Source organism: Jaculus jaculus, chromosome 1 (assembly GCF_020740685.1).
Source record: "Jaculus jaculus isolate mJacJac1 chromosome 1, mJacJac1.mat.Y.cur, whole genome shotgun sequence".
NCBI classification, from domain to species: Eukaryota; Metazoa; Chordata; class Mammalia; order Rodentia; family Dipodidae; genus Jaculus; species Jaculus jaculus.
The window spans coordinates 227060244-227182139 of NC_059102.1; the positions used below are offsets into that span (position 1 = coordinate 227060244).

Sequence of the window (121896 nt, forward strand, 5' to 3'; positions counted from 1 at the left end):
GGTCAAAGGGAGCAGCTATGGCAGCCCTGGGCACAAGGCTACATTTACACCACCTGATGTGTTAAATGTGAGAAGATACTGGATTATAATCAAAGACTTGGGGCTGAAGAGGTGGCTCAGCGGCTAAAGGCACTTGCTCGCAAAGTCTGACAGCCTGGGTTCAATTCCCCAGTACTCATGAAAAGTCAGATGCACAAAGCGGTGCATGTGTATGGAGTTTGTTTGCAGTGGCAAAGAGCTTTGGCATGCCCATTCTCTTGCTCTCTCTCTCCTTGCAAATGAGTAATAAAATAATCTTTTTAGAGCCAAGTGTGGTGGTGCACACGGTTAATCCCAGCAATTGGGAGGCAGAGATAGGAGGATCACTGTGAGTTCAAGGCCACCCTGAGACTACATAGTGAATTCCAGGTCATCCTGGACTAGAGGAGACACTAAAAACAAAAAATATATTTTAAAAAAATCAGCTGGGTGTGGTGGTACACACCTTTAATCCCAGCACTCAGGAGGCAGAGGTAGGAGGATTGCTATGAGTTCGAGGCCATCCTGAGACTACATAGTGAATTCCAGGTCAGCCTGGGCTAGAGTGAGACCCTACCTCAAAAAACCAAAAAAAAAAAAAAATTAATTAATTAATTTAATTTAATTAAACACTTGGGTTGGAGAGATGGCTTAGCAGTTAAGGCACTTTCTTACAAAGCCTAAGGACCCAGGTTCAACTCCTCAGAACCCACATAAGCCAGAAGACAGATGGCTCATGTGTCAGTTATTTGCAGTGTCTACAGGCCCTGGTGTACCATTCTCTCTCTCTCTCTCTCTTTAATAAATAAATAAACATAAATTTTAAAAAGTTAAAGACTCACTAGCCACATTCAAGAGTCCATCAGGTGCATGTGGCTTGTGGCTCCTTTCTTGGTCAGTACCAACAGACATTCCTCGTTCACCGTTCCTCTGGCCAGGGCTGAGGCACGTGCTCAGGAATGTAGGTAAGGAGCAGGGATATCAGAGGATGAGTGAGTGGGTTAATGGGCAGGTACGCGGGTAGATGGGTGAGTGAGTGGGCGCTTTAGTGAGTGAGTGGGTTGGTGGCTAGCCACACAGGTGCGTGGGTGTTAGAGCATGCCTGGGTTCGTGGCAGGTGTGCATGTGGGTGGGTGGGCAAGCACATGGGTAGATGCATATGTGTATGTTAATGGATGAGTAGGCTAATGGGTGTGTGCGCTGGTGATTAGGTGTGTTCGTGGGGGAATACATTCATGCAAAGTGTGTGGGTGGAGTGGGGAAAGAAGTGTTTCTTTGAATTCCCTGACCAGCCCAAGGGGCTATGAATTACAGGAAAGTCCTTCCTCAAACCTCCCACAGGCACAGCAAGCCCATTCCACCAAAGGCTTTTCGACAGTGCCCTCTTGTGGCAAGTAATGCCAAGACTCCGCGGTCCAATTCCGGATATGGGGAGAGATACTCCTTGCATTAAGCAGGACGAGGGGCACCGCCTGCAGGAGCGCATCTGCACGGCCCTACGGGGACAAGGCCAAGTACCCCAGTGGTCCTGGGGCAAAAGCACAGCCACTGTGGTCCAGACAACGTCATCTCCCCACCAGACTTTCTCCTATGGATGACAGATAAATCAAAGATGGCACGGCCACACCATCAAATAGCACCAGGTCACAAATAGGACTGACATTCTGATATAACCTACGGTATGGACGGAGCTGGGACGCATGACGCAGTGGGAAGGAGCCAACCGCAGAAGGCCACATCCTGCATCACTTGTCATAGGTAAATCCACAAAGAAGGCCATGGGTCGCAGTTCCAAGGAGGAAAAGGAGAAAGGACTGCTTAATGAATACAGGTCTGCTTTTGTTTTGGCTTGCGTGTGCGTGTGTGGGTGTAGTCTGGGCGTGTGTGGGTGCCCTGCGGTGCTTCATGCACCTGGCTGCAGCAGGGTGAGCTTGCCTGTGGCCAAAGCAGAATGTCAGGGGTCCCACCCCATTGCTTTCCCACCCATTCTTTTTGTTCGTTTGTTTGTTCGTTGTTTGTTTGTTTTTCAAGGTAGGGTCTCACTCCAGCCAAAGCTTGACCTAGAATTCACTATGGAGTCTCAGGGCAGCCTCGAACTCACGGCAATCCTCCTACCCCTGCCTCCCAAGTGCTGGGATTAAAGGCGTGCGCCACCATGCCCAGCTTTGAATCACATACTCTTAAGGGGTAAATGTTACAATATATAAATTATATCTCCACTTAAAATTTTCAGCTCATGCCAGGCATGGTAGCACAGCCCTGTAAATCCAGCATTAGGAGACGGTAACAGAAGAACCAAGACCAAGAAGTCAAGGTCGTCCTTAGCTACATAGTGGGGTCCAGGCCATGCTATCTCTTCTCAAAAAAAAAAAAAAAAAAGCTAAGCTAAGTAAGGGGCTGGAGAAATGGCTCGGTGGTTAAGGTGCTTGCCCGCAAAGCCTAAGGGATCAGGGTTTGATTCCCCAGGACTCACATAAAGCCAGAGGCACAAGGTGGTGCATGTGCCTGGAGTTCATTTGCAGTGGCTAGAGGCCCTGGTGCACCTATACTCTGTCTCTCCCCCTCTATTTCTCTCTCTCAAATAAATTACTTAAATTAAATAAATAGGAGCTGGGGAGATTGCTCAGAGGTGAAAGGCGCTTGTTTGCAAACCTGACTGCCTGGGTTTGTTCTCTCTCTCTTTTCTCTCATAAATAAAATATTTTAAAAACCTAAATAAATATGAAAATTTTGCTGGGCATGGTGGTGCATGCCTTTAATCCCAGCACTCGGGAGGCAGAGGTAGGAGGATCACAGTGAGTTCGAGGCCACCCTGAGACTACATAGTGAATTCCAGATCCGCCTGGGCTAGAGTGAAACCCTACCTTGAAAAAGAAAAAATATAAATTAATAAAATAAATATGAAAATTTCAACTCACATATGATTTTAAATACTATTATTAAACACTACTTGAAGTGTAAGCCACCTGAAACATGGAATAAAACCATTTCAGGCTCCTTGGCAAAGGGAAGAGATACAGAAATGATTCTATGTCCTGGGAACGTAGAGAGGGGACAAGTCCTTCATTGATGAAGAAAAACAGGTTTAAGTTTCACAAACATTTATTGGCTACATTCATAACAGAATCTCACTGGCATTCAGTAACCCCACTACAACTAAGAACCACCCAGTGGTGTGCAGCCTGGACTGAATTTTGGGTGCGAATCACATCACATGTGCCAACAGATGACGTCGCCTGTGACTCACATGTTCCCGGATGTTCTCGGACAGTATTTAAGATTCCAACTTCAGTCCCAAAACAACTGGCTAGAAAACAAAGAGAAAGGAGTGTATCAGGCTGACAGCTTGGCTGGTCAGGGAACTCCATGGAGTGGATGAGAGAGAAACCCCTTTGGTCACTGGGGTCCCCACTGCTTTCAAGCCTGGGAAGCCAGGCCGGCCTCACTGCATGGCTTCCTGGCCAGGAAACCACTGAGTCCCTCCACCTCAGCACCATGCTGTCCTTGAGGAAAGATCTTGCAGAACTGGGAGGGGTGGGCAACAAGAGAGCTGTGCAGATCGGCTGGGGAAGAAGAGCTTCATGCCTGTTCCTGACTCCCAGCTCTGAGCTGACGCGCATGTCCCAGGAGTGACAGCCAGGCCACAGCCGCTCCTGAGATTGGCTGAGTGAGGGGTTTAGAGGCCTGTCTGGGCATCTCCTGCAGCTCAGCTGGGCAAGGCACCATCTCCCCACTGCTATGCCAGCACCTCGGTCCCAGAGCTAGTCTCCGAAGCCAGTGAGTACCTCCTGCAGATTATTCACAAATCCCAGCACCAGAGCATCATGGGCTCACATCGTCTTTCTAAATATGATGTAAACAAAGGAGGTGGTGGCAGGGGATCAAGGTACCAGGATCCAGGTGGGTATTACCATGCCTGTTGCCCAGGGCAAAGTGCCCAGGGCCACCCACCATGGTCCACCCTCAACTGCTCACCAGATGGTTATGACAGCCCTCATGATGGCCTGCAGCAGGGCCAGGACACCGAAGCGGAAGGGTAGGAGGGGGCCCAGGCGTGTGCTTGCCCTTCCCAGGGCCTGTGTCTTGTCCTCGTGAAAGGCTTGGAGCTGCTGCCGCTTGAGAAAGAAGCACTGGGCCCCAAAGACGTGCCAGTGCCCACACCAGCAGCTCAAGTCCAGAGGGCATTCTAGAAGCAAGAGGAGTGTGTATGGATAGGGCGCATCACCAGCCAGGCTGCCAAAAGCTGAGGGCTAAAGTATGTGTGGTGTGTGTGTGCGCAGGAGTTATATCCATGTGTTTGTGCAAATTGTTTCATATTCATGTGTACGTTTCATGGGGGGGGGTGCACGTGTGTGCATGTGTGTATGGAGGCCGGAAGACAACCTTGTGTGTCCTTCCTCTCAGGCACCATCTATTTTTTTTTTTGAGACATGGTCTCTCACTGGCCTGGAGCTCCCCAAGTAGGCATCAGTGGCTTGCCAGTGAGCCCAAGGAATCCTCCATCTAGGTGTGGCAGTCTACGCTGTCTGAATAATGCCTACACCCATGAGCCTACCATGCCTCACTCGGCAACATTCTTAAAATCTTGCACTGTCAAAAGCTGACTACAGGTAAACCATGCATACAATCCCAAGGCTTCAACCTCCTAAACACCCGTTGGCATTGCCCAGACACACTTTGGTCAACATGGGATCTCACCAGCACAGGGCTATTGTTTTTTTTAATGCTACTACTATGCGAGTGATATAAAATATATCCCCTATAGGCTGGAGTCTAGATGGCTCAGCAGTTTAGGCACTGCCTTCAAAGCCTAAGGACCCAGGTTCAGTTCCCCAGTACACATGTAAAGCCAGATGCAAAAGGTGGCACATGTATCTGGAGCTCATTTGCAGTGGCTGGAGGCCCTAGTGGGCCCATTCTCCCTCCTCCCCACCTCTGCCTTTCTCTCTCTCAAATAAATTAATTACTTAAACATTTAAAAAATAAAATATATGGGCTGGAAAGACGGCTTAGTGGTTAAGGCACTTGCCTGCGAAGCCTAAGAACCTTGGTTCGATTCCCCAGGAACCACATAGGACAGATGCACAAGGTACAGCATGTGCCTGGAGATTGTTTGCAGTGGCTAGAGATTCTGGAGGGCTCATTGTCTCTCTTTCTCTCTCTCAAATAAATAAATACTAATAAAATATTTAGAATAAATAAATTAAAATAAAATATATACCATAGCTATATTAATGGGAAATGCACTATTAATATTCAACATGTGGGCTAGAGAGAAGGCTCAGTGGTTAAAGGCACTTTCTCACAGTGTCTGCCAAGGTTTGACTCCTCAGTACCCATGCAAAGCAGCCAGATGGACAAAGTGGTGCATATATCTGGAGTATTTGCAACAGCAAGAGGCCCTACTATACCCATTCTCTCTTTGTTTCTCTTTCAAATAAATAAATAAAAATATTGTTTAAATATGTAACATGTTAAGTACATTTTTCCTATAAAAAAATTTACCACCATAGCTCAAAACAAAAAACATATGAAAACCACTTTTATAAGAAAAATTCAAGATTGAAAATATGAATTTGGGCCGGGCATGGTGGCTCATGCCTTTAATCCCAGCACTCAGGAGACAGAGGTAGGAGGATCACTGTGAGTTCAAGGCCACCCTGAGATGACATAGTGAATTCCAGTTCAGCCTGGTCCAGAGTGAGAAAACAATCATATATATATATTTGGGGGATTGGATTGCAGCTTAGTAGCAATACACGTTTTGCATGTGCAAGGACCTGAGTATGAACTGCAGCACATGCATACACCCAGGCGCACACGCGCGCACACACACGCAGAGACACACACACACACACACACACACACGTCTCCAATGGAATCAGTTGGGATTGTTTAAAGAAACTGTACTTGGGCTGGAGAGATGGCTTAGCAATTAAGGCACTTTCCTGCAAAGCCAAAGGACCCAGGTTCAATTCCCCAGGACCCACATAAGCCAGCTGCACAAGGTGGCCCACGTGTCTGGAGTTCATTTGCAGTGACTGGATGTCCTGGCCCACCCATTCTCTCTCTTGTTCTCTACCTGCTTCTTTCCCTCTCCCTTTCTCTAATAAACAAATTAAAATAAAATATTTTTTTTTAATTTTATTTATTTACTTGAGAGCGACAGACACAGAGAGAAAGACAGATAGAGGGAGAGAGAGAGAATGGGCGCGCCAGGGCTTCCAGCCTCTGCAAACGAACTCCAGACGCGTGCGCCCCCTTGTGCATCTGGCTAACGTGGGACCTGGGGAACCGAGCCTTGAACCGGGGTCATTAGGCTTCACAGGCAAGCGCTTAACCGCTAAGCCATCTCTCCAGCCCTAAAATAAAATATTTTTAAAAAATAAAGAACCTGCACTTGAGAGGACAGAAACATTCTCCTGGAAGCCTCCACACTTGCCCTCCTACTTCTGCCAAGGAAGTGTAGGTTGGTTGGGCTGCTGGCTTGACATGTGATCTCAGTAAGACGCCTCAACTGCTACGTGTGGTGCTTTGCAGCTGATGTCCCCAGCATGACCAGAGGCTGAGGATTGCTTGAGCCCAGTTCACGCCCAGCTAGAGAACAATGACTAGAGTAAAGGTTAACACTGGTGTAAAAAATAATAGCTGGGCCTGGTGACGCATGCCTTTAATCCCAGCACTTGGGAGGCAGAGATAGGAGGATCACTATGAGTTCAAAGCCAGCCTGAGACTGAATTCCAGCCTGGGCTAGAGTGAGACACTACCTCGAAAATCAAAAAACAAAAAAAAAAAAAAGTTTATCGTATGTCAACAGAGCTTCCAACTTGTTTTCGTTTGTTTTTTGTGGTTTTTTTCTAGGTAGGGTCTCACTCTAGCCCAGGCTGACCTGCAATTCACTATGCAGTCTCAGGCTATCCTCAAACTCACAGTGATTCTCCTACCTCTACTCTCTGCCCCGCCCCCACCCCCACACGGTCTGTTATTATTATTATTATTATTATTATATTTATTTGAGAGAAAGAGGCAAGTAGAGAGAAATTGTGTGCACCAGGGCCTCTAGCCACTGAAAACTCCAGACACATGTACCACCTTGTGCATCTGGCTTTACGTTGGTACTGGGGAATCAAACCTGGGTCCTTTGGCTTTTCAGACAAGTGCTTTAACCACTAACTAAGCCTTCTCTCCAGCCCATCTCCAGAACCTCTTTGCTCTTTTTAGTGTGTGTGTGTTTATATGTGCACATATTGAAAGGCCCAAGAATTCAGAAGCTCAGAAATACTATCACGCTCCAAGGGGAGCTTAAGCGGGCCCCCTGCATACCTCAAACTCCAGGCTTTACTCTCTGTTGGAAGCAAGTAAAGAATCCCTCTTCTCATTATATCATAGCCTGCTCCTAATATAAAACTAGGTAAAAAGGGCATGAAATAGCCCTCAAGGATGGGAAATGAATAATGAAGTGAACCACTTATTTGGTTTCTGTAAATAGCCTGCACCATAGCCTTAATAGCCCACACTGTAAGCCTTAGTAGCTCGCACCATAAGCTGTAGCAGCCTGCCTCAGACCACCAAGGTCATAGGAGGCTGATACCATACTCTGTTACCCCCACCTAAGGAATTGCGCAAAGGCTGACCTCCAAGGTCATAGGAGACTGATACCACACTCTGCTACCCCCACCCAAGGACCTGCGCAAATGCTGACCTCCAAGGTCATAAACTAATTGGCTTAGAAACTATGGGGTGGCACAAACTGACTGGCTAACACCTTGCAGGCTCCTGATATTAAAAAATGATTGGTCTAATGCACAGGCTTTGTTAGAAACCCTATAAAAACTGTCCTGTTCCTGCATTCGGGGCTCTGCAGTCCTCTACCCCTGTGCGGTGTACGACTGTGGGCCCCAGCGCGCTTGGAATAAAATCCTCTTGCAGTTTGCATCAAGACCGCTTCTCATGAGTGATTTGGGGTGTCGCCATATCCAGGCAGAGCGTGGGGTCCCCCTCCCGGGATTCCTTCAATATGTGTAGAGGCCAAAGCACATCCTTGGGTGCCATTTCTCAGGAATGACCAACCTTTTTTTTCTTAAGTTGAAATTTTTATTTAACATCAGTTTCCAAGAAGTCATAGATGTAGAACATGCCCACTTACTCAATGTCTTTTTATACTTTTAAATGAAATTCCCACATATAAAATCACACACAAGACTTCCAGTTAAGATGGCAGTGTAGGTACCACACCAAAACAGCCTAGGGGGGAAAAAGACCAAAAAAACTCAGCAAAATACACACTTTTACTAAAAAGTGAGGTGTATAGAAAATTGAAGCGGCAGCAGAGAAGTAGAAGAGTTCCAGAGCATCCAGAGCCTGCACAGGCGGGAAAAGCGGCTCCGGCAGCTCGGCCAACCGCCGCAGCCGCACGCAGCAGAAAGCCGCCAGACTCGGCTCGAGCCGCAGGAAAAGCCAGGTGCGGGATTTTCCCCTCACACCGCGCTCTCCGCAACTTGGGACACGTGAGGGGAGAGCGGCAGCGAGCAGCGGAGGAGCAGACCGCGAGGTAGAAGAACACGTGGAGCAGCGAGAGAACCAGAGCAGCCACGGCTCCCTCCCCTCCCCCACCGCCTGAGCCCAGCTCCAGCGAACAGAGCAGCGGCCAGGGACCTGGCCACACCAACTTGGGCTGACAGAGGGACCCAAGCAGGAGCAGAGTTCGGGAGCAACATCAGCAGCTCCAGCACAGGTAACAGCGGCCCCAGCAACAGCAGACCCAGGAGTGGCAGCAGCAGCAGACTCAGCAACAGCAGCTTCAGGGGGAGCAGCGGCAGTGGACACAGCAGCAGCAGCTTCAGCAGCAGTGGTGGCTCCAGCAGTGGCAGCTACAGCAGCAGCAGAGGCAGCAGCAGCGGCTCGGTTTGCCCCGCAGGGAAAGCAAGTGCCCAGCTCCAGAAATCAGAACAGCAGCCCGATGACCCAGGCAGCAACTTGACTGAGACCAAAATCATCCAAGGTAACTGGGATTGCACCAGGGAAGGGTCTCACTTGGTCGCAAACTGATTGGATACCTCAACAGACCAGAAATCTTAACCTCTTTGTTGATAGAGGATCTGGTCGTTATAATAACTACTCTTGCATACATACTCGGGGCTGTTTTTGATTGAATGTGTACAGTGTTTAGTTAAATTTTAGAATCTACCAGTATTTTATTCCACTCAGCCTGCTTGAATACTCCTATAGCAGGGAAACTCAACCCCTAAGAACATATTTGTAGATACTCTGAGAGTCTTAAGAACCACACCTAACACCTTAAGGTCCTACCCTGAAAACATATTACATCAAATCAATTGATACAGCTAAGAATACACAGCTAGCTAGAAAATCCAAGCATTAACTTAATCCAAGATGCAAAAATATATACATTATAACACAAGAAACACTAAAAAGCAAGACGATATAAATCCACCTAAAAGTATTAATGCATCAGAAATGTCCTCCAGTGAGAAAGAGTTAGAGGAAATGCCTGAGAAAGAGTTCAAAAGAATGATTATAAATATGTTCAAAGAGGTAAAGAACACATCAAAACAATCAAAGAAGAAATCAAAGAGGAAATCAGAGAGGAAATCAAAGAAATCAAAGAAGATGCAGGACACCAGTTTAATGAAATAAAGAAGGCAATACAAGACATAAATAAGGAAATAGAAATAATAAAGAAAAACCAGTCAGAATTACTAGCAATGAAGAACACAGTTAATGAAATAAAAAACTCTGTAGAAAATCTCACCAGTAGGATGGATGAGGGAGAGGACAGAATATCTAAGCTAGAAGACCAGGTGACAGACCTAATGCAGTCCAACAAAGAGAAAGACAAACTTATAGAAAAGTATGAGTGGGAATTTCAAGATATTCGGGACACTATGAAAAGATCCAATATAAGAATTCAGGGCATAGTAGAAGGAGAAGAACTCCACTCCAGAGGCATAGTAGGTGTCTTCAACAAAATCATAGAAGAAAATTTCCCCCAAATTGGGAAAGAGGTGCCAATGCAGATACAGGAAGCCTTTAGAACCCCAGCCAGACAAAACCCAGAAAGAACCTCTCCTCGCCATATTATAATCAAACTTCCAAACACACACACCAAAGAAAAAATATTGAAAGCAGTTAGAGAGAAAAATCAAGTTACCTACAAAAGCAAGCCCATCAGGATTACAGCAGATTATTCAACACAGACTTTTAAAGCCAGAAGGGCTTGGAGTGATATATTCCAAGTTCTGAAAGATAACAACTGTCAACCAAGGTTACTTTATCCTGCAAAGTTATCCATTCAAATAGATGGAGAAATAAAGACATTCCATGACAAAAGCAGGTTAAAGGAGTATTTGAAGACAAAACCAGCTCTACAGAAAATACTTGATAGAATCCTCCATGCTGAAGAAAAGGAAAAGCACACATATAAGGAACCTAGAAAAAACAAGCAATACTCAAATACTAGTTAACAGAAGAGAGCGCAGGTAGAACCAGAAACACACACACACATACAAAAATGGCAAACACAAATACACACCTTTCAATAATATCTCTTAATATCAACGGCCTCAATGCCCCAACGAAAAGACATAGATTTGCAGACTGGGTTAAAAAGCAGGATCCTACAATTTGTTGTCTCCAAGAAACTCACCTTTCTACAAAGGATAGACATTATCTTAGGGTGAAAGGTTGGAAAACGGTGTTTCAAGCAAATGGGCCTAGAAAACAAGCAGGGGTTGCTATCCTAATATCAGACAGGGTAGACTTTAGTCTGACGTTAGTCAAGAAAGATAAGGAAGGTCACTTTATATTGATTAAGGGCACACTCCAACAGGAGGACATTACAATCCTAAACATATATGCACCTAACATGGGGGCTCCCAAATTCATCAAACAAACACTATTAGAACTAAGGTCACAGATAACACCAAACACAGTGGTGGTAGGTGACTTTAACACCCTACTCTCATCAATTGACAGGTCATCCCAGGAAAGAATAAACAGAGAGGCATCTGGACTAAATGAGGTCATAGAAGGAATGGACTTAACAGATATATACAGGACATTTCATCCAAAGGCTGCAGAATATACATTCTTTTCAGCAGCACATGGAACATTCTCTAAAATAGACCATATATTAGGACACAAAGTAAATCTTAACAAATTCAGGAGAATTGAAATAATTCCTTGCATTCTATCTGACCACAATGGAATTAAACTACAAATCAGTAGCAAGAAAGGCTATAGAGCATACACAAAATCATGGAAACTAAACAATACACTACTAAATGATGAATGGGTCAATGAAGAAATCAAAAAGGAAATCAAAAAATTTATAGAGTCAAATGATAATAAGAACACAACATACCAAAATCTCTGGGACACAATGAAGGCAGTCCTAAGAGGTAAATTTATAGCCTTAAGTGCCTATATTAAGAAATTAGAAAGGTCGCAAGTAAACGACCTAATGCTTCACCTTAAAGCCTTGGAAAACGAAGAAGAAGGCAAACCAAAAATCAGTAGACAGGAAGAAATAATAAAGATTAGGGCAGAAATTAATGAAATAGAAACAAAAAGAACAATCCAAAGAATTAATGAAACAAAGAGTTGGTTCTTTGAAAGGATAAACAAGATTGATAAACCCTTAGCAAATCTGACCAAAAGAAAGAGAGAAGAGACACAAATTAATAAAATCAGAGATGAACAAGGTAACATCACAACAGATTCCAGAGAAATTCAAAAAATCATAGGGACATACTATAAAAGCATATACTCCACAAAGTATGAAAATCTGAAAGAAATGGACGATTTCCTTGATCTATATGACCCACCTAAATTAAATCAAAATGAGATTAATCATTTAAATAGACCTATAACAAACATGGAGATCTGAACAGTTATCAATAATCTCCCAACTAAAAAAAGCCCAGGCCCGGATGGATTCACTGCTGAATTTTACCAAACTTTTAAGGAAGAGCTAACACCATTGCTTCTTAAGCTTTTCCAGGAAATAGAAAAAGAAGGAATTCTACCAAACTCCTTCTATGAGGCCAGCATCACCCTGACACCAAAACCAGGCAAAGATAGAACAAAAAAAAGAAAATTACAGACCAATCTCCCTCATGAACATAGATGCAAAAATTCTCAACAAAATATTGGCAAACAGAATACAAGAGTATATCAAAAAGATCATTCACCCTGACCAAGTAGGCTTTATCCCAGAGATGCAGGGATGGTTCAACATACGCAAATCTATAAATGTAATACATTACATAAACGGGTTGAAGGACAAAAATCACATGATCATTTCATTAGACACAGAGGAAGCATTTGACAAAATCCAACATCCCTTCATGATAAAAGTCCTACAGAGACTGGGAATAGAAGGAACATATCTCAATATAATAAAGGCTATTTATGACAAGCCTACAGCCAATATATTACTAAATGGGGAAAAACTGGAAGCTTTTCCACTAAAATCAGGAACAAGACAAGGGTGTCCACTGTCCCCACTTTTATTTAATATAGTTTTGGAAGTCTTAGCCATAGCAATAAGGCAAGAGACACACATAAAAGGGATACAAATTGGAAAGGAAGAAATCAAGTTATCATTATTTGCAGATGACATGATTCTATACATAAAGGACCCTAAAGACTCTACTAGCAAGCTGTTAGAGCTGATCAAAACCTACAGCAATGTAGCAGGATACAAAATAAATACACAGAAATCAGTAGCCTTCATATATGCTAACAACAAACACACAGAGGATGAAATCAGAGAATCACTCCCATTCACAATTGCATCAAAAAAAAAAAAGTACCTGGAATAAACCTAACCAAGGAAGTAAAGAATCTATATAATGAGAACTTTAAAACACTCAAGCGAGAAATTGCAGAAGACACTAGAAAGTGGAGAAACATCCCTTGTTCCTGGATTGGAAGAATCAACATTGTGAAAATGGCAATCTTACCTAAAGCAATCTACATATTTAATGCAATCCCTATAAAAATTCCAAAGGCTTTCTTCATGGAAATAGAAAAAACAATCCAAAAATTCATTTGGAATCACAAAAAACCTTGAATATCTAAAGTAATACTGAGCAACAAAAAAGAGGCTGGTGGTATCACCATACCTGATTTTAACCTATACTACAGAGCCATAGTAACAAAAACAGCGTGGTACTGGCACAAAAACAGACATTTAGATCAGTGGAACAGAATAGAGGACCCAGATGTAAGCCCAAGTAGCTATAGCCACCTGATATTCGATAAAAATGCCAAAAATATTCATTGGAGAAGAGACAGCCTCTTCAGCAAATGGTGTTTGAAAACTGGATATATATCTGCAGAAAGATGAAAATAGATTCTTCTCTCTCGCCATGCACAAGAATTAAGTCCAAATGGATTAAAGACCTTAACATCCGACTCTGAAACTCTGAAAATGCTAGAGGAAAAAGTAGGGGAAACCCTTCAACATATTGGTCTTGGCAAAGACTTTCTGAATACAACCCCAATTGCTCAGGCAATAAAGCTACAGATTAACCACTGGGACCTAATGAAATTACAAAGATTTTGCACCACAAAGGACACAGTGAAAAAAGCAAAGAGGCAACCTACAGAATGGGAAAAAATCTTCGCCAGCTATATATCTGATAGAGGATTAATATCTAGGATATACAAAGAACTCAAAAAGTTAAATAATAAGGAATCAAACAAGCCAATCAAAAAATGGGCTATGGAGCTAAATAGAGAGTTCTCAAAGGAAGAAATACGAATGGCATATAAGCATCTAAAAAAAAGTTCTACGTCACTAGTCATCAGGGAAATGCAGATTAAAACTACATTGAGATTCCATCTCACTCCTGTCAGATTGGCCACCATCATGAAAACAAATGATCATAAATGTTGGCGGGGATGTGGAAAAAAAGGAATCCTTCTGCACTGCTGGTGGGAATGTAATCTGGTCCAGCCATTGTGGAAAATAGTGTGGAGGTTCCTAAAACAGCTAGAGATTGATCTACCATATGACCCAGCTATAGCACTCCTAGGCATATATCCAAAGGACTCATCTCATTTCCTTAGACGTACGTACTCAACCATGTTTATTGCTGCTCAATTTATAATAGCTGGGAAATGGAACCAGCCTAGATGTCCCTCAACAGATGAGTGGATAATGAAGATGTGGCACATTTATACAATGGAGTTCTACTCAGCGGTAAAGAAAAATGAACTTATGAAATTTGCAGAAAAATGGATGGACCTGGAAAGGATTATACTAAGTGAGGTAACCCAGGCCTAGAAAGCCAAGCACCACATGTTCTCTCTCATATGTGGATCCTAGCTACAGATGACTGGGCTTCTGCATGAGAATGAAAATACTTAGTAGCAGAGGCCAGTAAGTTAAAAAGGAGACATAAAGGGAAGAGAAAGGAAGGGAGGAGGGTACTTAATAGGTTGATATTGTACATATGTAATTACAATGATTGTAATAGGGAGGTAATATGATGGAGAATGGAATTTCAAAGGGGAAAGTGTGGGGGTGGGGAGGGAGGGAATTACCATGGGATATATTTTATAATCATGGAAAATGTTAATAAAAATTTAAAAAAAAATTAAAAATATATAAAAAAAAATCACACACAGCCCTTTTTTGACGATCCCTAAGTAAGGTCTGCTTACTACCAATGATCCTCCTTTTTCATTATCTACCTTATATGGAATACCACATTAGAATGTTAGTATACTGCTACTTACTTACTGAGCTCTTACTTATTCCAATAGCTTAGTTCACTTACTTGGACTTACTATACATGGGAGCTGGACTTGATGGCACACACCTTTAATCCTAGCACTTGGGAGGCAGAGGTAGGAGGATCACCAAGAGTTCAAGGCCTCCTGAGACTACATAGTGAATTCCAGGTCAGCCTGAGTTAGAGTGAGACCCTACCTCCAAAAAAGGGAAAATATTGGTGGGGAAGGCAAGTTTGGAGGGAGCACTTCATATCAGTGGCAGTAGGCATGTGGAGTCACTGGCTAGATTACTTACAAAGCCAAGAAGCAGAGCCAGTCTGTAACCTTCAAGCCCTTTCCCTTATGGAGGAATAACCAACATTTTAAGACAGCATCTCTCATTGGCCTGGTACTTGTCAACTAGGCTAGAAAGACTGGTCAGTGAGCAAGGCAGGCTTGCTCAATGAGCAATGTTGCATGCTTCAGAATTGGTACCTCCAAACTGCCTCCACAAAGCTGTGCTACTAATAATCATGTCACTTTTATAATTGGGGACAAGGACCTATTTTTGCACCATTAAGAATAGCATGTTGCTGAGCGTGGTGGTGCACGCCTTTAATCCCAGCACTCAGGAGGCAAAGGTAGGAGGATCGCCATGAGTTCGAGGCCACTCTTATTACCTAGTGAATTCCAGGTCAGCCTGGGCTAGAGTAAGACTCTATCTCAAAAAACAAACAAACGAACAAAGAATAGCATGTCTTAGCCGGGCATAGTGGCTCACACCTTTAATCCCAGCACTCAGGAGGCAGAGGTAGGAGGGTCACCATGAATTCAAGGCCACCCTGAGACTACATAGTGAATTCTAGGTCAGCCTGAGCTAGAGTGAGACCCTACCTTGAAAAAAGAAAAGAAAAGAGAGAAGGAAAGCTGGAAAAAGCTACACCACATGCAGCTCCATGGGAAAGAGAGAAGTCACCAGTGGAAATAACACTAGACATTGCAAGCCTTAAATTTGGCCAGCCAGAACAAATGAGCCAATGGGTGCAAGAGTGGCATGTCTGTTATGGGGAAAACCAACCACCCTCTAATTGGACCGGAGGCCCGCTCCATGGGAGGGAATATATCCCTGACACTGAAAACCTATAGTAGGGGTCGTCATGAGCCCTAGGGGTGTAACACCTGCTGGTATCTGACTAAATGCATATATTATGCTCACCAAACTGCCTGGTAAGCACTTCTCTTAATGTCCGTGCCCATATATTAATGCGACTCTCATTTTTGGTTAGAGAAGCTTTGCTTTTCAGATAGTGGTGACCTGTGGGATGTCTCAAAAAGCACCATAGTGCTGAGAAGTGACATAGGAGTGCTCAGCACTGAAACATCTTTACCATACCTTCCAAGACTCAGGGTCCATTGCGGAAGAATTGGCAGAAAGAATGTAAGAACCAAAGGAAGCGTAGGACTACTTACAATGCACTCTTCCAGACACTAAATGGCCTGGCTATCCATGACCTCACAGTGCCTGACACTACTACACAAGACCATCATAATAGGAGGAAAGGATGATGACATCAAAGTAAGAGAGACTGATGGAGAGGGGGAGGGGATATGATGGAGAGTGGAGTTGTGAAGGGGAGAGTGAGCGGGAGAGAATTATCATGGTTCATTATCTACAATTATGGAAGTTGTCAATAATAATAATAAAAAGGCTGGGCGTAGTAGCACACACCTTTAATCCCAGCAATTGGGAGGCAGAGGTAGGAGGATCACTGTGAGTCCGAGACCACCCTGCGACCTGAGACTACATAGTTAATTCCAGGTCAGCCTGGACCAGAGTGAGACCCTACTTCTAAAAACAAAAAACAAACAAAAAAAAAAAAAAAGCATGTCTTCATTAAATAAGTCCTAAGACCAAAAACATCTATTTGCACAGCCCTTAATGGCACCCAATGGCTCTACGGTACCAGCCTTTGGCACTGGCTACCCCAGGACAAATTTTAAAAAGTACACTCTAGAAGGCTGTTATACAAGATATGGTATATTCACCATTGTCAAGGTTAAATCTTGTGTCTATATTCCTGATAGCTCTGCTAATAGCTCGTCCGGTTTACAAGCCACACAGAAACAGATTCAGGCCAGGTCAGACACTACTATGCCATTCAGTGAACAGTTCTGGGAGGAAATCTCAGCCAGCTCCTGATCAGATGGTCCTGAGATAATCCACCTCCACCCAACCGGGTTCCCTTGAATGCTCCCCAAGACCTAGAAGTTCACAAGAAAGATAATCCCAAAGGTGACTAGTTTGCTGTCTGCTCACTTCTCATTAACTCCTTACTTTTATTCTTTCTCCCCAACATTTTCTTCCAATACTACCTTCCTGCACTCCACCAACATACTTTTGTGATCCTTTAGTATAGCTCCCCTCTCTGGGAGACACTCTCTAACTGCCATATTTCTATGCCCCCATTCAGCCAGAAATAATTTGAGATCTGATGTCATCGCCTCTTTGCCTTTACAGTGTCTTTTCATGAGAGGGGTATACAGTTAGGGTAACTGGACCCCTGGAAGAAAAAGGCAGGAAAGTTTGCACTTGCTAGAAATCAAAACTGATCTGATTTCTTATCCCTTGCCTAGTTCCCTAGACCTGTTTTCCATAATCAGGACCCTTCCTGGGAGGGAGGTCTTTCATGGGATTTAAACATTGTGGTTGATCAAGTTCAACCCCTGGAACTTGGTGCCAAGGCTAATCTCTCCTTGAGGCAGCCCCTAGCCTTAACCAACCAGCTGTCCCTCTGGTTTACCTGAGCTGGAAAACAACCCACCACTTATAAGGTTACAAATACCTTTGCAAGGGGAGGTCAGCAGCTCTGACCCCTTGGGAACTTCCAGCTGTGGGTGAGTCTTTTCCTCAGCTGGGCCTGGGCCAGGTTGAGCCAAGGGGAGAGCGCCCTAGCCCTTACTTACCACATGAGCTCTTTACCCCCTCCAGCTCCCTACATGGCAAGATCTCCTTGAACTTTCTTTTCTCTTTTCTTTCCACGGTTTTCCCAGCCCTCCATGTGGGATCTCTAGCCAAGTGGGTGCCTTTCCTTGGCTCTGTACTTCCCTCAATAAGTATAATAATAATTTTTAAAATAATAAAAAGACGGGGCTGGAGAGATGGCTTAGCAGTTAAGTGCTTGCCTGTGAAGCCTAAGGACACCGGTTCGAGGTTCAATTCCCCAGGACCCACTTAAGCCAGATCCACAAGGTGGCACATGCATCTGGAGTTCATTTGCAGTGGCTGGAGGCCCTGGTATGCCCATTCTCTCCCTCTTTCTCTCTCATAATTAAATTATATATATATATTTTTTGTTTGTTTGTTTGTTTGTTTTTGTTTTTGTTTTTGTTTTTCGAGGTATGGTCTCACTCTGTCCCAGGCTGAACTGGAATTCACTATGGAGTCTCAGGGTGGCCTCAAACTCACGGCAATCCTCCTACCTCTGCCTCCCGAGTGCTGGGATTAAAGGCGTGCACCACCATGCCCAGCTTAATTAAATATGTTTTTAAAAAATACTTGAGACACCATCAACTCCAGCTCACAACCTGTTTTCATCCTGGAGCTATTATTGACAAGCCTGAGTGCTGTTGGCATCTCTGGATTACTGGGTGGGGGTGCAGCTAGGTCACTCACACAATCTCCTTTGTTTGCAAATGTTGGGGGATAACAAAAGTCTCCCCATCCCACCACCTTCCTTGGGCCAAGTGGAGGTGAGATACACTATGGGTAGTTACCTTGTATGCCATTAGCACTCTCCCGTCTCTTCACCACCTGAAAGATGAAAACAGGGTGAATGTGTCAGGACTGGGTGAATGATCAGGACATGAGACCTCTGGGCAGGGGCGTGGCTACTCCCAGCATAAGGGCCATCTCCTGGCTGGGGCTATTCAGTGGTGGAAAACCAGTGATGAAAGGTAGGCAGGAAGAAAGGAAGAAAGGAGATACTAGCCAGGCCCTCCAGGCTGGAGACTACCCTGGAACCATGCTCTGAGGAGGAAGTCCTCCCACTTCTGCCATCTCTGTGGAACACTGACCGGTGTGCAAAGGGATGGCATGGTGGGAGGGGAAGGTGAGGGGGGAAAAGTGGGAATGTGTGAAAAGCTGAAAAAGAGGCAGAAGATGGAGGAAAAGATGGCAATGACCTGGGAGTCAGATGACTCCTCTCCTCAGAGAACCAGGCCCACAATACCCAGCAGCCACCAGATCCACCCTGAACTCCAGCCTCCCTTCCGGCCTTCTGCATTTGGCCACCCTCACCAGATCAATGGATTCTCTAGGGCATGGTGGGAGGAAGATTCTGAGTCCCCTTATATATGTCCATTTTATGTCTACCTCCTTCAGCCCTCACTGTATCATGAGCCTCCATCTTACCTTCTGTGGCCTCAGCCCCTGGGGTACCCAGTAGGGCATCACAGCTTGATCCCTAGGCATCGGGAGACGGCCCCCAAAGCAGTGGCATAGGCAGGGACATGTCATGTTGGCTTTGGGGACATAAAGCAGCACTACCTTTGAGGTCTACAAGAGGAAGGGAAGAGAAGATACAAAAGGAGGGTCTGGGCTTAGTCACAGCATCAGGACAGATCTACTATCCCCTTCTCACAGGTCCCAACCTCTTGGCTAAAGGAGCATGGTCTGGCCCCTGTGAAACCCCAGAGGTGGACAGTATGGGATCTCAGGAGCCCACCCACCTCCATCGTGCGCAAAGAAGTGTGACTGCCACCTAGGCAGGGCATAAGAGCTATGGCTGAAGAACTGGCTTTGGAGCTTCAGATGTAGCTCAGGGATAGAGTACCTGCCTGGCAAGCATAAGACACTGGTTCAATTCCTAGCATTGAAAATAATAATAATATAGGAATAAAAGCAAAGTAAAGAAAGAAAAAGACAAGGAGGAAAGAAAAACTAGAGGCTAGGGAGATAGCTCAGTGGATAAAGGGCTTATCTGTAAAGCATGAGGACCTGAATTAGATTCCCAGAACCCACATAAAAATACTGAGAGTGGGGGGCTGGAGAGATTGCTTAGAATTAAGGCATTTACCTGTAAAGCCTACGGATCCAGGTTTTATTCTCCAGTACCCACATAAGCCAGATTCACAAAGTGGTGCATGTATCTGTAGTTTGTTTGCAGTGGCTAGAGGCCCTGTCTTACCCATTTTCTCCCTCCACCCCCCACCTGCTTCTTTCTCTTTGTGTCTCTCTCTCAGATAAATAAAAAATAAAATGTGAAAACATTTTTTTTAAATGCTAAGCATTGGACTGGACAAATGGCTTAGCTGTAAAGATGCTTGCCTGTAAAGCAAAAGGACCCAGGTTTGATTCTCCAGGTCCCACGTAAGCCAGATGCAAATGGTGGTGCATATGTCTGGAGTTCATTTGCAGTGGCTAGAGGCCATGGTGTGTCCACTCTCTCCCTTTCCCCCACCCCCTGCTCTCTCTCTCTCTCTCTCTCTCAAATAAATAAATTAATTTAAAAAATACTAAGGAAGCCGGGCGTGGTGGCACACACCTTTAATCCCAGCATTCAGGAGGCAGAGGCCGAAGGATTGCCGTGAAGTTTGAGGCAACCCTGAGACTAACAGTGAATTCCAGGTCAGTCTGGGCCAGAGTGAGACCCTACCTCAAAAAAAAAAAAATTCTAAGCACTCCTCCCAGTTCCCTGGTCCCAGTCAGTTCCCTTGATGCTGGCTTAGGGCTGCCCGTACCCCAAAAGCTTGCTGCGGAAGCAGGTCCCCTTGCTCCACCTTCCTGATTAAAGGCTCTCTGGGTTCCCAACTCAAAGATCCCCTTCTCCTGAATGGTTGACCCCTAAGCACCCAAATCCCTATTCCCCTGAGCCAGAGGGTGCATAGGCCACTGTAGGAGCTGGCCTCTTGCTCCTAGATCTCCAGCTTCCCAGCTCCTGGCTCCCCAACCCCTGATCCCTGTGTGCAGAAGAGTATGTGCAAGTGGAATGAGTAGGCCAGAGCTCCCAGTTCCCCAGTTACCTTTGATATCCTTGCAATCTCCACAATCTGCACATCTGCAGTTATAACCCTATCATACACCAATCTGGTTCACATTTAAAACAGAACACCCACTGAAGATCCTACAAGGACAAATACTTGCTTCCTCCTCAATAGAATAAAACGTATCCCCAAGATGGGTAGACTAAAACACAAAAATAAACAATGAAAGTCAGAAAACAGAGATCTCCACCAAGGATGTCTAGTCCCACAATGGAAGCCTCCAATGAAATCACAGAGAAATCAACAGAAATTAAATCCCAAAATGAAAATACAGCAATGTGACCCCAATCAAAGGAATTGCTAAACTGGAAGCAAACCATCAAAAAAAAAAACACAATTGGAGCTGGAGAGATGGCTTAGTGGTTAAGGCACATGCCTGCAAAGCCCAAGGACCCTGGTTTGATTCTCCAGGTCCCACATAAGCCAGATGTACATGGTGGCACATGTGTCTGGAATTCATTTGCAGTGGCTGGAGGCCCTGGTGCACCTATTCTCACTCTCTCTCTCTTTCTCTCTCCTTCTCTCTGTCTCTAATAAATAAATAAAAATAAAATCTTTTTAAAAATCTAACAATTACATAAATGAAATTGAGCAGAATTGTCTTTTCAGAGCACTCAGCTTTTGACACTAGGCTTAACTTAATTGAAGAAAACCTTAGAAGCCTAAAAAGAGATATAAATAAATTGAAGGTGAGTCAACAAATGGAAGATCTCAATAACTAGTTGATTACAACTAATGATCACTTGGTTAAATGCAAAAATGAATTCCAGGAAGCATCAAGAAAATCAGATCTTGAACTGAAATTATACCTCAAAAAAGAGATGGACATGATGCAAAATAATACAACAGAAAACAAAAGTCAGATAGTGAAAGTATCCCTCATAATAGATGGTAAAAGGAAAACTTTCCATGAAAAAAGTCAATTCTATGAACACAAAGCCAAGCCTACAGAGAATACTTCAGGGAATACTCCACATAGAACAGTCAAACTACCAATCTCAAGAGCCAACAAGAAGAAGATCACAATAACCAAAACTGACCAGGCTCAAAAATGTACAAAACACAAGAAAGCACCAAACTCCATTAAAGCACCCCATCATGGCAGGGATTAAATCAAACCTACCGGTTATAACCTTAAGCATTAACAATCTAAAGTCACCTACCAAAAGACACAAGTGAACAAGATGGATCAAAAAATAAACAAAAATGGATCATAGTCAGGCATGGTGGTGCATGCTTTTAATCCCAGCACTCAGGTGACAGAGGTAGGAGAATCACCATGAGTTTGAGGCCACCCTGAAACTACATAGTGAATTCCAGGTCAGCCTGAGCTAGAGTGAGACCCTACCTCAAAAAAACAAAAAACAATGATTGAGATGGGGAGGTAATATGATGGAATGGAGAATGGAATTTCAAAGGGGAAAGTGCAAGTGGGGAAAGAGGGTATTACCATGGGATATTTTTTATAATCATGGAAAATGTTAATAAAAATTGTGAAAAGAAAAAAAATAATAAAAATAAAATTTTTGAAAACCCAAAAGAATGGACCCTTCTATCTGCTGTCTTCAAGAAACCCACCTAACCACTAAAGACAGACACCTCTCCAGGAGAAAGGATGGAAAATGATATTCCAAGCAAATGGAAATCAGAAACAAGCAGGTGCTATCATATTGATATCTGATAAAAATAGACTTCAAACCAAAAGTAATCAAAAAGGACAAAGAAAGTTACTTCTTACTCATCAAGGGAATGATCCAACATGAGGACATCACAATCATAAATCTATAAGCACCAAACACAGGTGCCCCATAGTTCATAAAATAAAACCTACTTGACAACAAATCAGAAATAAATACCAACACCATCATAGTTGGAGACTTCAATACTCCACTATTAATGGACAGATCATCCAAGTAGAATATCAACAGGGTTGTCTCAAACTGTTGGCTATCCTACCTCTGCCTTCTGAGTGCTGGGATTAAAGGCATGCATGCACCACTATGCCCGGCCCAAATAATGCTTAATGGGGAAAACTCAAGGAGCTCCCACTGAAATCGGGAACAAGACAGAGTGCCCACTCTCACCACTGTTCTTCAACATAGTACTAGAAGTCCTAGCCTAAGCAATAAGACAGGGGAAAGAGATGAAAGGGATTCAAATTGGAAAGGAAGAATTCAAGTTAGCCCTATTTGCAGATGACATGATCCTATATATGTGACCCAAAAGTCCCCATCAAAACTTCTAATGGTGATTAATTCCTTCAGCAAAATGGCAGGATACAAAATTAATGCACAAAAATCAGTAGCCTTTCTATATGCAAAGAACAAATATACAGAGAAAGAAATCAGTGAGGCTGTCCCATTTTCAATAGCAACAAAAAATTAAATACCTTGGAATAATACTAACAAAGGTTGTGAAAGTTCTATATGATGAAAATATAAAAACACCCAGAAGGAGGACTTGAGAAGATAGAAAGACCTCCCATGCTCCTGGATAGGTAGAATTAATATTGTGATAATGGCAAATCTACTGAAAGCAATATATGGATTTAATACAAAACCAATAAGATCCAGCATCACTCTTTATAGAGATTGAAAAAAATTATCTCAAAATTCATATGGAGCCGGGCGTGGTGGCGCACGCCTTTAATCCCAGCACTCGGGAGGCAGAGGTAGGAGGATTGCCGTGAGTTCGAGGCCACCCTGAGACTCCATAGTGAATTCCAGGTCAGCCTGGGCTAGAGTGAGACCTTACCTCGAAAAAAACCAAAAAAAAAAAAAAATTCATATGGAATAGCAGCAGACCTTGGCTATCCATACATATCCTCTGCAAAAGAAACACCTCTGGAGGTATCCCCTTACCCAATCTAAAGCTATATTACAAAACCATAGTAACAAAAATAGTGTGATACTAGCATCAAAACAGAAATATAGACCAATGGAACAGAATTGGAGAAGTAAACCTTAGGTCAAGTAACTATAGCTACTTGATCTTTGACAAAAGTGCCAATAAGGCAGATTGGAGAAAAGACAGCATCTGAGCTGGGAGTGGTGGCTTATGCCTTTAATCTCAGCTCTTGGGAGGCAGAGGTAGGAGTATAGCCATTAATTCAAGACCACCCTGAGACTACATAGTGAAATCCAGGACAGCCTGGGCTAGAGCAAGACCCTACCTCAAAAAAATAAAAAATAAAAAGATAGCATCTTCAATAAATGGTGCTGGACAAATTGCATAACCATATGTAGAAATATGAAACTAGACCCACTCATCTCACCAAAGACAAAAACCAAGTCCAAGTGGATTAAAGACCTCAATATAAGGCCTGAAACTCTCCTACTGAAAGAAAAATAGGAGGAACTCTCCATGATATAGGAGTAGGGGAAGAGTTCCTGAACAAAACCCCAGTAGCCCAGGAAATTAAATAATCATTCAACCAATGGGATCTCATGAAGCTTAAAAGCTTTGGCACAGACAAACTTACCATAACCAGAGCCAATAGATTACTCACTGAATGGGAGGGAATCTGCGCCAGCTATTACACTGACAGAAGCCTAATACCTAGAATCTACAAAGAACTCAAAAAACTAAACAATAAAAAAAAAAAAATCAAACAACCCACTCCAAAAATGGGGCAGAGAACTGAATAGAAAGTTCACAGAGAAAGGATTACAAATGGCTAACATACATTTAAGAAAATGTTCAACATCCTTAACGATCAGGTGTGCAAATTAAAACAACTATGAGATTCCAACTTACTCCAGTAAGCTAACAACAAGAAATGTTGGTGAGGATGTGGGGAAAGAGGAACCCTCATCCACTGTTGGTGGGAATGTAAACTTGTACAACCACTAAGGAGATCAGTATGGAGATTCCTGAAAAGGATGAACATAGAGCTAACAACCAACCCAGTTATCTCTTTACTGGGCATTTGTCCTAAATACTCCATACATCACTGCCAAGATATTTGCTCAACCATGTTTATTGCTGATCAATTCATTATAGATAAGAACTGGAATCAACCCAGGTGCTCATCATTGCAGGAATGGATAACAAAGTTGTGGTACATTTACACAATGGAATTCTACTCAACAGTAAGAAAAAAATGATACCATGAAATTTGTAGAAAAATGGACTTGGGGGCTGGAGAGATGGCTTAGCAGTTAAGGTGCTTGACTGTGAAGCCTAAGGACCCAGGTTCAATTTTCTAGGTCCCATGTTAGCCAGATGCACATCATGCACATGCATCTGGAATTTGTTTGCAGTGGCTAGAGGCCCTGGTGTGCCCAATTCTCCTTCTCCCCCTCTCCCCCTCTCTCCCTCTCTCTCTCTCTCTCTCTCTCTCTCTCTCTCTCTCTCTCTCTCTCTCTCTCTCTCTCTCCCTTCTCCCTCTTCCTCTCCCTTTGTCCCTCTGTCACTAATAAATTTAAAAAATATTAAGAAAAATGGACTTGGAATAGGTCATACTCAGCGAACTCACACAATCATAGAAAAACAAATGTTACATGGTCTCACTTATCTGCGATCCCTAATCTGGACCAGCTCAAGTTGCTGACATACCTGATAGGCAACTCAAGGCCCAGACAATAGAGGTGGAAGGTTATGGGAGAAGAAGAAAGGGTGGGGGGAAAACAAAACTAAAGTCAAAATGAACTGGTACCATAGAAACCTTTATCCCTGGAGACAGACTAAAAGATATAACCCTCAAATCGAGTAAGGGGGGAGCGCCTGAAAAGAAGGGCCCTGGAGAGTGTGGGATGAAGCCTAAGCTTAAAAGAAATTTTTTGTCTCTGGCCTGTAACTCCCAGTACCAGAAATCAGTTGCTACCCACAATGAGCAGTTGATGGGAGAAACCTATGAGGTCCCCAAAACAAGAAAGGTTTCTGTCAAAGCACTTGATTACCTGCCTGAGGCAAAAGCTAAGACCCTATTGCTGAAGACACCATATGCTTCTCACATAGAGCATGGAGAGACCTGGCTGGAATCCAGAAGAGAGCCAGTCCCCAGACAGTGAGCCTGTCTAATGCTAGAATGAGCTACTGGGGCTAAGTGGCCAACAATGGTCTGAACAAGCGGAGGTCTAAGTTACTCAGAAGCAAACACCCTGACAGGATGTACTTGCCAGTGCAATAGTGGCACACAGCCTTGGTGGGTAACCAGTAGCTTTCTGCTTGGCTAAGAGATCCGCTCAGTGTAAAGGAACCCCTGCGTGGAATTGGGAACCAAATCAGAATCCTATGGAGACAAAGATTATGCTCTCCAGTTTCAAGTTCTCACTAGTCTTTGGCTAAAAGAGGGGTAAATACACCGAATTCTCCCTAAATTAATAATGCTCATCCCATTTAAACTATGCTGACTTCACTTTCCATTGGAGAATCTGTTCTTTTTCAGAAGGCAGCAAGACTTAGGGAGATAACCACAGAGGAATTGGGAAGATGAGCAAGAATGCTGCTTAATCAGCACCAGGGTGAAGGAGACAGACCGTGAGGATACTCAACACCTACCAAAATAGAGATTCAGAGGCTCCTAAGAGCTCATCACTGAAGTAGACTTAAAACTCACCCACCACAGCTCAGGGAATTTTGCAGAAGAGGGGCAGAAAGACTGTAAGAACTACAGGTTGAGACAGCATGCCCAAAGGCATTCCCTCCCCTCCCCAAAAAAAATAACTGACTGCTGCTCCCACAATGCATATACAACAACCCCATGGAGAATACCTGCAACCCCACTGAGGAAGGTCCCCAGTGGTATGGGGGCAGGGACAAGGAAAAAGAGGGAAAGAGGATACCAACACATAATATATCCATGCAAAATATGTTGTTAATAGTAATGATGATAATGAAAAAAGAAAAAACTACTGAGAGTGGGAGTCAGGAAGATTCCTGGGCTTGCTGGCAAGGCAATTTAACCTAATTGGTAAACGCAAGGACAATGAAAGACCCTTTGTAATTTTTTTTTTTTTTTTTTTTTTGGTTTTTCAAGGTAGGGTCTCACTCTGGTCCAGGCTGACCTGGAATTCACTGTGTAATCTCAGGGTGGCCTTGAACTCTCGGCAATCCTCCTACTTCTGCCTCCCGAGTGCTGGGATTAAAGGCGTGCGCCACCACGCCCGGCTCCTTTGTCAAATTTTTAAAAGATGTGGACAACTGAGGAACAACACCTGAGGTTGTCGTCTGCCTCCACACGCACCCACGCGCAAACGTGCACACACACAAACATACACACAGGAGCTGGTTCTGTCCTGAGCCGACGGTGTCCCTTGAGCACAGGAGCCTCCCTGCGCCCCAGCATTCTCAGCGTTGAAGAAGGGCTTCACTGGCAATCTGACAAAACCCTATGGGTTCTAAGATAGTGCAGCCTGTGTTCAAGCAGATCTACTCCTGGGGACATTTGTGTTTTCAATGGTGTGACATGTGGCCAAGAACATGACTGAACAGGCCAGCTGCTCACCACAGAGAGGAAAGGTGACCCCTGCCCCATCCCGTACTGCTGTGCTGTGGCACCAGATGGCGCTTTTAGGGGTTCTTTTGCCCCAGGCAAGATAAGAACATCCTGGCAATCCCACCCATGTCCCTGTCAGCGGCATTCACAGAGCCCCACTTTCCACGTCCTGCCCACAGTTCTTCCAGCAGAGAGAACGGACAAGTTCGGGGAGCTGGAAGAACACTCCAGCCTGAGCAGCTGTCCCAGAAAGGGATGTGGAGCCAGAACAGAGAACAGCACACGCCGGGCTGGACCCCTGCGGAAGCAGGTGCTTGAGCCGGGCAGAGAGGGCGGGCTGAAGAGACCTTCAGCGATCACTCCCTCTCCCTGCCCCATCAAGGACACCCAAGGCGTCAGGATCAGCACGCTTATGCAAGATACAGAAAGCACTAAATTGATAAATCAAACTTCATCAAAATCAAAAACTTCTCTGGACTAGAGAGACGGCTCCATGATTAAAGGCACTTGCTTGCAAAGCCTGACAGCCTGGGTTCAATTCCCCAACACCCACATAAAACCAGATTCACAAGTAGTACGCATGTCTGGAGTTCATTTGCAGTGGCAAAAGGCTGTAGTGCGTTTGTTCTCACTCCATGTCTCTCTCCCTTTCTTCTCCCTCCCTCCCTCCTTCTCTCCCTTTCTGCTTGAAGATAAATTAATAAAATATTTTAATTGAAAATTTATCTTTGAAAGACATTGATCAGAGAATAATAAAGACTTGGAGAAATATTGATAAACTGACCAACTGGGGATGGGAAATAACTCATGATACAGCACCTGCCTGGCAGGCATAAGGCCCTGATTCAATCCGCACCACCACAAAAAAAAAAAAGAAAGAAAGAAATCAAACATCTGATAAAGGACCTATGCACAGAATATATAAGAACTCCTGGGCAGGAGAGATGGCTCAGCAGTCAAAGGCACTTGCTTGCAAGACCTGACAGCCAAGGTCTGATTCCCCAGGACCCACAGAAAGCCAGATGCACAAAGCGGTGCATACATCTGAAGTTCATTTGCAGTGGCTGGATTCCCTAGTGCACCTCTCTCTCTCTCTAGTAGTTAATACTTGAAGAAAAGGGGGGGGGGCTGGAGGGATGGCTTAGCAGCTAAGGCATTTGCCTGAAAAGCCAAAGGACCCTTGTTCAATTTCTCAGGACCCTTGTTAGCCAGATGCACAAGGGGGCGCATGGGTCTGGAGTTTGTTTGCAATGGCTGGGTGCCCTGGCACACCCATTCTCTCTCTCTTTCTCTCTCCCTCTTTCTCTGTCAAATAAAGAAAGAAAGAAATATATTTTTTAAAAAAGAAGAACTTCCAAAACTGTAATAGCTGGGCATGGTGGCTCATACCTTTAATTCCAGCAGCAAGAGTCAGAAGTAGGAGGATCACTGTGAGTTCGAGGCCACCCTGAAATTACATAGTGAATTCCAGGTCAGCCTGGACCAGAGTAAGCCCTGCCTCAAAAAACTCTGTAATACCAATGGAATTTCAAATGGGAAAGTGTGGGGGTGGGGAGGGAGGGAATTACCATGGGATATATTTTATAATCATGGAAAATGTTAATAAAAATTAAAAAAAAAAACTCTGTAATAAAAAGAACATCATAGCCAAGTGTGGTGGTCCATGCCTTTAATCCCTGCACTCGGGAGGCAGAGGTAGGAGGATCGCTGTGAGTTCAAGGTCACCCTGAGACTACATAATGAATTCCAAGTCAGCCTGGGCTAGAGTGAGACCCTACCTTGAAAAACCAAAAAGAAGAAAAAAGAAAGAACATCTTGGGCTGGAGGGATGGCTTAGCAGTTGAGGCGTTTGTCTGCAGAGCCAAAGGAACCAGGTTCAATTCCCCAGTACCCACATTAGCTAGATGCACAAGAGGGAGCATGCATCTGGAGTTCATTTGCAGCGGCTGGAGGCCCTGGCACACCCATTCTCTCTCTCTCTCTCTCTCTCCCCTCTCTTTCTCTCTCTCTCTTTTTCCCTCTTTCTCCTCCTCCCTCTTTCTCTGTCAAATAAATAAATAAATAAATAAATAAATAAATAAATAAATAAATAAAAATCTGGGCGTGGTAGTGCACACCTTTAAAAAAATAAAGAACATGTTAATTGTATTTTTTTTTTTTTGGTTTTTATGAGGTGGGGGTCTCCCTCCAGCCCAGGATGACCTGGAATTCACTATTTAGTCTCAAGGTTTCCTTGAACTCACAGTGATCCTCCTACCTCTACCTCCCAAGTGCTAGGATTAAAGGCATGCACCACCATTCCTGATCATCTTAATTTTTTTATATTATACTTATTTATTTCCAAGCAGAGAGATACAAACAGAGTGAGAGAGACACACAGAGAGAATATGGTCATGGCAGGGCCTCCAGTTGCTGCAAGTGAACTCCAGATGCATGCACTGCTTTGTGCATCTGGCTTTACATGGGTCCTGGGGAATCGAACTACACTTGTCAGGCTTTGCAGGAAAGCACCTGAACCACTGCAACATCGCTCCAGCCCACATCTTAACTTTTTTAATGGACAAGCCGGGCATGGTAGGGCACGACTTTAATCCCAGCACTCGGGAGGCAGAAGTAGGAGGATCGCCACGAGTTCAAGGCCACCCTGAGACTACACAGCCTGAGCTAGAATGAAACCCTACCTCTAAAACTAAAATAATAATAATAATAATGGAAAAAATGTTCAAACACTTTTTCAAGTAAGACATACAGACGAAACACAGAGATTCCTCCGATACTTTCTTCATTACAGAAAAGCAAAGTAAAGCCACACCTATTGTGAAGGCTGAAATTTGAAAGACCAGCCAACTCTTGGAGAAGATGTGAAGAAAATGAAACTTTATACACTGCTGGTGTGTAAAGTGAAACTACTTTGGAAAGTAGTTGGCAGGTGTTGTGTTTATTTTAAGTTAAACATACCCCTACCAGAGGATCAGCAATTCCACTCCAAAATATTTACCCAGGAAAAATGAAAGGCAGGTATCCTTCAAAGACTTCTGCACAAATGCTCACAGTAGCCTTACTTGTGAAAAATTTAAAGTGGCAACAATCCAAATATTCTGAAAAATTTGTAACCTATGGTCTGTTCATGTCATGGAACACCAGTTAGCAATAAAAATTAACTACTGACTGGGAAATGGTTCAGTATGTAAATAAAGCACTTACCACGTGTCGCAGTTACCTTCATATTGCTGGACAAAACTCCCAATCAGAAGTAGCTTATTGGAGGAAAGGGTTTATTTTACCCTTGCAGTTTCAAGAAGTTTCATTGTGACCAGGGAAAGAAGGACAGAGTGGGAACTTGGCATCATATCTTACCACATCAGCTAAGAGTGAGTAGCAAGTGTGAGTAGCGAGCTCTAACCACCCAGTAAGGCTGGGCTTTATTATTTTATTTATTTATGAAAGAGGAAGGCAGATAAAGAGAGAGAGAGAATGAATCAGGCTTTAATAAACTTTAATAAACTTCAAGGTCTGCTACCAGACACACATCTCCTCCAGCAAGGCTCCACCTTCCAAAGGCTGCCCTGGGTATTGACTATGAGGTTTAATCACAAACACAGGAGGTTATGATGAACATTTCACATTTAAACCACCATATTCCACCTCTGGCTTCCATAGGCTTACAATCAACTCATGATATAAAATGCTTTCAGTCCAACTTAAAAAAATCTCCATAGCAAGCCAGGTGTGGTGGTGCACGCCTTTAATCCCAGCACTTGGGAGGCAGAAATAGGAGAATCACCGTGAGTTTGAGGCCAGCCTGAGACTACAGAGTGAATTCCAGGTCAGCCTGACCTAGAGTGAGACCCTTTACCAATGCCAACTTTATTCAAAAGTCCAAAGTCTTATCTGAGACCCAAGACAATCTCTGAACGGTGATCCTGTAAAATCAAAACACAGATTACATACTTTCAACACAGAATAGCACAAAGTAAACATTTCCCTTGCTAAAAGAAGGCATAACAAGGAAAGACTGGACCAATCAATGCAAGATAGAAAACCAGCTAGGCAAACATCAAATCCTGCAGTTCCATGTCCAGCAATCTGGAGCCCACAATGAAATTCTCTGAGTTTCAAAAGATTTTGGAAATTCCCACCTCCTGCTGTGCTGCTTCCTGGGAAGATCCGCCTGAGCCAGAGTGAGCAGCTTTCCTTGGCAGTTCTTCCATAGTCCTGCCATCTCCAAAATCCTGGGATCTCCACTGCAGTCCATCTTCACAGCTCCATACATTGGCCTCACAGGGTTTCCTTGGCAGGGACCTCAACCCTGCCTAACCTCATTAACCTCAGAATCATATTCACTTTATTTTTTTTTAATATTTTATTGAAGCCAGGCATGGTGGCACATGCCCTTAATCCCAGCACTTGGGAGGCAGAGGTAGGAGGAGTGCTGTGAGTCCAAGGCCAGCCTGAGAATACAGAGTGAATTCCAGGTCAGCCTAGACTAGAGTGAAACCCTACCTTGAATAACCAAAAATTTTTTTTTTATTTATTTATGTGCAAACAGAGAGAGGATGAGTGTATCAGGACCTCTACACTGCAAACAAATGCCAGACGCATATGACACCTTGTACATTTGGCTTTATGTGGGTTCTGGGGAATTAAACCTGGGTCACTAGGCTTTACAGGCAAGCACCTTAACCACTGGGCCACTCTTCAGCCCTCATATGCACTTTGTGAACCTCTTTCTGGCATTTTAATGCTTCCAAAGCCAGTTCTAGGTGTGATACATTGTCAAATTTGTATATCTAGGGGAGACAAACATTGAAGAGCAAGATATTCCTTCAGCATTCTTTTTCCAGGTCCATCCCCATTTCAGAAGAATCAGCACTTCTTTTTATATTTATTTATTTATTTATTTATTTATTTACAAATAAAGAGAGATATAAGAGAGACAAACAAAGTGTGGGGGTGGGGAGGGAGGGAATTACCATGGGATATATTTTATAATCATGGAAAATGTTAATAAAAATTTTAAAAAAAAGAGAGACAAACAGAGAAAACAGATGCATCAAGACCTCCAGCCACTGCAAAAACACTCCAGATGCATGTGCCACTTTGTGCATATGGTTTTACATGGGTACAGGGGAACAGAACTTGGGTTGTTAGGTGTTTCAGGCAAGCAACTTAACCACTGAGCCTTCTCTCCAACCCCAAGAATCAGCACTTCTGCTACTGTCCCAGTGCAGAGCAGCTAGCCCATCTTCAATGGTGATAATCTCTAAAGAAATCTTCAGCTGAAGACTATAATCTCTGTGCCCAGAATTCAAACTTGTCCACAATTCCTCCACCAAACTCACCTGTACATTACTTCTAAATTCAACTTTGCTCAAGTTCCCAGGACACAGGCAGAACACAACCAGAAAATTACATGGATTGCCTCTAGCCCAGTTCCTGACAGTCCTTTCTATCCCTTAAACCTCATAAACTGAGCCTTCATAGTCCACAGTTTACACTTAAGTCATTCAAACTCTCAAAATAGTCTATTAAGTTCTTACAGCACTGCAAACTCCAATGTAAATTTCCAAAAACTTAAGCTACATGGTGAGACCTGTTGTAGCCAAAACCCCACTCCTGGTACCAATTTTCCATTGTAGTTACCTTATCATTCCTGGGACAAAAAAAAAAAAACACCTGGCTAGAAGTAGCTTATAGGAGGAAAGGGTTTATCTCAGGCTTACAGCTTTCAAGGGAAGTTTCATAGTGGTGGAGAAAGCATGACAAAGCAGGCAATTGTCTTACATTTTCATAAATCAGCAGCAGGGTGAAGGAGCAAAAATGAACTATCTTTGAACACCCAGTATGGCTGGACTAATAAGCTTCCAGGTACACCTCCAATGACACAGCTCCTCCACCAGGCTCTACCCCTTCCCAAAGGCTTCACCAGCTGGGGACTGAGTATGAGGCTTAATTATAAACATATGAGGCTATGATGGACATTTTACATTCAGATTGCCACAGTGCACAAGTATGAAGACTGGGGTTCATGTCCCCAGCCCTCATGTAAAATCCAGACTCAGTTGCATATCTATAATCCTAGCACACCTATGGCAAGATGGGTGGCAGAGACAGGAGTATCCCTGGAAGCTTGCAGGCCAGCTAGCCTGGTGAATGGCAAGGAGATACTGCCACACACAAGGTGGAAGGAGAGGATTGACATACAAAGTTGTCTTCCATCCACCACATGTGCACTGTGGCATCCACACACATACACACACACACAAAAAGAAGAATATTAAACAACTGCTACACACCATGTGAATGTATCTCAAAATAATAATGCAAAGAGAAAAAGAGGACAAGGTATGTTCATCCATTTATATAAAACCCTAAGAGATGCAAACAAAACCAAAATGACAGGAAGCAGTCAGCAGCTGCTGGTGGCTCAGGACATAGTCACAAACTGGCACAGGATTCTCTAGGGCTAGGTGCATGATCACTGTTTCCACTGCTCTGGTGAATCCACTGGAATTGTGTGTGTCAAGACTTACCACACTCTACACTCTACACACGTGCAGCATGGCATCTGTCAGTCACCCCTCCACAAACATGCTTCTTTCTCTTCAATGAGATGGATGATCAGATGCAAAGATGCAGATCTTGGTGAAGACCCTGATGGGCAAGACCATACCCCCTGAAAGGTTGAGCCTAGTGACACCATCTAGGATGCCAAGGCCAAGATCTAAGACAATGAAAACATACCGCCCAACCACCAGCAGCTGATATTCACAGACAAACATTTGGAGGATGACTGAACTCGCTCCAACTACAATACCCAGAAAGATTCCATCCTGTCCCCCATACTGTGCCTGCATAGCAGCAGCATCAAGCCCTCCTGGTACCAGCTTGCCCACAAGCACAACTGTGACAAGATGATCTGCAGCAAGTGCTACACCGTTCTGAATCCCTGTGCTGTGAACGTCCATAAAAAGAAGAGCAGAGGCCAGGCGTGATGGTGCACGCCTTTAATCCCAGCACTTTGGAGACAGAGATAGAAGGATCACTGAGAGTTCGAGGCCACCCTGAGACTACATAGTGAATTCAAGGTCAGCCTGAGCTAGAGTGAGACCCTACCTCAAAAAAAAAAGAAGAAGAAGAAGAAGGAGGAGGAGGAGGAGGAGGAGGAGGAGGAGGAGAAGAAGAAGAGCAGCCACACAAACATCCTCCACCCAAGAAAATTCCCCAGGACCCACATAAAGCTAGATACAGAAAGTGGAGCACACGTCTGGAGTTCATTTGCAGGAGGCCCTGGTGTGCCCATTCTTTCTCTCCATCTCTATAGTTCAATGGTATCACATGTGAGGCGTTAGACAAGTAAATAAATAAAACTTAAAACACAAACTATGGGCTGGAGAGATGGCTTATTGGTTAAGGCACTTGCCTGTGAAACCTAAGGACACAAGTTTGATTCCCCAGGACCCATGTAAACCAGATGCACAAGGTGGCACATGTGTCTGGAGCTCATTTGCAGTGGTTAAAGGCCCTGGTGTGCTCATTGTCGCTCTCTCCCTCCCCCTCTCTCTCTTTCTCAAGTAAATAAATAAATATTTTTTAAACAATCACAAACTGTGTCCCAGAAATTTTAATTCTCCTTCATGTAATACTCTGAATTCTGAAGGGTAATGGCCCCCTGACAACCACCCTAGGAACTAGAGATGCCCTCTGACAAGTCACGTACCTGGTTTTGGGGTCTCATGGAAAGAGGGACCCAATAAGGCAACAGTGCCTTGGCCTTGGGCACAGGCAGGCAGCCCCCAAATCTAGTGCAGCACTCACAGAACACATTTTCTTGGAGAATGGTACAGGAGCCAGGGTACTTCTATGCAAGGTGCAGAAAATTCAGAATTAAATGTGATGCAGCATTTGCAACACAAGCAAAGGAACTTAAATAATAACTTGATGACCAGAGCCGCAGTGCTCATGACATGGGACGGTGCCCAGCTCTGCCTGTGGGTCAGAACAAGGCAGACCATGAGACCTGTGGGAGATCTGCCAGGGTGGATCTGCAAGCTGGCTGTGGTGCCATTCTCAGGCACTTTCTGACACTTTACTCAGTTGCCCCTGCATACACGTAGGGAAGTTTATTGTCCCTCTGGGTAATCTGTGGCATTCTGCACAGTATTTACCATGTGCTGGGCCTGGCATCCTCTCAAGGGCCAAAAGAAGAAGCCAATGCCCAGAGCAGATTCTAAGGGAGCCCTATTAGACTTGGTAAGGTGTGGCTAGGGAGAAGGGGATGACACATAGAGATTTGGGTGCTCACACATGAACCCTACATGGGATGAGGAGATGGCACAGTGTTAAAGGCACTTGGTTTCAAAGCCTGATGGCCTGGGTTTGATTCCCCAGTACCCACATAAAGCCAGATGCACAAGGTGGCACATGTGTCTGGAGTTCAGTTGCAGTGGCAGAAGGCCCTGGCTCGCCCATACACACTCTGTGGCTGCCTGCCCCACCCCTCAGCTAAATAAATAAAACATTAAAACAAAAGTAGCACATGCAACTTCATCTGGAGTTTGTTTGCAAGAGCAAGAGGCCCTGGCATGCCCCCTCCCTCCCCCCCGGCACACATATGCAATTTTTTTAAAATTTATTTATTTGAGAGCAACAGACACAGAGAGAAAGAGAGATAGAGGGAGAGAGAGAGAGTGGGCACGCCAGGGCTTCCAGCCTCTGCAAACGAACTCCAGATGCGTGCACCCCCTTGTGCATCTGGCTAACGTGGGACCTGGGGAACTGAGCCTCGAACCGGGGTCCTTAGGCTTCACAGGCAAGCGCTTAACCGCTAAGCCATCTCTCCAGCCCACACATACGCAATTTTAAGTTGTCTCTACAACTACTCTTTTCTGGGCCTGATGGTTCCTGAGATGCAGTCAATGGATCCAAATCCTTTACTCCTCCCACCATACGGGGCTGGGGCAAGAAGCAACTAAGGGCTTCTTATTTCCTTACCAGGTGACATGTGATGCACACTTCTTTCTCAAATGTTTGAAACGTGCCCTTCCTATGAAAGAAAAGCAAGAAGACAGAGAAGGTCTTGAGCTCTGTGTAAAGCAGGGACTGGGTTCCCAGTGAGATCCTGGTTGGAACTGACTCTGCACTAAAGCCCAGGGACAGAGGGGTCATCCTTCCAAGCCCAGGAAGAGCTACAGGGTGACAACAGTAGGTGGTCTTACTCACATCTTACCTAACACCCAAACTTCCCAGCTGTTGGAAGCTATGGAGTTGTGTTCCCAAGCCAACTTGTCTCAATACACTCCAGTTAAAATCATGCTTGGCCTGGGGTCAGAGAGTTGGCTTAGTGGTTAAGGTGCTTCCCTGCAAAGCCTAAGGATCCAGGTTCAATTCCCCAGAACCTATGTAAGCCAGATGCAAATATCCCTGGTGCACCCATTCATTCTCTTTCTCATAAATAAATTAATTAAGTTTTTTGTTTATTTTTTATTTATTTGAGAGTGACAGAGAGAGAAAGAGGCAGTTAGAGAGAGAGATAGAATGGGCATGCCAGGGCATCCAGCCTCTGCAAACGAACTCCAGAGGCGTGCGCCCCCTTGTGCATCTGGCTAACGTGGGACCTGGGGAACCGAGCCTTGAACCAGGGTCCTTAGGCTTCACAGGCAAGCGCTTAACTGCTAAGCCATATAATTAAATTTTTTTAAATTTATGCTTGGCTTATCAGGAAAGATGGGGCCAACCTAGTGAGAACTTTCTGGGGCATGGGCTTCCAACCTTCCACCTGCAATGATGCTTCTTTATTGGACATCCTTGGACTCATTGGAATACTGAAGGAAAATGTTGACAACTGTAATGAGGTTGGAGACATAGCTTAGTAGTTAAGGCCTTTGCCTGCAAAGCCAAAGGACCCAGATTCGATTCCCCAGAACCCATGTAAGCCAGATGCACAATGTGGTACATGCCTTTGCAGTTCATTTGGAGTTCCTCTGGAGGTCCTGGCATGCCCATTCTTTCTCTTTCTTTCTTTTTTCCTTTCTTTCCTTCTTGCTCTCTCTCTCTCTCTCTCTCTCTCTCTCTCTCTCTATATATATATATATATATATATATATATATATATATATATATATATATATATATATATATATCCCTTTCTAATAAATAAAAAATAATAATTATTTTTAAAGCTTCAATGAAAATCCATCATAAAACTGGTGACTTTGCCTCCAGGACTCGGCTTACAGACTGTTACCCTTCCACAGTTTTTGCCAACAAATTGCTAGTTGTTGGCCACATGGGGTCTCCAGCAGGTAGACATCAAATGCCAAGCTCCGTTTCCATGGCAGTAATGCCCGAGCACTTGTAATGTGGAAACTGCACAAACTGTGTGTGAGTGATGGAAGTGTTTTCATGTGTGATTATTATAATTTTTATTGCGTTTCTTTTTCATTTTTAGATAGGATCTTGCTATGTAGCCTAGACTAGCTTTGAACTCACTGCCCCAGCCTCCAAAGTGTCAAGGTTAGGGGTATGAGCCAGGTGTGGTGGCGCACGCCTCTAATCCCAGCACACGGGAGGCAGAGGTAAGAGGATCCCCTTGAGTTCAAGGCCACCCTGACACTATATAGTGAATTCCAGGTCAGCCTAGGCTAGAGTGAAACCCTACCTCGAAAAACCAAAAGGGGAAAGAAAAAAAAAAAAAAAAGATTAGGAGTATGTGCCACCACACCTATCTGCTATCCTATTCAGAACACTTGCTTCAGCCTGTTGAGCTCGACTCGATTGCTGCTTGAAAACGATGTGGGAGCGCGGCCCTGCACAGCATCCTCAGCCCATTGAGTGCAAGAGGGCATGGACGCCTCTACAGGTTTGGGGCTGGTCGGGCCCATCATGATGGGCTCGGATGGTCACGCATTCTACGGGGCAGAGGAGGGCTTAGGCTTCTCCGCAGGAGCCCAGGGCCGGGCGACGTCATCGTGTGACAGCAACTTGTGGGTAAGACCGCTGCCCGACTGAGCACTGCTCTAACAAGATGCCCCGGGCATCAGAGGCTCTGACACCGCTTCTCGACCGTTTCCCGTGAGCCCCGCTAATTGGCCCCTGACCAGCCAATCAGATCCTAACTCGCATGGCTGTGCGCTTCGCTGATGGGTGATTGGCCCCTGGAGGCAGGACGGGCTCAGCGCTCAGACCCGAACGTGAAGACCGCTCACCCTTGTCTCTGGCTGGGCCTGTGCTCTGGGGCGTCCCCACAGCCGCGCTCCTGGTCCCCTGCAAAGGCAGACAGAGAGAGGTGACCTGATGGGTAGGTTGAGTGTGCCTCATGGGCCACGGTTCCCTCTGTATGTCCCTCAGGCTATCTGAGACACACTTCTACCCAAATCCATTGGTTATCAAGTTCAGACGTAGCTTGGTGCTAATGACGGATTCTATTTATTGTTATTATTATTATTTTGGTTTTTTGAGGTTGGGTATCACTATAGCCCAAGCTGACTTGGAATTCACTATGTAGTCTCAGGCTGGCTTTGAACTCACCTACCTCTGCCTCCCAAGTGCTGGGATTAAAGGCATGCAGCACCACGCCCCGCTTTCTTGTTGCTTGTTGGCTGGTTTTTTTTTTTTTTTTTTTTTCAAAATGTTATTTCTTTATTTAAGAGAAAAAGGCAGATAGAGAGAATGGATGCACCAGGGCATCTAGCCACTGCAAATGAACACATGTGCTGCTTTGTGTATCTAGCTTATGGGGACACTGAGGCATTGAACCTGGGTCCTTAAGCTTCACAGGCAAACACCTTAACTGCTAAGCCATCTCTTTTATTGTTTGTTTGTTTGTTTGTTTCGTTTTTAAATGTTTTTATTTTTATTTATTTATTTGAAAGTGACAGAGAAAGAGGCAGATAGAGAGAGAGAGAATGGGCGCACCAGGGTCTCCAGCCACTGCAAACGAACTCCAGACACTTGCGCCCCCTTGTGCATCTGGCTAACTTGGGTGCTGGAGAATCGAGCCTTGAACCAGGATCCTTAGGCTTCACAGGCAAGCACTTAACCACTAAGCCATCTCTCCAGTCCTGTTTGTTTTGTTCTTAATTAGCATGCAAAGTAATGGTGAACTGCATCTTGTGCTATGTCTGGCAAGCTTCCTGATGGACACCAATTTTGACTTTCAGGGAATTTTTTTTTTTTTTCCTGGAGCAGTCTGGTCTTTTGTTCAGGCAAAACTGAGTTCTTGCTCCAAAGGGAAGGAGAGTGAATTTATTCTGAGGCAAATGTGCATGACCAGGAACACAAGCTTCAGGTTGCCCCTAATGGAATATTCCAATGTGGCGGTGACATGAACTTCTTCCATTCACAGAACAAAACAGCTGGGCGTGGTGGCGCACACCTTTAATCCCAGCACTTTGGAGGCAGGAGTAGGAGGATCACCGAGAGTTCGAGGCCACCCTGAGACTACATAGTGAATTCCAGGTCATCCTGAGCTAGATTGAGACTCTACCTCAAAGAAAAAAGGAAAAGAAAAAGCAAACCTTGAGTGCAAGCATATTGCACATACATTGGTAGGAACACCAAGTAGGCAGGTTACAGCAAAACAGGGAAATCTCTGCTAGAGGTGTCACATGCTGCCTGATGACATTGTCAACTTCTGAGTCGGTGGAAGCTAGTGGCCTGCTGACAATGCAGGCCAAAGGTCTCACCTGATCCTCAAAAGGATGTTAGATCAGATGCAGAGGTTGGTAATAATTGGCTGCTAAGTAGACCAAAGATAATCCAGGAAAATGTTGGTTCCCAAACTGTACCATTTCAACTCTGAAGGTTTGAATCAATCTAGCAGTCTACAGAATCTTCAGCAATTTTTTCTTCTTTTTTGAGGTAGGGTCTCACTCTAGCCCAGGCTGACCTGTAATTCACTATATAGTCTTGGGGTGGCCTTGAACTCATGGCAATCCTTCTACCTCTGTCTCCCCAATCCTGGGATTAAAGGCATAAACCACTACACCCGGCCCTCTTCAACATTTTAAGAATATTTTATTAATTTGCAAGCAGAGAGAGAGAGAAGAGAGACAGAGAGGAGAGGAGAGGAGAGGAGAGGAGAGGAGAGGGGAGGGGAGGGGAGGGGAGGGGAGGGGAGGGGAGGGGAGGGGAGGGGAGGGGAGGGGAGGGGAGGGGAGGGGAGGGGAGGGGAGGGGAGGGGAAAAGAGAATGGGCACACCAGGGCTGTGGTGGTTTGATTCAGGTGTTCCCCATAAACTTAGGTGTGCTGAATGCTAGATTCTCAGCTGATAAAAGATTTGGAATTAACACCTCCTGGAATGAGTGTATTGTTGGGGGCGGGCTTATAGATGTTATAGCCAGTTTTCCCTTGCCAGTGTTTGGCACACTCTCCTATTGCTGTGGTCCACCTTATGTTGGCCAGGGGGTGATGTCCACCCTCTGCTCATGCCATCATTTTCCCCTGCCATCGTAGAGCTTCGCCTCAAGTCTGTAAGCCAAAATAAACCTCTTTTTCCCACAAGCTGCTCTTGGTGGTTGATTTCTACCAGCAATGCAAAACTTGACTCCAACAAGGGCTTTAGCCACTGCATGAATTCCAGATGCATGCGCCACCTTGTGCATCTGGTTTACATGGGTCCTGGGGAATGAAACCTGGGTCCTTTGACTTTGCAGGAAAACACCTTAATGGCTAAGCCATCTCTCCATCCCAGGGTGGGGGCAGTTTTTTGCTTCATTTAACAACTCATTACACCACCCCCACAAAAACCCAAAAATGCTAAAATTGAAAGGGATGAGAGTACCAAGTGTGCTGAGATGTGCATTGCTTATGAAATTGACCTAGCATATTGGCAAACATTATAAAACTGGAACAAGAATCCTCTTTGACAAATTCTGCTTCACACAAGACAAATGAAAGCTTGTATCACTAGAGCAGCTTTCTTCTTGTCCATCAGAAAACAATTTTAAGGCTGGAGGTACGGCTTAGCAGTTAAGGCGCTTGCCTGCAAAGCCTAAGGGCCCATGTTTGACTCTCTAGATCCCATGTAAGCCAGACACACAAAAGTGAGGCAAGCGCAAGGTTGCAAGTGCCCATTAGGTGGCAGAAGCGTCTGGAGTTTGATTTCAGTGGCTGAGGCCCTGGTGCACAATTCTCTCTCTTCTCTACCTCTAAAAAAATAAAATAATCCTAGCACTTGGGGGGCAGACCTAGGAGGATCTCCACAAGTTCGAGGCCACCCTGAGACTACATAGTGAATTCCAGGTCAGCCTGGACTAGAGTGAAACCCTACCTCGGAAAAAAAACAAAAATTTAAAAATACAAATAAAATAAAGCATCTGAAACCAGGCATGGTGACACACACCTTTAATCCCAGCACTTGGGAGGCAGAGATAGGAGGATCGCCATGACTTCAAGGCCACCCTGAGACTACTGAGTGAATTCTAGGTCAGCCTGGGCTAGAACAAGACCCTAACTCGAAAACCCAAAAATAAATAAATATGAGAACAGTCCACATGTGTGATAACATTCAAAGCCAGGAGAGTAGACCTATCATGATATAGGCTGGCGATCCCTAGGACACCCCACCCTTCCTGTCTCCAAGGGTTCCAACTGACAAGGGCCTGGACCCCAGTCCTTACCCCAAGGAAAATATCAGACAACTTGCCCAAGATTTCCTGGCTTCAGATTTGTCTGTGGAACAACCACCATAAGAGCCCATCCCAGGAAAGTGTGTTCACCTATCCTGGAGACTGTACCTAGGGCCATGCTACTACTAAGTTCTCCAAGACAACATGGCAAGTGTTTAAAAAAGAACCAGAGCCGGGCATGGTGGTACATGCCATTAATCCCAGCATTCGGAAGGCAGAGGTGGATCGCTGTGAGTTCAAGGCCACCCTGAGACTACATAGTGAATTCCAGGTCAGCCTGGACTAGAATGAAACCCTACCTCAAAATAAAAAAAAATAAAAAAGAGCCAGGACAATGTATGTGCTTAGCACATGTCAGCTTGTCCTGTGAGTGTGACACAACAGGACTTTGTCCCCCTTGTGTCCCTATTCCCAGAGCGGACTGGCCCACATGTGGAGGCTGCCAGCAGCGGTGAAGGGGTAAGTGGGTGACTACCATTGCCTCTGCCCTGCAGCCAGGACAACCCCATGGAGCATCCCACAGTATCACCTCATGTCCCCCACAGGACACTCTGGAGCCTCAGTCCCAGGCCTTCTAACTCACCTCATAGGACTGGTTGCCAGATCACCTCTGTCCTTTCCAGGTCTGCCTTCCAAAGAACTCAGGCACTCACGGGCCCTTCCCCATCACCTGACAGCCATTCCTGTGGTGCAGATGCACTTTCCCATGGTTACTAGGCCTTATGGCTGCTGCAGGCCAGAATGGAGTCCATGGCTGGCACTGATTCACCCAGTGATGAGCAATGCCACCCCCCTCCTCCAGACACCAGTCACTGCCACACAGAGGGATGCTGGCTGGATGCAGCATTAAGCTGAGAAATCACTAATGAACTGCTTAGGGAGAAAAAAAAAGAAAAAACACTGGATAGATGCAGGATAAGAGCAGCAAAAAGGGTCACCCTTATATCTGAGGTTTCTAGAATGCAAGAAAGAACCAGGCATGATGGCACACGATAGTAATCCCAGCTACCTAGCAGGCTGAGGCAAGAGGATCATTTGAGTGCACAGGTTCAAGACCAGCCTGGGAAGCCAGGCATAATCCCACCATTTAAGAGACTTAAGACAGGAAAATTGTGAATTGGGGGCTAGGTTGAGTATATAGTGAGATCATATCTCAAAACACCAAAAGAAAAATTCTATTCAGCTGTAAAAATGAAATTATGGGGCTGGAGAGGTGGCTCAACAGTTAAAAGCATTTGCTTGCAAAGCGTAATGGCCCAGATTCAGTTCCCACATAGAGCCAGATGCACTAAGTAGTGCATGCATCAGGAGTTTGTTTGCAGTGGCAAACAGCCCTGACCCACACATTCTCCCATTCTCAAATATTTTTTTTAAGTGAAATTATGGCATTCACAGAAAAATGAACAAAACTAGACATTGTTTTGTTCAGCAAAATAAGCCAGACTCAGAGAAACAAATGTCATGTTTTCTCTCATAGGTACAGAATCTACATCTGTGTGTGTATGTGTGTGTGTGTGTGTGTATTCATTCTATTATCCTCTTGTTCCTCCTACTCCTTTTAGACTCTTCCAGCTCTCTCAGTCTCTTTTCTACTTTCATGTTAAACATCATATAGATGGCAGAAGGGAATTATCTGCGGAGAAGAAGGGGATCATGAGAGGAGAGAAGGGACGGGTAAGGGCTGGGTGAGGAGAATCAGAGCGAAGTCTAATTGTGTGAGAGAGAGAGTGTGGGGGATGAACAAAGCCATTTCTTTGTATGCTAACCAAAAAAAATTTTTTTTTTAAGAATTTAAAAAGAAAACCATTGGTCTGGAGAGGTGGTGCTATGGTTAAGACATTTTCCCACAATGTCTCATTACCTGGTTTCTATTCCCCAGTGCCCACATAAAGCTAGATGTATAAAGTGGTGCATACATCTGGAGTTCGCTTGCAGTGGCTACAGGCCCTGGTGTACCCATTCATTCTTTTTTTTTTTAATATTTTATTTATTTATTTGAGAGCAACAGAGACAGAGAGAAAGACAGATAGAGAGAGAGAGAGAATGGGCGCGCCAGGGCTTCCAGCCTCTGCAAACGAACTCCAGACGCGTGCGCCCCCTTGTGCATCTGGCTAACGTGGGACCTGGGGAACCGAGCCTCGAACCGGGGTCCTTAGGCTTCACAGGCAAGCGCTTAACCGCTAAGCCATCTCTCCAGCCCACATTCATTCTTATTCTCTCTTTCTTTCTCTCTCTCACCCCTCTCTCTTCTTGCAAAGAAACAAAATAGTTTTTGTGTGTGTGTGTTTTTAACTAGAAAGAGAATGGGCACACCAGGGCCTCCAGCCATTGCAAACGAACTCCAGATGCATGCGCCACCTTATGCATCTGGCTTACATGGGACCTGGAGAATCAAACCTGGGTTCTTAGGCTTTGCAGACAAGTGCCTTAACCTCTAAGCCATCTCTCCAGCCTCAAAATGTTTTTTGGGGTTTTTTTTTTTGGCTGACCTCCAAAATATTTTTTACAAAAACAAAATCTGCCAGGTGTGGTGGCATACACCTTCAACCCCAGCACTTGAGAGGCAGAGGTTGGAGGATTGCCATGAGTTCACATAGTGCCTGAGACTACATAGTGTATTTCAGGTCAGCCTAGGCTTGAGGGAGACCCTACCTTGAAAACCCAAAAGAAAAAAAGAAAAAGAAAAGAAAACCACTTTGGGCATAGTAACATAGTGAGACCTTGTTTCAAAAGAAGAAAAAAAATTAAATATAGGAAGAAGGCCAGGTGGGGTGGGGCACACCTTTAATCCCAGCATTCAGGAGACAGGGAGGAGGATCACTATGAATTTGAGGCCAGCCTAGAACTACAGAATTCCAGGTCAACCTGAGCTAGAGTGAGACTCTACCTTGAAAACACCAAATAAATAAATAATATTAAATACATGAAACAAAGGGTATAAAAAACTGCCTTCTTTTTTAAAATTTTTTTGTTCATTTTTATTTATTTATTTGAGAGTGACAGAGAGATAAAGAGGCAAATAGAGAGAGAGAGAATGGGTGCACCAGGGCTTCCAGCCACTGCAAGCGAACTCCAGATGCGTGAGCCCCCTTGTGCATCTGGCTAATGTGAGTCCTGGGGAGTCGAGCCTCGAATCAGGGTCTTTAGGCTTCACAGGCAAGCGCTTAACTGCTAAGCCATCTCTCCAGCCCAAGAAACTGCCTTCTAAATCCTTGGCATTTTCCTGGGACTCAAAATTTCCCACAGGGAGGGAAAAAGGATCACCATCTACTACAAGTGGCAACTGAACCCCACAAGCAGGAGTTGGGGTGACCTGACTCAGGGTTTGAGAGTTCAGTTGGTGGTGGGGAGGGAGAGAATACTTCTTGATCTTCCCCTGCAGACTGAGTGGGAATGGCCACACCCACTCACTCATTTCTCTCTGTGGCTTGGAAAGCATTACTGCAGAAGCCTACCTTACTACTAATTAAGGAAATAACCAAAGTTTTGGAGCTTGGTTTTGAACTTGGTCTGTTGTTGGTCCAGGTAACTGCCTGATCTGACCTGTGACAAGCGAAGCAAAGTGGCCGCATGACCCTAGGGTAAGTCAAATGAAGTCTAGAAGCCAGGAGAGGGTTCGCATCGGTAGTTCCAGCACTTGGAAGGCTGAGGCAGGTGGATTGTTGGGAGTCCCAGGCCAGCCTGGACCACATAGTGACCCTGTCTCAAAATACCACATCAAAGAAGTCTAAGAACTGTCATTTTAAAGTCTTGTTTCCCTTACTGGGGATACTTCTGGGGTCCTTCAGGCTGGATCTTGGAGACCTCTGGATCAAGGTCACTCCAGGTGACACTGATGAATTACTCTGCATTTTATGTTAAAAGTGCCCCTTCTGGCAGGGTCATGCCTTTTCACCCAGACTGCGGTACCTTGCAACAAGTGCCAACCACTGCCCTGCCAGTTCTGTTCACTTGCACCCTTACCCTTTCCTCTGGCCGTCACTGGCATCATTGTCACCCCTTTCCTTCCTCCCGACTACGACGGTGACACTTCTGGGTTCTCTTGCAGTGGCCGTAGAGCACCTGCACGTGGTCTTCCTTCACATTGTCCTCCTACAGTCTCCTACCAGACACGGCGCCATCCTCCTCCTCCTGCTGCTCCTCCTCACTGGAAGGGTGTGGCCCACACAAGCCAACCCACCTTGAACAGTTTTCTATTTCCAAGTGACCTGGGTCACTTCTCCACCCCCACCCGTCTCTAGGGTCCTACGGCGTTCAGTGAAATCCCCAGGAGAAGAGGCCACCTACCTGCTCACCCACCCGCAGTGTTCCCCGCAACCATGGCACCCTGTAGGAACGGGCCTTCTGCCAGTGGAATCGCAGAATGTTGGGAGCAGAAGCTCTGATGTCATGGGGCCAGCTGCCTTGCTCAGGAAGGCTCTGCCCCCTCCCATTCCCTGAAGAGCAGTGATATGGGAACCTGAAGAGTAAATGGGAATTAGGTCTCCTTTGGTGCCAGGCCTCCAGGGCTCCCTGGCCATACGTAATAGTGTCTGTCTTTGAGCCAAGCGTGGTGGTGCACACCTTTAATCCCAGCACTCAGGAGACAGAGGTAGGAGGATCACTGTGAGTTCAAGGCCACCCTGAGACTACGTAGTGAATTCCAAGTCATCCTGAGCTAGAGCAAGACCCTACCTCAAAAAAAAAAAGTGTCATTCTGAGTGATGTCTTCAGAGGGCCTCCCTCCCTCCCTCCTCCCACATAGCGCCCCTGTAAATGTCTTTCTATCAGCTGAACACTCAGGTAGGGACACAAGCAGCCCTAAGGTAGTGTCCTCTGAATAGCCCAACAGCTCCGTGCAATAGTGGCATGTGGCACCCCAGACAGCGTCTGCCCTGTAGCCGGTGGTGCACAGTCCGGAGCGGAATCAGACCTAATGTCCCGCGCCACCTTCCATCCACCCCTCCCCAGCTCCTCTCCTGCCATGACACTCAGGACACCCAGGCCTCCAGGCCTCACAGCAACTACCTCAATGTCTGCAGGCCATTCTTGGCATGGCAACCAGAGCCGTCTTCTGAACCTGCTCCGAGCCTCCAGGGGCTTCGGTGGGGGCTGAGAACCATGGTCCTCCCCATAGCCTGTCGGGCACTGGTCGAAATGTCACCCACATAAGCAGTTATGGTCGGTTACACAGAGGCACCCTGTGTGAGCTCCAGATTGAGCCTCCTTCCATTCCCATTCCCATTGCTCCTCTCCGCAGTCACAATGCCACGTGCTATTTCTGCTCCACCACGGCCTCCCACCACCCACGCTCTTTGTTTGAACTGCTCTTCTCCAGGGACACTCAGCTCTCTGCCAAAGATCCACATAGCAGGTGTCACTAAAAGCAGGCGTGGAGCGGGACAGATTGCATTTCTGGTGATGGGTGCTTCTGTGGAGGTGAGATAACCAAAGCCGATAGTTTGGCACACCGCAAGGCACTCGCTCACGGGTGTGCTTTCTGTATTACAGCTAAACATATTCTCCCACAGCAACCTCTGCAGGTTACAGGTGAGGAACAGAGACATGCCTCTCAAACAGTGAATGCTCAGCACCCAAGCTGGGTTCCGGGGACCCTTCAAAGGCAAGAAGTAAGCCAGGCATGGTGGTGCACGCCTTTAATCCAAGCATTGGGGAGGCAGAGGTAGGAAGGAGGATCGCCATGAGTTCAAGGCCATCCTGAGACTACTGAGTGAATTCCAGGTCAGCCTGAGCTAAAGTGAAACCCTACCTCAAAAAAAAAAAGGCAAGAAGTATTTATTGGGCTTCTAAGGATATGCTCCCTACAGAACCACAAGGCAGTTTACCAGCTCAGTCCAGCCACCAGCCCATGTAGGGTTCATCCACAGGATTCCCTATCCTGGTCCTGCATGTTCCCTTTACCTTACCTCTCACTCCCTCTCAGCCTTCTCCTCCCCTGATATTTTCTGCAGGGACTGTGTGGATGGGTCTGAGTGTGCATAGGGAGAGGGGCATGGCCTCATTAACCATTAGGGACTGCGCCCTCTGCCATGAGGGTTTCCACTGTGCCGGAGAGCAAGAACCCAGTACTGCTCACTCAGTCCACGAGGCTCAGCAGTCTCCATCTGGCGCTGAAGGCCTGGAAGATTCCTGAAGAGCCCAAGTCATTATTGCATGTTGGAAGGCTAAAACAGCTGGGATCTGATGTCCATCCGCAAGTAGCAAGGGCAGCCAGATCAAAGGCACTGCTTTTTCCTGGGATGTCTTTATCTTACTATTATTATTATTTGTTTTGTTTTTGTTTTTTTGAGGTAGGGTCCTCACTTTGGTCCAGACTGACCTGGAATTAACTATGTAGTCTCACGGTGGCCTTGAGCTTATAGTAATCCTCCTACCTCTGCCTCCTGAATGCTAGGATTAAAGGTGTACACCACCACACCCGGCTCCTGGGACATCTTTATGTACAGACTGTCACCTGAAGGGCTGCCACTCTGGAGGAAGGTCTTCCTCCCTCAGTCAGTTCTTCCTGGAAATGCCCTCACAAACTCAGCTAACTTGCACATCTCTTGCTTGATTCCTGACTTGATGAAATGGACAGTATTTCATTGTCACACCCAGTAATCTAGTGAGGTGCTGGTAAGGATGGGGGAACAACAGGCTCTCAGACTGAAAGCAAAACGGTGGGCTGGAGAGATGGCTCAGCAGTTAAGGAAAGCAAAATGGTGAGGCCACCCTGTTAGACGGGTTCATATGGCAGCACACTTTCCTGAACCAGCAGCCTCTCCCCATGCGGAGGGCATGAAAGCCCGTGTTCACACAAAAACCAAAGGTGTGTGAGTGGCTCTGTGGTAGTTTGCATGCATGGTCCCCACAGACTCAGGTGTTTTTGATTAAGAATTGAGCTTGTTGAGTTGAAGAGATGTCTTAGCAGTTAAGACACCTAGTAGGTTCAATTCCCAGGAGCCACACATAAGCCAGGTACACAAGGTGGCACAAGTGTCTGGAGTTCGTTTTGCAGTGGCTAGAGGCCCTGGTTTGTTGGGCTCTGAAAGGCCCAGGCGTGAGGTCTAGTGGAACTCCCTGAGCCTAGCTAAAGTTTGGCGACCTGACTCTGGCCAGCTAGGACTCAGCAAGACGCCTAATGGCTTCTGGCCTGCTACCATTATGCGGCAATTGTAATTACCATTTCAATAGTTACAGTTTACTATTGGCCCTTACCTCTGCTCCCATCCTAAAATCCCCGCCTTCGTCCCCAACATGATATAGGCAACTGTTCAGAGTAATAAAGCGAGTTGTTTCTGCGTGTTCTTGCATTGAAAAAACTCCCAACTCAGTGTGGTTTTTCTCCGCTGGCCAGGAGAGGTTTCTGAGTCGTCTGACGCTCATCATCCCCTCAACCCCTAGGGAGGAACCAGCAGGCCTGGTCCTTCCCTCGGCACTACCTGACCGGGAAGGAGCCCTGCACTGGTTCACCCATTTTCTATCTGTCTCTTTTTCTGTCTCTCAAATAAAAAAATATTTAAAATAAATTGAAGCCGGGCGTGGTGGCTCACACCTTTAATCCCAGCACTCGGTAGGCAGAGGTAGGAGGATCGCTGTGTGTTCAAGGCCACCCTGAGACTACATCGTGAATTCCAAGTCAGCCTGGGCTAGAGTGAGACTCTACTTCAGAAAAAAAAAAAAAAGTTTGTCAGTGGTTAAGGCACTGCCTGCAAAGCCCAAGGTTTGATTCCACAACACCCATGTAAAGCCAGATAAGACACACAAGTTGGCACATGCATCGGGAGTTCGTTGAGCAGTGGCTAGAGGCCCTGGCATGCCCGTTCTCAATCTCTCTCTCTCTCTCTCATAAATATTTTTTAAAAGAATTAAGCTTGTAGCTCGGCATGGCAGCACACACCTTTAATCCCAGCACTCGCAAGGCTGAGGTAGTCACCAGCCTGAGACGACGGGGTAAGTTCCAGGTCGAGCCCAGCTGGAGGAGGTGTCACTGGGGACTGAGATTGGAGTGCAGCCCTCACGTGTGTTTGGGGCAGATCCTGAGTCCACTAGGTGTGTTGAAAGCAGGTTGCGTTTGGCTCAAGCTTGCTGGTGTCAGCGTTTGTCCGCTTCAGTTGTTTCTCTCTGTTTGGATGTACGTAACCAGCTTCTTCCACCACTGATGGTGTTCCCCTGGACTCTGTCAGCCTGAAATAAACTCCTTTCCTCCCAAGAGCTGTGTCTGGTTGGATGTTTGTCCCAGAAACATGGAGCTGACTACCATAGGCTTTATCCAACCGGAAACAGCCCTCTGCCTCAGGATAGGGCCAAGTGGATGGGGCCTATGCTCTCTCAAGAGTGCAAGTCAACAGCCTGACTCAGTCCCGGAGCATGGCACACAGTGCATTCTCCGCAGGGCAATGATCCCAGTGGGGCAGATGCTACTCAGCGGACGGACAGCCCAAGCATTTCTCTTTTGAAGTATGAAGCACGGATAGACACAGAAGGGATGGGCTAAATGGCTTAGCAGTTAGGGTGCTTGCCTGCAGAGCCCAAGGACCCAGGTTCGATTTTCCAGATCACACGCAAGCCAGATGCACATGATGGCACATATATGTGGAGTTTGTTTGCAGTGACTAGACGCACAGTGTGTCCATTTATTTGCTCTCTTCCCCTCCCTTTCTCTGTCTCTAATAAATATTTTTAAAAAGAGAGAGAAGAGATGGGTTAAGTGTGGTGACTCATACCTGGAATCCCAGAACTTGGAGGCTGAGGTAGGAGGTATACATGTTCCAAGCCAGCCCGGCCTTAGAGAGACACTGCATTTAAAAAAAAGTGGGGGGGCATCTTGAGGATGGAACACCTGGTACCCTCATTGTGGTGCTAGTGCCCCGGGGGTGAAACTCAGTGGTAAAGCACTTGATGGCATGAACAAGGTCCTGGGTTCCCAGTACAGCCAAACAAAAAAATATTAGCCAAACATGGCACACACTTGTAATCTCAGCACTCAAGAAGTGGAGACAGGAGGATAGGATAGGGTCATCCCGGATTACATGAAGCCTTGTCTCAAGAAACCAAAACTAATGCATTAAAAGTTCAACATAGGCTGGAGAGATGGCATAGTGGTTAAGGTGCTTGCCTATGAAGCCTAAGGTCCCAAGTTTGATTTCCCAGTCCCCACATAAAACCAAATGCACAAGGTAGTACATGCATCTGGAGTTTGTTTGCAGTGGCTAGAGCCCTGGTGTGCTCATTCTCTGCCTCTTTCTCATTTGCTAATAAATAAAATATTTTTAAAATTCATCATGTGGCTGGAGAGATGGCTTAGTGGTTAAGGCATTTGCCTGCAAAGCCAAAGGACCCAGATTCGACTCTCCAGGACCCATGTAAGCCAGATACACAAGGGGGTGCACTCAACTGGAGTTTGTCTGCAGTGGCTGGAGGCCCTGGCACAGCCATTCTCTCAAACAAATAAAAATATTTTTTAAAATAAAAAAATTTCATCATGGGGGGTTAGAGAGATGGTTTAGTGGTTAAGGCACTTGCCTATAAAGCCTAAGAACCCAGGTTCAATTCTCCAGTACCCACATAAGCCAGATGCACATGGTGGCGTGTGCATTTGGAGTTTGTTTCCAGTGATTTCCTGGTGTGCCCATTTTCTTTCTTTTTTCAAATAATGAATAATTTTTTAAAATAAAATAAAATTCATCATCCAGAAAATACCTCAAACACAGCCTATCTTTTTTTGGCAACTGTGTACGCATCTTCACATGTATGTGGGTACAGCTATGTGTACATATGTTCTTATGAAGGCTAGAGGTTGACGGATGGTAGGTGTCACCTTATGAGACAGAGTATTACACTTGAACCCAGAACTCACTGGTTGGGCTATTGCTAGCTAGCCAGCAGGCCGCAGGATCCTCCCATCTCTCCCTCCTGAACCCTGGGTAACAGATGGGCTGCCACAGCTGCTGAGCATGGACACCTGTGCTCAGGATCCAATGTCAGGGTCCTCTTGCGTGCACAAGCACTTGGCAGACACATCTTTCTAGTCCCATAGTGAATGTTTTGGTTTGGTTTTGTTTTTAGTTTTTCGAGGTAGCATCTCACTCTAGCCCAGGCCAGCCTGGAATTCACTATGTAGTCTCAGGGTGACCTCGAACTCACAGCGATCCTCCTACCTCTGCCTCCCAGGTGCTGGGATTAAAGGTGTGTGCCACCACACCCAGGCCCATCATGAATGTTTTTAAAGCGCTTTGGCTCTGTGGCCTCGAGCAGGTTCCCATCCTCTAGGAGCTGCTTCCTGCACAAGCCTGCTCAGTGAGCTGTTGCAGGGTAACCACCGAACAAATGTCAAGGTCTGCAGAGAGCAGTGGGGAACAACTTCCCTGGCCCAGGTGATTCTTTGCAGGGCACTGACAGGACTCCCAACTGCTTGGAGGCCATGCAAACATACACACTGGGTTCCCAGGCAGGAAACCACCTAGGTACAGTTGAGCCCAAATCAAGGTGAAACGGGACGAAGGAGCTTCCGGATGCAATGGAGAATGTGTTTGCTGGGCAGCAGCTTCTTCTGTCTCTCACATGTGGATTTCTTTTTTTTTTTAAATGTGGGGTCTCACTCTAGTTCAGGCTGACCTGGAATTCACTATGGCGTCTCAAGGTGGCCTCAAACTCACAGCAATCCACCTCCCTCTGTCTCCTGGCATGCACCACCACGCCTCACATCACATGTGGATTTTTTTTTTTCTGTGTTTAGCAGCTTCCTAGTTCTTTTGGAATCTTTTTGGATTTTTTCTGTTACTTTTTGTTTTTTAAATTAACTTACTGTTGAAACAGAGAGGGAGAGAGAGAGAATGGTCACCACAGGGCCTCTAGCCGCTGCAAACAAAGCCCTGTAGCATGTGCCACCTTGTGCATCCAGCTAACATGGGACCTGAAGAATCGAACTTGGGTCTTAGGCTTCACAGGCAAGCACCTTAACTGCTAAGCCATCTCTCCAGCCCCCAACTGTGGATTTTCTTTAAAGATTTATTTGAGAGAGAAATAGGCAGGGGGGGGGGGAGGGTGGTAAGAGGGTGGTAATGGGCACACCAGGGCCTCCAGCTGCTGAAAACAAACTCCAGATGCTGCAAATGAACTCCAGATGCATGTACCCCATTAAGCACCTGGCTTATGTGGGTCCTAGGGAATCAAACCTGGGTCCTTTGGCTTTGTAGGCAAGCACCTTAACCACTAAGCCATTTCTCCAGCTCCCACATGGGGACTTTGAAGCCACTATGGAGGAAGGTCTGAAAGCCTTCCACATGACTTCTTGGCTTTGTAATATTGCTGGTTATGGTCACACCTGAGACCCACTAAAGGTCATACAAAGAGAGAAGATTCTGGGTGCCTAGCTTCCTGCCAGCAAACCCTCCTTGAAGGAATGGGGACCAAATTGGCAGAAGGCCAGGCCTTCAAGGACAAGGAGCTGGCTCAGCACCAGCTGACAGATCAGGATCACTTCACAGCACCCATGTGCAGCTGGAGGTATCCTGTCCTGTCCTGGCTGCCTTTGTCTGCCAGACCCAACAAGCATGGGACAGAAAAGCCCAAGTTCTGGGTCAACAGCTGTTCACTCAACTACCTGCTTTTGAGTTTAAATTTTGAGTTAAATTGGGGATGTATCTCAGTATGGAGTGCTGAGACTAAGTTCCAAGTCCAGCACTGTAAGAAAACAAAAGCTGTGCATAAAATGCCACATTCTGTCCACCACCACAGGGTCTTACCCTGACAGGAGGCGGAGGACGACCAGCAGCAAATCCAGTGATGTGGGTTACCTGTGCTATTTAGGGAGTCAGGGGTACAAGCTGGTACCACCAGCTCCCAAAGCAGCCACCCTGTGTTCCCACTTCCCCACATTGCTGCCACTAATGCTCACTAATGACATGTTCGACTGCATTTCCATGTGGGTCACATGATGCAGACTAATCCTCACTTGGGCTCTGTTGTAGTTTGAATATGATATGCAAGTTTATGGCCCCATAATCTCAGGTATTTTATTAAAACTGAACTTGTAACTTGGGTGTCGCTGGGCCAAAAGTGTGAAGGGAGCAGCTTGAGTTCTAATGGTCTGTGTGGTGCTGGCTGTTGGTGATGTCTCTCTGCTTGTATCTGTGAAAGGGAGCCAGCTTCCTTCACACTGAGGGAGTTGCCCCTGGATTTGAAAGCTGAAATAAACCAGTTCTGCCCATAAACTGTCTGGCTAGATGGTATCCAGCAATGAGGAGCTGACTACAGTAGGCTCCAAAGAGTACTTGAATGTTCCATCCTCCATCTGAGGAAAGCCAAGGTTTTGCTTGTAGAAGAGACAGAGAAAGCACCGTCCCAGCTGGCCCCTCACACGGGCAGTCCGTGTCACCAGCACTCCCACCTCCGTCTGAATCCCAACCCAAAGAAACAAATCACAAGGCCACAACAAGGCTTCAAAAACAGATTTACTTAAAATTGAAGGGAGAAACCACATGTCCCGGTGACAATGCTGCAGATGACATCAGGCACCAGGCTCACAGCAGCTGCTTCCACGGGGCCTTTCCCTTGCAGGAACTCAAGACAAACAGTGCAAACATTTCCCAAACAGGCTGAAGTTAAATAGCCAGCAAAACAAAGGCCAAAAAAGAAAAGCTCTGACCCTGACCCTCCATATGTTCTGGCTGGTCTCCTTACAAGCACAGGATGGGCATGGCCATGGAAACACCTTCCTGCTGGTGGCTTGAATGTCAATGTCAACCACCAAGCTGCCTCTGAAGCCAGGCCTCACAGTCCTAGGGCTGTAAATGACAGATCTGCTGATCTGGCATAGGCTCATTCCCAAAGTACCCAACTGTGGCTTCCAGTTGTCTACTTTCTTCTTGGACTTGGAGGACAGATTCCAGTCATGATCTCCCCCAGAGTAAGTTCCAGTCTCTGTTAACCCTCAAAAATGGATGACAACCAGAGATTTACTAAGTTACATAAGGGTTACCAAGATATTCTTCCAAATCCTGAGGAAGGCCACCACTGAGCACCCCTCTGCAGGCAGAACTGTGGGGACAGGGAGCCAGAACAGGGAGGCACAGGAGAAGAGAGGGACACTGCAGAACTGACAACCCAGGGACAGGGACCAAGGCCTGAGCACATGCTACAAGCAGCCAGGCAGCTGAAGCCAAAGGGAACAGGGCAATGTTAGGATCAAAGAAGAAGGGTGCATGAAACTCCCACCACGAGGCTCCCAAAGCCACTCACACTCCACAGTGGACACTGGAGGTTTGAGCACACAGGACACAGCCTGATACTGCCAGGCCTAGACGTACCAGAGCCTAAATGCAGACATTCTAACATCCTTGTACAAAAGAACATTTGACTCCAACATGGAAAAGACTTCAATGACTACCACCTGAAATCATTGTCCACATTAATTCCCCACACAGCAGAGCCTATTCAAGAGACCCACAGTAGTTCTTTTCCCTCCAAACTACCACATGCAATTTACCACACAGCAAAGGGGCAAGCCAAAGGTCACCAGTGATGCCAAGTATGGAAATAAAAACAATGATTCCAAATCTCTCCGCCCCTTCCCCAGTCAAGTGCTATGAGACCAGCTGTTCCCTAAACTGTACAGCCTGCTCTCTTCGGAACACTTCTCCCAAGACCTGACAACGATGATAGCCTCGTCAGATCCTGCCTGCAGCAGATGGGGTGCCATGGTAAGGGAAGCCACAGGTCTAACTGGTGAATATGAAATGTGTAACTGTCCCACATGCAGAAGTGGCTAAGGACATCTAGGACAAGAAAGTCAACCCCTCAGGGCCAACAGGAGCTCACTGTGTAGGTAAGGCCTTACTTCCTGGCTGCTAGCATCACCTGGGCCACAACAGACAAAACAGACTCAAGGGTCCTAAGACACACCAGGGATGGAAGCCAGGAGGCCATAGCAATGTCATGGTCACAGAAACACTAGGAACAGGTATAGAACTTCAATTTGCAATCTTTTTAAATCTGAAGCATGCATTCTCAATGAGCATGCTCTTCATCGTGCTAAGGGAGACTGACAACAAGTCTGAGATTCTTGGTAAAAGATGTATCTCTTGACTTGCTTGGTAACAGCTTACATGCCAAGTTGTTCTTGGTCATCACGTTCCTGCGGCTTCAAGGTTTGTTACCACAGTTCAGGCCATGCCTCATTTGGCCCAAGAAAATGTTAACTAACAATGAAGTGACTAAAGGCTTCAGGCTCAGTCCTGCCAAAGACCTGAGAACCCAGGGACCCATGCTAGAATCACCTGGGGTTTAGACAGTAGTCTCAAGACCAGCACAGGAACCCTGCCTGCCCTGGGGGAGCTGCCTTCACTGCCACTCCCTCCTCCTGAGTCTGCAGTCGTCCCTGGGAAAACCAGCTTACCACTGAGGGACCTTGACACGGAGCTGCGCAATTGGCTTCTGCGAGCAAAGTAAAGAGGAGCCAGGGAACAGAAGCTGAAGCAACGCAAGTTTCTTCTGTAAAGGCTAATTAGGAAGAACTGGATCAGGAAGCTATTTCAGGGGTATGCTGACGAGTCTCTGTGCAAAGGCTTACCACCTTTCTAGAGTACCTTGTCATTAGGATACTGAGCAGCCATCATGAGGACTGAATAGCTAGCTGATCAGTGTGAGCAACCAAAGGAAAAGACATGTCCTAGAAGTCTACTAAAAGACCAAGACAGCCTCAGGCTGAGGAGTTCCCAGAGACCTCTGCACTGTGGTCTCTACCCTTCAGGAGGTACTAACGTCAAAAAGGCCTCAGATCCAAGATCCCCAAACACAAGTAATGTTATGCCATGGCATAACATAGCACTCACAGTCTACAAACTGCAGTCTCCTGAGCAGGCATGGCCTCCCAAATGCACTAGCACAGAGCTGTGTATGCTACATGCAGCTGTGGCTGTCTATAGAGAGCTGTCCTCTCCCTCTCACCTGCAAGGGTTTTAAAGGCAACCCCTGGAGCACCAAGAGCAGCACTTGCACATACAAAGCGGACGAAACAAACAGGGAGAGCAGCACTGGGCTACAGCAGGCCCATGAGTGGCTAGGCAGGCTCCACAGGGAAGTACAGTGGAGGCATGGAAGGGCACTCACAAAATAATGTGCTGCCTGGAACTGGCTGCTGGGGAAAAGCAAGTGGCAGACGTGACAGCTTGTTTCTAAGACTGGAGCATGTGTGAGACAAGCACAGAGACTGCCAGGGAACTGGGCAGTCTACAGTGACACTCCTTCTTAGCAGCCTGTATGAATGAAAAGCTGCATTTTACTGATAGGAAAATAGATCCTGGTAAAATGTCCTTGACCAAATCTACATCAGTAAAGAATTATAAATCTAGCCACGTGTCCCATCCATCGCTGTCTGAACTGACTGACTTCTTTCTCTCTTCCTGACCACCTCCCAGAGGCTCTTGTAGGCTACAGTCATGACCACGTAGCTTATCTATCAGGGACAGGAGGAGGAAAAAAGCTCCCATTTCAGCAGCTCATGGGACGCCTGCCTGTTGCATCATAAACTTCCCTGAAGAAAGGCCTATTTTCCCCCAAAAGATAAGGCGTGCAAGGATACATGAGCTCTCCACTCTCCATGCACCACAGCCTCCATATCGCATTTATTCTGGCTCACTCATCCACTTTCCCTTTTTTTGTTTGGCACTGACACACTCAGCTTCCTCCTTCATAACTACAAATGCATCAAATATACAAGAATATGTTATACACTATACATAAAGTGTCTCAGAAAAAGAAAAAAAAAAAGGTCTCAGGCAGGCCAGAACCCTAACCAGAAAATGCATGTTCTGGTAAAAAGGCTGCAATTCAAGGGAGAAGCGAGGCTGACCTGGGGCTGGGGGGGAGGGGTAGGAAAAGGAAGGAAGGTTGTCCATGGGCTCCATCCACACCCTCCCCCTTCAGTTTGAGCTCCACTGAGGCAGGGTGGAGCAGCTCTCTCCCCCACCCCCCAAACTCTGTGGCTAAAGGTAAAAAAGCAGCAGCAATGACTGAGGGACCAGGGAAGGCTCAGCTATGTTGCCTCAAATGCTCCCCCTCAAGCCCGCCATCCCCCAGGCAACAAGGCCCAGCTGTGGCCCTTGCCTTGGCCAACATGACCCACTCTGATGGTTGGACTCGCAGATCACGACTGCAGGAACAAACTGGGTAGGGAACAGAGGAAGCCTGAAAGACTGCTACTCCAACCTCTTCTCCTGGGACTGCTTTGCATTTTGTGGGCTGGTACCACCAGAAAGAGGTTGTAGAGTGCTGTCAGTGATGTAGATGCTACGGATAAAAACAGTGTCACACCTCTGATGATGTACAACAGGGAATAATGAAGTTCCTTCTTGAGCACGGTGCCAATAACAATTCAAGATAGGTGTCACAACACAGCACTGAACTATGCTGTCTATTGTGGGACACCTTGGTCAGCTTGTTAGCCAATTGAGCATACATAGAAAAAAAAAAAGGAAAGAAAACCATCCATGAAGCCTTTTGATGTTATTGCTGGCCTTAAGGGAAAAGGGGAGGAACCCTGCAGAAACATTCATCAAGATGGATGTGAACATATGCGCATGTAATTTTTTGGGGAAGAGCCACACTAATGTATGCTGTAAGGTTAGACTCGAAACATCTAATGAAGAAACTTCTGCAGTGAAATGTAAATTTTAATGCAAACAATTGTGGTGCATGGACGGCATTAAGTATGCTGAGGAGGGTCATTGTAATGTGTACATTGCACTGTGGGAGTATGTCCTTGCAACAAATCACTAGGCCAGCTCCTATTGCCCTGGAGCCCCTCCTCAGTGGGGTTATGGTACTCACTGTGAGGTCATGAAGGCCTCAGTGGCACATCCATCTGGAGTTCGTCTACAATGACCCTGGTACACCCATTCTGTCTCTCTGCTTGCAAATAAATAAAAATATTAAAGAAAAAAAAAACAAGGCCGCATTTCCAAAGTGCATGCTGCTCCCACCCATGGCACAGGGCCCTGGTCCAACCCAGTCTGCAGCAGGCGTGGCAGTCAGGAGGTGAGGGATTGGATGTTCTTGAGCATTTCATCAAAAGCCTGTGGTGATGGTGCATCTGCATTCCGGAAGGTGGCCTGTACTCGGCTATACAGGCTGAAGGACTTCAGTTCCAGCCAGAGGAACCCAAAGCGGTCCTCATCAAACAGGACGAAGACACCGGGGGTACGCTCCGGGCTGGTGAAGCCATGACCGGCGATGAGGCCTGTGCCATAGTAACTGAGGAGATAAGAGGAAAGCATCAGGGGGAGAGCGACCTCACTAGCACAAGCCCATGCCACCCTTGGAGCCCAGAGTGCCCTGTATGCCATACCAGCCACTTCCACATTTACCAACCATAGCCAGCAATCTGTAGGCCTTGCTTTTGTAGGGACAGTTCAGAGGTACGTGGCTGAAGTATGCTGAGGGCAAGCAAGGAAGGCACCCCAGACACAGAGGACCAGGGCTCTGGGCCACACAGGCAGCCTGTACAAGAGCCCAGGATGTGCCCATACATGGGTCCTGACCACACTGAAAACTAAAGCAGGCCTAGCAGGGAACACAGACTCAAAAGCAGGCCCAGAGATACCAAGATCCTATTTCTGGAGTAATTACATATGGTAGTATAATATTATGAGACATAACCTGCCATACAGCTTTCTGAGACCAACATCATCATGAAATACAGCTCTGTCCTTATGGGAACTAAGCAATCCCAACACATGACAAGTTAGGGGCTGGCCTGAAATCTCACTGCAGCCCAGGTGTGTGCAGAAGAGCAGCTCAAGCAGCAGAGAAGAGAATAGCCCTGTGGGTGAGGGTCTTTACATAGGAAAAGACATGTCACAGTCACAGGACATATCCACAGCAACTGCACCTAGAGCACCGGCCATAGGGTCCTTGGGCAAGCGCTGTGGCAACTCTGTAGCCTGAAAAGAATGTAGGCATAATTCTCCTAGGCCATAGGAGGCCAGCCTCCAGAACAGGAGACAACTGATGTTTTGTTGTTGTTTGTGGGGAGGAGATATTTTGATCAACCTTCTGGCCAAGTGTGCACATACTGAGCACGCACTGTGAGCTGCTCATGAGCTTTAACCCGGCCTTGAATTTCTAGAGGTTGCATAATTCTTATAGGAATAGCAAAACTTTTTCCTTTATGACCACTGGAAACTTGTTAAGAACTGCAGTTACATGGGAAGATGTCTGTGACATCCAGTCATGTGACCACTCTTGTGCAGAATGGAAAAGCACTGACTTCCCACCAAGCACAATCCAGATGCCCAGATCCTCTGAGAGCAGGGCATGGGAACACATGTCATCCTATGCTGTCAGCTCTACTAGGAACCACAGCAGTCAGGAAGACAAAAGGAAAATAACCTACAACTTGACAGAGGCGGAGAAACAGTATGTTAGAAGACATAGGTGTGCCTCAGCTGCCAAAAGCAACTGTCTGGCAGAACTTTGTGATGGTGGGATATTCTAGATCTTCACTGTTCAGTGAGCACTTGAAAGGTGGTCAGTGTAATCATGGAACAAGATTTTACTTGTTTTGGTTTTATTTTTTGTTTTCTGAGGTAGGGTCTCAGTTTAGCTCAGGCTGACCTGAAATTCACTATGTACTCTTGGGTGGCCTCGAACTCTCGGTGATCCTCCTACCTCTGCCTCCCAAGTGCTGGGATTAAAGGCATGTGCCACCATACCCAGCTCAAGATTTTCTACTTTGTAATCAATTTTATCTGACTTAAATCTAAGCAGCCGTGGAGTGTAAGAGACTGAGACAACGACCTATTCACCTATGCAGAATGGTGAGGTGAGAGCCCCACAGAGGTGAAAGAGAGTAGCCAGGGCTGAAATGGAAGAACAGAAGACAATGATGAAGGGGTGGAATCACCAATGGTGGAGGCTGATGCACACACAGTGGCTGCCAAGAGGCTGGCAGATAGCAAAACCAGCAGAAATTAGCCACGAGGAAGAGAAAAGACCACCAGGGAGACCTCTGAGCTGTCCTCACCAACCAGTGGAAGACAACACACACAATGGCACCACCCACAGCACACCCAGGCAGGCTGCAGAATCAGGTTCCCACAATCTTCAACGTCTATTTGCCAAGATGTGGGACATTTTCCTTGTCTATCCTTTACCTGGCTAACTATAAATAGGTCATTTCTGAAGCCACTTAAGAAGCATCTGAGGAAGCCCATGTCTGAGACACTCTGACAAACCCTACCCAAGATCCCTAGACGAAGGGACATCTGGAATGTTGCCTTTAAGTTCATGTTTTGAGGGCTTGTTCCCCAGCTAGTAGTACCACATTCTGTGAGGCTGTGGAATGCTTAGGAGATGGGGTCTAGTTGGTGTGAGGGGGTAACCCTCTGAAGGTTATATTCCAACCTGCCATGAACATAGTCATTCCTTTCTCACCATGACTGACTGAAATTTCTCTGAAGCCATGAGCCAAAAACACACCATCCCTCCCCTGAGTTGCTTGTCAGGTATTTGGTCACACTGGTACAACAGCAATGCATGCAGTGTGAAAGGACAAGAACCTCCACTCTGGGCCAACTGTGTAGCCTGTGAGCTGGGCGTCTGGTCCTCACCACAGCCTGCAGGTTCGGGGATAGTCCTCATTCCTCGAGCTCACACCCACAGGCAATACGAAAGGCTGCCCGTGCCCAGATGTCACTGGCTGTTCAGGGGCTGGCTGCTCAGCTGCTGCAGCTCCGTTACTGGACTTCTCACTGTCCTCAGCAGGTAACTCATCAGGCCCCCTGAATGACGGTGGCTCCTGAGGTGGGTCAGGGCTCCCACCAGTCTCCCGCTGCTGCTCCTGCCGAACCTGCTCACGGACCTCCAGAACGATGCGAGAGAGCTCATTGAAGTTGCGGAGGTTCTCAACATCTGGCAGCTGGATACGGTACCGCAGGTCAATCTCTACTGTCTGCTGTCCAGCAGGGATGTTGGGATCACCCTGAAAAACAGACAGGTGGTAGTCAACGAGGCTCAGTTGGCAGCCCAGGGCCACCAAAGCTATAGGAGCACACTCTAGCTCTGCTAGATCTCACACCAGTCCTTAACAAGGAAGAGAAGTCTAAAGACACCTTTAACCAAACAACAAAGGCCCTATCAAAAATGTTACCAACTATGAGGACAGTGACCAGATGCCCACTGGGTGTTCAGGCACTCATACACATGATCACCTGTGCTCCGAGACTCCTGGGTAGAAACCAGATCCACTTGTGAAGCCTGTGGGCCCTCCCACTGTCTGGTACTGTCTGCTCAGAAGGCATAGCTAGTAAGCCTGACCCAAGAAAACCCTGTAGGCCTGCAACTCCATAGGGACAGAAGCTAGAACCCCAGGGTTGGGGAGCTGGAAAAACACCCCACCAAGGGCCCTGCTTATGGGTTCCATTCCACATAAGTTTCCACCAGGCCAACAGAAGCCTCAGGAAAGAGGCTGTGCTGCTTCATGAAACCTTACTGCTGCCACCTAGAAACCTATCCTGTAACTCAAATGACAGCAAATATGGTGGGTAAGTGACCTTGATAAGGATTAGCTAGCAAAAAAAAAAAAAAAAGATTAGCTACACACAGCAGCCTTTTTAGGGCCCACAGAGAGAAGGGTTTTATGGTGAGGCTTAGAAGTATAGTCCAGAATACCCGGCGTGGTGGCGCACGCCTTTAATCCCAGCACTTGGGAGGCAGAGGTAGAAGGATCACTGTGAGTTCAAGGCCACCCTGAGACTACATAGTGTATTCCAGGTCAGCCTGGGCTACAGCATGACCCTACCTCAAAAAAAAAAAAAAAAAAAAAAGAAGAAGAAGAATTTAGTCCAGGTTGGAACAATGGTGTACCAGTTAAAGGGCTTATCTGTAAAGCCAAAGAACCCAGGTTCGATTCTTCACTACTCGTGTAAGCCAGATGCACAAGGTGACACATGCATCTGGAGTTTGTTTGCAGTGGCTGGAGGCCCTATGCACCCATTCTCTATCTATCTTTTTCTCTCTCTTTCTCTCTCAAAATAACTAAACAAAATATTCTTTTAAATGTCTAGTCCAGCCCTCGACAATGCCAAAGTCACCATGGGCTGTGGGACTATCTGGTAGGGCAGAGGGTCCCAATGAGGCTGTCCACCTTTCCCAGGCCTCCAGCTAAATCACAACATAAGCAGTCTGGGTTAATGGGACTGGAGGACTAAAAATCATCATCCCATAGCTCCTGGGGGACAATAGCAGTGGTCTTGGGTCCACCTGAGACACTCAGGGTATAGCACAGTCGGTCCTCTTCCAGAAAGTCCCATGACTCAAGTCCTGGTGGCATCTGCATGTGTCAGCCTCACCATGTGGCCACGACAGCATGGCACCACTCACCGTGATCTTGGTGCCCCTAGCATGTGGGCCATGGAAGCTAAGCATCACGATTTCCAAGCCGTGACTGCCATAGGTGCCTTTGAAGAGGCCAGGCTTGATGAGGTCATCAGGGTGACTGGGCGGGAGGTAGATTCGGCGATAGGTTAGGCAGTTGCTGCAGGGGTAGCAGGAAAGAGTAGAGAGTTGCTAGGGGTGTCAGCTCAGATGGCTGGGTGTCCTCCAGGCCTGAGAAATGCACTTGGCTAAGCCACTTGCCCCCAGACTTGGAAAACAGCCCTCTGACACCATCATGCTTTCGTGAGTCCTAACAGGCAAGCCCAACACACACAGCACAGAACACAGCTTGCCATTACCCTCAGAAAAGCAGCCCATGCACACCACTGTGAAGAGGACAAACCCAGGCATGGAAAATGAGGCCAGGAGAAAGGCTTAGAGTCATGACTCCCAGTGCCCATTTGGTTTTCATTCACACAAGCCACTGGGATGTCTGTGCTAGAATGACAGAAACAAGTCAGACAACAGACATCAAGCACTTGTAGAAAGAGGAAGCATGTACTCTGCAACGGAGGACTCTTTTCACAGCACCAAGAGAGAGGCCACACTCACTCATCCAGAGAGGGGCTATATACAACCTATAAACAGAGGGACCACACTCACACATCCATAGAGAGGGAGACTACTCACTCATACTGACTGGTATAGATGAACTTCATTAGGATTAGCTCTTGCATGTGCTCATGGAAGATGTCCTCCAATGTGCGGCCCCATTCCTCCCTTAGCCATGTTCGGAATTCCTTCCAAGAGAGCAAAGAGCACAGAAATCATTACAACTGGGTTAGCAAGTCTGCTGTTGTGACAATGAGTGGACAAATGGCCCCATCCCAATGTGAAGTCACTCCCAGGCCGAAGGTGGGTAAGAGCAGGGGCTACACTTGGGACCCTGGTCTTCCTCACATTCCCAGGGCACACAGGCCTAGACTCCCAAAGAGGGCAGAAAGGCCACAAGGATCCCCAAGGCAAGACTGCAGGCCTCAAGCTGTACCCTCTGGTAGAATGGGGTGCGAGCTCCTGGGTCTTGCTACACTGTCCATGACCCTGGTTCTCAAGCTCCTGTCAGAGCCAGGACGCAATGGGACACTGCCACTAATCCCTGAACCCCTGTGCCATGCCAGTCAGCCAATAAGACAAGATCCAGTTGGAGAAACTGTGAGTCCTCCTTTCCCACTACACCCTAGCAGCTCTGTCTCATATTCATTCAAGGAGTACTTGTAAGGACTGGAGAGATGGCTTAGCAGTTAAACGCTTGCCTGTGAAGCCTAAGGACCCCAGTTCGAGGTTCAACTCCCTAGTATACACTTAAGCCAGATGCACAAGGTGATGCATGCATCTAGAGTTCATTTATAGTGGGCAGAGGTACTGGTACACCCATTCTCATTCATTCTCTCTCTCTCTGCCTCTTTGTCACTCTCATATAAATAAAAATAAACAACAAAAAAAATTTTTAAAGAGTACTTGTAAAAGGGAGCATTTATAGAGTTTAAAAACACCTCAATACACATCCTGCAATCAAACCTCAACTCAGGCCCACGATAGTTCATGCTAAGTAGCTTGATTCTACATGATTAGCACAATTGAAACAGACCTCTGAGTTCCCAACTGGATGTGGTATTTCTGATGACTAGCATTACCCCTATAAATGGAGGCAATAAAGATAAGCTGCAGTTTGTGGATTGCTTTAATGTGTTACTGCCTCAGCTCCCAGTGAAAACAGCAGTCACTATAGGGCTGAAGGAACCAGAGCTTCAGGGTCAATGCAGAATCAAATACATCTGCATAACGTAGGAGCATAGAATGGAAAAACAAATTTTTAAGTTTTCTATTTAGTGCACCCTAAAAGCCATGGGACTTAGAAACATAGTTTCAGAGTGATGTGCAGGATTTCTACACTGCAAGCCATGAAATGTCCAGCTAAAGAGGATAAAGGAAGCCAGGCATAGTGGTGCACTCCTTTAATCCCAGCACTCAGGAGGCAGAGGTAGGAGGATCACTGTGAGTTCAAGGCCACCATGAGACTACATAATAAATTCCAGGCCAGCCTGGACACTAGAGTGAGACCCTTCCTTGAAAAAACAAAGGGGGGGGGGAGCAGGATAAAGACTGTCAGCCCAGAGGAAAGTCAGACACCCTGACCACAGACTGGAGACTTAGTGCTGCTAAGAAAGTGACTCTGCAAAGTGTTCTCTAATCCAACCTCCTCTACCTTAAGCTTACCAAATGTCATGTAGAGACTGGAGCTAGTTATGAAGCTACAGAAATGCAAAGAGACCAGACACAAGGTCTTAACAAGAGGGACAGGAGACCCAGCAGCTCACGGTACTGTCCAACCGGTCACTGGTGGTACTGTGACGTGAGGACTAGCAGGTAAGTCTGTCGAGCCACACAATTCCAGATTCAGGGCCCTGGTGTTGTCCAAACCCTGGCTGGCATAGCACCATAGTGCTATGCCAATTGGACACACACAGAAAGAAACCAAACCAGGATCCCTGCCTAGCACCAAATACAAGAAGGTACCACAAGACAGCCACAAACCTGACTAAAGCAACACCCTTTGCAGCTCAATGCTATGGGGAAGTGGAACACTTACACGAGACTACCAAGCCTGTATTTAAGAGAGTGAGACTGAGAGAATGGCTCAGTGGCTAAAGGTGCTTGTTTGCAGAGACTGATGGCCAGGTTTGACTCCCCAGTACCTATGTAAAGCCAGATGCACAAGTTGACACAAGCACCTGGACTTCATTTGCAGTGGCAGTAGGTCATGGCATGCCCACACTCATTCTCTGTGATCTGCCTATTTTTATCTGTCTTTATGCCTTTCCTCTCAAATAAATTAAAAAAAAAATTTTAAGAGACTAGGAGGGCTGGGTGACATGGCTTAGTATTTAAAGGTATTTGACTGCAAAACCTGGGTATGATTTCCCGGTACCTACATAAACAGAATTGCAAAAGGGGTGCATGACCTAAGGTAGATGAGGCACTGGGTTCACCTCTCCGGTACTGAGAGGGAGTACAGTTAGCGTGACTGGACCCTTGAAAGTAAGAGGCAAGAAAGTCTGCACTTGCTAGAAATCAAAGATGATCCAACTTATCTCTTACCTAGTTCCTTAGACCTGTTTTCCCACAAACAACCAGGACCCTTCCTGAGAGGGAGGTCTTGTTCAGCCCGCAGAAGTAGGTGTCAGGGCTAGCCTCTTCCTGAGACAGCCCCTAGCCCTAACCAACCAGCTGCCCTCTGGTTTACCTGAGGGAAGACAGTCCGCCACTGTAAGGTTATAAATACCTCTGCAAGGGGAGGGCAGGCTCCCTGACCACTTGGGAACTTCCATCTGTGGATGAGTTTTCCCTCAGCTGGGCCGGGCTGAGCTGAAAGAGAGCCCTCTAGCCCTTACCCTCCATGTGGGTTTCTTACCCCTTCCAGCTTGCCACATGGCAGGAGCTCCTTGGACTTTTTTTTTCCCCATGGTTTCCTAGCCCCCCCCCCCCAGGTATCTCTAGCCATGTGGGTGTCTTTCCTTGGCTGTGTACTTACCTCAATAAATGTAATAATTTAGTAATTGTCAAAAAAGGGGAGGGTACATGAATCTAGACGTTGTTTACAGTGGCAGGAGGCTTTGGTGTGCCCATTCTCTCTCTGCTTAAAGGTAAATAAATAAAAATAGGTTCGAGGCCACCCTGAGATTACAGAGTGAATTCCAGGTCAGCCTGGGCTAGATAGAGTGAGACCTTACCTCGAAAAACCAAAACCAAAACCAAAGCCAAAAACAAAGAAGGGCTGGAGAGATGGCTTAGTGATTAAAGCACCTGCCTGCAAAGCCAAAGGACCCAGGTTCAATTCCCCAGGACCCATGTAAGCCAAATGCACAAGATAGCACATATGTCTGGAGTTCATTTGCAGTGGCTGGATGCCCTGGCACACCCATTCTCTCTCTCTCTACCTGCCTCTTTCCTTCTCTCTCTCTCTAGTAAGTAAAAATTATATATACACTCACTCATACATATATATACACATACATATGTTTTTTAACAGAAGGACTGGAAAGATGGCTTAGATTTAAGGCATTTGGCTTTGAAGCCTAAGGACCCATGTTTGACTCCCCAGATCTCACAGACACCAGATGTACAAGGTAGCACACTAGTCTTGAGTTCAACTGCAATGGCTAGAAGTCCTGGAGTGTCAATTCTCTCTCCCTCCCCGTTCCCTCCTCTCTTTTCCCCTCCCTCCCTCTCAAAAAAAGAAAGAAAAAAAAAAAAAAGAAAGAAAAGGAAAGAAAATAGAAGTGAAGTGTGGTGGCCACACTTTTAATCCCCGCACTGAGGAGGCAGATCACAGTGAGTTCAAAGCAAACTTGAGACAAAAGTGAATTCTAGATCAGCCTGGGCTACAGTGAGACCCTACCTCGAAAAATAAAACAAATGCTAAAGAGATGGCTTAGCTGTTAACATGTCTGTCTGCAAAGCCAAAAGACCCAGGTCCCCACGACCCACGTAAGCCAGATGTATAAGGTAGCACATGCGTCTAGAGTTCGTTTGCAGTGACTGAAGGCCCTGGCATGCCAATTCTCTCTGTGTGTATCTGCCTCTTTCTCTCTCTCTCTCACTAGCTTTCTCAAATAAATAAAATAAATTCAAATAAAAACTTAGGGGTTAGAGATAGCTTAGCAGATAAGGCACTTGCCTACAAAGCCAAAGGACCTAGAATCAAACCCCCAAGACCCACATAAGCCAGATGCACAAGTGATGCATGTGTCTGGAGTTCATCTGCAGTGGCTGAAGGCCTTAGTGCAACCAATTCATTCATATTCTTTCTTCCTCTCTCTCATACAAATAATTTTTAATTATAAGAAAAACAAAAGAAATACAATAGAGAATGACAGTCGCTCAAATTAAAGCAGCTGCATAGAATAAACAAGACTTCCTCACCACCGTGCCGAGTAGATCTGAGCTAATTAAACACCATGCAGAGTATATGGGGTAGAATCTTACTTTGCATTAAAAGGTCAAAATCCTGGGCTAATGTTAGACCCCCACCTCAAAAAAATTTTTTTAAAGGTCAAAATTGTCTGGAGAGATGGCTTATGGGTTAAGGCGCTTGCCTGCAAAGCCAAAGGACCTAGGATCTGCACAATGAGGCACACGTGTCTGGAGTTTGTTTGCAGTGGCTGGAGGCCCTGGTACGCCCATCCTCCCTCTTCTCTCCCCCCTCCCTATTTCTGTATCTCTCTCTCAAATAAATAAAAATAAAATAATATTCTACTACTCCTTTCCAAAACAAGAGGTAGAGCTAGAGAGATAGCTAAACAGTTAAGGTGTCTGCAAAGCCTATGAACTCATGTTTACATCTCCAGGTCCCACATAAGCCAGAAACACAGTGATGCCAAGTGTGCAATGTCTTGCATGCAGACAAGTGGCCACACACATCTGGAGTTTGCTTGCAGCCTGCCCATTCTCTCCCTCTCCCTTTCTCTCTCTCCCTTTCTTTCTTTCCCTTTCTCTCTCTCTCTCTCTGTCTCTGTCTCTCTGTGTGTGTGTCTCAAAAAGTAAAAATATGGCTGGGCGTGGTGACACATGCCTTTAATCCCACCACTCGGGAGGCAGAGGTAGGAGGATTGCCATGAGTTCGAGGCCACCCTGAGACTCCATAGTGAATTCCAGGTCAGCCTGGGCTAGAGTGAGACCCTACCTCGAAAAATCAAAATAAATAAAATAAATAAAAAGAAAAGAAAAACAAAAACAAACAAACAGGTAGAAAAGCTGACTTACAGGAACCTTTTCTGATATCAAAGTATACTTATTGTGCCAGAAATACAGTCCATTGCTTTCTGTATAAACTCTCAACAGATGAGGGATTTCTTAGAAAATGTGCTATTTTTCATATAAACATCAATTGCAACAATAATACACACATAGATATACATATAACTTTATATAGAGTTAAGATGGCAAAGTTATATGTGAAAATAGCATTTCTACTAATCCCTTCACTTACCCCTCTGTTCAGGAAAACAAAAAATGCAGGTGTCTTACAGAAGTTTAACACCCCCATGGCTCCTGCCTAAGGGAAAACCCAGAAGCTGGCAAAGAAATGGACACCAGGGGCTAGAGAGGTCACTTAGCAGTTAAGGCACTTGCTTGTGAAACCAAAGGAACCAAGTTCAATTCCCCAGTATCCATGTAAGCCAGATGCACAAGATGGTGCATGTATCTGGAGTTCATTTTCAGTGGCTAAAGGCCCTGGCACACCTATTCTCATTCTCTCTCTCAAAAATAAAGAAAAAATATATACAGCAATTTAAAAAAAAAAAAAAAAAGCTCTAGTGAATATGCGATTCTTGACAAGGTCAAGTTCTTTTTTATGTTTTGTTTCTCAAAGTACAGTCTCTATCCCAAGCTGACATAGAGTTCACTATTTAGTCTCAGGTTGGCCTCTAACTCATGGCAATCCTCCTACCTCTGCCTCCCGAGTACTGGGATTAGAGCCATGTGCTACCATGCCCGGCAGAATTGGGATTTCTTTCAATTTTTAATTTATTTATTAGAGGGGGGCAGAGAGAGAGAGCATGAGAATGGGCACACCAGGGCCTCTAGCTACTGAAAACGAACTCCAAATGCATGTGCCACCATGTGCTTCTGGCTTACATGGGACCTAGAGAATCAAACCTGGATCCTTAGGCTACACATGCACATGCCTTAACCACGAAGCCATCTCTCCAGATCCCCCTCCTTTTTTAAAAAAATTTTAGGAAATGGAACCAGCATAGATGTCCCTCAACTAATTAGTGGATAATGAAGATGTGGCACATTTACACAATGGAGTTCTACTCAGCAGTAAAGAAAAATGAGATTTGCAGGAAAATGGATTTATCTGGAAAGGATTATTATACTTAGTGAGGTAGCCCAGGCCCAGAAAGCCAAAGGTCACATGTTCTCTCTCATATGTGGATCCTAGCTACAAAATGATTGTACTTCTATGTGAGTTGGAATAAAACTCAGTAGCACAGGCCAGTAAGCTACAAAAGAGATATAAAGGGAATAAAAAGGGAGGGAGGGGGACTTAATAGAATGGTACGTATATATGTAAGTAGAAGAACAGATTAATGGGGGTGGAAAGGCCTAAGAGAGGTCAGAGGAAGACACTGAGCAAAACAAAGGTGGAGGGAGGGCTAATCAAAATCTAAGAGGAGGGCTGGAGGGATGGCTTTGTGGTTAAGGTATCTGCCTGCAAAACCAAAGGAACCAGGTTCTATACCCCAGGACCCACGTTAGCCAAATGCATGGGGGGGCACACATTGTCTGCAGTTCGTTTGCAGTGGCTGGAAACCCTCGCCTGCCCATTTTCTCTCTCTCTCTCTCCTTCTCTCCCTCTGTCTCTCTCTCTCCCTCTTTCTCTGTCAAATAAATAATATTTTTTTAAAAAATCTAAAAGGATATAAGTAAGTCATATGAAAACCTAGTATTTTGGACAATGGAACACTCAGAAGTCATAGATTGTTACTAGAAAATTTTCAGTGCCAGAGATGGGATACCTTCCAGTGAGTTGTTGGCCACGGAGGTCCCTGATACCCCCAAAACATTATAGGCCATTGCCAAGCCCTTGGTTTCCTACCAGAAATAGATGGTAAGACCCTATTGCTAAAGATTCCACATACTTGGGCTGCAAGGTCACTGAGAAATCCTGCTGGAGCAGAGCTGAAAACCTCCTCCATATACACCAGCTAACAGAAAGACGGGAAAAGCCACACTGCATGCAGTTTAATGGGAGAAAGAGAAATCACCAGTGGAGATACTCAACAGTGGACACTGCAAGCCTTATATTTGGCCAGCTAGGCCAAATGAGCCAAAGGGTGCAACAGTGGCATATCTGTCATGGGGAAACCAACCACTCTCTAATTGAAATGGAGGCCCAATCCATGGGAGAGAATATATCCCTGATACTGAAAACCTACAACAGGGGTAGTCATGACCCTAGGGGTGTAACAACTGCTGGCATCTGACTAAATGTGTATATCATGCTCACCAAACTGCCCAGTAAGCACTTCTCTTAATGTTCATAACTTTATGTTAATGCTACTCTCACTTTTGGTTACAGAAGCTTCTCTTTTCAGATGGCAGTGATCTTGGGATGACTCAGAAGGCACCATGGTGCTGAGAAGAAGTGACAGAGGAGTGCTCAGCACTGAAATATCTCTATCACACCTTCCATGGCTCAGGGTCCATTGTGGAAGAGGTGGTGGAAAGAATGTAAGAACCAAAGGAAGGGTGGGACTCCTTACAACATGCCCCTCCAGATACAAAATGGCCTGTATACCCATGACATCACATACTACCTACACAAGACCATCATAGGAGGAAAAGATTATGACATCAAAATAAAAGAGACTGATTGAGAGGGGGATGGGATATAATGGAGAACAGAGTTGCAAAGGGAAAAGTGGGGGGAGGGAGGGAATTATCATGGGTTATTGTCTACAATTAGGGAACTGTCAAATTATATATATGTAATTTTTTTTAACTTACTTGAGGGGCAAGGGGAAGGCACACTAGGGCCTTCAGCCACTGCAAACAAACTGCAGGCACATGCATCAGGCTTAAGTGGATTCTGGGGAATGAATACTAGATCCTTTGGCTTTGTAGGCAAGTGCTTCAACCACTAAGCCATCTCTCCAGCCCTAGGTCAAGGGCTTTAAAATGCTTTGAGGGCTGGAGAGATGACTTAGTGGTTAAGATGCTTGCCTATGGAGCCTAAGGACCCAGGTTCAATTCTCCAGTATTCACGTGAACCAGATGCACAAGGTGGTGCATGTTTCTGAAGTTGATTTGCAGTGGATGGAGGCCCTGGCATGTCCATTTTCATTCATTCTCCCTCCCTTCCCCCATCACCTCTTTCTGCCTCTGAAATAAATAACTTTAAAAAAAATAAAATGCTCAGAAATAGTGACATGACTTATATGATCAAAGAACTACAACTCATACACAATACAAAGCTACTGGTATAAACAACCAGAGGCCCAACAGGTGGGTCTCCACAAGTGCTGCCACATCTAGAAAACTGGCCTACCAGATCTGCTGGAGGACCCTGGGACAGGCAGTCCTCCCTGACTACCAAATGCAGAAGAGCCTCCAGAAGCCCAAGTGGATGGTGTTCCTGGCAAGGAGCAGAGGAGGGCTAAGGAAAGTATTTGGTCTGGCTCAGGGACACGAACTGTGCTCACACACACATTCACACAGTTATTCCTCACAAGTGGACTAGATGCATTTTCTGCACCAACAAAATGAGGTTAACCAGGTACAATGGCAATTTCACCTTATGTATCTCTACTTCACCCAACAGGGAAGGTCAGGCTGGCATCTGTGTGAGCAAATGACTGAGCATTCCTGCCTTGACAAAGCCTCATTCCCAGGCACTCAGACTCACCTCCTGTCTTCCACCTGACATCCTGTGGTGGTCTGTCTGGTTGCACTTGGTGGAGAACTCGTCTTTCTTCACAATCTTCGGAGTCAAAACAGAAGGAAAAAGAATGAGGAGGAACAATGAGTTGGGCTCAGCATCCACCTCTACATCACGAGGCCTTTTACCAGGCAGAGCACAATCACTACCTCATTCATACCCATCAAGCCCAGTGAAAGCCCCAGATATGCCAAACTTGGTGGCACAGGCTTGTTAATTTCAAATGAGGCTGAGACATGAGGATTATGTTACTATTATATTATTATTATTATTCATAGCCTAATCACACTACAGAGTGAGTTTAAGGCATCGTGGCAACCTAATGAGAGACCCTGATTCAAATGAAAAAGTGAAAAGAGGGCTTGAGAGATGGGTCAACAATTCAGGTGCTTTCCTGCAAACCCTAAAGACCCAGGTTCAATTCCCCAAGACCCATGTAAAACCAGATGCACAATATGGCACATGCATCTGAAATTCGTTTATAGTGACACAATGCCTTAGCACACTCATTCTCCCTCCCTCTCTTTCCTTCCCTCCTTCATTCCCGCCTCCCATCACTATCTCTCTCTGTTTGCAAATAAGTAATAAATAAAAATATTTTTTATTCCTGGGTCCCCAACTCGCAGATCCCCTACTCTGGAGGGTGCACACTCAGAAATCTGTTTTTCTTTTTCAGAAGATAGCAAGACTCAAGTCATCCTTTGCACATCAGCCAGGACCCAGGTGAAACCAGAGAGGAATTGGTGAGATGAGCAAGAGTGTTGCTCCCATGGCAAGCCTGACAACCTGGGCCAGGATGAGGGACACAGATGATAACAATACTCAACACATATCACAGCAGAAATCCAGAGTCTCCTAAGAGTCACTGAAGTAGACTTAAGGCACACCCACCAGCCAGGCATGGTGGCACACTTTTAATCCCCACACTCAGGAAGCAGAGGTAGGAGGATGCCATGAGTTTGAGGCCACCCTGACACTACATAGTGAATTCCAGGTCAGCCTGAGCTACAGTGAGACCCTACCACAACAAACAAAGAGGGGGGGGGGAAAAAACACCCACCAAACTCAGGGAAATTTGTGGACAAGGAGGCAGAAAAATTTTAAGAGCCACAGGCTGGGACATCATGCCCAGAGTTACTGCCTCCCCCAGTAACTGACTACTGGTCCCACAACCCCATTGGAAATACAAGCAACCCCACTGAGGAGGGACCCCTGTGGAATGGGAGCAAGGAGGGAAAAGATGGTACCAACACATAATGTTAACCATACAATAACATGCTCTTAATAAAAAAATTAGTAATATACAATATATAAAAATAATAAATTCTTTAAAGGGGGATATAAAGAGGACAGAAAGGGAGGAAGGGGAACTTAACAGGATGGTATTGTATATATGTAAGTAGAAGAACAGATTAATGAGGGTGAAAAGGCCTAAGTGAGACTGAATAAAGGAAAGGTAGAGGGAGGGCTAATCAAAATCTAAGAGGGTATGAATAAGTCATATAGAACCCTACTTTTTTTGTTTTAATAGTTTGTTTTTTGTTTGTTTGGTTGGTTTTTCAAGGTACGGTCTCATTCTAGCTTAGGCTGACCTGGAATTCAATATGTAGTCTCAGGGCAGCCTTGAACTCATAGTGATCCTCTTACTTCTGCCTCGCAAGTGCTGAGATTAAAGGCATGCACCACCACACCCCAGCTAGAAACCTACTTTTATGGACAATGGCACAACCAGAAGCCATAGACTGTTACTAGAAAATTTTCAGTGCCAGGGATGGGATACCTTCCAGTGAGTTGTTGGCCAGAGAGGTCCTTCATGCCCCCAAAACACTACAGGCCATTGCCGAGGCCCTTGGTTTCCCACCAGGAATAGATGGTGAGACCCTATGGCTGACGACTCCACATACTTGGGCTACAAGGTCACTGAGAAACCCTGCTGGAGCTGAGCTGATAACCTCCTCCGTGTAGACCAGATGACAGAAAGCTGGGAAAAGCTACACTGCATGCAGTTCAGTGGGAGAAAGAGAAATCACCAGTGGAGATATTCAACAATGCAAGCCTTAAATTTGGCCAACCAGGCCAAATGAGTCAATGGGTGCAATAGTGGCACGTCTGTTACTGGGGAAAACAACCTCTCTCTAATTGGAATGGAGGCCCATGCTTCATGGGAAGGAATACATCCCTGATACTGAAAACTTACAACAGGGGTAGTCATGAGCCTTAGGAGTATAACATCTGCTGGTGTCTGGCTAAATGTATATACTATGCTCACCAAACTTCCCAGTAAGCACTTTTCTTAATGTTCATACCCATATATTAATGCTACTCTCACTTTTGGTTAAAGAAGCTTCTCTTTTCACATGGCAGTGACCTTGGGATGACTCAGAAGGCACCATAGTGCTGAGAAGTGACTTACAGAGGAGTGCTCAGCACTGAAATATCTTTATCACACCTTCCAAGGCGCAGGGTCTATTGTGGAAGAGGTGGAAGAAAGAATGTAACAGCCAAAGGAAAAGTAGGACTCCTTACAACATGCTCCTCCAGACACAAAATGGCCTGGATACCCATGACTTTGCAGTGTCTGACACTGCCTACGTAAGACCATCATAATAGGAGTAAAAGATGATGACATCAAAATAAAAGAAAGATTGATGGAGGGGGTGAAGGGGTTTGACGGAGAGTGAAGTTGCAATGGGCAAAATGGGGGACAGAGAGGGAATTAACATGGGGTTATTGCCTATAATTATGGAAGTTGTCAAATATAAATTAATCAATTAAAAAATATCGCCAGGCATGGTGGCACATGCCTTTAATCCCAGGACTCAAGAGGCAGGGGTAGGAAGATCGCGGTGAGTTTGAGGCCACCCAGAGACTAGTACATTCCAGAGTGAGACCCTACTTCCAAAAAAAAAAAAAATGCATAGCTGGGTGTGGTGGTACATGCCTTTAATCCCAGCACTTAGGAGACAGAAGGAAGAGGATCTCTGTGAGTTCAAGGCCATCCTGAGACTATTTAGTGAATTCCAGGTTAGCCTGGGCTAGAACGAGACCCTACATCGAAAAATCAAAAATACACACACGCACACCTGGCGTGGTAGTGCATGGCTTTAATACCAACACTTGGGAGGCAGAGGTAGGATAGCCATGAGTTTGAGACTGACTACATAATGAATTAAGACCCTACCCCGGGAAACCAAAAGTTAAATAAAGCAATTTTTAAAAAGTGAAAAGAGTGCTAGCCTAGTGGGAAAATGCTTGCCTAACATGTACAAAGTCTTACGTTCAATTGCAGCACAAATACAAAAAGATACGAAGATGGAGTTAAAACAGGCCATCCAAAGGAGAGCCCTCCAGTACACATCCTTCTAGAACCAGGCAAGCATGGCATCTCTCTGGAAAGGAGCTGAGGTCACAGGACTGCAGAGCATGGCATGCTCATGGGAGCTGATTCAGAGAGTACAACATGCCTCCAAGCTGATATTCTTGCAAGCAGAGGAAGAGAAACTGAGCTACAATGAATAATTTACACACCAAGACAGAGCAGCATACAGCAAGGTGAGGAAGACCCTTCCTCTACCCCATGAATCTGTACAGGAGAGGGTCAGCAGCTGGGAATACCACAGCACACATGGTGTGTACCAACCCAGGCAGGAACTGGGGCTGTGGCCACCAGAGGAAACCTGCCCATTGCTGCATTAGTCTATCAATATCCAAGAAAGACTCAGCTCTCCCCTACCTGGATGTGGCCATTGTGGGGTCCTTTGTGGCCATACATGCACTCCACTGTGGCTGACTTCCTCTCCATCAAATGGATTCTAAACAGAGGCTTGAACCGCATAGGGTCTCCAACATGAGGGTCATGGGGAGGTAGGTACATCCAGCCAATGATGAAAAGGCCGTCTACCTGCAATGAGGAAAGCAGAGTTCATGCTGGAAACACTTGGCCTCTCAATTCAGTGGACCAGCCCTGGTCTGAAGCAATGAATGGCTGCATACCCAAAACCAGTGTCCTGTAGGCAGGAGTGAGATGTCTCAGCACCCAGGACATGAGGGTCCCTATGGTCTTGTGCATTCTGTCAGACACTACAAGGACACAGTGATACTAACCAACTACATAGAATGAATCTTAACTCCTTGGAAAATAAAATCTGGCCCCTGAAAAGTAACCTGACAAGAAGATCTTGTTATTTTCCTCTACTGCCAAACATGGAAGCAGAATGGCTGGTGCCTTGAGGAAAGGCAGAGGTTTTTCAGCATGAAGCCTCTCCTTTACACACAGGAACCCCCAGGAGGCTCTGACTCACCACCACGTTCAGCAGTCCTCCATATGGCCCAATGTCTGGCTGCCACAGCCCCAAAATGTGTCTGTATCGGTGAAGCACTGTGAAAAAAAGGAGCAAGTCTCACCCAGAATGCTCCATGGATGGAGAGGAAACCACTGTTCCCAGTGACCCACCACAGACAACAGTTAGAGTCAGTGCTGGCCACACAGCCATTACCTATGCACATGCACTGTTCAGTGAGTGAATAAATGAATGAATTAGTGAACTACCAGAAGAATGCGCCAACTCCAGCAGACCCTGACTGTCAGGTGCAGAGTGGTGGGGTCTCTACAGGCTATGGGGGTCAGATGGCTTCTGAGCAATAAGGTCAATCAGGCAGGACAAAAGGGTCTGGGTGGGACTAGAGATGCCACCTTGACCTGGGGTGCAGGAAGGGCAGCCAAACGCTATCACATAGGATTTCTCACAAGCAGTTTCTAAAGACAGGATTCAGGTCACCAGGCCAATAGCAGGCTGCATCCTCTTTTAAGACAATCTGAGCTGAGTCGGTTTACAAAACAGTAAAGCCAGTCTTAACTTTATGAAGATGCCAGGATGGTGTTTGTTAAACACATAATAACAAGCACGTATGCCAGGTATCACCGAGGCTGGTGACAGGATAAACTTACCAAGGACCTAGATACTAGAAAGCATCGCAGGCTCTTAACTGGGCTATAGAACTAGTTTTTGTTTTGTTTTCTTCTGACACCTGGAGACAATAGGTGACAAGGCTGATCACTGTACCCAGAAGAATGGAACTAAGGCCCCATGTCTAGGGATACTTAGGATTTTTTCTGGACATTCCAGGTTTCCTACAATGTGTTTTACAACTGCACTCAAACCCTGGCAGGACAATGGTTCTCCAATCCTGTCATCTTGCTGCTGCCAGTGACAATCAGTAGGAACATCAAATCAAACAGGCGAAAAGGTCCAGGAGCTCAGCAGACCTCCCCAGAGCAAGGAGAAGTCTCGCTTGTGCTCTTCCCCAAACTGGAGAATTCTCGGCCATTGTGGAGCTTCCCCTTGAGACTGTAAGACAAATAAAAAGCTTTTCTCCCATTAGCTGCTTTTGTTAGGGTGCTTTGTCCCAGCAATGAGAAAGTGACTACAATAGTGCCCCTCACTGAGGACTGCATTTGGCCATCTATCAAGTTATCAGCATGCCATGAACAAGAAGTCTGCCTCCTTCCCCTTCATCTTGCACAAGCAACCTGCTGGAGAGCAGGACATGGAGAAAAGGAGCAGGTCTGTAAGAAACAAGAAGTTTCTTTTCCCAGCAGCCAGTTTACAGATGTTTTACAAAACATACTTGAACACAAAAACCTGCCTCCAGGGTGAGTCATGTGGTACACAAGACAAGGAAGCAGCCCAGAGCACCAACATCTAACCTGGGGTAGCCTAAAAACAAGATTGATGCAGCTGTGTTTGGAAAAGCACCCCCAGCTTCAGGGGATGACCCTGACCCCAAAGTGGTCAAAGACCCAACCCAGGTATGATGATTTGAATTGGGTATTCCCCATAAACTTGTATTTTGAATGCTTGGTTCCCAGCTGGTGGCAATTTGAGAACTGGAGCATGGCTGGAGGAGGTATGAAGGGGTGGGCTTATGGGTGTATGTTAGCGCCAGCTCCCTCTTGCCAATGATCAGCTTACTCTTATGCTGTGGTGTTCTACCTGCTGTGGAAGAGGTGATGTTCAGCCTCTGCTCATGCCACCATTTTCCCCTGCCATCATGAAGCTTCCCCTGGAGTCTATAGGCCAAAATCAACCCTCTCCTCCCATAAGCTGCTTCTGGGTGGGTGTTTGTCCAGCAATGAGAAGGTGACTACAATATCAGAGCTGAAGGAAAGCTCTTTCAAGTCCAGGGTTGGGGGCTGGTCCCACATGCCTTTAGAGAGGCACTGGGGAAAGACAAGACATGAAAAGCACACTGGCTGGGCATGGTGGTATACTTTAATCCCAGTACTTGGGAGGCAGAGGTAGGAGAATCACTGAGTTCAAGGCCACCCTGAGACTACATAGTGAATTCCAGGACAGCCTGGACTAAAGTGAGAGTCTACCTTAAAAAACCAAACACTAGGTAACATCAAGCAGAAAAGTTAGCTCTCCTCAGTGGCCCAGAGCTGCCTGGCCTGTTCTCCCACTCTGGACAGCCACTGCCCCAACCCTGCAAGACCAGAGAGACAATGGGAAAAATGAACCATACTGTCACCTGTCAGTCTTCAGAATGGAGAGGGGGGTGGGCCCAAGTGGTTACACACTCTTGTCCAAAAAGAAAATGTAAATATAAATAACAGGCTCTCCTGTCACTTCCTGTAGCTACAGTCACAGGACAAAACCAGAAGAGCTATCATAGACAGTTAGAATCAGCAGTTGATGGCTAAACATCTTGTTCTGTCCCCAACCAAAAGACATAAATAGGAGTAACTTTTACAGACTTCCTGTTGGCTTCTTTTCCTGCCCCATCACTGCAGCCCTCAATGATAGCACCTCAAAAGGCCTGGAACTCTGCAGGGACCCTCCAACCAAAGAATTGTGTGACCAAATGCCCAGGGTTCACAGTGGCTGTACAGTTCCTGCTATCAGGGTCAACAAGGCCAGCCCACAATCACGCATCTGCCTCCAGAGCACCACTGAGAACTAGCACCTACAATCATGCAAGTAACTTAAATTCAGAACAATTTGCTGGTCACCATCAAGCTGCACACAAGGGAAAAGGTTGGCACCACACAGGGACAGTCATTTTTCCAACGCCCTACGGAGGCTGATCATCACTAACAGGCAATAACACACAGCACCCAAGTAGCTAATCTGAGGTCACTTCCAGGCAACTACAGGAAGCACATGTGTTACCTTGCTTCTTCCTGGGACAGAGTCCTGCATACAGGACACTGGTTCAATGTCCCTCCATTCTGTCTCCTGCAAAAGCATGGGGTCCAGAGGACTTCACACATACAGGAATAGCAAGGTCCCAACGCAGGCAGTGGCCATGACAGAATACAGGCAGTACAAGGTCTTAAAGCCTCCCTATAGCAGGTGAGAGGACACATTACACCAGGCCTACAGACTGGAAGCGCAGCAGGCTCCAGGCTGGGCTGTGACCCATGTTTCTTTCCTCCTCCTGCTGGCATCTGGATGCAATGACCAGACTGGTCACTGTACCCAGAGGAATGGAACCAAGGCCCATGTCTGGGGATATTCAGGATTTTTCTGGACTTTCCAAGTTTCCTACACTGTGTTTTACAACTGCACTCAAACCCTGGTGGGACACTGGCTCTCTAATCCTGTCATCTTGCTGCTGCCAGTGACAAGCTTCAGGAACATCAACAGGAGGCTACAAAACCCAGGAGCTCAGCAGACCTCCCCAGAGCAAAGGAGAAATGTCGCTTGTGTTCTTCCCCAAAGTGGAAAGTTCTCAGACATACACTCAAGAGAAAACTGGGAGAGCTATGTCCTCTATCAGCCTTCAAGTATACTGAGGGGTGGGCTTAAATTCCTCTAGTTCCACAGGTGTCTGTGCACACACTGCTGCTCCACGGGATCTTGTGGTGGAGGTGGGCATGGGGAAGCTCTAAGCTTTGGGGCATTTACTCTTCAGCTCCCCCAGGCGCTCTCAGCAACACAGTGCAATCAACAGCCCTCATCAACTGTCACTCTATCAACAGTCTCCTCCCTTGGAGCTGGAGCTGGGGAGATCTACAACTATCTGCTGAGCAGCGCAAGACAAGGTTCTACAGACACCACGTCCAGCACAGTGTAGGAAGAGCACCACCCTGAAAATGCCCATCTGGGGCTGGAGAGATAGCTCAGTGGTTAAGATATTTGCCTGTAAATCTTAACTACCTGGGTTCAATTCCTCAATACTCATGTAAAGCCAGATATACAAAGTGGCACGTGCATCTGGAGTTCATTGCAAATGGATGGAGGCCTTGGTGTACCCATTTTCTCTTAAAAATATTTTATTTATTCATTTATTTGACAGAGAAAGAATGAATGGATGAATATGGGCACACCAGGACCTCTAGCCACTGCAAACAAACTCCAGATGGTTGTGCCACCTTGTGCATCTGGCTTTACCCAGGTTCTGGGGAATGGAACCTGAGTCCTTTGGTTTTGCAGGCAAGAAAGTGCCTTAACTGCTAAGCCATCTCTTCAGGACAAAATTCCTTTTTTTGTTTGTTTGTTTGTTTGTTTGTTTGTTTGTTTGTTTGAGATAGGGTCTCTCTGTAGTCTAGGCTGACCTGGAATTCACTCTGAGGTCTCAGACTGGCCTCAAACTCAAAGCAATCCTACCTCTGCCTCCCAAGTGCTGGGATTAAAGCCATGCACCACCACAATCGGCTCTTCTTTTTGAAGAATATTCATTTATGTATTTGAGAGAAAGAGATAGTGAGAGAGAAAGAGAGAGAGAGAGAAAAAGGAAAGAAGGAGAGGAGAGGAGAGGAGAGGAGAGGAGAGGAGAGGAGAGGAGAGGAGAGGAGAGGAGAGGAGAGGAGAGGAGAGGAGAGGAGAGGAGAGGAGAGGAGAGGAGAGGAGAGGAGAGGAGAGGAGAGGAGAGGAGAGGAGAGGAGAGGAGAGGAGAGGAGAGGAGAGGAGAGGAGAGGAGAGGAGAGGAGAGGAGAGGAGAGGAGAGGAAAGGAAAGGAAAGGAAAGGAAAGGAAAGGAAAGGAAAGGAAAGGAAAGGAAAGGGATGAAAGAGCAAGCCACCAGAGCTTCTAGCCACTGCAAATGAACTACAGACCCATGCTCCATCTTATGCATCTGGCTTATGTGGATACTGGGGAAACAAAACCTGGGTCCTGGGCAGGAGAGATGGCTTAGTGGTTAAGGCACTTGCCTGTGAAGCCTAAGAACCCAGGTTAAATTAATTCTCCAGTACCCACGTAAGCTATTTGCACAAGGTGGCACATGCATCTGGAGTTTGTCTGCCATAGCTACAGGCTGTGACACCTGCATTTTCTATCTGCTCTTTCTCTCCCTCCAGTCCCTCTTTTTCTTAATATTTTGTTTGTTTGTTTTAGAAAGAGAAAAAGAGGCAGACAGAGAAAATGAATGGCACACCAGGGCTTCTAGCCACTGCAAACAAACTCTAGATGCATGCACCATCTTACGCATCTGGCTTTACGTAGGTACTGGAGAAGAGGGTCCTTTGGCTATGCAGGCCAAGTGCCTTAACCACTAAGCCATCTCTCCCGCCCTGTCTCTCTTCTATTTCTCTATGCTCACAAATACTTAAATAAAAACATTTTTAGGCTGGAGAGATGGCTTATCAGTTGTCTGCAAAGCCAAAGGATTTCAGTTCGACTTCCCAGGGCCCACGTAAGCCAGATTCACAAGGTGGTACATGCGTCTGGAGCTTGTTGGCAGTGGCTGGAGGCCCTGGTGCTCCCATTCTCATTCTCCCTCTCTCTCTCTTTCGCTCTCTCATGCTCTCAAATAAGTAAATAAATTTAAAAAAATTTTAAATGTTTTTAAAGAAAAGAAACCAGACCTGGTGGCTCATGCCTTTAATCCCAATATTTAGGAGTCAGAGGTAGGAGGATCACCATGAGTTCAAGGCCACCCTAAAACTATATAGTGAGTTCCAGAACAGCCTGGGCTAGAGTGAGACCCTACATTGGAAAAAAAAAGAAGGGAGGGAGGGACAAGGGAAGGGGAAAGAAGAGGAGAGGAGGAGAAAAGAGAAAAGAAAATGCCCATTTGCCTCCCCCAAGCTCAGTTTAGCCCAGCCTGGCTCCCTAGGCTCTGCCCAGCATCCCATGACCCCTCATCATGGACCTTGGCTTAGTTCACCTCTGGATCTGTGTAAACAAACAAGAGACTTATTAGCAGTTGTGTTAAGTGCTCACACACCACCCAAATCATGCTACACAAATGCAGCCATATCAGAAAGTGCAGAATGGTCTCCATACCAGGACCTGTGTGTCAAACTATAGCCATCTGGCCAGATGTTGATGGCATGTTAAGAAAAATTCATGAGATATACTATTTTTTTCCACCCCAGTATGAGACAGAAACTGGGCCTTTACAGAAGAAAGGAATTAGCTTCAAGCTGGCAGTGCTAACGCATGGCACCCTAAATGCTCTTAGAAACCATACAATAGTTTCAGGTGCAAGCAGAGTAGGTGGGCTGGTTTTGAAAGAAGGGTCTCCCCATGTAGCCCAAGCTACCCTGGAACTCAGCATCCTGGTACCTTGGCCTCCTTGCAATTAAGGCCTGTGCCACTATGCAACTGTGGGGTTTTGTTTTGGTTTAGTTTAGTTTTTTTTTTTTTTAATTTTTTTTTTATTTGAGAGTGATAGACACAGAGAGAAAGACAGATAGAGGGAGAGAGAGAGAATGGGCGCGCCAGGGCTTCCAGCCTCTGCAAATGAACTCCAGACGCGTGCGCCCCCTTGTGCATCTGGCTAACGTGGGATCTGGGGAACTGAGCCTCGAACCGGGTCCCTTAGGCTTCACAGGCAAGCGCTTAACCGCTAAGCCATCTCTCCAGCCCCTGGTTTAGTTTTTTTAGGTAAAGTCTAAAAACAAAACAAAACAACAAAAAAAAAAAAAAAAACACAAGCCGGGCATGGTGGCACACGCCTTTAATCCCAGCACTCAGGAGGCAGAGGTAGGAGGAGGACTGCCGTGAGTTTGAGGCCACCCTGAGACTCCATAGTGAATTCCAGGTCAGTCTGGGCCACAGTGAGACCCTACCTCGAAAAACCAAAAAAAAAAAAAAAAAAAAAAAAACAAACAAAAAAAAAACACAGATTGGGCACACCAAGGCCTCTAGCTGTGGCAAATGAAACTCCAGATGCATGTGCCACTTTGCACATGGGCACTAGGAAACCAAATCCAGATCATTAGACTTTGCAGGCAATCACCTTAACCACTGAACCATCTCTCCAGCCCCCCTTTTTTTTGTTTTGTTTTGTTTGTCTGTTTTTCAAGGTAGGGTCTCACTCTACCTTAGTCTGACCTGGAATTCACTATGTAGTCTCAGGGTGGCCTTGAACTCACAGCGATCCTCCTACCCATGCCTCCAGGCATGTACCACCTCGGCCGGCCTCCAGTACCATTTTTTAATCTTTTGTTTTGTTTTGGAGAAAGGACTGGCCTCCATCTCACTACATAGCAGAGGCTTGTCATGAATTTGTAATCCTCCTGCCTCCACCTCCCAAATGCTACAAAAATGCAGAATTAAATGTATGTATTACCCTACCCAAGTCTTTTTGTTCTTACTATTTTATTTATTCAAGAACAGAGAGGTTCATTTTTTTCTTTTTTTGCATGCGGTTAAGGTTCCTGAATGCTTTGAGAAGAAAAAAAAAAAAAGAACAGAGAAAGGGACAGAATTGGTGTACCATGGCCTCCAGCCACTGCAAACCAACTCCAGAAGTATGTGCCACCTTGTGCATCTGGATTACAACTGGGGAATCAAACCTGGGTCCTTGGGCTTCGCAAGCAAGCACCTTAACTGATAAGCCATCTCTCCAAGTCCCATACTCAGCTCTTAATCTTTTTTCCTTTCTTTCTATTATTGGAGGTAGGGTCTCACTTTAGCCAGCCTGAGCTAGAACATAATCTGTGTTTCCAGGCTGGCCTCAAACACACAATGATTCTCCCACCTCTGCCTCTCCTGTGCTAGGATTAACCCAGCTCTTTCTTTTATTTTTTTTATTTTATTTATTTATTTATTTTTGGTTGGGTCTTGCTGTAGTCCAGGCTGACCTGAAATTCACTACCAATTCTCAGGGTAGCCTCAAACTCACGACAATCCTCCAACCTCTGCCTCCTGAGTGCTGGGATGAAAGGTGTGCACCATCACAGACGGCTTCTTTTTATAAAATTTTGAATTTTACTGTATGAAGAAACCGTGTGTTGATCTCATTCCCTTTATTCTATCCTGTTGTATCCCCTCTTCTTTGCCCCCATTCCTCTAGTGCTCCTTCTCAGTGGGATCAAAGGTATTCACCCTGGGGTTATGAATGCATCAGTCAGTCTCCATGGGGGTTTATCTTTTTCTTTATAACTAAAATTCATTCACTTCATCTCCACTCAAGCACTTGGCACTAACAAAACGTGGAGACATGGAGTGCACAATAATTTCCTATCCCTAAAACCCAGAAGCTTTCCAGAGCTCAGTCAGCAGAGGAATTCAGTTCTAAGCATGAGTCTGCAGCTGTATGTTCGAGGGCCTATGTGTGTGAGTGCAAGTGTATGTGCAAGGGCTTGTGCATGAGTCTGTGGATGTATATGCAAGTGCTTATGTGTGTGTCTGCAGGTGTATGTGCAATGCATGTGTGTGAGTCTGCAAGGCATTATGTGCAAGTGTTTTTTTTTTGAGTTCACATACACTAGTTAAACACAACTGACTAGTGAAGCTTAGAAGTTAGCTTAGGAACTGGAGAGATGGCTTAGTGGTTAAGGTGCTTGCCTGTTTGATCTCTCTCCAGATCCCACAGGTGAGGCAAGTACAAGGATGCACGTGCCCACTGGGTAGTGCAAGCACTGGAAGCTCGATCGCAGTGGCTGAGTCCCTGGTGTGCCAGTTCCCTCACACTCTTTCTAAAATAAAAAATAAAAGCAGGCTAGAGAGATGGCTTAGCAATTAAGCACTGGCCTTGGAAGCCTAAGGACCCAGGTTTGATTCCCCAGTAACCACATAAACCAGACGTACCAAGTGCCACAAGCATGGGGAGTTCCTACATAAATAAATAAAATTTTTAAAGAGGTTAGCTTATATTTCGCTTGCTATTTTGGTTTTTAAGATTGTTTACTTTGTAACCCAGGCTGGCCCTCAAATTAATGGAAATTCTCCTGCCTCAATCTCCCAAACACTAGTATCACAGGCATGTGCCACCACACCCAGAATTTTGGAATGGAGACTTAAAGCTTCTTTACTGTCTTCTTCTCTCTGTCATGCATGCATAGTTGCAGTTCCTTCCTCAATAAATGCTACGACAGTGAAATGTGCCTCACCTCAATGATCTTTACTAGTGCTGCCCCAGGACCCCAGAAGATACTCTAGGAACCCGACATGCGAACAGTGCAGGCCACAACTCGGTGTGACCCATCACAGCAAACCACAGCACCACTACAGCAGGGCAAAGGCAGCAAAAGCCAGAGGCCAGTGGCTCAAGTCCAGGTAGTGTGAGCCAAAGCCCCATGCAACGTGCATCAAGAAGCCACGACCAGCAGCAGTACGTACGGCAGGTGTACACATCTCTGTACTCCATGTGTTCGTAATCAGGGAGAATTTTCATGAAGCGTCCCGACTTCACGCGAGGGTTTATACCTGAACAGACATAGCAGGGACAGGACTGAGTGGTTCCAGTTCACCTGCAAGCTGCTGTGTGTGACTAAGCACCGTTCTTCCTCACTAGGTCATGGCTTCACACAAATACACAGCCCTACTCAGCATGCTAGAGGGCAGACTGTGCCAGGCTGACAAGGTGACTATAGAGGACACTGTGTTACATGTCTTCCTGCTCAGTGGGACCTTTCCTCCTATAACTAAGGTTTACTCACCCTTGTGCTGTAGCTAAGAAGCCCACCGGTGAGAGAGAAGGTGCGGCTGACGGCATCTGAGAAGATGGATCAGGCTCCATGCCTCTCCCAGGGCCCCTGGCACTTCGCTTTGTCCTTGTGCTAGGTGCTTTGTCAAGGCAACATCATACCTGACACTGCTCACTCCAGACTAGCCAGCTTAGCCACCTGTTTAGGAACTCAGGTTTTCTTCAGCCTTGTCCCCAAAACTTAGTAGTATTCACAGACATCCAATAGCAAATTCTCAAAATGTGGAAATGGACAATCACGTGGATACTGGCCAGTGCAGAACAAACACCTGGGGCACGAAAGAACGAGCAGAGGGATTGGCTCTGCATCTGCAAGCATATTCAAGGAACCAATACCATGTAAGAACCTTGCTGTCCTTCCTCGTTTGCTTGCCCCCTCACCCACTCTACATTAGGCCACAGCCTCCAGTCCCTGTACCCATAGGACAGTAGAACACAGACGAGGAGCTGCATGTACAACTGACAGAGGCCCTTGATGACTGGACAGTGCCCATTCCTGCATCCCTACCAGGATGAAATAGCTACTCTCAGCTCCTTTGGAACAACCTGTTTAGGTGCTGGTTGGCGATGAGATGGTCAGATGGCTTACCACAATACAGAGCAGTCAAAAGGGGAAAGTGTGTCACATGAGATATGCATGGAAGCCAACTGGCCACCAACAAGTGGGAAATGGGAGCTCCACAGGCTCTAAAGAGGACTAGAGACAAGGGAAGCTAAGTACCCATTGAAGGTCAAGGAGACTTTGGAAAACAAAGGGGCTGGTGAAGCAAAAAAAAAAACAGAGCAGAGAGGCCAGAAGACCCAGCTGACTCACAGACAACTGATGGGAAGGTCAAGCATGGTGGTGAACACCTTTAGTTCCAGCACCCAGGAGTCAGAGGTAGGAGGACTGCAATAAGTTGAGTTCCAGATCAGTCCAGGCTAAGCTGAAACCCTACCTCAAAAAGGGAGGGAGGAAGGAGAGCATGGAGAGGAAGAGGAGAAGATTAGGGAAGGAGAGGGGAAGGGAAGAAAACTGAAGCAAAAGTCGAGCTGCAGAGAATGGGAAGCATGGTGTAGGGATGGCTTCAATGACACCACAGCTCCTTTTCTAGTTCATATCTCACCAGATGCAGGCCCAGAACTCCAGGGTACAGAAAATTTCGGAGGCACCAGAGGGTTTCTGGCCCAGCCCACATTAATCGGCTCTAAAAGTCCTGGATAACAGGTACAGGACTGCAGTGGGATGGGTGGAAGTACTACAGCATAGCAGGTATACAAGGTGACAACTTTCCACTTCAAAACCTAAGAGAGGGTGGCCGGGTATGGTGGTGCATGCTGTTAATCCCACCACTTGGGAGGTAAAGGTAGGAGGGTCACCATGAGTTCAAGGCCACCCTGAGACTACATAGTGAATTCCAGGTCAGCCTGGGCTAGAGTGAGACCCTACCTTAAAAAAAAAAAAAAAAAAAAACTTAAGAGGGGCTGGAGAGATGGCTTAGCGGTTAAGCACTTGCTTGTAAAGCCAAAGGACCCCGGTTAGAGGCTCGATTCCCCAGGACCCACATAAGCCAGATGCATAAAGTGGTGCATGCATCTGGAGTTTGTCTGCAGTGGCTGGAGGTCGTGGCACACCCATTCTCCCCCCACCCTGTGTGTGTGTGTGTGTGTGTGTGTGTGTGTGTGTGTGTGTGTGTGTATGTCTTTCTTCTGTAGTGCTCAAATAAGTAAAAATAACCCCCCCCAAAAAAACTTAAAACATAAGAGAGGGCTCTAAACAACATAAGGAAGTAAATATTTGAGGTAAAAGAAATGCCAATTAGCTTGATCTGGTCAATACATCCTGCAAACATGTGCTCATATACCATATGCCATAAACATGCATGATTATCTTGTACCCCTTAAAAACTAAATACAGGGCTGAGGAGATGACTCAGTGGGTAAAGTGCTTGTCATGTAAGCATGAGGATCCAAGTTCAGATCCCCAGAGCCTACATAAAAAGCTGGACAGTTGCTGGGCGTGGTGGCGCACACCTTTAATCCCAGCACTCAGGAGGCAGAGGTAGGAGGATCGCCGTGAATTTGAGGTCACCCTGAGACTACACAGTAAATTCCAGGTCAGCCTGGGCTAGAGCAAGACCCCACCTCAAAAATTAAAAAAAAGAAAGAAAGAAAGCTGGACAGGCCTGGAGAGACGGCTTAGCAGTTAAGGTGCTTGCCTATAATGCCTAAGGACCTATGTTCTACTCTCCAAATCCCATATAAGCCATATGCACAAAGGGTGCACATGCCCACTAGGTGGTACAAGTGTCTGGAGTTCAACTGCAGTGGCAAAGGACCTGGTGCACCAATTTTCTCTCTCTCTCTCTTTCTTTCTAAAAATAATTTTTTTAAAAAAGGCCAGGCCAGGCATGGTGGCAACATGCCTTTAATTCCAGCACTCTGGAAGCAGAGGTAGGAGGATCACTATGAGTTCAAGGCCACACTGAGACTACATAGTGAATTCCAAGTCAGCCTGGGCTAGAGTGAGACCCTACCACAAAAAAAAAAAATTGATTTGTATTTAATGAAGACTTATACAATGGTTACTCTGTCACATACTCTTCTACATGCTTTCCAAATACGTACTCATATGAACTTTATACCAATCCTGCAAAACCAAAGCTGGACAAAGTGGCATTGCCTGTAATCCCAGCAATGTGGAGGCAGGGACAGGAAGATCCCTGGGGCTCATTGGTTAGCTTGTCTAGCAGAATTAGTCAATTTCCAGTTCAAAGATATCTTGTCTCAAAAAATAAAAATAGGTAAGGTGTGCTGGCACACCTTTAATCCCAGCACCCAGAAGGCAGAGATAGGAGGATCACTGTGAATTAGAGACCAGCCTGAAACTACATAGTATATTCCAGGTCAGCCTGTACAAGAGTAAGACTCCATCTCAAAAAGCCAAAAGATAGTTAGGCAGATAGACAGACAGCTAAATAAAGGAATATGACTGAGGAAGTCACCCAAGATCAACCTGTGACCTCCATATGCACACACACGTGTGTACCCACACACATACAAAATGTATGTGTATCTATATGTGTGTGTATGTATGTATGTATGTGTACGTATATATACACACACACATATACACACATAACATACGGGGGGGGGGGGAAACGACACTGTGACACCACTGACAGAGCCTTGCCTGGTACTGAACCCAAGTACTATAAAAAAAGCAAAAAACAAAATAACAGGGCTGCAGAGATGGCTTAGCAGTCAAGGCACTTGCCTGCAAAGCTTAAGGACCCATTTCAACTCTCCAAATCTCATGTAAGCCAGATGCACAAAGATGAGGCAAGCATAAGGTCACACATGCCCATTAGGTGGTGTAAGTGTCTGGAGTTCATTTGCATGGCTAGAGGCCCTGGCACGCCCATTCTATCTGCCCCCCCCCAATAAATAAATAAGTAAAATATTTTTAATATGGGCTGGAGAGATTGCTCAGTGGTTAAGGCACTTGCTTACAAAGCCTAAGGACCCAGGTTTGACTCCCAAGTACCCATATAAAACCAGACACAAAAAGTGGTACATGCATCTGGAGTTTGTTGGCAGTGGCTAAAGGCCCTGGTGCACCCATTCTCATATTCTTTCTCTCTCCCTCTCTCTTTCTGTTTGCAAATAAATTAATATTTTTAAAAGCACAGCTAGGTGTGATGGCACATGCCTTGAACCCTAGCAGTTGAAAGGCAGAGGTAAGAGGATCACTGTGAGTCTGAGGCCAGCCTAGGACTAGTTCCAAGTCAGCCTGGACTAAAGAAAGACCCTGTCTCAGAAAAATAAATTAATTAATTAAATTAAAATAAATATGCATTAGCCAGGTATGATGGAACACACCTTTAACCCAGCACTTGAGAGGCTAAAGTATAAAGATACCATAAATTCCAGGCCATCCTGGGCTAGAGTGAGACCCTGCCTTGAAGAAAACCTAATATATTATCCAAATAAAAGAAAGCATGGAGGCCGGCAAGGTGGTGCATGCCTTTAGGCAGAGGTAGGAGGATTGCTCTGAGTTCAAGGCCACTCTGAGACTACATAGTGAATTCCAGAACAGCCTGGGCTAGAGTGAGACCCAACCTTGACAGAAAGAGAAAGAGAGAAAGAGAGAGGGAGGGAGAGAGCGAGGGAGGGAGGGAGGGAGGAAGGACGCATTCACACACACATGCACTCTGTAGGTCTTGCAGAAGATGCCTTTAACAATAACAGATTGAAAAGTAAGTTTACTGATCTGCCCCAATTTTATGGCTACAATGCTATATTTAAAATGACAAATTTTAGCCGGGCATGGTGGCACACGCCTTTAAGCCCAGCAGAGGTAGGAGGATCACCATAAGTTCAAGGCCACCCTGAGACTACATAGTGAATTTCGGATCAGCCTGAGCTAGAGTGAGACCCTACCTCAAAAAACCAAAAACTGACAATTTTGACTGTGCAATGGTATCTAAGAAAATGCAACAGTGAACCATATTATTTTAATCACTCACACTGACATGGTCTGTTTTCAGTACAAAATTAACAATGAGCAAAACAGAAGTTAACTCACGTTTTGCGTAGACATCTCGGCAAGACACACCAGTGATCTCCAGCTTCCGCAGGTTCTCACAAACGCCATACTCTGAAACAAGAACTATGTGCTAGAAATCATAAAGCAACAGAGACAGTGATGACAACAGGCCTTGACTGTCTCCAGTCTGTTTCTGCCTTTCATACGGTGATCACTCTACATTCAGCCCCTCACCCTTGTTCATGAACAAAGCTACTATTCTTCTCCAGCTGGGCCACTTGTAATTTGTTTTTATGAGTCCAGCAGCCCAACCCTATAAATGAGGCATGAAATCCACCCAGTGGTCAGGAAGTGGCTGTTTCCATGAAAATTAAGTCGATGGTGATGTTAGAGCTCCAGACAGCCATGGAGCTACTTAATCCATAGTGATTATCTTACCATGTAAGTAGTTCTTTTCAACTCAGCCCTGACCCTATCACCCAGGACCCTGGCTGGAAAACAAACTGGGACATCCTGTCTCTTCAGTCCACATACTCTGGTCCCATGGCCAGATGAAAGTGCCTTGGCACCTTCCATCTCTACTGTCACATGCTCACCAACCCAGCTGACATCTGCTTGCTTTCTTCTTTCTGGCCTGATGTTACCCCAACTTAGCTTCATCCCCACACCAAAGCCCAGCCCTCTCCCACAGGTCTCAGGTAAGCCTGGTGGGGGTGGGGGGAGAGAAACAGCATTAATCCTTACCACCAGAGCTAGCAGCCCACTGGTAGCATCCCCTCCCCTTCACCAGTGCACCCATCAAACTAAACCAGGGTCAGTGCATTTAATCCTACCAGCAGGCCCACAAGAGGCCCAAGTCATCTCCACTGAGAAATGAAGTACTGGGGGGATGTGACCTGCACAGAGGAAAACAAGCCTACATTCAATCAGGGACCCAGAACTGAAGCCATGTCATAGAAATCGCCATCTCTAACCGATCACCCTAACTCTCACGCCTTGGGTCATAACTCCTAACCAACTCTTCAGATTCTGAAAGGACAGGACTCCAACTGTGGCAGAGATGGTCACCTGGAATCTGGAATATATGGACACAATGCACTCTGGTGGCAGGCTCCAATGCTGTCCCTCACTGCATCACTTTTGTCTTTTTCCCCTCAATAAAACAAATGCCAAATCATGCGTAGTGGCACCTGCCTTTAATCCCAGACAGAGGTAGGAGGATCGCCTTAAGATTATGTAATGAATTCTAGGTCAGCATGGGCTACAGTGAGACCCTACCTTAGGGGGAAGAAAAAAAGCCACCAGCAAGGCTCTCACAATGAGTGGAATCCCACCAATATTCAAGAGACATTTCAGGTACAGGCAAGCACTAGTGGGGAAGGGCCTCCTGCTTCTCACAACTTGCTCCCTGTGGTGGTCTGAACCAGATGTGTCCCCATATGAATGCATGATTCCCAGCTGGTGGCAACTGAGACTGCAGAGGCCTCAATGGAGGAGATACATTTCTGGAGGTGGGTTTAGGGGTTGCTATTTTCTACCTGCTGTCACAAGTAGTGATCTTTAGCCTCTGCTCATGCCATGCTCTCTGTCCTTGCCATCATGAGCCTTCCCTTTGAGACTGTAAGCCAAAGTAAGTCCTTTCCCCCCATCAGCTGCTTTTAGTCGGGTATTCTGTCCCAGCAATGAGAAGGGGACTACAACCCCTCTACACCTGGACCAAGGCCCCATACAGCAACAGCCACACATGGACTTCCCCATCCCTCTCAGTTGTGGTTTGCAGTCACCTCCAGGAAAAGATCTAGAAATCTACGCAAGGTCCTCAGCACTGCAAAACCAGGTAAAATAGTCACTACTGATTATTGAACCCAACATAATCAAGCTCAGTCAGAGTGATGTCACTGTTCTCATGTGCTGAGTGCAGGACATCTGGGCACATCCCCACGTGGCAGGCACACCTGCCTGGGGCTGCCCACCAAAAGATACAAGGCTTCTCTGTGGCTCATTCACCTTACTTAGACCTTTCTCCATCATAACTTTGAACTGTAACAATCAATCTTAAGAACCTGACCACAGCAGGGCCTGGTGACACATACCTTTAACCTGAGCATTCAGGTAGTAGAGGTAGGAGGACTGCCATGAGTTTGAGGCCAGCCCAAGACTACACAGTGAATTGCAGGTCAGCCTGGGCTAGAGTGACGCCCTACCTCAAAACATCTGACAGAGGATTAATATCCAGAATACAAAAAGAACTCAAACTAAATAATGAGAAATCAACCCAGGGCTAGGGCTGGGGAAATGGCTTAGTGGTTAAGGCAGATGCCTGTGAAGCCTAAGGATCCCAGTTTGATACCCCAGGACCCACGTAAGCCAGATGCACAAGGGGGCCATGTGTCTGGAGTTTCGTTTGCAGTGGCTGGAGAGGCCACTGGCATGTCCATTCTATATTTCTCTGCCTCTTCCCCTCTCTTTCTCTCAAATAAATAAATAAAATAGTTTTTAAAAAATGGGCTAAGCCAGGCATGGTGGTACACACCTTTAATCCCAGCACCCCAGAAGCAGAGGTAGGAGGATACCATGAGTTCGAGGATACCATGAATTCAAGGCCACCCTGTGACTACACAGTGAATTCCAAGTCAGTCTGGACTAAAGCAAGACATGACCTCGAAAAACAAACATAAAAATTGCTTTAAAAAAGGGGGTGGTTATCAATGGCTGGAGAAATGGCTTAGCGGTTAAGACACATGACTGAGAAACCTAAGGACCCAGGTTCAATTTCCCAGAACCCGCGTAAGCCAGAAGCCCATGATGGCACATGTGTCTGGAATTCCTTTCCAGTGGCTAGAGGCCCTGATGTACCCATTCTCATTCTCAATCTCTCTATAATAAATAAATAAATAAAAACTTTTAAAAAAATTTTAAATGGGCTACAGAACTAAATAGAGCTCTCTGAAGAAACACAGATGGCCTATAAACATCTAAAAACATGTTCTACCATCCTTAGCCATGAGGGAAATGCAAATTAAAACTACTCTGAGGGCTGGAGAGATGGCTTAGCAGTTAAGTGCTTGCCTGTGAAGCCTAAGGACCCCGGTTTGAGGCTCGATTCCCCAGGACCCACAATAGCCAGATGCATAGGGGGCGCACATCTGGAGTTCGTTTGCAGTGGCTGGAGGCCCTATGCTCCCACTCTCCTTCCCCTCCCTCCTCCCTCCCCCCCCTCTCTGCCTCTATCTACCTCTGTCACTCTCAAATAAATAAATAAAAATAAACAAAAAAAATTTTAAAAACTGAATAAGCAGTTTTTAAAAAAACTACTTTGAGATTCCATTTCACTACTGTCAGAATGGTTATCATCAAGAAAAACAAATGATAGCCAGGAATTGTGGTGCATGCCTTTAATCTCAGCACTTGGAAGGCAGAGGTAGGAGGACTGCCCTGAGTTCAAAGCCAGCCTGACAGTATATAGTGAATTCCAGGGCAGCCTGGGCTAGAGCAAAAACCTACCTCGAAAAAAAAATAATAATAATAAAGAAAATAAATGACAATAAATGCTGGTAAGGATGTAGAAAAACAGGAAGCTTTTTATACCGTTAGTGGGAATGGAATGAAAACTGGTACAGCCATTGTGGAAGTTCATGGGGCAGCTAAAAATAGATTTACCATATACCTCTCCTAGGCATATATCCTAAGGACTCTTCTATGTTAGAGATACTTGCTCATCCATGTTTACTGCCACTCTGTTCATGGTAGCTAAGAAACGGAACCAGGCTAGATGTCCCTCGATGAAGATGTGTTATATTTATACAATGGAGTTCTATTCAGCAGGAAAGAAAAATGAAATGTGCAGGGCAATGGATGGATCTGCAAAGGATTATATACTAAGTGAGGTAATAACCCAGACCCAGAAAGCAATACACTGGATGTTCTCTCTCATATGTGGATTCTAGCTACAAATGTGTAGACTTGTGTATAAATTGGAATAAAAATCAGTAGCAGAAGCCAGGTTTGGTGGCGCACACCTTTAATCCCAGCACTTGGGAGGCAGAGGTAGGAGGATCACCGTGAGTTCGAGGCCACTCTGAGACTACATAGTGAGTTCCAGGTCAGCCTGGGTTAGAGTGAGACCCTACCTTGAAAAAAAAAAGTCAGTAGCAGAGGCCAGTAAGCTAGAAAGGAGTTATAAGGGAGGAAGAGGGGAGGACTTAATGGGAGGATACTGCATACATGTAAGTAGATGAACAGATTACCGGGGGAACAACAACCTAAATGAGTTCAGAAGAAGGGATTGAGTAAAGGAAGTGGGAGGAAGATTGATCAAAATTTAAGATGTTATGAATAAAAGCCACACAGAAACTTGCTTTTTTGGATAATGGCGTATCCAGAAGCCATAGATTATTACTAGAAAAATTTCAGTGTCAGGGATGGGATACCTTCCAGTGAACTGTTGGTCAGGGAGGTCCCTGATTCCCCTCCCAAAACATTACAGGCCATTGTCCAGACTCTTGTTTCCCACCAGAAATACATGGTAAGACCCTATTGCTGAAGACTCCACATGCTTGGGCTATAAGATCACTGAGAAATCAAGCTGAAAAATCTCCTCCCAGTAGACCAGCTGACAGAAAGCTGGAAAACTACACTGCATGCAGCCCTGTGGGAAAGAGAAGTCATCAGCAATGATAAACAGCAGTGGACACTGTAAGCCTTAAGTTGGGCCAGCCAGGCCAAATGAGCCAATGGGTGCCAATAGTGGCATGTCTGTTATGGGAAAAACAACCACTCTCTAATTGAACTGCTGGGGGGAGGGCAGGGATGGGGTGGATGGAAATAAACACCTATTACTGAAAAAAAAACAGTCAAAAGCCTGCAGCAGGGGAGGTCATGAGCCCTAGAGAAGTACACCTGCTGTTGTCCGGCTAAACACATATATTATGCTCACCAAATTGCCCTGTGAGCTCTTTTATTAATGTTCATACCCACATATTAATGCTACTCTCAAAGCTTCTCTTTTCAGATGGTGGTAACCACTGGAATGATTCATAAGACATCATAGTGCTGAGAAGATGAGTGGAGTATTCAGCACTGAGCCATCTCTATCACACCTTCCAAGGCTCAGGGTCCATTGCAGAAAAGGGAGTGGGAAGAATATAAGAACCAAAGGAAGGGTATGACTGCTTACAATGCCATCTTCTACACACAAAATGGCCTGGATATCCATGACCCTCACAGTGCCTGGTACTACCTACACAGGAACCTCAAAGAGGAGGAAAAGATGATATCAGAATAAAAGAGGACAAGACAGATGCCCAAGGTGCTACATGTGACTGGAGTTTGTCTGCAGTGGTTGGAGGCCCTGGCATGTCCATTCTCTCTCTCTCTAGCGCACGTGTCCTTTCTCTCTTTCTCTCTCCCTCCCTCCCTCTCTCTCTCTCTCTCTCTCTCTCTCTCTCTCTCTCTCTCTCCCTCCCTTTCTCTCTCTCTGCCTCTTTCCCTCTCTCGCTCTCTCAAATAAATAAATAAAATTTTTTTAAAAGAGGGCTAGGTGTGGAGGTTCCTAAAACAGCTAAAGATTGATCTACCATATGACCCAGCTATAGCACTCCTAGGCATATATCCAAAGGACTCATCTCATTTCCTTAGAAGTACATGCTCAACCATGTTTATTGCTGTTCAATTCACAATAGCTGGGAAATGGAACCAGCCTAGATGTCCCTCAACTGATGAGTGGATAATGAAGATGTGGCACATTTATACAATGGAGTTCTACTCAGCGGTAAAGAAAAATGAAGTTATGAAATTTGCAGAAAAATGGATGGACCTGGAAAGGATTATACTAAGTGAGGTAACCCAGGCCCAGAAAGCCAAGCGCCACATGTTCTCTCTCATATGTGGATCCTAGCTATAGATGATTGGGCTTCTGCGTGAGAAGGAAAATACTTAGTAGCAGAGGCCAGTAAGTTAAAAAGGAGATATAAAGGGAAGGGAAAGGAAGGGAGGAGGGTACTTAATAGGTTGAGATTGTATATATGTAAGTACAACGATTGAGATGGGGAGGTAATGTGATGGAGAATGGAATTTCAAATGAGAAAGTGTGGGGGTGCGGAGGGAGGGAATTACCATGGGATATATTTTATAATCATGGAAAATGTTAATAAATTTTTTTTAAAAAATGAGAAAAAAATTAAAAAACAAAAAAAATAAAAATAAATAAAAGAGGGCTAGGCCGGACATGGTGGTACACACCTTTAATCCCAGTACTTGGGAGGCAGAGGTAGGAGGATCGTCATGAGTTCGAGGCCACTCTGAGACTACATAGTGAATTCCAGGAGAACGTGAGCTAGAGTGAAACCCTACCTTGAAGAAAATAAGAAAAAAAAGAAAGAGGGCTAGCGAGATGGCTTATTGGTTAAGGCACTTGCCTGTGAAGCCTAAGCACCCATGTTCAACTCTCCAGATCCCACATAAGCCAGATGCACAAGGCGATGCAAGCACACAAGGTCACACAAGTGCACAGGCAGCATACAGGTCTGAGTTCGACTGCAGTGGCTGGAGGCCCTGGATACCAAGCCATTCTCTCTCCCTCCCTCTCATAAAAAATTACAATAATAAATGAGAGACTAATTGAGAAAGGGAGAATGATGTCAGTGGATTTGTGAAGGACAAAGTGGGGAAGAGGATGGAATGATCATGGCTTGTTTTCTACAATTATGGAAGTTATCAATAAAAAATATAAGGGCCAAAAGGGGTGGTGCAAGCCTTCAATCCCAGCACTTGAGAGGCAGAGGTAGGAGGATCACCATGAGTTCAAGAGCACTCTGTGACTACACAATAAATTACAGGTCAGCCTGGGCTACAGTGGGACCCCACCTTGAAAAAAAACTAAAAATAAAAATTAAAAAAAAAATAGGGGTTGGAGGGATGGCTTAGCCATTAAGGCACTTGCCTGCGAAACCAAGGACCCAGGTTCGATTCCCCAGTACCCATGTAAGCCAGATGCACAAGGTAACAGATGCAAATGAAGTTCATTTCCAGTGGCTGAAAGCCCTGACATGCCTATTCTCTCCATCTACATATTCCTCCCTCCCTCTCCCCCACCCTCTTCCTCCCTCCCTTCCTCCCTCTTTCTCTCTCAAATAAATAAGTAAAGTATTTTTACAAAATAAAAAATTTAAAGAATAAGAGGATCATGGAAGATGTTAATAAAAATTGAGAAAAAAGAATGAGAGGGGTATAGGATTAATGTGACTGGACCCCTGAAGGTGAAAAACTCAGGAAAATTTGCACTTGCTAGAAATCAAAGATGATCTGACTTCTTATCTCTTGCCTAGTTCCCTAGACTTGTTTTTCCACAATCAGGATCCCTCCTGGGAGGGAGGTCTTTCATAGGATTTAAACACTGTGGTTGGTCAAATGCAGCCCCTGGAATTTGATGCCAGAGCTAGCCTGAAGACAGCCCACCACCATCACCTTAAGGTTATAAATACTTTTGTAAGGGGAAGGGAGGCTCTCTGACCACTGGGAACTTCCAGCTGTGGGTAAATTTTTCCCCACAGAGCAGGGGAATAAACAAGGACATCACCCATCTTTAATAAGCTGTTTCTCTACTACTAGGTGATGGAGTTAAGAAAGAACGGCCACAGAAACTGACAGGAATTTTAACAAGACAAACTCCCTGATGGTGGGGAAAGAAGGTAACCTGCTGACACAGCAAACTAGCCATCCAAGGACCCAAGCAATGAGCTCTTATTTATCCAGCTGTAAATTAAAGGGCTCCGGATCTGTAAACCCCCTTCCCACCTCATTCAGCAATGCAAACTGGAAGTAAAAGAATTAATGAGCCGGGCATGGTAGCAAACGCCTTTAATCCCAGCACTCAGGAGGCAGAGGTAGGAGGATCGCTGTGAGTCCGAGGCCACCAGACTATCTAGTGAATTCCATGTCAGCCTGAGCTACAGTGAGACCCTACCTGAGGGGAGGGGGAATTAATCACTGGAGCTGGGGAGATGGCTCAGCAGTTAAAGGCATTTGCTTATGAAGCATGACGGCAGGAGGCCCTGGTGTGCCTATTCTCCCCCCCACCCTCACCCAACACACACACACACACACACACACACACACACACACACACACACACCCCTACACTCAGTCTCTTGCTGCTTATAAATGAATTTTTTAAAGAGAGAATTCAGGCTGGGGTAATGCTTAGCGGTTAAGGCATGTAGCTGTGAAGCCTAAGGAGACCAGTTTGATTCCCCAGGTCTCACGTAAGCCAGATGCACAAGGGGGCCCAAGTGTCTGGAGTTTGTTTGCAGTGTCTAGAGGCCCTGGGGTGTGCTCTCTCAAATAAATAAATAACATATATATTCAAAAAAGAATTCATCAGGGCTGGAGAGATGGCTTAGCGGTTAAGCGCTTGCCTGTGAAGCCTAAGGACCCCGGTTCGAGGCTCGCTTCCCCAGGTCCCACGTTAGCCAGATGCACAAGGGGGCGCACGCGTCTGGAGTTCGTTTGCAGAGGCTGGAAGCCCTGGCGCGCCCATTCTCTCTCTCTCCCTCTATCTGTCTTTCTCTCTGTGTCTGTCGCTCTCAAATAAATAAATTAAAAAAAAAAAAGAATTCATCAGCAAATATGCAAGCAGAAACAGGAAGTGGAAAAGGCTGATGGGAGAGAGGACAGGAGACTGCAGAACAAGAGCAAGTTGTAGGCTTTTAGGCCCAGCAGGAGTTGGCAGCCACCTGGCTCACCTTCTAAAAGGCCACCACAGCAAGCTCTGCTACCCACAGCCCTACTGGAACCACATTTCAGAAATGCTGACTCAGCACAACCTGTCCTTTCCATTGTTCACTATAAAGTCAGCCAAGACTCCAACAGTACTTGGGACCCACCTTCAGAAAGAGGAGGCTAATCACAAGATAACAAGAAGCTCCAAGGGGCCTTCCTTGCTGATTTGCATTTGCTGAACACAGCCACGATGGTCCACCTGCCCTACAAGATGCACCAGGTCTGGGCCCTGTAAACAGCCTCCACTCAGGGCCTCAGGCCTAGAACTTATCCATGTGAATTTCCTACCAAGTCAGCCACTACTCAGAGTAGCCAGAGGCTGGGGACATTTAAATGCTACATGACCCATGTTGCACAAGGCCATAGACCTTTGACAATTAAATGTGATATATGACCTAAGGCTAAGAAAGGAAGTCTGACCACTAACATAATTTAAATTTGCAAATTAAACACGTGAAGCTCGGTGTTACAGCACCTGCCTTGCATGCATAAGGCCCTAGTTTCCATCCTTGGCACTGGTGGGTGAGGAGAGACTCTCTTCAGGCAGATCACCCAGTATTACAATACAACCACAAAACTCCAGTCAATAGGTGACATATGCAGTAGCTATGCCACACAGCCTCGTTGTACAACAGGCTTTACCACTGACCACTCAACAGTATCTGCACAGTGACAAGATTCTCCAACACTTGCAGGACTCGCCAGTGGTTAGACAGCACACGCGCGTTTCTGTGAAGATCTCTGCAATACTTATACACCTTCCTTTGTCCCTGGGAAAACCCTTTCTGGCTGGAGCCCTGAGGTACCCCAGTCCTGTTTTAACTCTTTTAACTCCCACCCCTTTTCTTTTGGTTTCTGGCTGGCTTCAAACATTTGGCATGTATGTGTGTTCGTGTACATGTGTGAGGGTGCACACATGAGTTGGGACACAAGCATACAGAGTCCAGAGGACAATGTTGGGTGTCATCCTCAGAAACACTGTCTTCCTCTTGAGACGGTTTCTCACTGACCTGGAATTCACCAGTGAGGATGGACTGAGGTAAGGCCTGACTGCTGGCAAATGAAAGTCAGGAAACCTCTTCACACACGTATCTCCAAATGACTAGCACTGCCCCACCAAACTTGTTCTTATAAATGCTTACAAGCCTTTGTGATAACTTTGCTACGCAGAGGGTATGGGAGCTACAGCACAGCCTCCCCCGGGATGCCATGACTACAGTCCAGATAGATCCACCCCAACCTGCATGCTGGATCAGCCTGCATCTGACATGATGCAGGGACAGCTGGAGAAGCTCTGCACAGAGTGGGCAAACAGCTAACACACACACTGGGTGCTGCCCACACACTGGGTGCTGCCCACCACGCCGGTGTGGCCTCAGTGATGTAAGCTTCCAAATTCTGGGAAGTTTTAAGCAAAAAAAATGGTTGTCAGATGCACAAGGGGGCGCACGGGTCTGGAGTTCAGTTGCAGAGGCTGGAAGCCCTGGCGCGCCCATTCTCTCTCTCTCCCTCTATCTGTCTTTCTCTCTGTGTCTGTCGCTCTCAAATAAATAAATAAATAAATAAATAATAAAATATTAAAAACTGGTTGTCTCTCAGTGACAATCACTGCTGAAACGGAGCAAGTGCAGGTGGTCAGGCCCTAGGATTGCAGGCCACAGCAGGGCTGTCATCTGCCTCCCGCAGGGTTCCAGTAGTGTTGATGGAACTAACCACATCTATCGCTGTGACAGGGTGGCACACTCACTGGCAGACAGGTTGATATTTGCAAACTTCCCAAACAACCATTTAAGAGGAGGAGGAGAGGCTGGACGTGGTGACACATAAGCCGCGGAGGACTGCCATGAGTTCAAGGCCAGCCTAAGACTATATAGTGAATTAAAATTCAGCCTGTCACTCCTGTCAGATTGGCCACCATCATGAAAACAAATGATCATAAATGTTGGCGGGGATGTGGAAAAAAAGGAACCCTTCTGCACTGCTGGTGGGAATGCAATCTGGTCCAGCCATTGTGGAAAACAGTGTGGAGGTTCCTAAAGCAGCTAGAGATTGATCTACCATATGACCCAGCTATAGCACTCCTAGGCATATATCCAAAGGACTCATCTCACTTCCTTAGAAGTACATGCTCAACCATGTTTATTGCTGCTCAATTTATAATAGCTGGGAAATGGAACCAGCCTAGATGTCCCTCAACAGATGAGTGGATAATGAAGATGTGGTACATTTATACAATGGAGTTCTACTCAGCGGTAAAGAAAAATGAAGTTATGAAATTTGCAGAAAAATGGATGGACCTGGAAAGTATTATACTAAGTCAGGTAACCCAGGCCCAGAAAGCCAAGCGCCACATGTTCTCCCTCATATGGGGATCCTAGCTACAGATGACTGGGCTTCTGTGTGAGAATGAAAATACTTAGTAGCAGAGGCCAGTAAGTTGAAAAGGAGACATAAAGGGTGGAGAAAGGAAGGGAGGAGGATACTTAATAGGTTGATATTGTATATATGTAATTATAATGATTGTAATGGGGAGGTAATATGATTGAGAATGGAATTTCAAACGGGAAAGTGTGGGGGTGGGGAGGGAGGGAATTACCATGGGATATATTTTATAATCATGGAAAATGTTAATAAAAAAAAAAAATTCAGCCTGGGCTAGAGATGCTATACCTCAAAAAACAAAAACACTAAAGCAATCTATACATTTAATGCAATCCCTATAAAAATTCCAAAGGCATTCTTCCATGGAAATAGAAAAAACAATCCAAAAATTCATTTGGAATCACAAAAAAACCTCGAATATCTAAAATAATACTGAGCAACAAAAATAAGGCTGATAGTATCACCATACCTGATTTTAACCTATACTACAGAGCCATAGTAACAAAAACAGTGTGGTACTGGCACAAAACAGACATGTAGATCAGTGGAACAGAATAGAGGACCCAAGTAGCTATAGCCACCTGATATTTGATAAAAATGGCAAAAATACTCATTGGAGAAAAAACAGCCTCTTCAGCAAATGGCGTTGGGAAAACTGGATATATACCTGCAGAAGGATGAAAATAGATTCTTCTCTCTCGCCATGCACAAGAATTAACTCCAAATGGATTAAAGACCTTAACATCAGACCTGAAACTCTGAAACTGCTAGAGGAAAAAGTAGGGGAAACCCTTCAACATATTGGTCTTGGCAAAGACTTTCTGAATACAACCCCAATTGCTCAGGCAATAAAACCACAGATTAATCCCTGGGACCTCATGAAATTACAAAGATTTTGCACTGCAAAGGACACAGTAAAAAAAGCAAAGAGGCAACCTACAGAATGGGAAAAAATCTTCGCCAGCTATATATCTGACAGAGGATTAATATCTAGGATATACAAAGAACTCAAAAAGTTAAATAATAAGGAATCAAACAAGCCAATCAAAAAATGGGCTATGGAGCTAAATAGAGCATTCTCAAAGGAAGAAATACGAATGGCATATAAGCATCTAAAAAAATGTTCTATGTCACTAGTCATCAGGGAAATGCAGATTAAAACTACATTGAGGGCTGGAGAGATGGCTTAGTGGTTAAGCGCTTGCCTGTAAAGCCTAAGGACCCCGGTTCGAGGCTCGGTTCCCCAGGTCCCACATTAGCCAGATGCACAGGGGGCGCACACGTGTGGAGTTCGTTTGCAGTGGCTGGAGGCCCTGGCGCGCCCATTCTCTCTCTCTCCCTCTATCTGTCTTTCTCCCTGTGTCTGTCACTCTCAAATAAATAAATAAAAAATGAACAAAAAATATTTAAAAAAAAAAAAACTACATTGAGATTCCATCTCACTCCTGTCAGATTGGCCACCATCATGAAAACAAAAAACATCATGAAAACGAAAGATCATAAATGTTGGCGGGGATGTGGAAAAACAGGAACTCTTCTACACTGCTGGTGGGAATGCAATCTGGTCCAGCCATTGTGGAAAACAGTGTGGAGGTTCCTAAAACAGCTAAAGATTGATGTACCATATGACCCAGCTATAGCACTCCTAGGCATATATCCGAAGGACTCATCTTATTTCCTTAGAAGTACATGCTCAACCATGTTTATTGCTGTTCAATTCACAATAGCTGGGAAATGGAACCAGCCTAGATGTCCTTCAACTGATGAGTGGATAATGAAGATGTGGCACATTTATACAATGGAGTTCTACTCAGTGGTAAAGAAAAATGAACTTATGAAATTTGCAGAAAAATGACTGGACCTGGAAAGGATTATACTAAGTGAGGTAACCCAGGCCCAGAAAGCCAAGCGCCACATGTTCTCTCTTATATGTGGATCCTAGCTACAGATGATTGGGCTTCTGCATAAGAAGGAAAATACTTACTAGCAGAGGCCAGTAAGTTAAAAAGGAGATATAAAGGGAAGAGAAAGGAAGGGAGGAGGGTACTTAATAGGTTGAGATTGTATATATGTAAGTACAACGATTGAGATGGGGAGGTAACATGATGGAGAATGGAATTTCAAAGGGGAAAGTGTCAGGGGGGAGGGAGGGAATTATCATGGGATTTTTTTATAATCATGGAAAATGTTAATAAAAATTTAAAAATTAAAAAAAAAAAAACACCTGGGCTAGAGTGAGACCCTACCTCAAAAAAAAAAAAGAGCAGGAACAAAGACAAGATAATTCTATGAATAGATGAGGTCCAAAAGGATTCTGTCAGGACACAGACAGCACACTCAGGAGTTTCTGAGGGAGAGGCAACACTGTGGGGACTATTTCCCCAAGATTCAGTTGAACTTAAAGAGATACAACAGGATACCAGCACAGGAAAAAGTCCTTCCTGCAGTTCCATCAGTAGCAGAGATTAGGGATGGCCCACAAGCAGTACCCCAACAGAAGCTGTAGCCAAAGGAAGGCACAGGCCAATGGCGAAAGGGGCAGAACAGGGAGTTACAGGACCCTCTGCTCACTCAATCCTGCCAAGACCCCCGCCCCTCCAGGCTGAAGTGGAAGCTTGGAAGACAGCCTCCCCGTAGAAACAGTGTGAAGGGAGAGGGAAAGCTGAGAAGGTAGCGGGGCCATCACAGATTACTAGGGACTTGGACGCATGCCTCACTGATCAGACAGAAACACCTGCCTTGTCCTCCCACCAAAATGAGAATGAAGCCCATTCAGGATCATGCACATGGTAAGCACTCATGAGGAATTGGAGCTAACCAACTGCTACCTGCCAACTTAAGGCTAGGATATTTTTTATAATCATGGAAAATGCTAATAAAGGATCCCAGATCCTAGCTACAGATGATTGGGCTTCTGCGTGAGAATGAAAATACTTAATAGCAGAGGCCAGTAAGGTAAAAAGGAGACATAAAGGGTAGAGAAAGGGAGGAGGATACTTAATAGGTTGATATTGTATATATGTAATTACAATGATTGTAATGGGGAGGTAATATGATGGAGAATGGAATTTCAAAAGGGAAAGTGTGGGGGTGGGGAGGGAGGGAATTACCATGGGATATATTTTATAATCATGGAAAATGTTAATAAAAATTTAAAAATAAAATAAAAGAAAAAAAGAAAAAAGAAAGCCAGGCGTGGTGGCGCATGCCTTTAATCCCAGCATTTAAGAGACAGAGGTAGGAGGATCACCGTGAGTTCAAGGCCACTCTGAGAGTACATAGTGAATACCAGGTCAGCCTAGACTAGAGTGAGACCCTACCACAAAAAAAAAAAAAAGATAAAGAAAAAGGAGAGAGGGGAAGGGGGAAAGAGAAAGGGAAGGGAAGAGAAGAAAGAAAAAAAGGAAGGAAGGTAGGGGAAGGGAAGGAAGGAAAAAAGGAGGGGGAAGGGAAGGGAGGAAAGAAAAGGGGGGTGAGGAAGAAGAAGGAAGGAAAAGAGGGAGAGAGGAAGGAAGGGAAAGAAAGGGGGTAGGGAGGGGGGAAAGGAAGGAAAGAAAAGGAGGAAGGGGAAGAGAAAGGAGGAAAGAAAAGGAGGGAGGGAGGAAGAAAAGGGAAGTGAGAAAAGAGTAGGTAGGAAAGGGAAGGGAAAAAAAGAAAAGGCGGGAAGAAGGAAGAGAAGAAGGAAGGGCAGAGCCAGGAGGATCACAGAATTCAACTACACAGTGAGTTCCAGGTCAATCTGGGTTAGAGTGAGACCCTACCTCAAAAAAAAAAAAAAAAAAAGTCAGGTGTGTTGGCACACATCTTTTTTTTTAATTTTTGTATTAACAACTTCCATGATTATAAAAAACAACCCATGATGACAGCCTCTCTAAATCAGTCTCTTTTACTTTTGATGTCATGATCTTTTCCTCCTCTTATGATGGTCTTGTGTAAGTAGTGTCAGGCACTGTGAGGTCATGGGTATCGAGGCCATTTTATGTCTGCAGGGAGCACGTTGTAAGGTCCTACCCTTCCTTCGGCTCTTACATTCTTTCCACCACCTCTTCCACGTTAGACCCTGATTGGCACACATCTTTAATCCCAACACTTGGGAGGCAGAGGTAGGAAGATTGCCATGAATTCGAGGCCATCCTGAGACTACATAGGGAATTCCAGGTCAGTCTATGCTAGAATGGGACCCTACCTCAAAAAAAACAAGGGGTTGAAGAGATGGCTTAGCAGTTAAAGACCCAGGTTCAATTCCCCAGTACCCATGTAAGCCATATCACAAGGTGGCACATTAGTCTGGAGTTCATCTGCAGTAGCTGGAGGCCCTGGTGTGGCCATTCTCTCTATCTGCCTCTCTCTCTTCTAATAAATAAAAATAAAATAATTTTAAAAGTCAGCAAGCCCGTTTCCCTACCTCCCCCCCACACACACACCAGGCAGCCTTCTGAGGGCTCCCGGGCTTCAGCTGCCCTGGAGTCTGACCCTGCGAGTGTAGTGGCCTGGCCTGGCGGGAAGGGCGGCCTCGTGGGGGTCGTGCCTCCGGGTTACTCTAGCTGATGAGAAGACTATGAACAGATCAGAGAACCTGCTCTCTGCTGGCTCCTCATTAGCATCTCAAGTTCATGCTGCTGCTGTTAATGGAGATAAAGGTGCTCTTCAGAGACTTATTGTTGGAAACTCTGCCCTTAAAGACAAAGAAGACCAGTTTGGGAGAACACCGCTTATGTACTGTGTGCTGGCAGACAGACTGGACTGTGCTGAGGCTCTTCTGAAGGCAGGAGCAGATGTCAATAAGACTGACCATAGCCGGAGAACAGCCCTCCATCTTGCAGCTCAAAAGGCACTTTCCAAGTTGAGATGCAAACAAATACAGCACAAATGGCCTTACTAGGCTGAAGAAACCAAGGTGGAGCTGGAGAGTCTCTTGGCTAGAACCTGAATGGCAAGATGCTGGTGTGGAAGGAACTGCAGAGGAGAAACCCAACAATCTAGACATAAATGTCTTATAGTCATTCTCTATTGCTAAACTGTTTTTGTTCAGGGTAAGACTCTATGAAACCCAGCAGTAAACAACAGCTGGGTGACTGAACAGCTGAGCAGAGATTTTTTTTAAATTATCCCACATTTCCTTCACATTTAATTCTTTTAGTACATAACAAATTGATTTTTTAGGGGTCCATTCTCACTTTAAAACATATGAGTAATTAATTTTGACAACGCAAATTCATTAATTTCCAGCCAGGTAGTATCTGTTGTGTGCTGGTGCCAGCCTTTTATACCATGCACTTCTATGCTTTTATTTTCCAGCTGCAAGGCTATAAATTTTGGAGGGACATACAGGAAACATAAACATAAAAATCATATCATCAAATATCTTAGGAGGACTAATGGCCACCAACACTATTTCTACAGTTATCAACAGTCTAAATATATAAGTAGTCATTACTGACCTGTGTGGATCAATTATTAACTTGTGGTTTTAACTATAATACTAAACTGATTTTGTTTCATTTTCTTGGGTTTCTTGGTGGGAAAGCTCATGTTCCCATAGTATACTGTTCATATCTCTGTAAGAACCACATTGCTTTACATTGTAATTATTGTTTGCTTTTCTGCTAAAAAGTTTGGAGATCCCAGAAAGAACTTTGTTTCATTTATTTTTAATCCCTCTAAATCTAACATACCTGATATGTCTAGTTGAATAAATTTTATACTATTTATATAGAAAGGCATTAATGCAAATACTAGACACTTTGACTGTTTAGAAACATTGATTCAATTTCAAAATACATAGATGTGGAAAACCTCATTGAACTCTGCTGCTTGGCTTTAACACATACTCACTTCTCTAGAAACAGATTGCTGCTAGTCCAAGGAGCTAAAGAAACAGTACCTGTGAGGATAAAATTCATCTTATTATGCTGAACATATGAACCTAATTTGTTTCCCATTTGGTACCCTTGGTTTAATCCAAGAAAGCAATTGGTCATAGCCTTTCTGAGATTCTCAAGAAAAGATATCTTATTACTAGGAATATTTTGCTTCAGAGAACTTCCTTATTTCTCTTATGGCCACAGATATATCTATTTGCTAATAAAGGGTATAAAAAGATTTGTTAATTCTTATACAGTTTAATGTTCTAGGAGTTTATTAATTTGCCTGGAAGAAGATTAAAATCATCTACTTTAAAATACTATATTAAACACAAAAATTAGAGAAACTTCAGATTGTGACTATATTTCTCATTCATAAACAGATTTTAGCTTATCTCTGAAAACTGAATCTTAAATGGTTTTATTATTTAAGATGTGCTCCCTCCATGTTAATTATTTACAAGATGTAAAAGAGGACAGGGGGTTGGAGAGGTGGTTCAGTTGGTGAAGTGCTTGCTGTATAAGCATGAGGACAGATCCTTAGTACCTATATAAAAATGAGGCACAGACATGTAAGTCCAGTGCTGAGGAGGGAGATGATAGGAGAATCCCTGGGGCTTATTGGCTCACTAGTCTAGTCAAATTGGTAAACTCCAGGCTTAGTAAAATACACTGTCTCAAAAAACAAAAATAAGATAGACAGCAATTGAGGAAGACACCCAACACTGACCTCTGGCCTTCACATATACATGTGTATACATATGTATGTGCTCCTGCACACAGACACACATGCATACACACATGCACACATACAACATATGAGAGTGAAAGAGAGTGAGAAATAGAACAAAATACCACTGACATTTTTCTTGCAGGAAAACTGTTAGATTTCCTTTATTTTGTATGTGCATGCACACACAGGTACACCAAAGGATGTGCTGTCCAGTCCCCTTCAACTTAATTTTCCTGTATTCCTCCTGAGTACATACATATATCTACCATAACTTACTACCATGGTTCCAATTAAGCTGTTGGAGGGCAGAGTCCATATCTTACTGGATTTTAGTTACAGTCTGCCACTTTTTTGTCACTGTTTGTTTAATAAATATACAAATTGGCCAATTAAAAAAAAAAAGTCAGCAAGCCCTAATGAGTTTATCCTAATGTTCCTAGAGCCCTAAGAAGAGCAGTGTAATTCTGACTGAGCCACTACACCAAGAGGATGGAAAAATCCTTTCTGAACTGCACCTAATCACAGCCCCATATCCTGGCATTGTTCTATATAGTCTTCCCGTAAGTCATAAAAACAAACTGCCCCTGAAAGTAGTGCTAAGCCAGCATCCAAAAGCTAATAAGCATCAACTCCATCCTTCTACATAGATCTCAGCAAGAGGATCACAAGTGTGCCAAACCAACTTGGGTTGGTTTGTTTATTATTTATTTAGCAGACAGAGAATGGACGCACCAAGGCCTTCAGCTACTGCAAAGGAAATCCAGACATATGTGCCACCTTCTACATCTGACTTTACATAGGTACTGAGGAGCCAAACTTGGGTCTTTAGGCTTTCGCAGTAAGTGCCTTAAATGCTCATCGGCCTTCAGCCCTCGGTTTGGTTTTTGCAGCGCTGGGAATGACAACCAGGACCCAGTAAGGCATATGCCCAGCATATCTATTAGGCTCCCTAAACAATGAATTTAGTGCAGCAGACTGACAATTCAAAAAGTTCCTTTTACAAGTCATGGTGACACACACCTTTAATTCCAGCACTCTGGAGGCAGAGGTAGGAGGGTCACTATGAATTCCAGGTTATCCATGGCCAGAGTAAGATCCTACCTCAAAAAAAAAAAAAATTTAATTTAATTTAATTTAAATTTTAATAAAGGCAGACTGGAGTTTAGGCGTTTGCCTGAGAAGTCAAAGGACCCAGGTTCGATTCCCAAGGACCCACATAAGCCAGATGCACAAAGGATACATGTATCTGGAGTTCATTTGCAGTGGCTGGAGGCCTTGGTGTACCCATTCTCTATCTACCTCTCCTCTCCTCTCTTCTCTTCTCTCTCTGCACTTGCAAATAAATTTTTAAAAATTTTTAAAAAGGGCTGGAGAGATGGCTTAGCAGTTAAGTGCTTGCCTGTGAAGCCTGAGGACCTGGCTTGAGGCTCGAATCCCCAGGACCCACATTAGCCAGATGTACAAGGGGATGCACACGTCTGGAGTTTGTTTGCAGTGGCTGGAGGCCCTGGCATGCCCATTCTCTTTCTCTGTCTCCCTCTTTCTCTCGCTTTCAAATAAATAAATAAAAATAATTTTAAAAAAATTTTAAAAGATACAGGGCTGGAGGAATGCCTTAGCAGTTAAGGCACTTGCCTGCAAAGCCTAAGGACCCAGGTTCGAGGTAAGCCAGATGCAAATGGTGGTGCATATGTCTGGAATTCATTTGCAGTGGCTGAAGGCCCTGGTGTGCGTATTCTTACTCCCCCTCCCTCCCTCCTTCCCCCCTCCCCCTCCCTCCCTCCCTTCCTCTGTCTCAGAAAGTAAGTAAATAAGTAAATAAATAAATAGAAAAACCAAACAAACAAAAAAAAGTGCTGGAGAGATGGCTCAGCAGTTAAAGCACTTGCCTATAAAGCCTAACAACCCAAGGCCTAATAAACCCAGATGCACTAAGTGGCCTATGCATCTGGAGTTCGTTTGCAGTGGCTAGAGGCCCTGGTGTGCCCACTCTTTTCTCTCCACTTTCGAATTAAATAAATAAGAATACTTTGTGGGCTGTGGAGATGACTCAATGGTTAAAGACACTTTTTTGCAAAGCCTGCAGACCCAGGTTCAAGTACCTAGTACCCACATAAAGCCAGATCACCAAGTGGAGCATACATTTGGAGTTTGTTGGGGCAAGCAGTCCTGGCACACCCATATCCCACTTACTCTTTTTTTCTTTTTTGTTTATTTTTATTTATTTATTTGAGAGCGACAGAAAGAGAAAGAGGCAAATAGGGAGAGAGAGCATGGGTGCGCCAGGGCCTCCAGCCACTGCAAACGAACTCCATACGCGTGCAATCCCTTATGCATTTGACTAACGTGGGTCCTGGGGAATTGAACCTTGAACCAGGTTCCTTAGGCTTCGCAAGCAAGCACTTAACTGCTAAGCCACCTTTCCAGCCCACCACTTGTTGTCTTAAAAGTGCACTTTTGCTTTTGCTCCCTCATAAATAAATATTTCAGAAAAAGTTTGCCAATAGGCCAGGCATAGTGGCACATGCCTTAATCCCAGCACTCAAGAAGCAGAGGTAGGAGGATCACTGTGAGTTTGAGGCCAGCCTGCTCTGACTGTAAAGTAAAAAGACTGTGCATGTTTTGTATAAAGCAGTGGATGAGCATCAATTTGCAAAATATGCTAGTACATGTCTTTAATCCCAGCTCGGGAACGGAGGCAGGAGGATTGCTGTGAGTTCCAGGTCAGCCTGGGCCAGAGTGAAACCCTACCTCGAAAAACCAAAATGTATAATAATAATAATAATAATAATAATAATAAATAAATAAATTATAAAAGGGAGGGGGTACAGAACAGACTGAACCAGACAGCAAACAAAATACCAAGAACCAGGCTGGAGCTATAACCCAGTGGTAGCAAGCACGCTTGCCCAACAGGTGCAAAACCATGGATTTGTAATCCTCACACTCAGGAAGCTGAAGCAGGACTGCTATAAGTTCAAGGCCACAGAGTGAAATCTGCCTCATAAAATCCCCGAGGACTACGCTCATTCCAGCACAGAAGCAATGGGCAGGACGCTTTCCCTCAAGCTCTAGAGCTAGCTGTCTGCCCTCCAGGAAGCGGGCAGCCCAGCCCCTCTCTTGCTTCCTATTTTCAAAGCTGCTGGGCCCTCCTCCAGAGCCAGTCGACTCCACAAACGTCCACTTTAGGAACACAGAACATTACTAATGACAGTTTCAATGTCTTCCCAAAATAACCCTTTCAAGTTCAGCAACATTTAACCAAAGCCACAGTGCTCCCCTCTCACACCAGCCAACCAGACAACAGAGCAAGTACTTTCTTCCACACTTCATTCCCACTGCAGGACAGCATACCTCTAGCTAGGATGAGATGTAACCCATGTTAGACTTGTACACATTCTAGGTGACACTGAGATGGGAATAAATAGATAGGTTATAATTCATACAACCTGATGTTGGCAACTAGGAGGCTGAGTGGCAAGAAACATACACACACTGGCATGGAGATCTAGGATGCAGTATATACGGGAAAATAAACATACATTATTTCCCTTTTTGGGGGAGAGGGAGGTCAAGGTAGGGTCTCGCTCTAGCCCAGGCTGACCTGGAATTCACTATGTAGTCTCAGGGTGGCAGTAAACTCACCCTTCTACCTCTGCTTCCCATATTTCCTTGTTTTACATTGTGTGAATAGTTTGTTTTAGAATTAGGCCTTTAATTGTCCAAGCTCATTGGCCCCTGTACTTCATAAGGTACTTCATAAACGGACAGTGTCAACAATTCTGGGAAGTACTAACCACAGAAGCTCAGCAGAACACACTCTTGGGCCCCTGCCCATGGCTCTGGGAAATGATGACTTATTTACAGCCCTCCTCACACATGACGTAACTGCAGGCAGCTTGCTGCCAAGGGAGTGATACATCAAAAAAGTGTTTATCAAAGGGGAAAGTGGGGGGGGGGGAGGATATTACCATGGGATATTTTTTAAAATCATGGAAAATGTTAATAAAAAATTGAGAAAAAAATAAAAGTAAATAAATAAATTTTTTTTAAGTGTTTATCATCTCAATCACACCCTCCAAGGCTCAGGGACCATTATGGAAGGGGTAGCAGGGGTGGCAGAAAGAATGTAAGAACTGAAGGAAGAGTAGGTCTGCTAGGCCAGGCGTGGTGGTGCACACCTTTAATTCCAGCACTCAGGAAGCAGAAGAAGGAGGATGGCTGTGAGTTCAAGGCCACCCTGAACCTACATAGTGAATTCCGGGTCAGCCTGGGCTAGAGTGAAACTCTACCTCAAAAAAAAAAAGAGCAGGACAGCTTACAATTCAACTGTACAGACAGAAATTGGCCTTGATATCTACGACCTCACAGTGCCTAGAAATACCTTCACAAAACCTTCATAATAGGAGGAAAAGACAATGACATCAAAATAAAAGAGAGACTAACAGAGAGAGGGGATATGATGAAGAGTTGAGTTGTGAGGGGGAAAGAGGAGGAGGGAAGGAAATTATCTTGGTTTATTGTCTCTACGAACAGAAGTTGTCAACAAACAGAGGGAAAAAAACAACATAATCAGCAAGATGTGTCTAGAGTTAGAATTGATTCAATAATTCTTTTCACTGGAACAAAGGCAATTTAAATATATATATATATATATATATATATATATATATATATATACACACACACACACACACACATACATTAAAAAAATAAAAATAGGGCTAGAGAGATGGCTTAGTGGTTAAGGCACTTGCCTGCAAAGCCAAAGGACTTCAGTTCAATTCCCCAGGACCCACATAAGCCAGATACACAAGGTGGCACAGGCATCTGGAGTTCTTTTGCAGTGGCTGGAGGCCCTGGTGTGCCCATTTTCTCTCTCTCTCCCCCTCTCTCTTCCTCTGCCTCGTTCTCTCTCAAATAAAGTATTTTTAAAAAGTAAATAAATAAAAACAAAAAATAAGAGCCGGGCATGCCTTTAATCCCAGCACTCGAGAGGCAGAGGTAGGAGGATTACTGTGAGTTCAAGGCCACCCTGAGACTACATAGTGAATTCCAGGTCAGCCTGGACCAAAGTGAGACCCTACCTCAAAAAACCAAAAAGAATAAAAAAATAAAAAATAATAAAAACTATTTTAGCCAGGAGTAGTGGTGCATGCCTTTAATACCAGCACTTGAAAGGTAGAGGTAGGTAGGAGAATCACCATGAGTTCAAGGACACCCTGAGACTACACAGTGAATTCCAGTCAGCCTGGACTAGAGTAAGACCCTACTTCAAAAACAAAATAAACAAACGAACAAAAAAGACACAACGACCAAGAAAAAAAAAAAATTGAATGCCCCATGTGGTAGTTCATGCCTGTAATCCCAGCACTGGGGAGGCTGAGACAGAAGGCTTGCCACTAATGCAAGTCCAGCCTGTGCTAGAGTAAGAACCTGTCTCAACCAATCCATAACAGAAAGAAAGCAAAGCAAAATTAAGAGAACGCCAACTGGTCGGTAAACAGTTTGTGCTTTTGAGGGCTGTTAGTTGAGGATGTCCCTGTGGCACTGCACGTTCTAAGTGAGCACTCTGCCACTGAGCCAACCCCCTGACTTTTTTTTTTGGTTTTTCAAGGTGGGTCTCACTCTAGCCCAGGCTGACCTGGAATTCACTATATAGCCTCAGGGCCTTGAACTCAGGTGATTCTCCTACCTCTGACTCCCAAGTGCAGAGATTAAAGGAATGCACCACCACTTCCTGCTCCTAGCCTAATTTTTAAATGTGCATTTTCATTAGTCATCAAACAAAACTGAAAGTGACATGCCATTTTTTTTTTTCACCTCTATGGGCTCTGGTTTTACATAGGGATCATTAAAACAGGGAATTTAGCAGATACTGGATGAAACACATGGCAATGGGGCTAGAGAAATGGCTCAGCAGTTAAAGGCACTTGCTTAGAAAGCCTAATAACTCAGGTTCAATTCCCCAGTACCTAAGTAAAGCTAGAAAATGCAGAGTGGCATATGGGTCTAGAGTTCATTCACAGAGGCAAGAGGCTCTGGCTCTCTCCTCTCTCAAATAAGTAAACAAACAAATAAATAAAATGCACCATAATGACAGCTACTTTGCAGTGATGCATCATGATCATTTGTATCCCACCTGTGACCTGCCTAGTTATGTCAGGTGCCAGGTGTGTGAACAGGTGAAATCGCTCCTGGGAACCAGTCAGCATAGCGTACAACTGCACATTCCACAGCCCAATGCCCCAGTAACACCTATTGCAGATATAGTCCTTAAGGAACTCTCAAACATACACACATCCAAGGTAAAGGAGTGCTCACCGTCACAGCCTGTTGTGAAATCGGAAAAGGACGGAAGTGTGAACCACTGTACTATATGTAAACAGACTGAGCCAAAGTGAAGTTCAATGTGGGCACGTGGCATGCCTGTGGTCCAAACTACTTAAGTCTTCTGAGGCAGAAATGCTTAAGTCAACAACTCCAAGAACAGTCTGGGCAACCAAGTGAGACATCATCTCAATAAAAGAAATAGGATAAAGGGAAGAGAAAGGAAGGGAGGAGGGTACTTAATAGGTTGGTATTATATATATGGAAGTAGAATGAGTGAGATGGGGAGGGGATATAATGGAGAATGGAATTTCAAAAGGGAAAGGGGGGAGGGTGTTACCATGGAATATTTTTTATAATCATGAAAATGTTAATAAAAATTGAGAAAAAAGCCGGGCGTGGTAGCGCACACCTTTAATCCCAAGCACTCAGGAGGCAGAGGTAGGAGGATCGCCGTGAGTTCAAGGCTACCCTGAGACTCCATAGTGAATTCCAAGTCAGTCTGGGCCAGAGTGAGACGCTACCCCGAAAAAGAAAAACAAAAAAATTAATTAATTAATTAAAAAATTGAGAAAAAAAAACTTTAGAAAATAAAAAAATATAGGACTGACAGAAAGCTGGAAGAAGCCATTCTGCATGCAGTTCAATGGGAGAAAGAGAAATCATCAGTGAATATACTCAACAGTGGACACTGCAAGTCTGATATTTGGCCAGCCAGGCCAAATGAGCCAACGGGTACAAAAGTGACACGTCTGTCATGATGGAAACCAACTGCCCTCCAATTGGACTGGAGGTCCACTCCATGGGAGGGAATCCATCCCTGATACTGAAAACTTAAAACAGGAGTAGTCAATGGGCTGGAGAGATGGCTTAGCGGTTAAGTGCTTGCCTGTGAAGCCTAAGGACCCGGTTCAAGGCTCGATTCCCCAGGACACCCATGTTAGCCAGATGCACAAGGGGGCGCACACATCTGGAGTTCATTTGCAATGGCTGGAGGCCCTGGCGCGCCCATTCTCATTCTCGCGCGCGCGCTCTCTCTCTCTCTCTCTCTCTCTCTCTCCCTCTCTCTCTCTCTGCCTCTTTCTCTCTATGCCTGTCACTCTCAAATAAATAAATAAAAATAAACAAAAAAATTAAAAAAAAAAACAGGGGTAGTCAAGAGACCTAGGGGTGTAACATCTGCTGCTATCTAGCTAAATGTATATACTATCCTTATCAAACTGCACAATAAGCACTTCTCTTAATGTTCATACCCTTATATTAATGCTACTCTCACTGTTGGTACAGAATCTTATATTTTCAGATGGCAGTGACCTTGGAATGACTCAGAAGGTATCATGATGCTGGAAAGAAGTGACCAGAGTGCTCAGTAGATAATTAGAAAACCCAAGCATTAAATCAAGTCAGGATGCAAAAACTGCTACATTATAATACAAGAACCACAAAGAGAAAAAGAAAAAAGAAAGAAACACAAAGAATCAAGACAATAAAATACCACCAAAAATTACAAATCCAGCCAGGCGTGGTAGCACATGCCTTTAATCCCAGCACTTGGGAGGCAGAGGTAGGAGGATCACCATGAGTTCGAGGGCACCCTGAGACTACATAGAGAATTACAGGTCAGCCTGGGATACAGGGAGACCCTACCTCGAAAAAAAAAAAATTACAAATCCATCAGAAATGACCCCCAATAAGACTGTTTTAAATGAAATGCCTGACAAAGATTTCAAAACAAACAAAAAAAAAAATGACTTCATCTATATTCAAGGAAATCAAAGGAATCAAAGAAGAAAACAAAAGAATTAAAGAAAAAATTAAAGAAAGAATTCCAAGAGAACACAGGAAACCAGTGTAATGAAGTAAGGAGGTCATTGCAAGACGTAAGTAAGGAAACAGAAACACTGAAGAAAAACCAGGCAGAAATACTAGCACTGACAAACACAGTAAGCCAAATAAAACACTCTGTGGAAAGTCTCACAGTAGAATGGATGGAGGACAGAATATCTAAACAAGAAGACCAGGTGGCAGACCTAATACAGTCCAACAAAGAGAAAGACAAGCTACTAGGAAGGTATGAATAGGAATTTCAAGATACTTGGGACACTATGAAAAGATCAAACATAAGAATTCAGGGTCTAGCATACGGAGAAAAATTTCAATCCAAAGGCAAAGTAGGCATTTTCAACAAAATCACAGAGAGGCCAGGCATGGTGGCACATGCCTTTAATCCCAGCACTCAGGAGGCAGAGGTAGGAGGATCACTGTGAGTTCAAGGCTACCCTGAGACTACCTAGTGAATCCCACATCAGCCTGGGCCAGAGTGAGAGCCTATCTTGAAAAACAAACAAAACAAACAAACAAACAAAAATCATAGAAAAAAAATTCCCCCAAATTGGCAAAGAAATGCCAATGCAGATATAGGAAGCTTTCTTTCAGAATACCAAACAGACAAAACCTGGAAAGAACCTCTCCTCACCATGTTATAATTAAACTACTAAACATACAAACCAAAGAAAATATATTGAAAACAGAGAGAAAAAAGCAAGTCACCTATAAAGACAAGTCCATCAGGATAACAGATTACGCAACACAAACTTTAAAGCCAGAAGGGCTTCTTGGAATGATGTATTCCAAGTTCTGAAAGATAACAACTGTTAACTGAAAAAAGCTGCACTGCAGCTATGGAGAGCCAGAAGTCACCACTGTGAAAACAGTGGACACTGGAAGCCTCAAGTTTGGCCACATAGGCCAAATGAACAAACAGGTGCAACAGTGGCATGTCTGCTGGGGGGGAGGGGGGAACCAAATGCTCTCTAATTGGACAGGAGGCCCGCTCTATGGGAAAGAATACATGCCTTGTACTAAAAACAGGGGAGGTCATGAGCCTTTTGAGTATAAAGTGTGCTCTTGTCTGGCTAAATGCATGTGTTATGCTCACATAACTGCCCTGTAAGCACTACACTTAATGTTCATATTCACATAATAAATGTTACACACACTTTTGGTTAGAGAAGCTTCTCTTTTCACATAGCAGTGACCACTGTGATGACCCAAAAGGCAACAGTGCTGAGAAGAAGTGACGGATGGGTATCCAGCACTGAAACACCTCTATCACAACCTCCAAAGCTCAGGGTCCATTGCAGCAGGTGTCACAGAAAGAATGTAAGAACCAGAGGGTACAACTCCTTACGATGCAACTGTCCAGACAGAAATTGACCTTGATGACCTAGCAGTGTCTAGCAATGCCTTCACAAGACCCTCATAATAGGAGAAAAAGACAATGACATCAAAATAAAAGAGAGACTAACAGAAAGAGGGAGGGGATATGATGGAGAGTGGAGTTGGGAAGGGAAAAGTGGGGAAGGGAATTATCATGGTTTATTGTCTATATGTATGAAAGTTGTCAATAAAAAAATTATATATTTAAAAAATTAAGGCCATCCTGAGACTACATAGTGAATTCCAGGTCAGTCTGGGCTAGAATGAGAACCTACCTTGAAAAACCAAAAGAAATAAATTTTTTTTTAAATAAATAAGTAAAAGTGTCATGTCTAACTGCAAAGGGGCTTGGTTTTTACTTGCTTCCTTTTGCAGTACTACACTGGATTGCTGTTTGTCATTTTGAGGTAGGGTCTTGGTGGTTGGTTGGTTGGTTGGTTGGTTTTGTTTTGAGACAGGGTCTCTGAAGCCTAGGGCTGGTTTAGAATTATGTAGCCCAGATTGGCATGGAACGCACCAGGATCCTCCTGTCTCATGTCCCTGAATGCTAGGATTACAAATGTGAGCCAAGCTGAGCGTAGTGGTACACACCTTTAATCCCAGCACTCAGGAAGCAGAGGTAGGAGGATCCCTGTGAATTGGAGGCCACTCTGAGAGTACATAGTGAGTTCCAGGTCGGCTGGGCTAAAAAGCAAGCCCCTATATCTCAAAAGAGAGAGAGAGAGAAAGGCCAGGCATGATGGCCCTTGCCCTTAATCCCAGCACCTGGGGGGCAGAGGTAGGAGTACTGGATGAGAGTTCGAGGCCAGTCTGAGACTAATTCCAGGTCAGCCTGGGCTACAGTGAGACACTACCTCGAAAAACCAAAAGAAAATAATAATAATAATAATAATTACAATAAAAGTGCTGGAGAGATGGCTTAGTGGTAAAAGCACTTGCCTGCAAAGCCTAAGGACCCAGGTTCGATTCTCCAGATCCCATGTTGACCAGATGCACACCATGGTGCATGCATCTGGAATTCATTTGCAGTGGGTAGAGGCCCTGGTACAACCATTCTCTCTCCTTCCCTCTCTCTCTCCCTCTTGGTCCCTCTGTATAAATAAGTCGATTTTTAAAAAAAAATTTTAAAACAAGGTTCAGAGCTGAAGAGATGGTTTAGCAGTTAAGGCATTTGCCTACAAAGCTAAAGGACCCAGGTTCGATTCCCCAGGACCCACGTTAGACAGATGCACAAGGTGGCGCATGCATGTGGAGTTCGTTTGCAGTGGCTGAAGGCCCTGAAGCGCCCATGATCTCTCTCCCTCTCTCTCCCTCCCTCTTTATCTTTGTCAAATCATATGATAATTTAAAAAATAATAGTTGAGCGTGGTGGCACACGGCTTTAATCCCAGCACTCGGGAGGCAGAGGTAGGATGATTGCCATGAGCTCGAGGCCACCCTGGGACTACATAGTGAATTCCAGGTCAGCCTGGGCTAAAGTGAGATCCTACCTCGAAAATCCAAAGTAAATAAATAAACAAATAAATAAACAAACAAAAAAACCAGGCTGGATAGATGGCTTAGCGGTTAACGAGCTTGCCTGCAAAGCCAAAGGACTCAGGTTCGATTCTCCAGGACCCACGTAAGGCCAGATGCACAAGGTGGCAGCGCATGCACCTGGAGTTTCTTTGCAGTGGCTGGAGGCCCTGGTGCGCCCTTTCTCTCACTCTTCTCTCTGCCTCTTTCTCAAATAAACAAACGTAAAATAAAAATAAAAACCAGAAGTGTGAACCGACACGCCAAGCTATGTCTGGATGTTTTTAACCTGTCTTTTTCCAAGTCACGAGTGTGGACTGCACATGGAGGTCTGCCAAGGCTGAACTGCAGGGAACCTTGAACCCAATGGTGACAGTCACCACACTGCCCTCAGACCTAAACCCAGAACTCCGACACGGGGCGCACACAGTTCCGGTGCAGCAGGCCCCCTCGGGCGTCCCCAGCTCGGACCCCCAAGTCCCGGGCCGCAACCCCAGTTCACAGGACGGCAGCTGCAGCTCGCGGTGGCCCGGTTGGGTCCAGTCCTAAGCCGGCCTCAAGCCGGTGCGGGCAGCGCGCGAAGGCCGCGCCGGGCCTCCATCCGGGCCCTCACCCAGAGACGGTCCCGGCGCCCCGCATCGGCCACAGGTCCCCGCCTCCCCCGGCCCGGTCCCCGCGCTCACCCTCCCGGCAGCGCCGTCTCCAGATGGTGTCGGTGTGCAGGATCCGCCGGAACTTGGTACAGACCTGGGCCAGGCTGGGCAGGTCGGTACCGGGCAGCGAGGCGAAGATCTCCACCAGGAGCTCGGGCGGCAGCTCGAGCAGCGAGCAGCGAGCGGACGACGGGGAGCCCGCCGCCTCAGGACCGCCCCCCGGCCAGGCCGGAGCCGCGCCCGCCTCGATGCGCTCCTCCTCGGGATCCGTGTCCGGCTCGCTGTCGGCCGTCGACGTCTCCGCGGGGCCGCGGCGCTGCTGACGGCGCCGGCATCCGCGCGCCGGGCCCACGCCGCAGAGCCGAGCGCACACCGCCATGCCCGCCCGGACGGTTGACCGCACGCACGCGCGCACGCAAGCGGGCTGGCACGGGGCTCTGCGCAGGCGCGGCAGGCCCCGCCCCGATCACGCCCGGTAGGGCCGGCCTCGCCCAGGAGCCCTTAGTCGCCCCGCCCTGGTCAAGCGGAACGGCGTGTTGCCCCTCTCCAGGCCAAACCAGACGCTGCCCCGTCCTACCAAAGGACCGCCCGACCAGCCTCGTGGGCTGCCACCGGAGACCCGGATATTCCGCGCACTCCGGGAGGTTGGGCAAAGAGTCACCAGTGCCGGAAGCAAAAACGTTATGGATGCCTCGTGTGAGGATCGAACTCACGACCTTCAGATTATGAGACTGACGCGCTGCCTACTGCGCTAACGAGGCTCCTTGGCAACCGCTTCACGCCGTGGCCTTTGCTTAGGAACCACGTCCTCCGCTAGGTTCCAGGAACAGTGCCCGGAATGCATTTGGCCCCGAGCTAATGCACGGATCTGGGGAAATGCAAATTCTGAAAGCTCCGAATGCATTCCGTAAAGAGACCAAAAGCTGACATTCAGTCATTTCTACCTCTACTGCATTGCAATAGGAAGGTCTGGTCTTTCCTGCCTTGGGAACTTCTGAGGACTCGTCACTCCACGCCCTGCTTGTTTATCTGTTCTGTCGTCTGCTCGTCCTGTTTGCCTGTTCCACAGTGTACCTGTTCTCCTGCACCCCTGTTTACCTGCCCTGAGCAGGAAGCAGCTGTTCTGCTCACCTGTTTACTGTGCCCCTGTATCTCTGGCATGAAGCGGCCTAAAACAACTAGAAACTTCCTGCCAGCTGTTTCCAGAAAGGAGAGGACCGGAGACCTTTCTTTGTGTACTCTCCTTGTTTTCGAAGTAGGGTCTCACTAGCTCA

The 121896-nt window shown here is 45.6% G+C and overlaps 1 protein-coding gene and 1 non-coding gene across 4 annotated transcripts; both read right to left on the reverse strand.

Moving 5' to 3' along the window:
• Positions 1-54291: 54291 nt before the first annotated feature.
• Positions 54292-121001, reverse strand: Fbxo31 (F-box protein 31). Of its 3 annotated transcripts, XM_004666049.2 has the most exons (9): positions 120653-121001; positions 91188-91259; positions 77039-77115; positions 76471-76638; positions 72705-72779; positions 63920-64029; positions 63236-63389; positions 61465-61835; positions 54292-59107 (listed from the first exon to the last, which is right to left on the reverse strand). In XM_004666049.2, the coding sequence occupies exons 1-9, from the start codon at positions 120999-121001 to the stop codon at positions 58885-58887; spliced, it is 1599 nt and encodes a 532-aa protein (XP_004666106.1). In that variant the 3' UTR covers positions 54292-58884. The 3 variants fall into 3 exon arrangements, with proteins under 3 accessions (XP_004666106.1, XP_045007205.1, XP_045007210.1); XM_045151270.1 differs by lacking the exons at positions 91188-91259; positions 120653-121001 and adding an exon at positions 86254-86333; XM_045151275.1 differs by lacking the exons at positions 77039-77115; positions 120653-121001.
• A 309-nt stretch (positions 121002-121310) lies between these two features.
• Positions 121311-121383, reverse strand: Trnam-cau. Its single transcript has one exon. It is a non-coding gene; the product is annotated as a tRNA-Met (tRNA).
• Between the last annotated feature and the right edge of the window lie 513 nt (positions 121384-121896).

Excerpts from the sequence above, each read along its gene's own strand:
- Fbxo31 (XM_004666049.2), bottom strand. The coding sequence starts at position 121,001 with ATGGCGGTGTGCGCTCGGCTCTGCGGCGTGGGCCCGGCGCGCGGATGC. Across the intron at positions 91,260-120,652 it reads GAGACGGCGCTGCCGGGAGG|AGTATGGCGTTTGTGAGAAC; the intron begins GTGAGCGCGGGG and ends TTCTTGTTTCAG. Across the intron at positions 76,639-77,038 it reads GAGGACTGCTGAACGTGGTG|GTAGACGGCCTTTTCATCAT; the intron begins GTGAGTCAGAGC and ends TCCTCATTGCAG.